General features: G+C 46.2%; 1 protein-coding gene and 1 long non-coding RNA gene across 2 annotated transcripts; one reads left to right on the top strand and one right to left on the bottom strand.

Moving 5' to 3' along the window:
- Nucleotides 1-37,511: 37,511 nt before the first annotated feature.
- Nucleotides 37,512-88,322, bottom strand: NCF1 (neutrophil cytosolic factor 1). Its single transcript, XM_073574876.1, has 11 exons — nt 88,181-88,322; nt 86,056-86,136; nt 84,189-84,264; nt 77,224-77,389; nt 71,360-71,418; nt 68,827-68,949; nt 66,809-66,916; nt 50,897-51,014; nt 45,170-45,271; nt 38,246-38,382; nt 37,512-37,923 (listed from the first exon to the last, which is right to left on the bottom strand). The coding sequence occupies exons 1-11, from the start codon at nt 88,250-88,252 to the stop codon at nt 37,805-37,807; spliced, it is 1,161 nt and encodes a 386-aa protein (XP_073430977.1). The 5' UTR covers nt 88,253-88,322; the 3' UTR covers nt 37,512-37,804.
- A 38,635-nt stretch (nt 88,323-126,957) lies between these two features.
- On the top strand, nt 126,958-137,069 carry LOC141085949 (uncharacterized). Its single transcript, XR_012231446.1, has 2 exons — nt 126,958-127,049; nt 136,513-137,069. It is a non-coding gene; the product is annotated as an uncharacterized lncRNA (long non-coding RNA).
- Nucleotides 137,070-144,179: the final 7,110 nt, after the last annotated feature.

The following is a 144,179-nucleotide window of genomic DNA, read 5'->3' as shown; positions in this document are numbered from 1 at the left end:
ATGGCAGCAGCGGCTCAGCATTGGGGTATCAGGTGCAGTAATAGGGACACATACGGCAGCAGCGGCTCAGCATTGGGGTATCAGGTGCAGTAATAGGGACACATATAGCAGCAGCGGCTCAGCATTGGGGTATCAGGTAATAATAATAAAAAAAATTTATTTCTATAGCGCCGACATATTCCGCAGCACTTTACATTTCAGAGGGGATTTGTACAGACAATAGACATTACAGCATAACAATAATCACATACAGTAGATTATAACAAATACCAAGAGGAATGAGGCCCTGCTCGCAAGCTTACAGTCTATGAGGAAAGAGGTAGACACGAAAGGTGGGTGGTAACAGTTGCCCTGATTGTATGGACCAGCCATAATGTTAAGTGTGTAACAGTACAAACACAGAGGGCTAATGGATGCATAAAGCATGTGGGAACATGATGCGGGAAATCTGGTTGTGGTAAAACTTTTGGCTGTGCCACACAGGGATAGATTAGGTTAATGTGTTGAGGCGATAGGCCAGTCTGAAAAAATGTGTTTTCAGGGCACGCTTAAAATTGTGGGGATTGGGGACTAATCGTATTGACCTGGGAAGTGCATTCCAAAGAATTGACGCGGCACGTGTAAAGTCTTGGAGACGGGAGTGGGAGGTTCTGACTATTGAGGATACTAACCTCAGGTCATCAGCAGAACGGAGGGCGCGGGTAGGGTGGTATACTGAAACAAGGGAGGAGATGTAAGGTGGTGCTGAGCTATGGAGGGCTTTGTGGGTGAGGGTAATAAGTTTATACTGAATTCTGGAGTGGATGGGTAGCCAGTGTAATGACTGGCACAAGGTAGAGGCATCGGTGTAACGATTGGTGAGGAATATGATCCTGGCTGCAGCATTCAAGACAGATTGGAGAGGGGAGAGTTTGGTAAGAGGGAGACCGATTAGAAGAGAGTTACAATAGTCGAGAAGAGAATGAATAAGATAAACAGTAAGAGTTTTTGCAGACTCAAAAGTAAGAAAAGGTCGAATTCTAGAAATGTTTTTGAGGTGCAGATGACAAGAGCGAGCCAGTGATCGAATGTGGGGGGCAAAGGAAAGCTCAGAATCAAGTATGACCCCAAGACAGCGGGCCTGTTGCTGGGGAGTAATAGTGGAGCCACCCACAGAAATAGCAATGTCGGGTATAGGTACATTAGTAGCGGGAGGAAACACAAGGAGTTCAGTTTTTGACAGGTTCAGTTTCAGATATAGTGAGGACATGATATTAGACACAGCGTTTAGACAATCGCTGGTATTTTCTAGAAAGGCTGGCGTGATGTCAGGGTGTCATCAGCATAGAGATGGTACTGGAACCCAAATCTACTGATTGTTTGACCAATAGGGGCAGTGTACAAGGAGAAGAGGAGGGGGCCTAGAACCGATCCTTGGGGGACCCCAACAGTAAGGGGAAGGTGAGAGGAGGAGGAACCGGCAAAAGATACAGTAATGGAGCGGTCAGAGAGATAGGAGGAGAACCAGGAGAGAACGGTGTCCTTGAGGCCAATGGAACGGAGCATAGTGAGGAGGAGCTGATGATCCACAGTGTCGAATGCTGCAGTAATAGGGTCACATACGACAGCAGCGGCTCAGCATTGGGGTATCAGGTGCAGTAATAGGGACACATAGCAGCAGCGGCTCAGCATTGGGGTATCAGGTGCAGTAATACGGTCACATACGACAGCAGCGGCTCAGCATTGGGGTATCAGGTGCAGTAATAGGGACACATATGGCGGCAGCAGCTCAGCATTGGGGTATCAGGTGCAGTAATAGGGGCACATATGGTAGCAGCGGCTCAGTATTGGGGTATCAGGTGCAGTAATAGGAACACATACGGCAGCAGCAGCTCAGCATTGGGGTATCAGCAGGATGAGGGGTTTGTGCTGGTTGGGGATACATGGTGATGGAGCTGGAATATGAGAAGTGAAACATGTCGTTGTTGTATTCTCTGTAGCAGAGTCGTGGCTGGAGGAGTTGTCATGTCCATCTGGGCCAGATGGAAAAGACGTGAAAAGTGAACGATTCCATTACAAAGATCGTCAGTGGTAAGACACCAACCATAACTGTGCAGTAATCACTTATATGTTTTGTAGGACTGGTCATATGGTGGTAATATCAATATTGGTCTTTATAAAGGGATTATTTTCAGTAACAGAGCAGTCATCTCCTACATCCACTATTGGGGTGCATCACAGAATTGTAATCAAAGTTACCTAGTTAGGGGCCAATCAGAAGTTTCGCCCCCCGTGAACCAAAACCCTAGCTACGCCTCTGATGAGCAGTCATCATCATGATTCTCCGGCCATTACACTTACGGCGTCCAAGAAGATGTCATCTACTAAACATCCACTAGGTGTCACTGATAGTCCCTCTAGTGTCTGCTAAGCACTAGGTGTCACTGATAGTCCCTCTAGTTACAGGAAGATGTCATCTGCTAAGCATCCACTAGGTGTCACTGATAGTCCCAAATAATATACAGTACATTTATTTGCAGACAGCTGCTCCTTCCTATGCAGTAAAACAAACAGTATGCAGATGCATATGTAAGAAGATGGACCAGACCGGAGGTACCTCTCTTGCGCCGATTCCGTAACTATCGGAGCTGTCACCATTGTTGCCCGGGGGAAAGCTTTACCACCCGGACCAACCTTTGCACTCAACAGTAGGGGGCGTGTCTTTGATAAAAGGCGCTGAGCGCGGGAAAGGGACAGGAGACTTGGTGGGAAGACTGAGTGTGCAGCAGGGGAAGGTTAGTGCTCCGTCCTTCGAGCATTGGCATAGTGCAGGGCCACGCTGTAGATTCCATGCGTCCAGGGATACTGACTGTGGACAGCAAACCTCCATGTGCCCGTTGTCTCCCGTGACCGAAAGTTGCAGACTCTGGGCTGGTGGATGCTGCACGCGTGCCGCCTAAGACAGACTGGGTGACTCATTTTGAACTGTGTAATTCCTCACCCACATACTACCGCCGAGCTGAGTCACGCTCTGGCGGTAACACAGACTGCCCTGGATCCAGAACAGGACTACCCACGGGCGGTGGTGTCCACCTGGGTCCAAGAACATCGTCATCATCTGCAGACTCTATGTCATCTGGTGCAGTCCAGGTTTCAGGAACTAGCATCCAGAAACAACTCATCTGACAGGGGCAGCTCTCCAAGCTGGGGATCGGGTGTTGGTTTGAGATAAATGTCCTCGAGATAAACTGGAGTACTGGTGGGAGAAGAACCCGTATCGGGTGAAGCAAATGGTCGCCACAGTGGCATTAACTTCCTCCTAGGGAGGGTGATGTCATGCTTGGAAGCAATGAAGGATCTCTCTGTCAGGTAAATCCAGCACACAGCACAGTTCCCACTCCAGGCCAGCAGAGGGAGCTCTGAACCCAAACCAGGTCACCGCCACCGTGACACATCCCTCTGAGACACCGACCCAGTACCGAGTAACCCCACAGCCCTGGGGGCGATCCATCTTTGGCGTCACAAACAGGATTTACGAAGCCCGGTGCCACCGGGTCCTGTGTGCCAGAGATTGTATTGTGTGCCATAGACTTATTGTGCAATTGCCGCCATTACCCCGCCACTTGGCGCGCGCAGGAAGCCAGAGGGCGTGTCATCATGGGCGGAGCCTGCAAGAGAGCGCGAAAAGTGAGGTGCTGCGCGCGAAGAGACCAGCGGGCGGGAAGTGAGGAGCTGAGGCCTGCAGTCCCGGCGACCCCCGATCATCCAGCCTGCGGAGCGGCAACTGGTAAGCCAGTGAAACACGGGGCCTGGCCAACGTTAACTAGGGGGGAAGAGAATGTCTTAGGCAAGAGAAGATGCAGCGGTTAACGCCACCGAACCCCCACAGCGCCTCAAGATGCAGGGGCCAGCGCAGCTGGGGCTCCAATGGCACCGCAGAATCCAGCGGCCAGCGCCGCCTCCAGAGCACCGCAAGAATAAGCGCCCACCACAGCAGTCCCCATAATGCCACTGTCCATGCCCTATATACTGGGAGCAGCCTGGTTACCGCAGTACTCAGGGGAGTCACATACCATGAGTGAATTCAAAGAGAGACTAAGCAGTTTGTTTGAGGTGTATCCTCTGTCTGAAAGCCAAAAAGTGAACATCCTTATTGGGCAGCTAACTGTTGCAGCGCAGAGAGAAGTAAAGTCCTGGCAGGACACGGATAAAGACACTGTTAAAAAGATTCTGGCTAAGCTAAGAAGCACCTTTGACACCCTCACTGCAGCTGAAATAAAAATGAGATTCTTTGGGTGTAAGCAAAGAGTGCAGGACAGTATACGGGACTATGCTCTTAGCCTGCAGGAGGCGCTGCGAGCCATAAAGCAGATTGACTCAGACAGTGTGAAAGATGGAGACAGACTGTTAAAGGAGCAATTTATTGAGGTACTCCTATCCAGTACCCACAGAGCACAACTGTGCATCATAGCCCTACAAAACCCTGATCTAGACTTTGAACACTTTAAAGACAGGGCTATCCGGGTGCTGCATCAACCAGATGTCAGCCGTCCAGCGCCCCCTAGGCGCCCAGCGATCTCATACCACCAAGAAGCAGCATCTTTCCCTCCGAGCCCTGTGGAGGCTGACACAGACTCTAGATGGTGATCCATCTAAAGAACTGCGCCTTCAGGTCCAGGAGCTGACCAAAAATATGGCTGCACTTGCCAAAACTGTGCAGTCCATGCATGTGTCCTCAAAGAAGAAGATCCATCTGGCCTCCAGTCCAGAGGATGTCCCGTGGCTACGGAAGAAGAGGATCCCGCCACTCCGAGGGAGAGACAACGATCGCTATGACCAGGACGGACATCCCATCTGTCGTCACTGCCGCAAGGCAGGCCACATCGCAAGATTCTGTTATTTAAACGAGCAGCCCCTGGGGCAGAGGGCCAACCCACAGGAGTAGGACCACAAGGCCCAAAGAACTTGCGAACCAAGTATGTTGGAGGGCAACCGGTCCTCCCAGTGGTGATTGACGACATCCCCATGAACGCTTTGCTGGACACTGGCTCTCAGGTGACAACTATGCCATATATCCTTTACAAACGGTATGGGCTGACTCTGAACTTACTCGCGGCCCAAGTGATGAGCTGACAGTAGTTGCCAGCAATGGTCAGTCTTTGCCGCAAGTAGGATGTAAAGAGATTACCATTAAGGTGGGGCGAGTGGCGTTAAAATCTCAAGGTCTGATAGTTGTAGACATTGATCGACGAGAATGTAACCCAATGATGACCTTAGGTACTAATGTGATTGAAAATTGTCTTGCCGAGGTTATTGTTTTGTTGCAACAGGTAGCCGAGACTGCTGGTTCCAGTGAACAACGAGTCCTGCAGAAGGAGATCAAGGCCCTGATGCAAAAACAGCAGGTAGAACTGTCTGGCGGAGAAATTGGCAGCGTCAGAGTGAGTGATTCTTTCCCCATTGCGATACCCCCCAGATGTGAAATGTTAATTTGGTGTCGGGCAGCCATAGGCCTCAGAGGAAAAGATTACCAAGCTTTGGTAGAGCCAGTGTACTCTGATAGCTGACCCACTGTCCTGACAGCCAGAGGGGTAGTTGATGTCCGCAAAGGGAGAGTACCTGTACGCCTCTTGAATTGTGGGGAGGAGGAGGCCACAATACCTCGGTATGCCACAGTTGCTAAGCTGTTTACTGTCAGTAACAACGCAATACAGGCAGCAGAGCCCATGGTCTCATCCGACCAGGCAGGGGACAATGGCTCTGTAAAGCAGCTGGAGGAGTGGTGTCAGCAGCTGCATGTGGGAACTGACTCCACCCCTTCATACCAAAAGAATGGGGTTTACCGAGTGGCTCAGTAGTATGAGCGGGTATTCAGCAAACACCCTCTAGACTTCGGGAAGGCAAAAGGGGTTCAACACCATATCCCCACTGGAGATCATCCACCCATTAAAGAAAGGTACCGGCCTATACCCCCAACACAACATCAATGTGCCAAAAGTATGTTGCGGGAAATGAAGGAAGCTGGGGTGATCAGAGATAGTTGTAGCCCCTGGGCAGCCCCAATAGTCTTTGTGAAAAAGAAAGATGGTACCATGAGAATGTGTGTTGATTACAGAAAAATTAACAGCATTACACATAAGGATGCCTACCCATTCCCCAGAATTGAAGAGTCATTAGCTGCACTTAAAACTGCTAACTATTTTTCCACCTTAGATCTCACTAGTAGGTATTGGCAGGTTCCCGTGGCAGAGGCAGACAAGGAGAAAACAGCGTTTACCACACCAATGGGTCTCTGCGAGTTCAACTACATGCTGTTCGGGCTCTACACCGCCCCAGGGACATTTCAACGGCTAATGGAGTGCTGTCTTGGACACAAGAACTTCGACACAGTTCTGTTGTACGTTGATGTCATTGTTTTCTCCAAGACTTATGAAGACCATCTGGAGCACCTGGCTGAGGTGTTTGAAGCCTTGTCCAACTTTAGCCTGAAAGTGAAGCCATCCAAATGCCACCTCCTGAAGCCCAAGGTGCAGTACCTTGGTCATGTAGTGAGTGCAGAAGGTGTGGCACCGGATCCTGACAAAGTCACTGTCATCCGGGACTCTCAGAAGCCCAGCAACCTCCATGAGGTACGTCAATTCCTCGGGTTGGTAGGCTACTACCGAAGGTTTATCAAAGGCTTCACTGAGATAGCCACACCTATGCAAAATCTTCTGGTGGGCCAGCCCAAGAAAGCCAGGAAGAAGAGTCCTACATTTGAATGGAATGAGGAACTGGAGAGGTCCTTCATTCGACTGAAAATGTCTCTCACAGGAGATGAAGTTCTAGCCTACCCAGATTATGACCATCCATTTGTTCTGTATACTGATGCCAGCAACTTGGGACTGGAAGCAGTACTGTCACAGGTACAGAATGGTAAAGAAAGAGTGATCTCCTACGCCAGCAGGAAGCTTCGTCCCACTGAAAGGAACCCTGACAACTACAGCTCCTTCAAACTGGAGTTCCTCATTATAGTCTGGGCTGTGACTGAACGATTCAAGCATTACCTAGCTTCAGCCAAGTTTACCACCTTCACGGACAACAACCCGCTGACTCACTTGGAAACTGCAAAACTAGGTGCACTGGATCAGCGATGGATGGCCCGGCTGTCTAACTATGAATTTACCATCAAGTACCGAGCGGGGCACAAGAATGCCAATGCTGATGCGCTGTCCAGGATGCCCAATCTGCCAGATGGGGGAGAAGACCCTGAGGCACTCAAAGAAATAGTTACCTGCCTTCCACCGGCCAATTGCGGCCCAACGTGCCCAAGGAGGGAGAAACAGATGATCTATCGTGAAAGAGGCCACCCTAAATCCGTTGCCTCATCATGACTGGGCAGAAACGCAGGATAGTGACCCTGCAGACCACCTGGTAAAGGAGCTACTGTCACAAGCTGACTCACGCCCAGGTCCAGATGCTCCTGAAGAAACCCAGCAGTTGTGGAAGGAAAGAGGCAGGCTGTTCATTTGTGAGGGAAAGCTGTGTCGGAGGAGTGTCAATGCCCGCACTCATGAGCTGGTCTGGCAGGTGGTAGTCCCAAAGAGGGAAGCATCGATGGTCTTGGAAGCGTACCACAATGGAGCAGGACACTTTGAATGGAAGAAGTTGGAGGCCTTGCTCTGAGAGAGATTCTACTGGGCTGGTATGAGGAAGGCCATTGAAAATTGGTGCCGGGAGTGTGGACAATGTAACCTGCGCAGGAAGGACCGTAACAGCCAGTGAGCTCCTTTGCTGCCAATAATAACTAAACAGCCACTCGAGTTGGTAGCCCTGGGCCATGTGAAGCTGGTTCCCAGCCGTTCAGGCTACGTTTATGCTCTTACCATCGTTGACCAGCAGCCAGAGCATTCCAACAGCACTTTTGTCGACCACACGGATATCCCGAGCGAGTGCTTACAGATCAAGGTCCAGCCTTTGAGGCAGAAGTGTTCCAGGAATTCTGTAACTTGTACGGTTGCAAGAAGATCACGACAACACCGTACCAACCACAGACCAATGGCGTGTGTGAAAAGATGAATCAAGTGGTGATCGATCTACTGAAGACTGTTGTGAGTTCATTTTTCCCTTCACCGTTGAGGTCTGATGAACTCCCTCCTCTGGTGAAGGCTGATTACCAAACACCTGGGCAGCTAAATGATGACTGGGTGGCTGGAATTAAGGACTGGATATAAGGCGGTCGACGCCCTTCTGCCTTGCTGGTGATCCTGCTGGATTCTTGGAGACCAGTCTGATTCCTGCGTCTCAAAGCTAAGTTTTTCTGCTCTGCTTTGTACACTTCAGTTTTGTTTTTGTTTTGCCTTGTTTTTTGGGAGTTCTGCCATCCCCGGCCGGGGGTGAGCTGAATTCCATTTTTGTCTCTGATCTGTTGATCTTTTGCTCTGTCTTCAGAATATACCTGAGTGCTGATAGAGTCTTTTGAAGCCTAGCGACTTCAGGGCCTGTTTTTCCTATCAGTCGGTTGGCACATTTTGGATAGGGTTTTTGCGGATGGCAGACAGCAGCTTTCCTGTCCTGTCCTATTTAGTTAGCTTGGGCCCCAACATTTGCTCAACCTATCTTTCTATTTGTGTTAGTGTTTTCATCTTGCTTCACCGTCATTATATGTTGGGGGCTGCCTATTGCTTTGGGGTCTGCTCTGGGGTAGTTTAGTTTTTCCCCTTTCTGTCTTTAGGCTATGTAGTTCTCCGGCTGTGATCGAGGGGTCTAGGGCACCATAGGAACCCCCCACGGCTACTGCTAGTTGTTGTGGATAGGTTCAGGGTCTGCAATCCGATAGCTGCCAACCTCTCTGGTTTTTCTGGACTTAGCTAGTATTTTGTTTTTTCCTCCTTCGGTGACTCATCATAACAGAAGACCTTGCCTTTGGAAGAGAGGAATCTGTCGCCAGAGAAGTTGCCAGATCTGGTAGACCTTTACAATCACATTCCTGTGAATTCCACCAACTGCACACCATCCTACCTAATGAGAGCAAGGCCTGGCAAGTTGTCTATTGATTTGGATATGGGAGTCCTGACACCTGAGGTGACATCACCGGATGCTGACTGGGACACAGAGAGGCAGCAGCAATACCGAAGAGTACAAGAGTGCGTAGAAAAGAGTCTAGCTCAGGCGAGACAAAAACAGGAAAAGAACTACAATCAACATGCACCTACAGTTCCCTTGTCACCAGGAGAACAGGTCCTAAAGAGGAAAAGGAGGATGCATAAATTGGATGACCAATGGGAAGCTGAACCCTACACCGTCCTACCATCAAATGTTGACAACACCAAAGTGTGCCTTATCAGTAAGGATGGAGGAGAAATCCTCATCAGCAGTATCGTGGGATCATCTGAAACTGTGCCTTGACCAACTAAAGGAAAAGATGGGAGAGCAAAGCAACCTTCAACCCATAGAGGAAGAAGAGAAAAAGGTCAGCACTGTACTTGGAGAATTTCCTGCAAACTGGACAAGAATGGATCAAGCCATCGTAGTTCCTGTCCTAATCTTTCCCCAGCCTACTGCAACTGAAGTAGCAGAGACTCAAGACAACTCTGAAAGTCAGGAAGTTAAGGCAGCGGATGCCACACCAGCAGTGGAGCAAGAGGATCCTCGCCCTGCTAGTGGTGAATCTGTCATGCCCACAGTGAGTCTAAGAGTTTGCAGACAGCTACTACCCAGTTTACCAACAGCAGTAAGGCCCACTAAACCTAAATAGGCCATTTGAAGTACCCATTTTATGCAGATCTACCCATAGTACAAAAGGTGAGATCCCAGTTAGATATAGAGATTAAAGTGCAAATAGAAAATGTAAACTCTACCTGTAAAAATGCAACTTTTCAAGCTTATGTGCCTACAGAGACTCTGTAAGAACTTTTTGAATATCTTATTTTGTTTTGATGGACAATTGGGCCACAGGTCTATGTGTGGCCATAACAATCCTTGTATATAGTTACCAACTTGCTCAGGAATTGGACCAAGGACATTGACGCATGGACTAATCGTCACAAGGACTATTTTTGAGCTTTGGTTTTTGTAATATTTCATTTTTGAAATCTTGTAACAGTTACAATTGTTCATTTGTTTATATGTTCGCATGTTTTCTCAGTCCGGGAGTACTGAATTGCAATAGGGGGGAATGTGGTGCCCCCAGGAGTATGGTCACCTCAGTGGCATTACCTTCCTCCTAGGGAGGGTGATGTCATGCTTGGAAGCAATGAAGGATCTCTCTGTCAGGTAAATCCAGCACACAGCACAGTTCCCACTCCAGGCCAGCAGAGGGAGCTCTGAACCAAAACTGCTGAGGAGCTGCTCTCTGTGGCCAGGAAAAGGAAGTTAAGGAGTTCGTTTGGAGAGGGAAAAGAGTGTAGACATGGAGAGGTGAGCTGGGAGGATTGAGCTGAAGTCGGGCTCACTCCTAGCTGAAGCGCCTTGTCCGGAGTCCAATATCCGATTTTGTATGGATGCTGATGGTCCTGCAGCAAAAACCGGAGGAACAAGAGGCTGTAAATGCTCTGTCCCCAACTAAGACTCGGAGGCACAGCAGCAATGTGTGTGAGCCAGAAAGAGGAGGCTACGGCTGCCTGCCATACGAGGGGAGTTCTAAAAGAGAGCAAGCAAGAGGAACTTCAGTGTAACTCAGAACTGCAAGTACCTCAGATAAGCGCTAGGAAGGAGACTACATAACCCATCTGCATAGAGAGATTCCTAAATTGCTTCCAGGCTGATTAACTCCTGTTCCACCTGTAATCTGGATCCTGGACTGCACTTATGAAGTAAAGTTAAAGGAAACTGCACCCTGTTGTGTCATTGCCTTCTTCCTGCAACCCCTTCAGCACTCTAACATCTAAGTGCCAAACACTGTATCCTCTTCATCAACACCTATTACTACCACCCTGGGACTACAGCTCTACCTAGCTCTACCTGTGGGAAGCAATCACATCTTTGCTGCCTTATACCATCTGTCCCAGAGGATCTGCACTGCAACATCGGCTTAACCCCGTCATTGCCGAGCACCACAGGTGGCGTCACGTATCATCTACCTATAAACTTTCTTCGGCTATGTTTCACCCCTTGTGAATGAGACCCCGGCCCGGTACCAAGTAACCCCACAGCCCTGGGGGCGATCTACAGAGAATCAACTCCAAAGGGCCCGTCTACGAAACTCAACCAGAAGGGGAAGAAAACGCTTCCACTCGAATAGTTCACCGGAATATGCTACGACCCTGCTTGTCAAGAGATCCTGACCAAATAGAGGAAGTGCAAAATGCTCCTGAAATACCCCCGCCAGTCATTGCTGATTGTGAACAAGAAGAAGGTACTGAACATCCACCTGTAGATCTAAGGGACAAGAGCTTGAAGTCCCTGAAGTGGCTGTCCCATTGGAAATGGGCGTGTCCCCGCCCTCACCTGCACAACCTGACTCGACGATCCAACTTGACTCAGCTACTCCTTCTGACTTACGGTGCTCCAAACGGACAACAGCTGGGATACCACCCCAACAAATTGTTCAAGGAATAGGAGAATGTCAATGCGTATTACCAGAGCTCTCGCCAGTGGAATGGCGAGTAAAAGGAGAGGGGGAATGTAAGAAGATGGACCAGACTGGGAGTATCTGTCTTGCGCTGGTTCCTATCGGGGCTGTCACAATTGTTGCCTGGGGGAAAACTTTTTTACCCGGACCGACCTTTACACTCAACAAGTTGCCTTTAATAAAAGGCGCTGAGCGCGGGAAAGGGAGAGACTTGGTGGGAAGACTGAGCTCACAGCAGGGGAAGGTTGGTGCTCCGCCCTTCGAGCATCGTGATAGCGCAGGGCCACGCTGTAGATTCCCTGCATTCAGAGATACTGACTGTGGACAGCAAACTGCCATGTGCCCGTTGTCCCCCTTGACCGAAAGTTGAAGACTCTTCGGACCGGTGGTTGCGCGCGTACCACCTAAGACAGACTGGGTGACTCATTTTGAACTGTGTAATTCCTCACCCGCATACTACTGCCGAGCTGAGTCACGCTCTGACGGTAACACAGACTGCTCTGCATCCCGTACGACGAACTGTGGATCTGTCACGGTATGTCTGGCTCTGCGTTACGCGACCCGCCGATCAGTCGGTCACAAAACAACAAGACAGACAAGGGGACACCAGGGAAACAATTACAATGGTGGGCCCTATAATAGGGAATGGGGAAGTGGATACCTCCTGCTCTCTCCTAAGGAAGAGCCCTGAACTCTCCTAACGTTCCCTATACAGGTTCTTTCAGATAGCTCCTCTCTTCTCATAGGTTGGTTAGCAATTGACCAGTATTACCAACAATGAGCTACAGCACCTGACAACTTTTTATAGGAAGGGGGGGTGGGAGGTCACCACCTGCTGGCTAATTGAACATGTAGGAACACCAGCGGACACCGGGGGTAAAACCAGCAGCAGAGCAACTACAGTTGTAGTAACACCAGCGACCACCGGGGGCAAAAACTCATATTAACCCCCCAGGGCCTGAAAGGAAAAAAATTTCTATAAGAGAATCCAGACTCTGCCACAGATCCAAAAATGGATCATGACAGGATCAAGGACCCCGCTTAGGACAACGAGGAGCCATTCCCATCACCAGGAACCGGACCCCAACTTCTTCAGGACCACACTGGAGACATCACGCGCCACTTGCATGGGCACCACCATTGGAACCTACAGCTCTGTAGCTAGGAATCCAGCGGACTGATAAGTTAGCCTTTTCATGAACAGTTGATTTACCTTATACCTCACCTTGCACCCATACCGTGCTGATACCACCTCCTTTACTCCCCTGCTTAACCCATTATCTCCTTGGGTGGAGTATACCTCTTTTAATAAATCTGTTAACCCTTGCTCTGCCTCCTGTCCGTCACTGCATCCCACAACCTGCTCACACATATCTGACAGACTAAGGCTGGTTTCACATTCGCGCTTTTTAAGGGCACGCACGGCCGGGGGTAGCTCCGCCCCCGAGCCGGCTCTCTGCCCGGCGTGCCCGCCCCTTCCTTGTAGCGCCGCCTCCTAGCGCACAGCGGCGCCTGCGATCGGCGCACCCTATCTTTAGCATAGGGTGCGCAGATCGTGCGCAGGCCGTGCGCTAGTTGCGCTTTGACCTGCGCTGCGCACTTTTGACGGTGCGCCGTGCGCGCCAAAATCAAACTTTTCGGATTTTGGCGCGCACGGCGCACCGTCAAAAGTGCGCAGCGCAGGTCAAAGCGCAACTTGCGCACGGCCTGCGCACGATCTGCGCACCCTATGCTAAAGATAGGGTGCGCCGATCGCAGGCGCCGCTGTGCGCTAGGAGGCGGCGCTACAAGGAAGGGGCGGGCACGCCGGGCAGAGAGCCGGCTCGGGGGCGGAGCTACCCCCGGCCGTGCGTGCGCTTAAAAAGCGCGAATGTGAAACCAGCCTGAGACTGACAGAATGCACTTTTAGCCTCTGGTGAATGGTCACCTATGGCAATGTTGCAGTATAATAATAATAACTTTATTTTATATTGTGCCAACATATTTCGCAGCACTTTACAATTAAGTGGTTACTTATACAGTAAATTCAATACAAGGTAATGTGAGCAGGTTGCGGGATGCAGTGAGGCAGCAGAGGCAGAGCAAGGGTTAAAGGATAGAAATAAAATTATTATTATTATTATTATTATTAACAGGTGAATACTCCACGCAGGGAGATAAAGCAATTTAAATGAGGGAAAAAGTGATTAAACGCAGGGTATATGATGGGGAAAATAGCAGTAACTATAACAACAGAAGTTCTTTTAGTTGACTTATTGTTTAGGTCAGTTCTTGGGTCTTGAATGTTGCTGAACCGAAGATGGTGCCCACAACGGCGGGCGCGATGCTGATCCGATGAAGTCCTATGGATAACGATCTGTCTTCTGGCGGCAGCGGTTGGCTTCCGGTACCTTCCGCTGAGTCTTTAGTCCATCTACTAATGTCTCAACACTCTCCGGGTGTAACGTAGACCGGTGGGCGTATATGGGGGAATCGGCACAGCTTACCGTCCCACACTGAGTCTCTCTGAGGTAATGCATGCGCGGTACTCACAAACCCGGAGCGTTTGGCACCTCACTTCAGGGTGGCCAACAGGCGTCCTGCACGTCTCTCCTGGCAGACGCTGTTAGTCTCCGTGGGGATCTGTGGGTGCAGGTCTGCTCTGTGACCGGGCTCAAGGGCCAGAGCACTCACTTCTCCCTGTCGCGCACTGTCTGTTCCCGCCGAAACTAAGTACTTTCGCGCGCGCTGTGGCTGCAGCTGCTTGGCCACACCCTCTGCTCCTGGATGTGTCAGTTTGTCTGGTCTTATAAGTTTTTCCCGGACAACAGAGGAGACAGCCCCAACAGTTCTGGACCCGGCACAGAACAGGTACCCGTGGTCCTGTCCTTCTTACACTAAGACAGTGTAAACAGTTACAGTAGGAGTGGGGGCCCCGCTCCAAGCTTACAATCTACATGTACAATCTACAGTATGTGTTAAGAAAAGCACCCCACATATACTGCAGGCTAGGGGCACAGGCGCGTATGCACTTAGCCTTATGAGAACCAAATCATATAACACATGCAAACTGCATCGTAGGATTATGGTGATATCAAATTTCTCTCATGCTGCGCCAGTCTTTCTGGAATACTACTATCCCAGATGATCTGATTAATACCTAACCCCAACATTTTTAATCCCAGCAGGATGATTCACTCGGCTGCTTCCCGAGGTAGACACAGGAACACTTTTAGGTTAAAGTCTCTGGGTGGTTCATTGCTTCATAAAGCCAAAAATCATTACAAAAACAACCTTTCTGGCACAAAATAAAAAGTCCATACAACGTCCCTCACAGTATGTCTCCCGCCTTCTGGGACAAACAAACGTGCATGTTGCGATTTATTTCCTTGGGCTGACTCAGTCCAAGGAGAAAAATCAGACATATACTGTAAGCGACCCCATAGAATAGCATGGAGAGGAGTGCTATCCGTCAAAACAACCAACAGCACTTGTCAGATTTTTACAGTCACGTACACAAGCTCTAAAGGTATGTGCACTTAATGTCTATTTCAGGCAGTTCCGCTCCAGAACCCACTGGAAAAAGGAGTAAATAAATACACAGAATGAACATATGCAATGTTAAAATGACTTAAAACACATATTTATAGTCTTTTGAGTTTCTTTTAACCACTTCAGGTTTACAAAGATGCAAAGCGGTTAAAAGAAGTAACCTAATTTATTGCAATTTAGATTTTAAAAAAACCGATGGCCAAAAGATGTCAGAAAAGATGACTGAAAAGAAGAAAAAAAGAAGAAAAGCAAAATGAACCCAAGCAGATGACTACATCACCAAAATGATCCTTCAGTACATACAGTGGGGAAAAAAAGTATTTAGTCAGTCAGCAATAGTGCAAGTTCCACCACTTAAAAAGATGAGAGGCGTCTGTAATTTACATCATAGGTAGACCTCAACTATGGGAGACAAACTGAGAAAAAAAAATCCAGAAAATCACATTGTCTGTTTTTTTTTTCATTTTATTTGCATATTATGGTGGAAAATAAGTATTTGGTCAGAAACAAAATTTCATCTCAATACTTTGTGATATATCCTTTGTTGGCAATGACAGAGGTCAAACGTTTTCTGTAAGTCTTCACAAGGTTGCCACACACTGTTGTTGGTATGTTGGCCCATTCCTCCATGCAGATCTCCTCTAGAGCAGTGATGTTTTTGGCTTTTCGCTTGGCAACACGGACTTTCAACTCCCTCCAAAGGTTTTCTATAGGGTTGAGATCTGGAGACTGGCTAGGCCACTCCAGGACCTTGAAATGCTTCTTACGAAGCCACTCCTTCGTTGCCCTGGCGGTGTGCTTTGGATCATTGTCATGTTGAAAGACCCAGCCACGTTTCATCTTCAATGCCCTTGCTGATGGAAGGAGGTTTGCACTCAAAATCTCACGATACGTGGCCCCATTCATTCTTTCATGTACCCGGATCAGTCGTCCTGGCCCCTTTGCAGAGAAACAGCCCCAAAGCATGATGTTTCCACCACCATGCTTTACAGTAGGTATGGTGTTTGATGGATGCAACTCAGTATTCTTTTTCCTCCAAACACGACAAGTTGTGTTTCTACCAAACAGTTCCAGTTTGGTTTCATCAGACCATAGGACATTCTCCCAAAACTCCTCTGGTTCATCCAAATGCTCTCTAGAAAACTTCAGACGGGCCCGGACATGTACAGGCTTAAGCAGTGGGACACGTCTGGCATTGCAGGATCTGAGTCCATGGTGGCGTAGTGTGTTACTTATGGTAGGCCTTGTTACATTGGTCCCAGCTCTCTGCAGTTCATTCACTAGGTCCCCCCGCGTGGTTCTGGGATTTTTGCTCACCGTTCTTGTGATCATTCTGACCCCACGGGGTGGGATTTTGCGTGGAGCACCAGATTGAGGGAGATTATCAGTGGTCTTGTATGTCTTCCATTTTCTAATTATTGCTCCCACAGTTGATTTCTTCACTCCAAGCTGGTTGGCTATTGCAGATTCAGTCTTCCCAGCCTGGTGCAGGGGTACAATTTTGTTTCTGGTGTCCTTTGACAGCTCTTTGGTCTTCACCATAGTGGAGTTTGGAGTCAGACTGTTTGAGGGTGTGCACAGGTGTCTTTTTATACTGATAACAAGTTTAAACAGGTGCCATTACTACAGGTAATGAGTGGAGGAAAGAGGAGACTCTTAAAGAAGAAGTTACAGGTCTGTGAGAGCCAGAAATCTTGATTGCTTGTTTCTGACCAAATACCTATTTTCCACCATAATATGCAAATAAAATGAAAAAAAAACAGACAATGTGATTTTCTGGATTTTTTTTTCTCAGTTTGTCTCCCATAGTTGAGGTCTACCTATGATGTAAATTACAGACGACTCTCATCTTTTTAAGTGGTGGAACTTGCACTATTGGTGACTGACTAAATACTTTTTTTCCCCACTGTAAATAAAGAACCAGAGCTACCATCAGTACAAGACTACATCATCAGAGCTACTATCAGTGCATAAATACAACGCTGCTCTCTTTCAATAATGAAACCTCCACTCTGCTCTTCTCTCTATACTGAGCTCTCCATGCTGCACCACTCTCAATACTGAGCTCCCCAGTCTTTAGTGATAGCCCTATTACCACTATTAGTCCCATAACCCACAGTCTATAGAAATAGCCCCCTAATCCCCATTCTATAAAAATAGCCCCCCCAATCCCCACTCTATAGAAATTGCCCCCTTACTAGCTAACCCCAGTCTATTGAAATAACCTGCCTAATAGCAAGTCCATAGAAATAGTCCATCTAATCCCCAGCCTATAGAAACTGCACCCCTAAGTCTTTGGCTCTGAATGCTTACCTGCTCATAGCGCTGGCGTTTCCCCTCCCGTGCTGCGCTCTGCTGTGATGTCTGTTTCTTGGTGAGGTCACTTCATCTCGCTGCAGCTACATCTGCAGTGTTTGAATGCGATTGCACGAAAGAGCAGGGAGCTGAATGGCTCTCCTCTGATCCCAGAAGTGTCCAGCTCAGGGTAAATCAGCTCCCTGTGTTGGTGGTTATTTATATTCACATATTAAAGATACAAATGCAAATGAATAGAGGAGCACCCCCCACCCTCTGCAAAGACGAAGGATTTATTAGACAGTCTGGTGGAGGGGAGGAAAGGTCTCAGAAAACAACAATTATTTTTGCACCTCATCTTGGTGCTGCACCCTCAGCCCGTTGCCCCAAGCACCAGACCTCTAGTGCCTGGTGGCAAATAGAGAACTGCTGTTGGACCCATCTAGACTTGCGCAAGATTGATCTTCCTACAACAGTGGTCATCGCTCAAGTTACCATGGCTAGAGACCAAGCCAAAGACCTGTAAATAATATAATAAAAATTGGTCTCCTCTCCATTCTTCACATGGATACCATGGCTAAGTAAACTGTACACATGCTCTTCCAATAGTCTAGAGTCTTTCTAATCAATTCCATAATGAAGGGACTGTCCAGAAAACGAAAGTCATCACCTAACAGGATAGGCGAAAAATTACTGATTGATTGGGTATCCCACACCGATCGGCAAACTGAGGGTTTTTTTATCACAGTAATGGCTCTTTTAACCCATTGATAAGATGGAGCCAGAGGTCGGACAATCAACCAGTGCGCCTTTTATTTTCTATTGTGCTGAAAGAACTGATGGTCAAACATTCCCAATGGTGATCAATTCTAAAAAAAATTGGATACTTGAATAAGTAGCTTATTTTTGTCTGACTACCCCTTGAAAGAAATTTGTACCAATTATAAAATGCACCACAATGAGAAAACTATTCTATAGGACATGCACACCATTTTGGTTGTAGTGTTCCTCTGCAACAGGTAAATGATGTAATAATATTAGGCTCAACCAGGTGATTCCAGAAATAGACGTGTCACTAAACTATATCTTATTGCTCTAATTGGCATTTAGTTATTCAACAGAGGCTATTAACTATATGTTCTACACGCAGGGTTTGTGAATTGTCCATTATTATAATAACAGTAAATAAAGTGCAGTGCAAGGAACTGGCAGTGAAGAACATGACTAATATCCCCAAATGTTAATAACGGTATGTAAAATAATTACAGGCTGCAGTAGCCCACTATGTTTTTGTTTTAAACAATTGAATTAACTTTTTCTTGCGGATGTATATTTGAAATAACAGTGACAGCTAGGATGACATCACAACGCACATGACATCATGGACATCACATTACATCACAATTGGAGTAGAATGTATAAAGTTCTACACTGGAGCCATCTTCTATCACTAGGACCTGACAGCTGGAAGGGGACATCCAGGAAGGTAGCTCTTTACTTTTAAGCTTTAGTTTACTTAGAGAATATTCACCGGATTTATCATGGATTGCCAGGAACACTCTATAATTGCACATTTTCAGGACAACCCAATCCCTAAATGAGGAGTCTTTGATGATCAGTTGATATTAACGGTATGGCAGCTAAAACCCCTAGCAATTTGCTACTGTATTGCTGGGGAAGTAGTTAGCCCCTACAATAAACAGAATTTTACATGCCCTCTATATTAGGAGGATGACAATGTAACAATACATGATTGTTGCTAGTCCTCCAGCTCTTTGCACTCGCTCACCCTTCATGCCATCCCTATGCTCTGGTAAGGCATGTAGATAGATCATGATTAAGTTGAAACATCTTTATGTGGGTCAATTTTTGGGTAGTTTTGTTGTTTACGTGGACAATTTATAGCATTTTGTAGCATAAATCTAGCTGCAAATGCTATCATTCTGTTGTCAGTGGATCACCCCCAGGGCTGTGGGATACTCGGTAGCGGGCCGGTGGCTTACAGGAACGTGTCACGGTGGCGGTGACCCGGTCCGTGGCCCTGGGCGTCCAATGTAAAATGGGTGGAATGGAATAAAGTATAGTTTATAGGTAGGTAGTTCGTGACGCCACCTGTGGTGCTCGGCAATGATGGTGTTAGGCAGATGCTGCGGTGCAGACCCTCTGGGACAGATGGTGGGGCGCAGCAAAGATGTAATAGCTCTCCACAGGCAGAGCTGTAGTCCCAGGGCAGTAGTAGAATAGATGTTGAGGTAGATGGTGTAGTGTTAGGCACAGAGATGTAGCAGTGCTGAGTGGGTTGCGCAGGAAGAAGGCTGTGACACAGCTGAATGCAGTTCCAATTGTTTTACTCACGGTTTTGGCACAGACAGGTGCCCGCTTCAATGCCACAGTCTCCAGGTCAGGGACTCAGCCAACTCCCAGGCAGATGGATTAACCCTTCCAGCACTCCCTTTGGTGTAACTGTTCTGAACTTCTCCTTTCTAGCGCTAATCTGAAGTACTTGCAGTTCTGAATTACACTCAAGTGCCTCCTTCTTGATGTTACTTAAACTCCACTCGTATGACAGGTGGCTGTAGCCTGCTTCGGGGACTCCATCAATCATGTCCCGGCTCACACATAGGTTGCCACTATGTCTTCGATTCTTTGGTGGGAATAGAGCGGTCTCAACTCCTATTCCTCCGGTTTCTGCTGCAGGATCGTTAGTATCACAAACAGCCTCGGATACCGGCGCCCGGCCTTGGCACAATCAACTTAGGAAAAGGCTCTACTCTAGCCCTCGTCCCCAGTCTCTTCTCACGTTCCGTTGTTATTATCTCCCTTCTGAACAACTGATCATCCTTTCCTTCTCCTTCTCTTTCCCTAGGTGAGACTCCACAGAGAGGTCTTCTCCCTGTTTCCCACATAGAGAAACCTGTTATGAATGGGTCACCGAGGAGGATAGCAGGCCCAGGGTAAGCCACAGAAAGCCAGAGAGGTTGGAAACTAAGCGGATTGCAGACCCCTGATCCTGTCCACACAACTAGCAGTAGCCGTGGAGCGTACCTACGATGATCCTAGATGCCTCGGCACAGCCGGAGATCTAACTAAGCCTAAAGCAAGAAAGGGGAAATATAAACTGCCCCGGAGCAGACCCCAAAGGAATAGATAGCCCCCAAACATATATTGTCGGTGAGACAAGATGAAAACACAAACGCAGGCAGAAAAATAGACTGAGCAAACGATGGGGCCCACACTGACTAGACAGACAGGAAAGGAAAGACACTGTCTGCAATCACACAAAAAACCCTGCAAAAAGTCCAACACGTCTGATGCACAAAAAACACTGAAGTCGCACGACTTTGAACCCACTATATCAGCACTCTGGTATATTCTGAAAGCAAAGCAAAAAAGACCAATATAACGGGATAAAACAAACTGGCACAAGCAGTAACATATGGGCGGTGATTCAGCACAGCCCCAGCCGGAGCTGGCTGACCCGCACAAAGCTGAGATAGACAAAACCAGATCAAATGCAAGCAGAATAGCAAATGAACCACTTAGCTGAACCATGCAGGGAAAGAGCAAGCGACATCAGACCTCAGAAGGAACAGGAAGAAAATCACCAGCAGGGATAGAGGGAGTCAGCTGTCTTAAATCCCAATCAGAAACCCCAGATCTCCAATCGTCTTCCTCATTATCAGGTGGCAAGCCTCTGTCAATCAGATCAGCTCCACTACCTCCAGTAACCACCAGAGGGAGCCCAGAAAGAGAACTCGCAACCCCTCTGTCAATCTGACCAGCTCCACTACCTTCAGTAAAGCCAGAGAGAGAATTCACAACAGAAACCTTCTGCCTTCCTCCTCTCCTTCCCCCCGTAGGGGAGACAGACCCAACTCCCTGTCAGATTTCCCCTCTTAGTGTTTCTAAACTCCACCCACTACCCAGCACCCTTCATGAACCAAAGCAACTGCCATAAAGGGTGCTCTGCTGTTCTAAGGTGTCTGTGTTGGATGTAGGTGATGGAGTCTGATCAGGTGTTACCATCTTACCTGGGAAGTGGGATACTACACCTCAGGAGGAGGTGCAGTACTTCTGTGGCGACTGAACCCTCAGGGGCGCCAAATCAGCTCTTTTGTTCCTGTTGAATTAGGGGGTGACATTGGAGTTGTAGTTTACAGTGGTCAGGAATCACAGTATGGAGTTCTTTTAGTACATAGAGCTGTAGGTAATATAGATACAATAAAAGGAACCCTTTAAATGTGTGTCTTATAACTAGAAAATGAGGTAGGGTTTTGTCTTTTTATTGAATTAAACTAGCTTCGCCCATGCGAAATTTTCGCTCATTGGCCGTCGGGGGCGCATGCAATTTCAGAAAAAGCAAGCTGGTCAAATGTAAATGTATTTCATGAGCTGATGAACACAGACAGGTATTTATACAGTGGGGAAAAAAAGTATTTAGTCAGTCAGCAATAGTGCAAGTTCCACCACTTAAAAAGATGAGAGGCGTCTGTAATTTACATCATAGGTAGACCTCAACTATGGGAGACAAACTGAGAAAAAAAAATCCAGAAAATCACATTGTCTGTTTTTTTTCCATTTTATTTGCATATTATGGTGGAAAATAAGTATTTGGTCAGAAACAAGCAATCAAGATTTCTGGCTATCACAGACCTGTAACTTCTTCTTTAAGAGTCTCCTCTTTCCTCCACTCATTACCTGTAGTAATGGCACCAGTTTAAACTTGTTATCAGTATAAAAAGACACCTGTGCACACCCTCAAACAGTCTGACTCCAAACTCCACTATGGTGAAGACCAAAGAGCTGTCAAAGGACACCAGAAACAAAATTGTAGCCCTGCACCAGGCTGGGAAGACTGAATCTGCAATAGCCAACCAGCTTGGAGTGAAGAAATCAACTGTGGGAGCAATAATTAGAAAATGGAAGACATACAAGACCACTGATAATCTCCCTCAATCTGGTGCTCCACGCAAAATCCCACCCTGTGGGGTCAGAATGATCACAAGAACGGTGAGCAAAAATCCCAGAACCACGCGGGGGGACCTAGTGAATGAACTGCAGAGAGCTGGGACCAATGTAACAAGGCCTACCATAAGTAACACACTACGCCACCATGGACTCAGATCCTGCAGTGCCAGACGTGTCCCACTGCTTAAGCCTGTACATGTCCGGGCCCGTCTGAAGTTTGCTAGAGAGCATTTGGATGATCCAGAGGAGTTTTGGGAGAATGTCCTATGGTCTGATGAAACCAAACTGGAACTGTTTGGTAGAAACAGAACTTGTCGTGTTTGGAGGAAAAAGAATACTGAGTTGCATCCATCAAACACCATACCTACTGTAAAGCATGGTGGTGGAAACATCATGCTTTGGGGCTGTTTCTCTGCAAAGGGGCCAGGACGACTGATCTGGGTACATGAAAGAATGAATGGGGCCATGTATCGTGAGATTTTGAGTGCAAACCTCCTTCCATCAGCAAGGGCATTGAAGATGAAACGTGGCTGGGTCTTTCAACATGACAATGATCCAAAGCACACCGCCAGGGCAACGAAGGAGTGGCTTCGTAAGAAGCATTTCAAGGTCCTGGAGTGGCCTAGCCAGTCTCCAGATCTCAACCCTATAGAAAACCTTTGGAGGGAGTTGAAAGTCCGTGTTGCCAAGCGAAAAGCCAAAAACATCACTGCTCTAGAGGAGATCTGCATGGAGGAATGGGCCAACATACCAACAACAGTGTGTGGCAACCTTGTGAAGACTTACAGAAAACGTTTGACCTCTGTCATTGCCAACAAAGGATATATCACAACGTATTGAGATGAAATTTTGTTTCTGACCAAATACTTTTTTTCCACCATAATATGCAAATAAAATGAAAAAAAAACAGACAATGTGATTTTCTGGATTTTTTTTTCTCAGTTTGTCTCCCATAGTTGAGGTCTACCTATGATGTAAATTACAGACGCCTCTCATCTTTTTAAGTGGTGGAACTTGCACTATTGCTGACTGACTAAATACTTTTTTTCCCCACTATATATGTAGATTGGTAATACAATAAATTGTTTTGATAAGTAGAGGCCAAAAAATGTTTTCCGGTTGAGGTGCCACCTGCAGGTCATTGTGTCTTTCTGCAGGTTTATGAAAATGAATGTTTAAACTGTATTTAGTGATAAAATTGTGAATGTGTGGTTTGTTTGGCTGTTTTCTTGCTGAAGGGAGCAAGTTTACCTTTCAAATGGTGTATTATGTCTGTGTATGGGGCAAAGTAATTCCTGAAAAAGCAGTGCATGTATACAAATGTGTTGGTAGTGTGCTTTGGGGTACTGTGGTGCTACCTGCAGATTATTTTTCCTTACTGCAGGTTTATGAAAATTAATGTTTAAACTGTATTTTGTGATCAGATCGTGGATGTGTGGTTTGTTTGGCTATTTTCTTGTAGCCGTGAATCACAGAACACCATAGTGTGTTCTATAACAACCTCTAGTAAGAATGGCAGTGAGTAAAGGGGCCCAGTTGAGTGATGAAATGGTAACATCAGTTTGGGAGAATTTAGATTTATAGATTTAATGCTTCAGTATCTTCTGCTTCATGCTTGTTGACGTCTGGCCTGGGATCTTGTGTTTTGATGGACCTTCAGCCTTGTGATTCTCACATGTGCTGTTGTCTGGTGTTTATCGTTTTGGGCCAGCTTCCTCATATCTGGGGCAGGCCTGCAGCCTTGTGTACATTGTTTGGCATAGTGTGTCACATTTGGCCTTGCGTGCCGTGTTTGGCTTTGCATGTCTTGTTTGGCCTTGCCGCCTTGCGTGCCTAGTTAGGCCTTACAGCCATACGTGCCTCGTTTGGGCTGCACTGTTGCTGTAGTTTGGTTGGTTGAGACGCCTGTCTTGTGATTGTGCTTCTGAGTTTTGGATGTCAGCAGTTTTTGGTGTTCACCTTCTCAGTATGAAGCTTAAATTGTGTGTCATGAATGGCCTTAAGTCTTATGTATTGGGCCGCCCGCCGCTGGTCTGGTCTTGTGTGTTCAGCTGCTTGCCCTGGATCTGGCCCCATGTCTAGTGTGTTGGGCTGCCTGCCTCGGGAATGGCCCCTTGTTTGATGTGTTCGGCCGCCCACCTCGGGTCTGGTGTGTAGGTGTCACGGGGTTACCGAGACAGTGTGGAGCCAGAAGACGACAGCGTCTGATATCTCCTACTCCAGCGCTGAGAAGATGCACATCTCCTTCATTTTAAAAGTGTTTAATCGGCCATATTGGAAATCCCTGTGCTCACAGTTGAGCTTGGTTAGCCACTCCTTTCCCCTTTACAATCTGGGCTCTGTTACATTTCCTTGTCAGAGCAAGCATTTGCTGCATGGCTTACGGGGGGAGAGGAGTTCATATGGAAAGAAGAGTTGGAGGAGTTATCTGTGACTGTTGTTTGTTTTGCATGTGTGGTAATTCCCTATCCTCTATTTTGGTTTGTTACACTACTTCCATGCTCCGGTGCATTCATCTGTATATAGGGTCTGTATATAGAGGTCAAGAAACTTTTCAAAGTGCTTTATGATCCATGTAGTGCTGGACATCTGTTTATCTGACCACAACACTTTATTGGGCCCTGTTGTCTCAATTTAGTTTGATTAATGAGAAGAGAGAGAAAAAAAACAAAAAAAAAAATCCTTAGCCTCCTATATATTCAGACATAGTTTGGGGAAATCATTTATGCAGGGGGCATTTATGTACACTTTATCGAAGTACAGTTTATCAAAGTACTGGCAGTTATAACATGGCAGTTAGACAGGGCAGGAGACAGGTAAGACATTTATATATATTTACTCCCTGTACATTTGGAGTACAACAAATGTATACCATATGCATTTGTGTAATTTATATCCTGGCCGCTGCATTCACACACAACCACCGCCCTGGTAGTAACTCTCTACATTGCACAGATCCAGTCATTCCCCCCCATTCAACATAAGAGACGCTCTCACAAATCACTTAACCATCTGCTCACTCTTTCTATCCTCCTTCTCCTAGTTGCTGGAGACATCTCTCCCAACCCTGGCCCCCCATGTCATAGTAAGTTGAACCCCTCAACTGCTACACTCAGAAAACCCTCTAATCTTATTAACCCCTTCACCCCCAAGGGTGGTTTGCACGTTCATGACTGGGCCAATTTTTACAATTCTGACCACTGTACCTTTATGAGGTCATAACTCTGGAACGCTTCCATGGATCCCGGTGATTCTGACATTGTTTTCTCGTGACATATTGTACTTCATGTTAGTGGTAAAATTTCATTCAAATAACTTGTGTTTATTTGTGAGAAAAACGGAAATTTGGCGAAAATTTTGAAAATTTCGTAATTTTCCAACTTTGAATTTTTATGCCCTTAAATCACAGAGATACGGCACACAAAAAACTTGATAACTAACATTTCCCACATGTTTACTTTACATCAGCACAATTTTGGAACCAAAATTTTTTTTTGTTAGGAAGTTATAAGGGTTAAAAGTTGACCAGCGATTTCTCATTTTTACAACACCATTTTATTTTTAGGACCACCTCACATTTGAAGTCACTTTGAGGGGTCTATATGATAGAAAATACCCAAAAGTGACACCATTCTAAAAACTGCACCCCTTAAAGTGCTCAAAACCACATTCAAGAAGTTTAACCCTTTAGGTGCGTCACAGGAATTTTTTGGAATATTTAAAAAAAAATGAACATCTAACTTTTTTTCATAAAAAAAATACTTCAGGTTCAATTTTTTTTATTTTACCAAGGGTAACAGGAGAAATTGGACTGCAAAAGTTATTGTGCAATTTGTCCTGAGTACGCAGATACCTGATATGTGGGGGGGAACCACTGTTTCGGTGCATGGCAGAGCTCAGAATGGAAGGAGCGCCGTTTGACTTTTTCAATGCAAAATTGGCTGGAATTCAGATTGGACGCCATGTCACGTTTGGAGAGTCCCTGATGTACCTAAACAGTGGAAACCCCCTACAAGTGACCCCATTTTGGAAACTAGACCCCCCAAGGAACTTATCTAGATATGTGGTGAGAACTTTGAACCCACAAGGGCTTTACAGAAGTTTATAACGTACAGCGGTACAATTAAAAAATATTTTTTCCACAAAAATGATCTTTTCACCCCAATTTTTATTTTCCCAAGGGTAACAGGACCCTAAAAGTTATTGTGCAATTTGTCCTGAGTACGCTGATACCCCACATGTGGGGGTAAACCACTATTTGGGCGCATGGCAGAGCTCGGAAGGGAAGCAGCGCCATTTGACGTTTTTGGCTGGAATTGAGATCGGACACCATGTCGCGTTTGGAAAACCCCTGATGTACCAAAACAGTGGAAACCCCCCACATATGACACCATTTTGGAAACTAGACCCCCTAAGGAACTTATCTAGATGTGTGGTGAGAACTTTGAACCCCCATGGGCTTCACAGAAGTTTATAACATAAAGCCATACAATTAAAAAATCATATTTTTTCCACAAAAATGATCTTTTCACCCTCAATTCTTATTTTTCCAAGGGTAACAGGACCATAAAAGTTATTGTGCAATTTGTCCTGAGTACGCTGATACCCCACATGTGGGGGTAAACCACTATTTGGGGGCATGGCAGAGCTCGGAAGGGAAGCAGCACCATTTGACGTTTTTGGCTGGAATTGAGATCGGACACCATGTCGCGTTTGGAAAACTCCTGATGTACCAAAACAGTGGAAACCCCCCACAAATGACACCATTTTGGAAACTAGACCCCCTAAGGAACTTATCTAGATGTGTGGTGAGCACTTTGACCCCCCCCAGTGCTTCACAGAAGTTTATAACGCCCGGGCGTGAAAATAAAAAATTTGTATTTTTTCCACAAACATGATCTTTTAGTCACCATTTTTTTATTTTCCCAAGGGTACCAGGGGAAATTGGACCCCAAAAGTTGTTGTCCAATTTGTCCTGAGTATGCTGATACCCCATATGTGGGAGAAAACTACTGTATGGGCACACGTCGGGGCTCGGAAGGGAAGTAGTGACGTTTTGGAATGCAGACTTTGAGGGAATGTTCTGCGGGTGTCATGTTGCCTTTGGAGAGCCCCTAATGTACCTAAACAGTGGAAACCCCCCACAAGTGACCCCAGTTTGAAAACTAGACCCACTAAGGAACTTATCTAGATGTGAGGTGAGCACTTTGAACCCCCAAGGGCTTCACAGAAGTTTATAATGCCAGGGCATGAAAATAAAAAAATCGTATTTTTTCCAGAAACATGATCAATTAGTCCCCAATTTTTTCATTTTCCCAAGGGTAACAGGAGAAATTGGACCCCCAAAAGTTGTTGTCCAATTTGGCCTGAGTACGCTGACACCCCATATGTGGGAGAAAACTACTGTATGGACACACGTCGGGGCTCGGAAGGGAAGCAGTGACTTTTTGGAATGCAGACTTTGATGGAATGGTCTGCGGGTGTCATGTGCGTTTGGAGAGCCCCTGATGTACCTAAACTATTGAAACTCCCCATAAGTGACCCCATTTTGGACACTAGACCCCCCCACGGAACTTATCTAGATGTGTGGTGAGCACTTTGAACCCCCAAGTGCTTCACAGAAGTTTATAACACTCGGACGTGAAAATAAAAAAATCATTTTTTTCCACAAAAATGATATTTTTGCCCCCAATTTTTTATTTTCCTAAGGGGAACAGGGGAAATTGGACCCCAAAAATTGTTTTGCAATTTGTCCTGAGTAGGCTGATACCCTACATGTGGGGGTAAAACACTGTTTGGGCGCATGGCAGAGCTTGGAAGGGAAGGAGCACCATTTGACTTTTTCAACTCAGAATTGGCTGGAATTGAGATCAGACGCCATGTTGCATTTGGAGAGCCCCTGATGTGCCCAAACAGTGGAAACCCCCCAATTATAACTCCAACCCTAACCCCAACACACCCCTATCCCTAATCTGAGCCCTAACCCTAGCCCTAACCCTAACCCTAGCCCTAACACTAATGGGAAAATGGAGATAAATACTTTTTTTTTAATTTTATTATTTTTCCCTAACTAAGGGGGTGATATCGGGGGGTTTGATTTACTATTTATGGCGGTTTTTATGTTTGGCGGCTGTCGCACGCTAAAAGACGCTTTTTATTGTAAAAATAGTTTTTGCATCACCACATATTGAGAGCTATAATTTTTCCGTATTTTGACCCACCGAGTCATGTGAGGTCTTATTTTTTGTGGGACGAGTTGATGTTTTTATTGGTACCATTTTCGGGCACGTGACATCTTTTGATCGCTTTTTATTCCTATTTTTGGGACGCAGAATGAACAAAAACCAGCGTTTCATGAATTTCTTTTGGGGGGGTGCGTTTACACCGTTCCGCGTGCGGTAAAATTGATAAAGCGGTTTTATTCTTCAGGTCAGTACGGTTACAGCGATACCTCATTTAGGTCTTTTTTTATGTTTTTGTCGGTTTTATGCAATGAAAACTATTTTATATAAAAAATAATTATTTTTGCATCGCTTTATTCTGCGAGCTATAACTTTTTTATTTTTTCGCTGATGATGCTGTGTGGCAGCTCGTTTTTTGCGGGACAAGATGACGTTTTCAGCGGTACCATGGATATTTATATGCGTCTTTTTGATCGCGCGTTATTACACTTTTTGTTTGGCGGTATGATAATAAATCATTATTTTTTGCTTCGTTTTTTATTTTTATTTTTTAAGGGGTTCGCTAAAGGGGTTAACTAATGGGACAGTTTTATAGGGCGGGTCATTACGGACGCGTCGATACCTAATATGTGTACTTTTATTGTTTTTTTTTTATTATTATTTACAAAAAATGGATTTATTGGGGGAATATTTTTTTTTTTTTTTCTAATTTATTTGGCGATTTTTTTTTTAATTATTTTAACACTTTTTTTTTTTTTTTTTTTTTTACTTTATTAAATAGTCCCAGGTGGGACATCACTGTCCTGTGACAGATCGCTGATCTGTCACATCACAGATCACTGTGACAGATCAGCGATCTGACACAGGCACTGCAGAAGGCTTCCTCATGCCTGCGCTTTGCAGGCACTGAGGAAGCCAGCTTCCTCAGGCCCCCGAAGGCCCCCGTCGCCATCTTGGATTCGGGGGCCTGGAGGAAAGGAGTCCCCCGCAGCAGCGCTGCACATTGCGGTGCCGTGGGGGGCTCAGGGAAGCACGGAGGGAGCCCCCTCCCTGCCGATGCTTCCCTTTAACCCCCGGTACACCGCGATCATGTTTGATCGCGGTGTGCAAGGGGTTAACGTGTCGGGGGCGGTCCGTGACCGCCCCTGACACATTGTGCCGGGTGTCAGCTGTGATAATCAGCTGACACCCGGCCGCGATCAGCGGCGCTCACCACGTGGGCGCCGCTGATCGCGCCGACGTACTATCCCGTCCATGGGCATAGGGGCCCAGGGCACATGGACGGGATAGTACGTCGGATGGCAGAAAGGGGTTAATATTCCTTGCATGCCATCTGTCTCTCTTAATTGTGCACTTTGGAATTCTCGCTCAGTGTGTAACAAACTCCTTCATTCATGACTTTTTCCTTTCTAATTCTCTTAACCTCCTGGCTCTTACTGAAACCTGGATACAGCAGTCAGACACTACCGCTGCTGCTCTTTCATATGGTGGACTACACTTCTCTCATACCCCAAGATCAGACAATAGAGCAGGTGGAGGCGTTGGTCTGCTTCTATCACCAAAATGTACCTTTCACGCTATCCCTGAACTACCCTCACTAGTCTTCCCTTCTTTTGAGGTCCATGCCGTCAGACTCTACACCCCCTTCTCCATGCGAGTGGCGGTGGTGTATCGTCCTCCCGGCCCCTCCCATCAGTTCCTGGATCATTTTGCCACTTGGCTTCCACATTTTCTCTCCTGTGACATCCCTACCCTCATCATGGGAGATTTCAACATCCCCATTGCTCTTCCCCTCTCCCCATCTGCTATTCACCTTTTATATCTAATCTCCTCGTTTGGCCTTTTGCAGCTTACTAATTCTCCAGCGCATGAAGACGGAAACTCCCTCGACTTAGTCTTCTCTCGGCTTTCTGCAGTGGATGATTTCACAAACTCCCCTCTCCTGCTTTCTGACCACAATCTTCTTTCTTTCTCTATCAAGAACTGTCAGGCTGCTCAGGTCACCCCCACTGTCCATACTTATAGAAACATACAGGCCATTAACACCCAGAAACGTACGAAGAACTTGCAGTCTTCATTAGCCCCTATCTCCTCCCTCTCATGTCCTGATTCTGCACTGAAGCATTACAATGAAACACGTCAAAGTGCCCTGGATGAATTTGCACCCGCTATAAATAGAACACCACAACACAGACGGCGACAACCCTGGCACACCCTGCAAACACGTTTCCTGCAGCGGTGTTCCAGGTGCGCCGAACGTCTGTGGAGAAAATCCAATCTACGCGAAGATTTCATCCTTTATAAGTTTATGCTTCGAACATACAACAGTGCCCTTCACCTCTCCAAACAAACCTATTTCAACACCCTCATCACCTCACTGTCCAATAACCCGAAACGTCTCTTTGACACTTTTCATTCTCTACTCAACCCAAGAGTAGAGGCCCCAACCACGGACCTCCGAGCTGACGATCTGGCCAATTACTTCAAAGAAAAAATTGACCAGATCCGACAGGAAATTATCTCCCAATCACCTCATACCATGCACTGTCCTCCCTCCCCCACTGCATCTAGCTCACTCTCTGATTTTGAACCAGTCACAGAAGAAGCAGTAAGCAGGCTCCTTGCATCTTCTCGCCCAACCACTTGCATCAGTGACCCATTTCCGTCACATCTCCTCCAGTCCCTTTCCCCTGCTGTCACCACTCACCTAACTAAAATATTTAACCTCTCTCTCTCTCTTCTGGTATCTTTCCCTCATTTAAGCATGCCATCATACATCCACTACTTAAAAAACCATCCCTCGACCAAAATTGTGCCGCTAACTATAGACCTGTCTTTAATCTTCCCTTTATCTCTAAACTCCTGGAACGCCTGGTCCACTCCCGTCTTATCCGCTATCTCTCTGATAACTCTATTCTCGACCCTCTCCAATCCGGCTTCCGCTCCTTACACTCTACTGAAACTGCCCTCACTAAAGTCTCTAATGATCTACTAACAGCTAAATCTAATGGTCATAACTCCATGCTAATTCTCTTGGATCTCTCTGCAACATTCGACACTGTGGATCATCAGTTCCTCCTCACTATGCTCCGTTCCATTGGCCTCAAGGACACCGTTCTCTCCTGGTTCTCCTCCTATCTCTCTGACCGCTCCTTTACTGTATCTTTTGCCGGTTCCTCCTCCTCTCACCTTCCCCTTACTGTTGGGGTTCCTCAAGGATCAGTCCTAGGCCCCCTCCTCTTCTCCTTGTACACTGCCCCTATTGGTCAAACAATCAGTAGGTTTGGTTTCCAGTACCATCTTTATGCTGATGACACCCAATTATACGCTTCTTCTCCTGACATCATGCCAGCCTTTCTAGAAATTGCCGGCGATTGTCTAAACGCTGTGTCTAACATCATGTCCTCACTATATCTGAAACTGAACCTGTCAAAGACTGAACTCCTTGTGTTTCCTCCCTCTACTAATGTACCTATACCCGACATTGTCATTTCTGTGTGTGGCTCCACTATTACTCCCCAGCAACATGCCCGCTGTCTTGGGATCTTACTTGATTCCAAGCTTTCCTTTGCTCCCCACATTCAATCAATGGCTCGCTCTTGTCATCTGCACCTCAAAAACATTTCTAGAATTCGACCTTTTCTTACTTTTGAGTCTGCAAAAACTCTTACTGTTTCTCTTATTCATTCTCGTCTCGACTATTGTAACTCTCTTCTAATCGGTCTCCCTCTTACCAAACTCTCCCCTCTCCAATCTGTCTTGAATGCTGCAGCCAGGATCATATTCCTCACCAATCGTTACACCGATGCCTCTACCTTGTGCCAGTCATTACACTGGCTACCCATTCACTCCAGAATTCAGTATAAACTTATTACCCTCACCCACAAAGCCCTCCATGGCTCAGCACCACCCTACATCTCCTCCCTTGTTTCAGTATACCACCCTACCCGCGCCCTCCGTTCTGCTGATGACCTGAAGTTAGCATCCTCAATAATCAGAACCTCCCACTCCCGTCTCCAAGACTTTACACGTGCTGCGCCAATTCTTTGGAATGCACTTCCCAGGTCAATATGATTAGTCCCCAATCCCCACAATTTTAAGCGTGCCCTGAAAATGCATTTATTCAGACTGGCCTATCGCCTCAACATATTAACCTAATCTATCCCTGTGTGACACAGCCAAAAGTTTTACCATAACCAGGTTCCCCGCATCATGTTCCCACATGCTTTATGCATCCATTAGCCCTCTGTGTCTGTACTGATACACACTTAACATTATGGCTGGTCCATACAATCAGGGCATCTGTTACCACCAACCTTTCGTGTCTCCCTTTTTTTTCCTCATAGATTGTAAGCTTGCGAGCATGGCCCTCATTCCTCTTGGTATTTGTTATAATCTACGTGATTATTGTTATGCTGTAATGTCTATTGTCTGTACAAATCCCCTTCGAAATGTAAAGTGCTGCGGAATATGTCGGCGCTATAGAAATGAAATGTATTATTATTATATATGAGTGAATAATTTGTATGCCTGGAGTTTCTGTTAACCCTTGTTTATGTTGCCTTGTTTGTCTAGTTGGTGTATTACGGTGCACAGTAGTGTCCCTCTTCCCTGGGTGGGGAAAGAGAACAGACGGAGGGCTAACTCAGGAGAAAAGGCAAGGGTGGAGGCTCCGGCATTCTCACCTTCAGAAATATCCCAGGGAGTAGGGCGAGCTAGGGTGCCCCCTAGTGTTAGGGACAGGCTAGGAGCCCCTGGTCCAGGGTCACCCAACAGCTGTGTCGTGACAGCAGGGCTGCTCGGTGTCTGGTGGCTACCTGCCTTGAATCTGGCCCCACATATGGTGTGTTGAGACGACCGGTATCTGATGTGTTTGGCTGTCCACCTTGAGTCTTGCTCCATCTCAGGTGTGTTGGTTTGCCCAACTTGGGTCTGGCCTTGTCTCAGGTGTGTTGGGCCTTCTGCCTTGGGTCTAGCCCTGTATCTGGTGTGCTGGGCCGGCCATCTTGCCTCAGGTCTAACCTTGTGTCTAGTATATTGGACTGGTGGCCTCAGCTCTGACCCCGTGTCTCGCGTGTTGGTTCGTCTGCCTTGGATCTGGCCCCATGTCTGGTGTGCTGGGCTGCCCCCCTCAAGTCTTGGCCCAGGTCTGGTGTGATGGGCGCCTGATATCTGATGTAATTTGCCGCCCGCCTTTTGTCTGACCAAGTGTCTGGTGTGTTGAGATGCCCATTGTCTGGTGTGTTGGGCCACCCATCTTGGGTCTGGCCCCGGATCTGGCATGTTGGGCTGGCTTCCTTGGGTTTGGCCCCGTGTATGGTGTGTAGGGGTGCCCACCTCTGGGCTAGCCCTGTGTCTGGTGTGTTGGGCCAGCCATCTTGCCTCATGTCTAACCTTGTGTCTGGTATGTTGGACTGACGGATTCAGCACTGACCCCGTGTCTCACGTGTTGGGCCGTCCGCCTCGGGTCTGGCCCCATGTCCGAAGTGCTGGCCTGCCTGCCTCTGGTCTTGTCCCAGGTCTGGTGTGATGGGAAACCGGTCTCTGATGTAATTTGCTGCCCACCTTTGGCCTGACCCCGTGTCTGCTGTATTGAGAAGCCTATTGTATGGTGTGTTGGGCCTCCTGCCTTGGGTCTGGCCCAGTATCTGCTGTGATGAGCCACCCACCTCGGGTCTGGCCCCATGTCTGGTATGATGGACTAGCTGGTGACAGGAGTGTTAGGCCATTAGGTGTCTGGTGTGTTGCACAGCCTGCCTCAGGTATGGCCCTGTGTCTGATGGGTTGGGCAGCCCACTTCGTGTCTAGCTCGGAGTCTGGTTTGTTGGGTCGGCCACCTTGGGTCTGGTCTGGCTCCGTGTCTAGTGTGTTGAGACACCCACATTGGATCTTGCCCCGTGTCTGGTCTGTCAGGCCTCCCACCTCGGGTCTGGCCCTGTGTCTGGTGGGTTAGACTGCGCACCTCAGGTGTGGCCGCTTATCTCACGTGTTGAGCCTCCTGCTTCGGGTCTAACCCCATGTCCAGTGTGTTGGACGCCTGCCTCAGGCCTCGCTTTGTGTGTGGTATGTTGGGCTGCCCACTTGAAGTCTAGGGTGTGATGCTGCCCTGTCTCTGGTGTGATGGGCCACCTGCCTCTGGTCTGGCCCCACGCCTGGTGCGCTGAGACGCCTGGTGTCTGGTGTGTTGGGCTGTCAGCCTCGGGTCTGGCGATGTGTCTGGCCTCGGGTCTGTTGTGTTGGGCCGCCTGCCTTGGGATTGGCCCCATGCCTGACGTGTTGGGCTGCCTGCCTCAGGTTTAGCCCCGTATCTGGTCTTTTGGGCTGCCCGCCTAGGGTCTTGCCCTCTGTTTGGTGTGTTGGCCCGCCCCCCTCAGGACTGGTCATATGTTTGGTGTATTGGGCTGTCTGCCTCAAGTCTAGTGTGTAAGGCCGCCCGGTCTCTGGTGTGATATGCTGTCCACCAGAGCAGACTCTGACCCTGTATCTGGTGTGTTGAGGTGCCCGGTGTCTGGTGTGTTGGGCCACCTGCCTTGGGTCTGGCCCTGTCTCTAGACCCAGATGTGGTGTGTTGGGCCGCCCATCTCTGGTTTGGTCCTGTGTCTGGTTGTGTTGGGCTGTCCGCTTCGGGTCTGGCCCTGTGTCTAGTGTGTTGGGGCACCCGGTGTCTGCTGTGATGGGCCACCTGCCTCGGGTCTGACCCCATGTCTGGTGTGTTGGGCCAGCTGGTGTCTGGTGTTTTGGACTGACCATTGCCACCTTTTTGGGTCTGGCCCCATGTCTGGTGTGTTGGGTCAGTTGGTGTCTGGTGTGTTGGACCATTAGGGGTCTGGTGTGTACAGCCCCCCACCTCTGGGTCTGGCCCCATGTCTGGTGTGTTGGGCAACCCGCCTTTGGCCTCGTCTCTGGAGTATTGGGCCACCCGCCTCAGGTCTGGCCCCGTTTCTGGTGGATGTGTTTTTGGCCTTCCGCCTCGGGTTTAGCCGTGTGTCTAGTGTGCCCTCATGTCTGATGGGTTGGACTGGATGTCAGCTTCAGATCTAGCCTTGTGTCTGGTATGTTGGGCCAGCAGCATCGGCTCTGTCTCACGTATTGCACCACTAGCGTTTGGTTTGGCAACTTGTCTCCCGTGTTGTGCCGCCTGCCCCTGGACTGGCTCTATGTGTCGTGTGTTGGGCCGCCAGCCTCGGGTCTATTGTGTAAAGTCACTCCATCTCTGGTGTGATTTTCTGCCTGCCTCTGTTTTGTCCCCGTGTTGGGCCACCCACCTCATGTTATGCCTCATATCTGATGTGATCGGCCACCAATATGGGTCTAGCCTTGTGTCTGGTATGTTGGGTCGGCTGGTGTCTGGTGTGTTGCGCAGCCTGCCTCGGGTATGACCCCGTGTCTGGTGGGTTCGCTGCCTGCCTTGGGTTTGGCCCAGTGTTTGGTGAGTTGGCCTACCCGCTTCGTGTCTATCCCAGTGTCTGGTGTGTTGTGTCGCCAGTCTCGGGTCTGGCCCTGTGTCTGGTTGATCCGCTGCCCTCCTCCTGTGTATAGTATGTTGGGTCGCCCGCCTCGGGTCTGGCCCCGTGTGTTGTGTGTTGAGACACCCACCTCGGATTTTGCCCTGTGTCTGGTATGTTGGGCTGCCCGCCTTGTGTCTGGCCCCGTGTCTTTTGTGTTGGGCTGCCTGCCTTTGGTCTGGCCCCATGTCTGGTGTGTTGGGCCAACTGTCTGCCTCAAATCTAGCCTTGTGTCTTGTGTGTTGGGCTGGCGGCTTCAGCTCTGGCACCGTCTCTGGTGTTTTGGTCCGCTCGCTTTGGGATTTGCCCCGTGTCTGGCATGTTGGACAGCCCGCCTCGGGTTTGGCTTTATGTCTGGTTTGTTAGGCTGCCCACATCGGGTCTAGCCCTGTGTCTGGGTTGTTAGACTACCCACCTCGAGTGTGGACGCTTATCTCCCACCTTGGATCTAGCCCTGTTACTGGTGTGTTGGACGCCCTCCTCTGGTCACGTCCTCGTGTCTGGTGGGTTGGATTGGTCGTCAGCTTCAGGTCTAGCCTTGTGTCTGGTATGTTGGACTGGCAGCATCAGCTCTGGCCCGTGCCTCATGTATTGCGCTGCTCGCTTTTGGTCATGTCTCCGGTGTTATGCCACCCCCGCCCCTGGTCTGGCCTTATGTGTGGTGGGTTGGGTCGCCAGCCTCGGGTCTAGTGTGTAAAGTCGTCCCATTTCTGATTTTCTGCCTGCCTCTAGTTTTGCCTGGAATGTTGGGCCACCCACCTCAGGCCATGCCTTGAGTCTGGTGTGATCAGCCGCCCGCCTCGGGTCTGTTGCTGTGTCTGGAATGTTGGACCAACTGGTGTCTGGTGTGTAGGGCCGTTAGGTGTCTGGTTTGTTGTGCAGCCTGCCTCAGGTATGGCCCTGTGTCTGGTGGGTTGAGCCATCCGCCTTGGGTTTGGCCCCGTGTTTGGTGGAATGGGCCACCCGCCTTGTGTCTAGCCCTGTGTATGGTGTGTTGGGCCGCCCGCCTTGAATCTGGCCCTGTTGCTGGTCTGTTGGCCCCCACCTCGTGTCTGGCCCTGTGTCTAGTATGTTGGGTCGCCCACCTCGGGTCTGGCCCCATGGCTAGTGTGTTGAGACACCCGACTCGGGTCTTGCCCCGTATTTGGTGTGTTGAGCTGCCCACCTTTGGTCTGGCCCATTGTCTAGTTCCTGGCCCATCTATCGATATGTTGTGCCCACTGGTTTGGGGTGTTGGGGGCTGTTAAAATGTGTGGTGTGTTGGGCCGCCTGACTCGGGTCTGGCCCGTTTCTGGTATGTTGGGCCGGTTGGCGTCTTGTGTATTGAGCCCCCATCTCGGGACTGGCCCTGAGTCTGGTGTCTTGGGCCACTAGCCTCAGATCTAGCCCCATCTCTAATGTGTTGGGCCGTCCTCATCGGGTATGGCTCCATTTCTGTTGTGTTGGGCCGCCCGCCTCGGTTTTCCCAAACCCGGTTACTTTTTAAAACCATAGCCACAATTCATCAGAGCATATTTTATTGGAATCAGGGAGCCTACGTTTAGTCTATAATTATTTTATACTTATGGCAGCATGCACCTGCTGACAAATTCCCTTTAAGATAAATAGAGTTTAGAGCAAGAAGTTCAATATTAAAAATCTTAAATAAGAAAAGATGAAAAGAAAAAAAAAGAGCTCACATCAGATTTCCCACTAGCCTAAATTTAAAGGTTGAGAAAATCTACGATCTGTAGCTCCTTATGTTCTTCCTTTATTTCTGAGTATCAATTCGAATAATTCATCTGATAGTTCTGTTACTGTACTGTTTGGATTTTGCTTTTTGTATTTTCTGAACATTTGTCGAGGATGAGCTCTTTACTGGGCCTTGGTGGGATTGCCGGTTGGGCTTTATTTTCCACTTCATGTTGTTCATCTATAAATAAAAAAAGATAATACATATAGTTATTGGCAACATTAAGAATGCAGAAAAACACTTGTATGGGGTGAAGCTTAAATTAAGTTAATTTAGTTTGGTTTCTCCTACTGTATCTGTTGGTTCTCCAGCCATGAGTGGTAGGGCTCACCGCTATTTTGTTCTTTGCTTGTACTTCCCCAGATTCACTGTGCTGAAGTTAGCTAACCAGATTGCCTAATCTACAGCTTGTGTTGTGTTAGGATGTGGTTACATTTTTTCTTAATATTAAATAATATATTTAATGCAAGACTTCAGCAGTCATAATTCTACATGTGCTTACCGATTGACATAGATTTCATAGCATCAGTAGATGGTTTAGGTTGTTTTAAATATTTCTTGCTATTCCTTCTGTAAGTATCTTGGCTGATTTCTTTACGCTTTTGTGCATGGATACTGTTAGCATTTGAAATTGTTCTCCTGAAAGAGAAATTAAACTTTTTCAATATATATTTGTTAATTATAAAATAGGCATACTTCTATAGAAAAAAACACATTATTTTTGTCCTCTGGACATTGAACACAGAAGCTATTAGACACTCGGCAGTGTAGACCCCTTCGCTGTTATGCTATTAACAGGGCACTGTGCCACTGCACAGCCCTACATAGGACTATAGCATAACTACAATTCATTTGTAATTCTCCCCCTCTTATTTGTGATTCCCCTGATGAGGCCTGGATATCGAGGCTGAAGCGTGTAGGGATTTGGGGGGGGAGGGTCATGTACAATAGGTCCATATTTGGGTACTGCCCTCGTCAGGACAGGAGCCTATGCTGGGGCACGACAGGTGATATTAAGGTTACTGTATTGCCTGCCCCTTCCTCCAATGCTTATCTCCTCGAGCTACAACAGCTATGAAGGATAGTGGGGAGTCCTCTACAGTTTTTCATCCGCATTGTTTTTGTCGTGAGCACTTTATTTTTGAATCGCAGTTTTTTGTTTTATAGCAACCTGCTTTTTAACAAATTTATATATAGTTGCCTGAGCATGGTTCTTTTTATCATCATTAAAGGATATGTATTATTGGTACTCTCATTGCTTGACATAGTGTGTTTTCTTCCAGCAAAGCTCTGTAACCGTAGACTCTTGCTGCAGATTTTCTGCGAGATTGGTGTGCCAGGGTTATCTAATGATTCTGCTGTGCATGATAGTGACAACCAAATTAATAGCTGATGTGAGTGTGGTGTTGTAGAAAATGATATGGTTGACAGCGGTAGAAGAGAGTCAGAGTATGTGAATGTCTAGGCTAGAGATGTTTCTGCTGGGGTGTGAAAACTGCTGGCTTTTGGGGGCAGTTCAAGAGAGCAGGAATGAGGATGTGAGTAGATTGTGGTCGAATTGGGGGAAAGGTGAGGTTAATTGGTTATATAGGGAACAGAGATGGGTGAAGATGAGATCTAGTGTATGTCCATCTCCATGGGTAACTGTGGAAGACATTTTGAGTAAGACCAAAGGATGAAGCGAGTGACAAGAGTTTTGAAGCTTTTGACTGGTGGATGTAAATCGGGATGTTGAAGCCCATGATGATGGTGGTAATGGCAGCAGAGAGAAAGCATAGAAACCAGGTGGTGAAGTGATTGATAAAGATAGTGGATGGCCCTGGGGGTCGGTATATAACAGTCAATTGGAGGTTGGAAGTTGAGTTGATATGGAAATGAGTGCAATTCAAAAGAAGGAAAGGTAAGGGAAGGTAGAGGTTGGATTGGGTTAAAGGTGCAGTTGTTAGAGAGGAGAGGGTCAAATCTTCCACCATGTTTGTTGCCAGGGCAAGGAGAAGGCCACCATAACACAAGACAGCGGGGTGGCTGTGACATAGGGTGTTAGTCATGTTTTTGTGATACCCAGGAAAGACAGACTTTGAGAAGTGAAGAGGTCATAAATAACATTGCGTGTATTACAGATGGAGCAGGCATTCCATAGTGCTCCACTAAGAGGGAATGATGGTGCAGGGGTCAAAACGATGGCTTTTAGATTAAAGAGGTTGCAGGGATTCCTAGTCCAAAGTCATGCAACAGATCAAGCATATAGAACTCAAGGCACAGGAAAGCACAAAGCACAAACCTGACAAGATGAATGTACGTCTGGCAGTGTTCTGGGAAACTCAGCTCAGTTAAGAAGCATGGCCATTAATTGGAATAATGAACACATGAGACAGCCGACGCTACGCAGTCACAGATTGGCTAGCTGAGCTGTCAATAAACACACCGACAGCTCAGCATGCCCCTGAATCAGACTGGATGACCATGCTGTCAATCACAGTACTGGCAGCTTCAGCATGCCCATGTACTGGATTGGATGGCCAAGCTGTCAGTAACTGCATCCCAGACACCCTGAGGGGTGGAACTGTGACACTAAGGTCTTACCTTTTATTCACTGCTGGTACATTTCTAATGTGCACTTAACAAGCTGCACTTAAAGAAGCTGTATACATATACCGCCATAGCATTTACAAAAAAGTGTGATTTGTTATGTACATTAATATATGTTGGTGGAGAAAACATTATTAGCTGTGATAAAACTGAATTATATGTAATTACATCAAACTAATTATGCCTTTTACATAGATATAAAATCAAACTTTTTTAAAATTTCACAATTTTGCCAGGAATCCTATCATAATAAACAGTAATAGTTAGATTCATAGAGGGAAGATGAGGCTCATATGACCAGCATGTGATGTTTGAAAGAAACGGGTCGAATTTTATATATATATATATATATACAGTGGGGCAAAAAAGTATTTAGTCAGTCAGCAATAGTGCAAGTTCCACCACTTAAAAAGATGAGAGGCGTCTGTAATTTACATCATAGGTAGACCTCAACTATGGGAGACAAACTGAGAAAAAAAAATCCAGAAAATCACATTGTCTGTTTTTTTTTCATTTTATTTGCATATTATGGTGGAAAATAAGTATTTGGTCAGAAACAAAATTTCATCTCAATACTTTGTGATATATCCTTTGTTGGCAATGACAGAGGTCAAACGTTTTCTGTAAGTCTTCACAAGGTTGCCACACACTGTTGTTGGTATGTTGGCCCATTCCTCCATGCAGATCTCCTCTAGAGCAGTGATGTTTTTGGCTTTTCGCTTGGCAACACGGACTTTCAACTCCCTCCAAAGGTTTTCTATAGGGTTGAGATCTGGAGACTGGCTAGGCCACTCCAGGACCTTGAAATGCTTCTTACGAAGCCACTCCTTCTTTGCCCTGGCGGTGTGCTTTGGATCATTGTCATGTTGAAAGACCCAGCCACGTTTCATCTTCAATGCCCTTGCTGATGGAAGGAGGTTTGCACTCAAAATCTCACGATACATGGCCCCATTCATTCTTTCATGTACCCGGATCAGTCGTCCTGGCCCCTTTGCAGAGAAACAGCCCCAAAGCATGATGTTTCCACCACCATGCTTTACAGTAGGTATGGTGTTTGATGGATGCAACTCAGTATTCTTTTTCCTCCAAACACGACAAGTTGTGTTTCTACCAAACAGTTCCAGTTTGGTTTCATCAGACCATAGGACATTCTCCCAAAACTCCTCTGGATCATCCAAATACTCTCTAGCAAACTTCAGACGGGCCCGGACATGTACAGGCTTAAGCAGTGGGACACGTCTGGCACTGCAGGATCTGAGTCCATGGTGGCGTAGTGTGTTACTTATGGTAGGCCTTGTTACATTGGTCCCAGCTCTCTGCAGTTCATTCACTAGGTCCCCCCGCGTGGTTCTGGGATTTTTGTTCTTGTGATCATTCTGACCTCACGGGGTGGGATTTTGCGTGGAGCACCAGATCGAGGGAGATTATCAGTGGTCTTGTATGTCTTCCATTTTCTAATTATTGCTCCCACAGTTGATTTCTTCACTCCAAGCTGGTTGGCTATTGCAGATTCAGTCTTCCCAGCCTGGTGCAGGGCTACAATTTTGTTTCTGGTGTCCTTTGACAGCTCTTTTGTCTTCACCATAGTGGAGTTTGGAGTCAGACTGTTTGAGGGTGTGCACAGGTGTCTTTTTATACTGATAACAAGTTTAAACAGGTGCCATTACTACAGGTAATGAGTGGAGGAAAGAGGAGACTCTTAAAGAAGAAGTTACAGGTCTGTGAGAGCCAGAAATCTTGATTGCTTGTTTCTGACCAAATACTTATTTTCCACCATAATATGCAAATAAAATGAAAAAAAAACAGACAATGTGATTTTCTGGATTTTTTTTTCTCACTTTGTCTCCCATAGTTGAGGTCTACCTATGATGTAAATTACAGACGCCTTTCATCTTTTTAAGTGGTGGAACTTACACTATTGCTGACTGACTAAATACTTTTTTGCCCCACTGTATATATATATATATATATATATATATATATATATATATACTGAAAATTGTGGTACAACAAAGGGTGTTTTGCTGGATGGGAGATACGTTTCTCCCAGCAGGTTAAAGTTTGGCTGGGATTTTCCCTAAAGACAAGGACCTGCGATGATGTCATGGTCACGTGATCAGCCCATGTGATGTCTACCTTACATGTGGGTGGGGTTATGGGCTTTGTATTGGAGGTTGGTATATGGCACATGGTGAGTGTGTGTGGAAGGTACAGGAACTTGGCTGGAGTTAGCCTGTATTTGTTTGCTGGACTACCCGTGTTGCAGAGCTATAGCAGCAAGACTCCAAGCAACCCGGGGAATGGCACCTGGCGGATGCCGCTGACCTGGCAGCCAGTTAGTTAAGCCCGTCCCTTGCAAGGGTGAGTCTGGGATCAGTGGTTCTCTCTGGAGTCTATTTGTATTTTTCCGTTACTTTCTGTTAACCTGCTGTTTTAAAGTGACAGTAAACCACTGAGGTTGGACTATAAGCCTGTGTGTTGCCTCATTACTGCGTCCCTGCATTGCCTACCAGAGCAAATCTCTACAATTGGTGGAGAATGAGGGCATACGCAGTGAGGCCGGGCTGTTTTTTGCTCATTTTTTGCTCTGTACTCCAGCTTATGTCCTGGGTGAAAAGAGTGTCGCAGACCCAGGTGGAGAACTTTCCAGAAATGGAGACCACAGTAAAAATGCTTATGGAGGCCATGCGACAGCAGCCGCAGGCTACACAGCAGCAGCAGGAGGCCATGAGACAGCAGCAGCATGCTATGCAGCAGCAGGAGGCCATGCGGCAGCAGCAGCAAGAGGCCATGCAACAGCAGCAAGAGGCTACGCAGCAGCTGATATTTAATCAACAGCAGCAGGAAACCAATCGGCTGTTTATACAGCATATCACGACAGCACAGACAACAGGAAATTCCCGGGGAATCCATGATGTCCTGAAAGCGGTTCGTACAGCGGTTCCCAAAATGGAGAAGTCCGCTGCCTGCATTTCAGATAGAGAAGGCTCCATTACCTCTGGACGAGTCAGGAGAAACCCACTCCAAACAACCCGGGGAATGGCACTTGGCGGATGCCGCTGACCTGGCAGCCGCTTAGTCAAACCCGTCCCTTGCAAGGGTGAGTCTGGGATCAGTGGTTCTCCAAGCTGGAGTCTATTTGTGTTTTTCCGTTACTTTCTGTTAACCTGCTGTTTTAAAGTGACATTAAACCACTGAAGTTGGACTATAAGCCTGTATGTTGCCTCATTACTGCGTCCCTGCCATTGCCTACCAGAGCAAATCCCTACTATATATGTGTGTGTGTGTGTGTGTGTGTGTGTGTGTGTGTGTATATATATATATATATGTGGCTCCCCTGAGGGTTCAGTCGCCACAGAGGTAATGCACCTCCTCCTGAGGTGTGGTACCCCACCATCCAGGTAAGGTGGAGACACCTGACCACACTCCAACACCTGCATCCCACACAACATAGTAGTGTAGCAAAGCACCCTTTGGTGGCTCCCTGCTTGGAACACGAAGCGTGCTGGGAGGCGGGTGGAGTTTAGTCTGCACCAAAAGAGCGGGAAGAGTTTAGGATTTAGTCAGTCTGACAGAGTCAGTGGAGGAGTGAAGATCCCCTGAGTGGGATGGATGAAGGAAGTGCTGCAGCCGACCTCAGTGACCTGGGTCCGCTGGCACAGGAAAGAGACATTGATGGGAAGCCTGACTCCATAAGAAGGAATGATTAGTACGGAACATGAGGAGAGGAGGACTAAGGATCAGGGTTAGGGCAGAACCCTTACCAAGTTCACAGCGCAAGGTCGGGGTCCGGTCCCCGAGGTTGTACGGATACTAATGGACCTGCAGCAGACACCGGAGGAATAGAAGTTGTCACCACTTTATTCCCACACAAGACTTGGGGGCACAACAGCAACGATAGTGAGCCAGGACTTGGTAGCAAGGAGTCCCCGAAGCAGGCTACAGCTGTCTGCCGTACAAGTAGAGTTCATAGGAACATCTGACAGGAGGAACTCCAGTGTAACTCAGTACTGAGAGTACTTCACTATAGGCGCAAAAGGGAGACGTTCAGAAACGGCACATATGTTGGCGGAGTGTTGGAACGGAGTACTTCATCTTGCCCGGAAGTTGGCTGAGCCCCTGACCTGGAGGACACTGCACCGAGGCGGGCACCTGTATGCATCACAGACTGTGAGTAAAGCTTTGGAACTACATGCCCTGGTGTCCTCCACTTATTCCTGCGCCAACACACTCGGCACTGCTACATCGCTGTGCCTGACACCGCACCATCTACGTCTCCTCCCTATCTCTTCACCTACACTGCCCTGGGACTACTGCCCTACCTGTGGAGGGCCACAACACCATTGCTGCACCACACCATCTGTCCCAGAGGATCTGCAGCGTCGGCTTAACATCTTCATTGCCAAACACCACAGGTGGCGTCACGAATCATTCACTAATAAACTTTAATCATCATCCACACACCACACACTCAACATTCCCTTTTTACAATGGACGCCCAGGGCCACGGACCGGGTCACAGCTACCATGACAACTCCCATTGAAATCCACCAGGCCCGGCTCAGAGTACCCTGCCGACCTGGCGAGACCCTGGGGGCGTTCCATATATATATATACATATATATATATATATATATATATATATATATATATATACTGTGTGTATGTATGTATTTTTTTGAGCAGTGTATATATTAGCTACTATTGGCCTCATTTGACTTTTCATAGGAGATGTTGTTGGCCAAAAGACCATAGTGGTAAGACAGTAAGACAGTGGCCACTTTTTGAAAAAAATATATTTTTACTGCTATTTCAATTTTATCTGTTTAGTTTTTACCTCCGAGGTGGTAAGCCCTTTGTCTGGTTTCCATTTGCGGCAGGAGCATCTCCAGACTTTTGAAGGTACATTGCAGGAAAGTAGCCAGTTATGCTGCCACTCCTGGAAAAAAAATGAATATTTATTGAATGAAGAGGAAATTTAATTACATGAGTCACGCAGTAGCTATTGATAGAAGGGTTTTCCGGGTATACAGATTGTTAAAACATTGTAAAGCCTGTGAGAAATGAAGAAACTTCATAATTTACTTGCTTTTAAAATTTTGTCCTTTCCCTGAGCTGTCCCATGTGGTCATGTGGCCTCCTGTTCTTGACTTCCTGCTACTGTCCATTCAAAGCACAGATTACAGAGATTTCCAGTCTGTGCTTTAAAAGGAACATAGCCTGCCAGCCATGCACAGACCTGCATGCGTGTTCTGTTTAGTAATGTCCTGGGTGGCATGATAATCACAAGTTTTGAGTGACTGGGGAAGTTATACAAGGTGGGAAGACAAAACTCATAAAGCTAGGACACAGCTGTACAAAGTATATGACTCATGGCTTCTTTACATCTGGGGTCAGAAACTAGAAAATCATTCTTCTTAGCACAATAAAAGGGCTCTTTCCAATCCACAAACTTTTTCTTATTACACTCAGGATGGTGATTTGTAGGTGGAGTGGGCAGACAGAGGGTGGGAGTGTGGAGGGTGTATACAAGTCTGGCACAGAAGCTAGAGCAATGCATTTTATAAAATGTAGCCTAGAGGCTACATTTGGAACAGTTTATGATATAAAGATTACATGCCACAAAGATGGCTGGGGGGATCTAAATAGAGGAAAAAATTGTAACAATGGGGATTAGAATCTCATTACAGGGACAGCCAGATCATTTTTTTGTGCTTGGAAAACCCCTTTAATTCCTAATTTAAGGAGGTTTTCTTTTAGAAAGTGATGAACTATTTCCAGAGCATGTCATTACTTCATGATCTGTGTTGTTCCAACCTCTAGGACTCACACCAATTTTGCGAATAAAGTTGTAAATAGTGCTAGATTGGAACTGCATCGCCTTCTAAGCTTTTCCTGTACAACATCCCTCAAGTTCACCATAAATGGGGCTTGCTGTGCGTGTAAACACTATGACACTAAGCAAGCATGGAATTCACTTAATTCATGAAAGTGTTGTCCACTACTAGGACAACTCCTTCTTGATCTGAATGTTTGGCGCCGATAAAATAAAAACACTTATGATCACTTCCCATGCCGTTCAAGTGGTGTCAGCACTCGCATTTCCGGGGCTCTAGTGCGTCACTGTCCATGCTTTTGGACAAATTGAACATCAAGCGGTAGTCATAGAGCAGGCACATCTCTGACTTCCTCACCATGTTCGATTTGTCAGAAGGCGGAGACAGTGATGCCAGCATTGATTGGGCGCAGGGTTCACGTTTCATAACAACCTAACGGGGGCCCTGGGAACGTAAGTGCAGACACCACTGGAATGGCACCGGCACAGGAGGTGAGTAAAGTGTTTTTATTTTATTGATGTGAAACATTCAGATCACGAAGGGGTTGTCGAAGTAGTGGACAACCCCTTTAAAATCTGTAGAGGTGACAGAGATCAGACCAATCCTAAAATTATTTTTAACAAAAGGTATCCATATATGCTAATTCAATGGCACTTCATAACAATATACAATTCAAAACAATCTGGAGTATAGTTACTCCAGAAACATGAAGAGATCTATTATGATAAAATATATATTTTTTATTTATTCCATTTAAAACCATAAATATAACAACAGAAAGGTAAAATTGCAGAGTGCCTCATAAGGAGAACGCCATAAATTCCCAACAATACATACAGTGGGTACAAAAAGTATTCAGACCCCTTTAAATTTTTCACTCTTTGTTTCATTGCAGCCATTTGGTAAATTCAAAATAGTTCATCTTTTTCTCATTACTGTACACTCTGCACCCCATCTTGACTGAAAAAAACAGAAATGTAGAAATTTTTACAAATTTATTAAAAAAAGAAAAAGTGAACTATCACATGGTCATAAGTATTCAGACCCTTTGCTCAGACACTCATATTTAAGTCTCATGCTGTCCATTTCCTTGTGATCCTCCTTGAGATGGTTCTACTCCTTCATTGGAGTCCAGCTGTGTTTAATTAAACTGATAGGACTTGATTTGTAAAGGCACACACCTCTCTATATAAGAGCTCACAGTGCATGTCAGACCCAATGAGAATCATGAGCTCAAAGGAACTGGCCAAGGAGCTCAGAGACAGAATTGTGGCCTGGCACACGTCTGGCCAAGGTTACGAAAGAATTTCTACAGTACTCAAGGTTCCTAAGAGCACAGTGGCCTCTATAATCCTTAAAAGGAAGAAGTTTGGAACCACCAGAAGTCTTCCTAGACCTGGCCGTCCAGCCAAACTGAGCAATCGTGGGAGAAGAGCCTTGGTGAGAGTGGTAAAGAAGAACCCCAAGATCACCGTGGCTGAGCTCCACAGATGCAGTAGGGCGATGGGGGAATGTTCCACAAAGTCAACTATCACTGCAGCCCTCCACCAATCGGGGCTTTATGGCAGAGTGGCCAACGGAAGCCTCTCCTCAGTGCAAGACATATGAAAGCCCACATAAAGTGTGCTGAAAAACACATGAAGGACTCCCAGACTATGAGAAATAAGATTCTCTGCTCTGATGATACGAAGATAGAACTTTTTAGTGATAATTCTAAGCGGTATGTGTGGAGAAAAACAGGCAATGCTCCTCACCTGCCCATTACTATCCCAACAGTGAAACGTGGTGGCAGCATCATGCTCTGGGGGTGTTTTTCAGCTGCAAGGACAGGACGACTGGTTGCAATTGAAGGAAACATGAATGCGGCCAAGTACAGAGATATCCTGGATGAAAACCTTTTCCAGGACCTCAGACTTGGTTGAAGGTTCACCTTCCAACAAGACAATGACCCTAAGCACACAGCTAAAATAACAAAGGAATGGCTTCAGAACAACTCTGTGACCATTCTTGACTGGCCCAGCCAGAGCCCTGACCTAAAGCCAATTGAGCATCTCTGGAGAGACCTGAAAATGCCTGTCCACCAACGTTCACCATCCAACCTGACGGAACTGGAGAGGATCTGCAAGGAAGAATGGCAGAGGATCCCCAAATCCAGGTATCAAAAATTTGTTGCATCATTCCCAAGAAGACTCATGCTCATGGCTGTACTAGCTTAAAAGGGTGCTTCTACTCAATACTGAGCATAGGGTCTGAATACTTATGACCATGTGATATTTCAGTTTTTCTTTTTTAATAAATTTGCCAAAATTTCTACATTTGTTTTTTTCAGTCAAGATGGGGTGCATAGTGAACATTAATGAGAAAAAAAAATGAACTTTTTTGAATTTACCAAATAACTACAACGAAACAAAGAGTGTAAAATTTAAAGGGGTCCGAATACTTCCCATACCCACTGTATATCTGAAACAAGGAGATTAACTTCTAGATAATAACATAAGGATAGGTAATTAAATAAACAGTATAAGCAGACATACAGAAGGAGGACTAAAAATGCATTGTATAATATCAATTAGTACTTGGATAGTAAGAGGTGCATAGTTATACCTCCATATAACAATAGTTCGCAAATAACAGTAGTCCAAAATGCCCTTGCCAAAAAATAGCCGGTACATGCACTCGTCACTGTAACTCAATTGCCCGTAGGCTATTACCCCACTCTGAGGAGAGGTTATAAAACCCGAAAACACATAGCAAATTCAAACAAGCCCAAGTCGTTAATTCATGCAGATATGAATGGCTTCTTCCCACCCCAACACGCGTTTCGGCCCCGGAAGAAGCCAGCGGCATCTGCTTTCTTGGAACCTGTAGAACGCTGTCACTATCTAGTACTTCTTTTGCACCCACTCACACTCTTGACTCTGAACTTGACTCTATATTAAATTCCACACTCACTAAAGCAGGAAGGGCTCCCCTTGGGCTAATCCCAAGGTGTTAACTGTATACTATCCTGGGTGATGCAAATTGTATGATATCCTTTCTAAGGGTTCCCCTAGTGGACAAACTTCATCAATCCTCGAGAACGGCCTTGAGGCAGAATCTCCAGGAGAACCGAGACACAAACATAAGGATAAAATGCAAAACATATAACATAACACATTATCATATAGCATTATTCACATTAACTCCTTCCTGCCACGACATCTTCGTCTCCCTCCCTACATTCCCATGAAACCTACAACTTGTGTAGCTCCGATCTCAAGTCAAGTGACCACTGGACATGTGACTCACCCCCAGAGGCCGTGGGGTACTCGGTGCCGGGCCCGTTGATTACAATGGGAGATGTCACAGTGGCAGTGACCCGGCCCGTGGCCTCAGGCGTCAATGTAAAAGGAGGTAGAGTGATGGGGATAAAGTTGTTGAGATGATTCATGATGCCACCTGTGGTTTCTGGTCAGTTTGACCAGCCCTGCAGGGTTGCTTCTCTGGGACAGATGGTGTGATGCAGCAATGATGTTGAAGCTCCCCACAAGTGGAGTTGTAGTCCCAGGGCAGAGTAGATGAGGTTGGCAAGTGGGGAGATGGTGTAAAAAAGTAGATGTAGCAGAGCCGGGTGTAAGGTGCAAGAATAAGTGGAGGACAAAAGGGCATGTAGTTCCAAGGCTTTATTCACAGTCTGGTGCACACAGATGCCCGCTTCGGTGCAGTGTCCTCCAGGTCAGGGGCTCAGCCAACTCCCAGGCAAGGTAAAGTACACCTTTCCAGCACTCCTCCAACATGTGCCTTCTCTGAACGTCTCCACACTAGCGCCTAATCTGAAGAACTTGTAGTTGCGTATTAAACTCAAGTTTCTTGATGTTACTTAGAACTCTACTTGTACGGCAGACAGCTGTAGCCTTCTTCGGGGACTTCTTGCTATCATGTCCCGGCTCACCCACATTGCTGTTGTTGCCCCAAGTCTTAGATGGGAATAAAGTGGTGACGACTTCTATTCCTCCGGTTTCTGCTGCAGGAACATCAGTATCCATACAACCTCGGGGACCGGACCCCGGCCATGTGCTTCATACTTGAGGAAGGGCTCTGCTCTGACCCTAGTCCTTAGTTCTCTTCTTCTCCTTACGTTCCGTACTAAACTATCTTCCCTCTGAAGAATCAGGCTTTCTATGGCTCTTTCCTGTGCCAGCAGCTCCAGGTCACAGGAGTCTGCTGCAGCACCTCCTTCACTCCATCCCTCTCAGGGGATCTTCTCTCACAGACTGACTACTTCCTAACATTCTCCCGCTCTCATGTGCAGTCTAAGCTCCACCCACCTCCCAGCACTCTTCGTGTTCCAAGCAGGGAGCCACAAAGGTTGCTCTGCTACACTACTGGTGTGCGTGTGGGATCTGAGTGTTGGAGTGTGGTCAGGTGTCTCCACCTTACCTGGATAGTGGGGTACCACACCTAAGGAGGAGGTGCAGTACCTCTGTGGTGACTGAACCCTCAGGGGCGCCACATATGTAATAGGATAGGGAAGATGCAGCTAATGAAAACAAATTATTAACCTTATTGCCCTGCTGCTGTTGGGACGATGTGAGGTAAAACCCTTTAAAAAATAATTTGCAAGAAAATAGTAAACACATAAAATACATGGTAAAACTCTTAAAAAGTTAAATGATTTAGAGTTACTAATTTCTAGATCATTTCTACTAACTTAACAATATTAATTGTTACCAGAAGTTTATACATACCTTACAACCCACCAACCATCAAGAAGCTTGTGAATGACTTCAACAGTTTCTCCTTCTTGCATAGATAATTCATCTTCTAAATCTCCTGAATAATCTCTTGTCGAGAAATGCAGTTCACCTGTATGCACACATGGTCCAATAAACATGAAAGTTCTATAAAGTCCTGGTATAGAGCATAGATTAGCATCTCCTACAGATGAGAATAACGATGACAAGCAACCACTAGCTTTATCGCCTGTTAGTGTTACAGTACTTGCCTTTAGTATTGAGCGAGCATGCTCAGATAACACCTTATAGGTGCAGGGCCACCATCAGGGCATTACTGCCCTAACTGACGTATGGTGCCTGGTCAGCAGAAGGGACCCGCATTGGGCCCCGTCTCTTCTGCTGATCAGGCCTCAGAGGCAGGATTCTGCCGATGCAGTAACGGAACCTGCATCCAAGACGCAGGTTCAGTTACTCTATTACCTTGCGGGCCCGCAAGGCAATAGTTAAAACCACCAGCCAATCGGAGGCTGGCAGTGACGTCAGAGCGCACATCGCTGGCAAGTGCGTGCTTGAAACGCTGGGAGAGATCATCACCGCACAAGCACGGCCAGATAAGAGGAAAGTTGGTTTTTTTTATTGAAAGCGGCAAGCCACACTATGTTTCACCGACAGGATGGAGACACATGAACCATGTGTCTCCATCCTGCCTGGGGCAGAATGGAGACATGGTGGCAGAATGGAGACATCGGGGCAGGATTGGAGACACAGTGCAGAATGGAGACATGGGGGCAGGATTGGAGACACAGGGGCAGAATGGAGACACGGGGGCAGAATGGAGACACGGGGCAGAATGGAGACACAGGGGCAGAATGGAGAGAGGGGGCAGGATTGGAGACACGAAAGCAGGATTGGAGACCCAGGGGCAGAATGGAGACAGGGGGCAGGATTGGAGACACGGGGGCAGGATTGGAGACACGGGGGCAGGATTGGCGACACAGGAGCAGGATTGGAGACACAGGAGCAGGATTGGAGACATGGGGGAAGAATGGAGACATGGGGGAAGAATGGAGACAAGGGGGAAGAATGGAGACAAGGGGCACAATGAAGACAAGGGGCAGAATGGAGACACAGTAGCAGGATTGAAGAAACAGGAGCAGGAATGGAGACAGGGGCAAAATGGAGACATGGGAGCAGGATTGGAGACAGGGAGACAGGATGGGAGACAGGGAGGGCAGAATGGAGATGGGGCAGAATGGAGACAGGGCAGGATGGGAGACATGGGGGCAGGATGGGAGACACGGGGAAGGATGGGAGACACGGGGGCAGGATGGGAGACACGGGGGCAGGATGGAGACACAGGGGCAGATTGAAGACACATGTGGGCCCGCAAGGCAATAGTTAAAGCCGCCAGCCAATAGGAGGCTATTAGTGACCTCAGTGCGCACATCACTGGCATATGACGTTATTGTCATTTGCTGGCAAGTGCGCACTTGAAACACCGGGAGAGATCATCGCCGCAGGAGCACGGCCAGGTGAGAGGAAAGGTTTTTTGTTGTTTTTTTTATTGAAAGCGATAAGCCGCACTATGTTTCACTGACTGGATGGAGACACATGAACCATGTGTCTCCATCCTGCCTGGGGCAGAAAGGAGACAAGGATCAGAATGGAGACACGGGGGCAGAATGGAGACACGAAAGCAGGATTGGAGAAACAGGAGCAGGATTGGAGAAACGGGAGCAAGAATGAAGACAGGGGGCAGAATGGAGACAGGGGGCAAAATGTAGACACGGGAGCAGGATTTGAGACACAGGGGCAGCATGGGAGACACAGAGGCAGGATGGTAGACAGGAGGGCAGAATGGAGACACAGGGCAGGATGGGAGACACAGGGGGCAGGATGGGAGACACAGGGGGCAGGATGGAGACACAGGGGGCAGGATGGAGACATGGTGCAGAATGGAGATATATGGAGCAAGAATATGGGGTTGGATGGAGACAGATGGGTCAGGATGGAGACAGATGGGGCAGGATCATGGGGCAGAATGGAGACAGATGGGGCAGAATGGAGACAGATGGGGCAGGATAATGGGGCAGGATGGAGACAGATGGTGTAGGATCATAGGGAAGGATGGAGACATGGTGCAGGATCATGGGGAAGGATGGAGACAGATGGTGCAGAATCATGGGGCAGGATGGATACGATGGAGACAGATGGGGCAAGATCATGTGACAGATGGGGCAGGATCATGGGGCTGGATCATGGGGCAGGATGGAGACAGATGGTGTAGTATCATGGGGCAAGATGGATATGAAGGAGACAGATGAGGCAAGATCATGGGACAGATGGGGCTGGATGCTGGGACAGATGGGGCAGGATCATAGGGCAGGATGGAGAGAGGTGGGGCAGGATCATAGGGCAGGATGGAGACAGATGGGGCAGGATCATGGGGCAGGATTGAGACAGATGGGGCAGGATCATGGGACAGATGGGGCAGGATTATGGGACAGATGGCGCAGGATGAGGAGATCATATGGGGCAGGATGGGACATCCCATGGGGGTAGGATAGGAGAATATATGGTTGGAGCCAGGAATGAGACACAAGGGGGCCAGGATGTGGGATATTATTACCATAGGGGCTAATTAAGGGATATTATTACTGCAGTGATGTATTTATTTTATTTTTTGAGGATCCGTCCTTTCCTCAACTCTCAATCTACTAAAATGTTTGTGCATGCCCTCATCATCTGCCTCGACTACTGCAGCATCCTTTTCTGTGGCCTCCATGCTAACACCCTCGCACCTCTCCAGTCCATCCTTAACTCTGCTGCCTAACTAATTCATCTCTCTCCTCACTACTCCTCTGCTTCTCCCCTCTGTAAATCTCTTCACTGGCTCCCGTTCCCGCAGCGGATCCATTTTAAATTACTAATACTGACCTACAAGGCCATCTATAACCTGTCTCCGCCATATATCTCTGAACTAATCTGATACCTTCCCTCACATAATCTCCGGTCATCCCAAGACCTCCTTCTCTCCTCGACACTTATTCGCTCCTCACCCTACCGCTTCCAAGATTTCTTCCGAATATCCCACATCCTCTGGAATTCTGTGCCCCAACATGTCCGACTATCAACCACATTCAGATCCTTCAGACGGAACCTTAAAACCCACTTCTTCAGGGAAGCTTACAGCCTGCAATGATCCCGCTGCCTCCTCACCACTACCGGAGCTACCGCCTCACCATCACCAGAGCTGCTGCAACCCCTTAACCTACTGTCTCCTTCACCATCCTGTAGGATCTATGCCCGCAAGGGCAGGGTCCACTCCCCTCTGTATCAGTCTGTGATTGTTAGTTTGTTTACTGTAAGTGATATCTGTAATTTGTATGTTACCCATGCTCATGTGCAGCACCATGGAATCAATGGTGCTATGTAAATAAATAATAATAATAAATACTGTTTTAAATAGGTGGGCAGTCCTGTTACTGTGCAGAGCAACACTGTTGTCTTTTTTCCTTCATCTGGTGTAGTTTAGAATTTGGGAAAAAATAAGTAATGTGTTCTGCAAGCGGTGTTCTAGATAACTGTGTTATTTCCTGCAGACACGAGCCCTGGCTGGAAGTGATGGCGGTCTGTGCTCAATGAAGATTAAAAGCGAAGATGAATTGCTTCACCTAGAAACGTCACTAGTGAGTCAGTGTGTTACCTGTACACTGACATTATACACTGTATACTATATACAGCGGTCCTGTGTACAATGTCACCAGTGATCACTGTATTACCTTTACATTATACACTATATACAGAGCTCCTGTGTATAATATCACCAGTGATCACTGTATTACCTGTACACAGACACTGCATACTAAGTACAGATCTCCTGTGTATAATGGCACTTATGGTGACATTAGTATTGTGTTTTTTTATTGCTGATCAGTATTGTAGTATTCAGTCACTATCTGGTGGTAATATGTTGTCGGGCCATGGTGTAGCGGTATTTGTTCCTTGTATGTCCTATTATTTGGTCACTATTTGGTGGTAATATGAGGTCTAGTCATGGTGTGGTGGTATTTGTTCCTTGTATGTGGTATTATTGGGTCACTTTGTGGTGGTATATGGTGTCTGGTCATGGTGCAATGGTATTTGTCCCCAGTGTGTGATATCATTGGTCATTTTAAAAATTGAAAAATAAATAAAAAATGTTTACCTAAATCTGCTACCTTGGATCTAATCCTTATAAACAAGGAGGAAATGGTTGAGGAGGTAAGAGTGGCTGGGACCCTAGGAAGTAGCAACCATGCTATTTTAGAATTTTGGATAACTAGATGAGGAAGACCTGTGAAGACTCAGACTTCAAGGTTAGATTTCAGAAAGGCAGATTTTAAGTGACTCAGAAAGAGAATCGGCTGGATATCCTTAAGGACAAAAATGTCCAGTAAGTATAGGAAATCTTGAAAAATGAGGTTCTCAAAGCATAATCGTTAACAATTCCAAAAAGAGGGAAGAATATAAAGCATTTAAGGAAACCAGGATGGATGAACACAGAACTAAGGCTAGGTTCACATTTGCATAGGGCAGAGCTGCGAAGGGCTGCGTAGTTCCTCCGTTATTCCACGCCCACTGCCGCACCTCTTCCATTCAGCTCCGCCTACATCAGCATGCATCTTGTGTACCTATCTTTAACATTGAAGTAAAAGAACAGAATAATCCAGCTCACCGCACTGCCTTGCTGGTAGGATCCAAATCCTGCGCACGGATTTGACTAGGCAGTCAATCAATAATAGAAAAAAGGGAAGAAAGTTCCAGCGCCAGGAATGGAAAATTAAAAATCCACTTTATTGTGCCAATGCATATTAAAATTCCAGCAGGTACAGCATATCAGTCGGATGACTGCAGAACAACGCGTTTCGACGCCAGGCCATGCGAATGTATGCGGATCATCTTTATTCTCATTTGCACAAGGAAAGCCAAACTTTTAAATTCCTATTTTGCATCTGTTTCCTCTCAGAAAGGAAATGTAACATTAACTGATCGTCACTGTCCTATTAAAGGAATAGAAGAATCCAGAATATCTATAAACAAAAAGATAGCGAGAAAACACATAGCTAACATAAATGAATTCAAGTCTCCAGGTCCAGATAAATTACACCCCAGAGTACTGAAGGAGATAGCAGAAAAAAAATTTTTAAACCACTCTCCATAATCTTTGAAAATTCTTGGAGAACAGGAGAAGTCCCAGAAGACTGGAGAAGAGCAAATGTTGGACCCAGGGAACTATGGGCCAGTGGGTTTGACTTTTATACCTGAAAAGGATCTTTGAACAAATTATTAAACAACAGGTATGTAAGTACCTGGAAAAGAATGCAGTGATTAACTAGGGTCAGCATGAGTTTGCAACTAATAAATCATGTCAGACTAACTTAATTCCCTTCTATGACAGAATCACTGAAATGCTGTAGATATAGCTTATCTTGACTTCAGCAAAGCATTTGACAAAGTATCTCACATCATCCTTATTAAAAAATGACTAAGTATGGAATGGACAAGGCAACTGTTAGGTGGATTCATAGCTGGCTTAGTGATCGGACCCAAAGAGTGGTTGTAAATGGCTGTACATCAAGTTGGAAGAATGTCTCAAGTGGGGTACCACAGGGTTCTGTCCTAGGCCCTGTATTGTTCAACATCTTTATCAATGATTTAGATGAAGGAATTGAGGGTACGCTGATTAAATTTGCTGATGACACAAAGCTAGGAGGGATAGCTAATACTAGAGAAGAGAGATAGAGAATTCAAAAAGATATAAATAAACTGGAGCAGTGGGCAGCAACTAACAATGGTTTTTAACAGGGAAAAATGCAAAGTACTACATCTAGGCAATAAAAATGAAAAAAGCTATATACAGAATGGGAGGAATAGGGCTGAGCAACAGCACATGTGAAAAAGACTTGGGTAAACTAATAGATCACAGACTGAACATGAGTCAACAGTGTGATGCAGCATCAAAAAAGGCAAAAACAATTCTAGGATGTATTAACAGAAGCATACAGTCTAGATCACGTGAAGTCGTTATTGACCTCTATTCCTCTTTGGTCACACCTCATCTGGAATACTGTGTCCAGTTTTGGGCACCACATTCTAAAAAAGACATCAACAAACTGGAGCAAGTTCAGAGAAGAGCGATCAGAATGGTGACCGGTCTGCAAACCATGTCCTATGAGGAACGGTTGCAGGATTTGGGAATGCAAAAGAGAAGACTGAGAGGAGACTTAATAGCTGTCTACAAATATCTCAAGGACTGTCACATTGTAGAAGGATCATCTTTATTCTCATTTGCACAAGGAAAGACTAGAAGTAATGGGATGAAACTGAATGGGAGGAGACACAGATTAGATATTAGAAAAAACTTTTTGACAGGATGATCAGTGAGTGGAACAGGCTGCCACGAGAGGTGGCGAGTTCTCCTTCAATAGAAGTCTTCAAGCAGAGGCTGGACACTGTCTGGGATGATTTAGTGAATCCTGCTTTCAGCAGGGGGTTGGACCAGATGACCTAGGAGGTCCCTTCCAACTCTGCCATTCTATGATTCTATCTATGTCAAGATCCAGATGAAAGAGCAAAATTTTGATTGTATACAGCCAAGTAATAGTGTCTGAAGGGATTGATCTCCACGGCATCACTGAGTTATACTATCTTGTCTCACAGGAATGACCCATGAACTATGACATCCTAATACACTACATTTTCAGATTTACACAAAAACAAGTTTAGAATTATTTTTTAAAGCTATAGTCACCTAAATGCTTAAACTTATAGAATGAGCGTCATTTTTGTTATGTAGTGCAGCATAGGCTATTATTAGTGAATATTGTATTTGTTTTGTGTATGTCTTGTGTATACCTGTTTTAGCTGAAGTTTAATTTATGGGTTGTTAGACATCTTGATTGTCACGTCGCTGTCAGACTCGGGGCCTGCTGTTCCGGCTTCAGCCACAAGGAGGTGCCGGACTGGAACGTCGCCGCCAGACTCAGGGCCTGCTGTTCTGGCCTCGGCCACTAGGAGGTGCCGGTCTGTCACGTCGCCGTCAGACTCGGGGCCTGCTCTTCCGGTCTTGGCCTCTAGGAGGCGCCGGACCGTCACTTCGCCGTCAGACTCGGGGATGGCTGTTCCGGCCTCGGCCACTCGGAGGCGCCGTGGTTCGCCCGTGGGTGATGGTGGTGACAGAGAAGGGGCTCCTGCGCAGGCATCTGGTGGGCGCAGGCTCTGCCCCTCTGTCAGTCATCAGGGGGTTACTGCATCACCATCTGGCCTAGTCCCGGGGGCGGTCCTAATGACATCATCAGTCCGGGAACCTGTGAGGGATGACCTGATCCCTCAAATACCTTGGGACTGGTCTTGCAAGCCGCCGAATATATTCTTGGTTCCCCTACATGCTACTGTGTGATTTGCTATAGTTAACTCTGACCTCAACCTGGATTCCTGACCATTCTATTGCCTGCCGTTTTTGTACCTCTGCCTCTCTCTCGATTTTTGATGCTGACCTTAGCTTAGATTCCTGACCCTTCTTCTGCCTGCTGATCTTGTACCTTTGCTGCCCTCCTGGTTTTTTACTGACCTTGGCCCGGACTTTAGACCCTTCTTTTGCCTGCTGATTTTGTACCTCTGCTGCCCGCCGGCCTCCCACTCCTGCCTTCGGACCACGATTACTGGTTTTAGTTTTAACCCCTTGGCGGCCGTCCTGCTCTGGTCCACTGCTCCTCTAGACAGCTACCCCCTGGGCCTTGCTACAATTCCAGATCCCTGTATAGGGGTTAAGGGTCTCGGGGTTACTCGGGGCGCTGTTCCTACTGCAGCCCAGACTTGCAGACAGTCATCACATTATAACAGGCCACAAAGACTGCCTTTTGTATGTATGCCCATCATATATAAAAGCAGTCTCCTGAACGTTATTTTTTTCCTTCTCCTGCCTGAGCTGATTTCTTGGCCTAACACCTGCTTCAGTGCACAGCCTGAAGGAACACTCCCATCTTCCTATACCAGCATGCTGCAGCCTGGAGACTTCAAGGGAAATGCTGGGCGTCAGAAATCCACATTCCTGGGACATCGGCCTCTGGGCAGCTCTGGTCATGCTGGCCCAGAGGCTCAGGTATTGCCCGCAAATGCGGCTAAAGTTTTGTTACCCGTCTCTCTCTCGTTTTATAAGAAATTTCTGTGTGTGAAGGCTTATATGGATTGTGGTTCTGTAGGCAACTTTATGTTTTTTTGCTTGCAAGGCATCTTGGTGTACCTCTGCTAAGGCTTAATGCCCCTGTTCAAACCACTGTGATTAATGGTACATCTATTATCCAGGGTGGAGACCAAATTAAAATTAAAACACCCTTTATACCATATGCATTCAGGGACAATGAGGATGTCTTTTCCATAGTGGAGTCTGAGAAATTACCTCCTCATAGAGAGTATGACTGCCCTATAGACTTGGTCCCAGGTTCCCGCCTCCCTAAGGGAAGAATATTTAATCTCTCTGGTCCAGAGCGTGTAGCCATGAATGACTACATAGCAGACATCCTACGAAAAGGCTTTATTAGACCATCCACTTCACCTGTAGGGGCTGGGTTTTTCTTTGTAGAAAAAAAAGATGGTGGACTCAGACCTTGCATTGATTATCGTGAGCTGAACGCTATTACTATAAAAAATCAGTATCCGCTTCCACTCATCTCTGATCTTTTTAATCAACTACTGGGAGCCCGTTGGTTTACTAAGTTTGATCTCCGGGGAGCTTACAATCTGGTCCACATAAGAGATGGAGATGAGTGGAAAACCGCGTTTAACAGACCCTTGGTCATTTTGAGTATCTTGTTATGCCGTTCGGGTTAAGTAACGCACCTGCCATGTTCCAAAACTTTGTGAATGATATCTTCAGGGATATCTGTGGGGTATATGTAGTGGTTTATTTAGATGACATCCTGATCTACTCTGCTGATGCTCTTACACACGAGCAACATGTCTGTTCTGTGCTCCAGAGACTCTGAGAACATTCTCTATTTGCCTAGCTGGAAAAGTGTGTTTTTATGGCTGAGGAGGTACAATTTTTGGGGTACATGATTTCTGCTAAGGGGTTCCGCATGGATCCTGCCAAGATCCGACCCATTAGAGAATGGGTGCAACCCAAAACTCTAAAAGCGCTGCAGCGATTCTTAGGGTTTAAAATTACTACCGTAAATTTATCAAAGGCTTCTCTGAGATTGCCAAACCGCTCACGGATTTGACCCGGAAGGGGGCAGACATGGTTAATTGGAAGCCTGAGGCACTAAAGGCATTTTCTGTTTTAAAGGATTGTTTTTCTGCCAACCCGATATTAATCCAGCCTGATCTAGACCGCCCCTTTGTGGTAGAGGTCGATGCCTCTGAGGTTGGAGTAGGAGCATTGCTTTCCCAAGGCACTGCCTCCCTCACTCAACTCCGTCCATGTGCCTTCTTTTCCCGAAAATTCTCTTCTACTGAGAAAAATTATGATATAGGGAATCGGGAATTGTTGGCCATAAAATGGGATTTCGAGGAATGGCGCCACTTCCTCGAAGGTGCTAAACACAAGATTACAGTGACCACAGATCACAAGAACCTGACCTACTTGGAGTCAGCTAAACGACTGAATCCTAGGAAGGCTAGGTGGGCTTTGTTCTTCTCAAGGTTTAACTTTGTGATCACGTTTCGTCCAGGGACTAAAAATGTAAGGGCTGATGCCCTCTCTCGAAGTTTCTGCCCCTCACAGGCCGAGGACTTGGAACCAGTTCCAATACTGGCCAATGGGATCGTTGTGTCGGCAGTGTCTCTGGACCTTCTGGAGGAGATCCGTAGGTCCTCAGAACCAGCCCCTGACACGACGCCCCCCCAGAAATTGTTCGTTCCAGCCCCGTTTCGTCTACAAGTTCTGAAGGAGTCGCATGACTCTGTCCTGGCAGGCCATCCTGGTGTCAATAATACCGCCAGACTAGTGACTAGGAATTTTTGGTGGCCGACGGTAGTTAAGGACTGTAAAGATTACGTAATAGCTTGCGAAATCTGTGCTCGCGCCAAGTCCCCCCATAATCGGCCTGCCAGCTGGCTCCAGTCCTTGCCCGCCCCAGAGAGTCCATAGACCCTCATCTCCATGGACTTCATTACGGACCTACCGCCCTCAGAAGGGAAGACATGTATCTGGGTGGTGGTGGACAGATTCAGTAAGCAGTGCCATTTTGTTCCCCTTTCTGGACTACCTAATTCAGAAACTTTGAGTAAGCTGTTCATTATTCACATAATACGACTGCATGGCGCTCTGGTGAATATCGTGTCCGACCGAGGTACCCAGTTCGTTTCTAAATTCTGGAGGGCATTCTGCAAACGCATTGGCGTTGAATTATCCTTCTCCTCTGCTTACCACCCTGAGACCAATGGTCAAACTAAGCGCACCAACCAGGCCCTAGAGCAGTATCTCCGCTGCTATGTCTCAGAACATCAGTCCGATTGGGTGGAACATCTCCCGTTAGCCGAATTCGCCCTAAATAACCAATACCAGGAATCCATCAAAACCACCCCGTTCTTCTGCAATCATGGTTTGCACCCACGTTTTGGTTCATTTTCGGCCAAGATGTTGGAGCTCCCGGGGGTAGAGAAATCCATACATCACTTAAGGACAATCTGGTTGGAGGTGAACACAAACTTGAAAGAGTCCCAGGTCAGGCAGGCTTCGGCCGCAAATAGACGGCGGTCCAAAGGGCCACACCTAGGAGTTGGGGACAAAGTTTGGCTGTCTACCAAGAACATTAAGCTTAAGGTGCCATCTGCCAAACTGGGTCCCAGGTTTATTGGTCCCTATGAGATATTAGAGGTAATTAACCCGGTAGCCTTTCGTTTCAAGCTCCCTCAGTCTTTTAAAATACCCAATGTTTTCCACAAATCCCTCCTCAAGATATACCGCTCCCCAATTCATCCCATCCAGTCCCCTCCTCCTCCAGTTTTGGTCAAGGGTGCCTTAGAGTACGAAGTCCAGGGTGTCCTTGATTCCCATTTGGTGAGAGGGTCCGTGCAATATTTGGTGCATTGGAAGGGCTACGGTCCAGAGGAGAGGTCGTGGGTCCCCGCTAGTGACATCCATGCCATGGGGTTAATTAGAAGGTTTCACCTCCTTCACCCTGACAAACCGGGTTTTGAGGGTCCGGAGGCCCCTCTTGGAGGGGGGGTACTGTCACATCACTGTCAGACTCAGGGCCTGCTGTTCTGGCTTCAGACACTAGGAGGCGCCGGACTGGCACATCGCCGCCAGACTCGGGGCCTGCTGTTCCGGCCTCGGCCACTGGGAGGCGCCGTGGTTCGCCCGTGGGTGATGGTGGTGACAGAGAAGGGGCTCCTGCGCAGGCATCTGGTGGGCGCAGGCTCCGCCCCTCTGTCAGTCATCAGGGGGTTACTGCATCACCATCTGGCCTAGTCCTGGGGGCGGTCCTAATTACATCATCAGTCCGGGAACCTGTGAGGGATGACCTGATCCCTCAAATACCTTGTGACTGGTCTTGCAAGCCGCCGGATATATTCTTGGTTCCCCTACGTGCTACTGTGTGATTTGCTATAGTTAACTCTGACCTCAACCTGGATTTCTGACCATTCTATTACCTGCTGTTTTTGTACCTCTGCCTCTCTCCCGATTTTTGACGCTGACCTTAGCTTGGATTCCTGACCCTTCTTCTGCCTGCTGATTTTGTACCTTTGCTGCCCTCCTGGTTTTTTACTGACCTTGGCCCGGACTTTAGACCCTTCTTTTGCCTGCTGATTTTGTACCTCTGCTGCCCGCCGGCCTCCCACTCCTGCCTTCGGACCACGATTACGGGTTTTAGTTTTAACCCCTTGGTGGCCGTCCTGCTCTGGTCCACTGCTTCTTTAGACAGCTACCCCCTGGGCCTTGCTACAATTCCAGATCATTGTATAGGGGTTAAGGGTCTCGGGGTTACTCGGGGCACTGTTCCTACTGCAGCCCAGATTCGCAGACGGTCGTCACATTGATTACGTCTTCTCCTATGATATGGTTCTCCTAATGCAGACTACATTTCCCATGCTGCCCCTGCATTTGCAGTGGAGTCTCATCACATTGCTTTTGCTTCTGTCTAGTGGCAGCCAGTGATAGATCGGTGACATAGAGCTTCTACCCCCTGATATCTAATGCATAGTCTCAGTGTATCCTATGTGATGTATACAGCAGAGTCTCAGAAAATATTGTATCCTATGTGATGTTTACTGCATAGTCTCAGTGTATTCTATGTGATGTATTCAGCAGAGTCTCATGTATCTTATATGAAGTTTACATCAGAATTTCAGTGTATCCTATGTGATGTATATAGCAAATCCCAGTGTATCCTATGTGATGTATACAGTAGAGTCTCAGTGTATCCTATGTGATGTATACAGCAGAGTCTCAGCATATATCCTATGTGATTTTACTGAATATTCTCAATGTATTCTATGTGATGTATTCAGCCGAGTCTCACTGTATCCTATATGAAATATACATCAGAATTTCAGTGTATTCTATGTGATGTATATAGAAAGTGAAGTCTCAAAGTATCCTATGTGATGTAAACAGTAGTGCCTCAGTGTATCCTATGAGATGTATATAACAAAGTCCCTGGGTATCCTATGTGATGTGTACAGTAGAGTATCCTTGTAGTCTATGTGATGTTTACATTAGAATTTCAGTGTATCCTATGTGATGTATACAATAAATTCTCAAGGTTTCCTATGTGATGTATACAGCAGATTCAGTGTATCTTATGTGATGCATATGGCAGGGTCTCAGTGTGTCCTGGGTGATGGAGTCTCATGCTGCAATCTCAGTGTATTCAGATATATTTTCATCCTACAAAGTCTCAGTGTATCCTGTGTGATGCTACTTCATTCTGAATCTCAGTGTATCCTATTTCATAGATCTTCATACTGCAGATTGTATCACTGTATCCTATGTGATGTAGCTTCATATTGTAGTCAGCGTATCCTATGTGATGCAACTGTTTAAGAGAGAGGCATGTGTCAGGGACAAACATGCTCTCTCTCCTCTCTATAAAACTGGTACTCTTTTGAGTATTGCAAATTTCAAGTGCATAGAATATCACGTGCGCTAACGTGAATGTTGTAATATAGGGTTGAGCGACTTTGGTCGGATCGGGTTTCATGAAACAAAATTTGTTTCAGATTAAACTGGTCCGACTAAGGCAAAAAAATTCGGAGTTTCGTCCGAAACCCGACCCTAATGCAAGTCAATGGGGAATAAAAGTCGGCATTGAGTGGAGGAATAATTTTTATACAATGTTTTAAATACTGCTGTTGTGGATGACTCAAATGTACTTTAATAAAATTGTAATCTGTTAATGTATTAAGTATAGGGAATGTATAAGGATAGGAAATTAGGACATAGGTATAGGAATAGGATAAAGAGGTAGATATTGATAGGAATGGGATAGTGCAGTTTTGGGCACAATAGATTCAGAATTAAGTTTAGACCATCAGGCATAGGATAGGTCTCAGTTTATATTAGATATAGGAAGTGTGTTTGTAGTTTAGCATACAGATTAGATGGTTGGGACCAGCCCAACAGGGGAAGGAGAAAGGTCAAACAAAAAGGATCAGATTAGTTAGTTAGTGTGAGAGTTCAGTGTTTGTAAGAAGAAAAGCAAAGTTCAAGTGCAGTGGGCTGTAGGCACGAGAAGTACCTATTGTTCAGGCATGGGATCCTGTGGAACTCCCTGCGGACATTCCTGAAATGTCCGGAGCCTCGGGCTTGAATCAGTGGCTATGGAGAGCGCTGACATTACTTCCATAATGTGAAAGTTGGAAGAGAAAATGCATGAAAGGGACATGACAGATCCTGTGAGTACTGCAGAGCCTATCAGAAAATCCCTGGGGCTGAATGGTCTAATAAGCATAGGGATAAAACAAGCTGAAAGAATGGAGAATATGAACATCTACTGTGTCAGGAACCTTGGTACTGGAAATAAAGGCTGTGCCAATACTGCATAATGCCATCTACTGTGCTATTTTTAAGTAAAGTTGGACTGTTTAAGCAGAACCGGGTGTCGTCTGCTTTATGTGCGAGTGTTCCTGAATCCGAAAACAAGGAGATAGCTGAGACCTGCTGCTTAACTATGAGTGTAATACAGCAGACACACAGCACATGGGAATCGTGACACCGTTTATTTATAGGATGGCTGTGGGAACACAGCAGCCACTCCCTCATGACTACCGCCCTGCGGCCCCTTACACAGCTTCATATTACAATTCTGAATCCTGTGTGATGCAGCTTCATACTGCATAGTCTCAGGGTATCCTATGTGATGCAATTGAAGTCAGAGTCTACTCAGGAAATCATGTAGCGAACAGTGACAGATAGGAGATAACATGGATGTACTGTCTATAATGAAGGGAAGAGGAAATGTTTAGCTGGAATGAAATAAATTGCACTACTGAAATATGATTCCCTGACTTTGATGCAAGCTCAAACGCTCAGTCCGCATCTTTCCCTTAACATAATGACTGGTTTAATCAGTCATCTTGTGCCTTTAGCAGCCACAAGTGGAACAGTGCTCCACCAGCAGCTGTTAAACAGGAAAAAAGGAGATTGACGGCACTGCAGGAATAAAGAAAAATGTATATATATATTTTATTGTGGCAAATTAAGCCATATTAAAATCAAGTTGCCTGATTTTTCCTGATACCACTATGCTAACTAGCTTGGACGTGCAATCCACATGTGAATTGGCTCGTCTAATTTGGATTCATCTCGTGGCAGCTCCAAGACCTCCCTCCATGCAGCTGTTAAACAGTTAAATCCTGCTGTCAATCACTGGCAGCGGGATTTAACATATGCCAGCCAGAAGTGCGTCATTCATCCCACACTGTCACGTGATCATGGGGCACCGATGGGTTGTAATGGCAGTCAGAGGTCTGCTGAAGACCCCAGTGCCTGTCATTACGATATTCCTTTACATGGTGGCCGTGGGCCGGCGTTCATAAGAAATTGTGATTTTCTGCTATACATAGCAGTGCTTCAGCAATGCTATGTAAAGCACAAACAATCAGATGACCGCAGCTTCAAGTCTCCTACTATTAAATAAAGTAAAAAGTTTTTACAAATATGAAAAAAAACACACAAGTTCAAATCATCCCAATATTGCGCCTTTGAAAATAAAGCAATTAAAAAGGTGCATGTTTGGTTTCCCTGTCTTCAGAATCACCCGATCGATCAAAATATAAAATAAATGAATCCAACCATTAAACAGCGTAACAAGAAAAAAATCGAAACCCCAGAATTAAGTTTTTTTGACCATTGTAACATTGCAATAAAATGCAATGAGAGGCGATTAAAACATCATATCTACCCCAAAAGGGTATCAATAAAAACATCAGCTCAGGTTCTAAAAAAATGAACTCTTCCCCATATCCCAAAAAATGAAAACCTTACTGTTCTCGGAAAATGCCGACAAAAGCAAAAAAAAGTTCATGCAAATTTCCACATTTTTTTCACCACTTAAAGAAAAAAAAAAAATATGCATGTTTGGTGTCTGCATGCTCATCCTTACCTATAGAATCATATTGCCAGGTCAGTTTTACCATAAAGTAAACATAAACAACCCAAAAAACAATTGTGGAATGCACTTTTCTTGCAATTTCACCGTACTTGGATTTGTTTCCCCATTTTCCAGTACACTATATGGTAAAATCAATGGTGTCATTCAAAAGTACAACTCGTCCCGCATAAAAACAGGCCTTTAGACGGCTATATTGACGGAAATATAAGAAAGTTATGGTTCTTGGAAGAAGGGGAAGAAAAAAGCCCCCGGGGATGAAAGGCTTAAAATGGACTTAGTTTTTTTTCTAGTTTATGCCATTGTTTATAAAATGCTGTTTCACCTTCATAGTTCGGCTCTTGTTCTTCAGACTCATCAGGGCTATCAAGTGGTTCAAGATAAGCAGCTGGAACCCATCCTCGCTTGTTATTCATTTGACAGAACCACCAACCTGTTATTGAGGAAATATTATCAAAAAATATCAATTTGGTAAAATCATGATGGTGCATACAATATTGTGTTCCATTCGGTTAGCTGTACATAAGCCTATGACACCATTTATAAACTATATTGGGTATATACTGTTCTTTACAACATACTGTAAGTGTCCTTATTCTGTCACAAAATTAAACGCCTAAAGAGTAATATATTTATATACTAGCTGAAGAGCCCGGCGATGCCCAGGCATAGTAACTAACTACGGTTAGTTATAACAAATTATAATGATTATATCTATATATATATAAAGCTGATTGTAGAGCCCGCCCACTCCGCATGGCCACATTCACTATAATATCCCACATCATTCCGTCAGCCAGAGCCACCGGACTACTAATATCCCACATCATCCAGTCAGCCAGAGCCACCGGACTGCTAACCCTAATATCCCATATCAGCCCGTCAGCCAATAGCCACCGGACTACAAATATCCCACATCATCCCATCAAAGCCACCGGACTACTACCCCTAATATCCCACTTCATCCCATCAGCCAGAGCCACCGGACTACTAATATCCCACATCATCCCATCAAAGCAACAGGACTACTACCCCTAATATCCTACATCATCCCGTCTGCCAGAGCCACCGGACTACTACCCCTAATATCCCACATCATCCCGTCAGCCAGAGCCACCGGACTACTACCTCCAATATCCCACATCATCCCGTGAGCCTGTGGTCAGAACCAGAGCGCTGAGTGGAACGGTCCTAACTTCCATACCGGGGATTCCTTTAAGAGAGGCCTGGCGTCAGAACCAAATTGCTGGATGGATTTGCTGATTGGATTTGACCTGACTTCCATACCAATGATCCCTTTAATAGAAGCCTGGGGTGAGAATCAGAGCACTGAGGGATTTACCTTAACTTCCATACCGAAGATCCCTTTAAAAGAGGCCTGGGTTCAGAACCAAAGCGCAGAGTGGATTTGCACTCACTTCCATACCGGGGATCCCTTTAAGAGAGGCTTGGGGTCAGAATCAGAGCGCTGAGGGATTTGCCCTAACTTCCATACCGGAGATCCCTTTAAGAGAGGCCTGGGGTCAGTACCAAAGCGCAGAGTGGAATTGCCCTCACTTCCGTACCGGGGATCCCTTTAAGAGGGGCCTGGGGTCAGAACCAGAGTGCTTAGTGGAATTGTCCTAACTTCCATACCAATGATCCCTTTAAGAGACCCACCCTGGGGTCAGAACCACAGCGCTGAGTGGAACGGTCCTAACTTCCATACCAATGATCCCTTTAAGAGAGGCCTGGGGTCAAACCAAAACACTGGATGGATTTGTCCTAACTTCCATACCCGAGGATCCCTTTAAGAAGGAAGATGTGCCTATGGGATGGAGGATGTGTGATGGGTATATGGGCACGGGAAGGGGTGATTCATTTCTGTTATGTGCTCTCTGCTCCTTTCTGGGGGGCAGACAATGGCTGGGAGCTTATGTTCCCAGGGATGCTAGATTTCTCCCACCCAGTCACTGTCTGCTGAGGTGTTGTTGTGGAGTGAGAAAACTGTTGCTCATAGCAACCAGTCACAGCTCAGCTTCTTTTAAACAGCTCTGGTGAAATGAAAGATGCTTTGTGATTGGTTGGTGACACACACATTCAATTTTATATATATAGATAATACATTTAGAGAAATATATTTTGCACTAGGTCAAAAACTCATGTGGATCTGTGTGTTATGAGCACAGAGATTATGTTCCTCCATTTCTCCCCAAGCTCATTGGCATCATCTAATTATGTGATTATGTATCTGTATTATGCGGGATATATCACTTTAAATCTTGTTCTTGTGCAAAATTGTATAAGCTATTGTAAGGGGAACCGTACCTCTTCAATTATTAATTTATTTCATTATAAAATTACCATTCTCCTTTTTCTCCACCACATCGACAACATCACCAGCATTTACAGACAGTTCACTCTTGGAATTCTTTTCATAGTCTGCAATGGCTCGATATGTTTGCAGAATAATAGGTCCAGTTATGTCTACGACAATAGTTCAAATTCTTTTATTAATTATAAAACCAAAATATACATTTTTTTATGTTTTCTGTGAAATAATGTCATGGGGAAAGTAATTTTGAAATACTTCTTTACCTGCATTTATGTAATTTTTTTTTTTACTATTGTAAATCGTATGTCCAGTGTTGCTGAACTTCTTGTCTTCTGACAAAAGTTAATATGTAAAAGCAGAAGACTCAGACAGGAAATTGGGCAGTACTGCTGACGAGGCAACTTCTAAATGTGGAAACCTCGCTTGCAAAGGAGGTGCTATACAGTTATTGCAGGCAACGCTTTCATCATTGTATGGTTCAACTGCAATGCGAGAAACTTGCGCGAGTCTCTCGCCTCAATACTCGGTATTGCCGCTGGTACTTGGGACCGTAGTGTTCAGCTGCATAGACATACATGCAGCCGCACACTCCGGTTCTGAGTGCCGGCGACAGTGCCAGGTATTGAGGTGCAAGATTCTCGCATTGCAGTTGCAAGTGTGACACCGGTCAAAGGCTACGTTCCCACAATGAGTTTTTGGTGTTCTTTTTTATCCTGCGAACTTTCGAATGAAAAGCAAGTAACCTATTTAACCCCTTAAGGACCAGGGGTATTTCCATTTTTGCATTTCCATTTTTTGCTCCCCTTCTTCCCAGAGCCATAATTTTGTTATTTTTCCGTCAATATGGCCATGTGAAAGCTTTTTTTTTTGTGGGATGAGTTCCATTTTTTAACAGCACCATTGATTTTACCATATCGTGTACTGGAAAACAGGAAAAGTGTGGTAAAATTGCAAAAAAATGAAGTGCAATTCCACAATTGTTTTTTTTTTTTTTTTTTACAATGTTCACAAAATGCTAAAACTGACCAGCGGCTATAATTCTCCAGGTCATTATGATTTTGTAGATACAAAACACGTATAGGTTCTTTTTTTATTTAAGTGGTGAAAAAAAAATCCAAAGTTTGTAAAAAAAAAAAAACTTTCGCCATTTTCCTAGACCCATAGCGTCTCTATTATTCGGGGCCTTTTGTTGGTTGAGGTCTTATTTTTCGAGCGCCAATCTTATGTTTTTATTGATTCCATTTTGGTTTAGATACAATCTGTTATTCCATTTTACTGCAATGTTGCAGCGACCAATAAAATGTAATTCTGGCGTTTTGATTTTTTTTCTCATTACGCCGTTTACTGATCAGATTAATTTTTTTTTACATATTGATAGATTGGGCAATTTTGAACTCCGCGATACCAATTATGTGTATTTTTTTTTTAATTGTTTTATTTTGAATGGGGCGAATGCGGGGGGGGGTGATTTGAACTTTTATATTTTTTAAATATTTTTAAAAACTTTTTTTTACTTGCTTCAATAGTCTCTATGGGAGACTAGAAGCTGCGATCATTTGATCGCTTGTGCAGTGTGTAACAGAAATGCTCACTTGCTATGAGCGCCGATCGCTGGGTGGTGCTCATAGTGATTCGGCAATGAGAACCACAGGGGTCTCCTGCAGACCCCAGGTTTTCATGCCAACCCATCGGTGACCCAGTCATGTAACACGGGTGCTGATGGTCGGGATTACTGACGAGCGTCCTGCTCGTCCATGTTAAATGCCGCTGTCAGAGACTGACAGCAGAATTTAACATGTTAACTGCCACAGGTGGATAGCGATTCCAGCTGCTGGAAAAGGTGTGGGCTCATCGTCGGAGCCCACACCAAACAAGGGGAGGCGTCCAATGTCGGATATATCCGGAACTGGACGTTAAGGCTATGTGCACACGCTGAGGATTGATCTGCGGATTTTTCCGCCCGGATTTGGTGAAATCCGCAGGACAAAAGTCCTACAGTTTATCTGCGGATTAGCCTGTGGTTTTGCCCTGCGGTTTCACACCTCATAAAGATAAGGTGTGAAACCGCTGCGGATTCCGCACAAACAATTGACATGCTGCGGATTGTAATCCGCGGAAAAATCCACAGCATTTGCACAGCGGTTTTTGTTTTGCATAGGCTAACATGGTACTGTACACCGCTGCGGAAACCGCTGCGGGTCCGCAGGGCCAAATCCACTGCGGATCCGCAGCAGAATCCGCTACGTGTGCACATAGCCTAAGGGGTTAACTTAATGGGTGCAGAAATGGTGCAGATAATCTGCAACATCAACAACTCACCAAAAGCTCAATGTGGGAACGTAGTAACCTTGAGAATGTGCCCGGAGATGAAAAGTCCAGGAACGCTGGAGGTGTACAGTTGTGCAGATAGAAAAACACCAAACAAATCTTTAGCACAACCCACAGGATTTATGCAACACTGGACAGTCTATGTATAAAATATAGTTTAAAACCATGGAGTGAAAAAAATATATGTTGTGTGTCTCATTTTATTTAATGTTTATGAAATATCTTATTTCCTACCGGACACATTTTTCTTCGTGTCATCTGTCTTCAACAAAAAGGTTTCAGGCTTACGACCACTGACAATAAAGAAAATATGAACATATATTGAAATTTTACATAAAAATTGATACATATATGAAATATATAGCTGTCTCTCTTCATACTAAATATTAGGCTACGTTCAAGCGCAGAGTTTTTTTCTGGTGCGGATTACATGTGTGATTTGTCTACAGTACATAAGTTAGTTTGAGGCTATGTGCACACAGTGCGGATTCTGCTGCATATACGCAGCGGATTTGGCCCTGCAGATTCGCAGCAGAACTGCATGTGATGTACAGTAGCATTAAGGCTATGGGCCCACGTAGCGTTTTAAAACACACAATGAAAACCGGACTGCTTCCCAGAAATCGTGCGTTTTTTTCACCGCGATTCTGTTCGCGATTTTGCCGTGATTTTCTCACGCACTTTCCAAGCGATTTGAAGCATCGCTTGGAAAGTGATTGACAGGTTGGTCACACTCGTCAAACATAGTGTTTGACGAGTGTGACCAGGTTTTTACTATTGAGGCAGCCTATGCAGCATCAATAGTAAAAGATAAAATGTTAAAAATGATAAAAAAAATAAAAAATCGGGGTATATTTACCTTCCGACGTCCCGCGCTGCCATCCCGGGCCTCAGCGTTCCCAGCGATGCCTTGCGAGACCTGTGATTACGTTGGTCTCGCGTTACTATAGCGATCTCGCGAGACCGCTAGAGTCACGCGAGACTACGTCATGACAGGACCTTGCCGCAAGGCATTACTGGGAACGCTGAGGCCCGGGATGGCAGCGCGGGACGTCGGAAGGTAATTATACCCCGATTTTTTATTTTTTATTTTTTTTTACAGGGGTATGGTACCCAGGGCCTGGAGGACAGTCTCCTCTCCTCCACACCGTGGGTACCAACCGCACATGAGACGCTTAACTTCGCGCATGGTGGGCATAGCCACATGCGGGAAGTAAGCGATTCTCATGCATTCCTATGGGTGCGGAATCGTGGCAATTCTTTGCGATTCCGCACAAAAGAATGATCATGCTGCGATTTTTTCCGCGATGCGATTCCACCGCGGAAAAAAGCGCAGCATTAGCACAGCATGTGCGGAATGCCATAGGAATGCATGGGGGGCGTTCTGTACACGATTTTTAAATGTTTTTGCAGAGTTTTCGCGCCAAAAATCGCAGCAAAAACGCTTAAAAATCGCATCGTGGGCACACAGCCTAAAGTCTATGTGAAACAAAATCCGCTGTGCACATGCTGTGTTTTTTTCCGTGCGGATTTGGTGCAGAATGAAAAAAGCAGCATGCTACTTCTTTTGAGCACTTTTGCTGCCGTTTTCCACCTGCTCCATTCTAGAAATCCGCAGGTGGAAAACCGCACAAAACATGCAGTGAAACCGCACAAAAAAAACTCTAAATCCGCAGGAAAAATGCAAGTCATTTGACCTGCAGATTTAGTAAATTCTGTGCAGAAAATTCCTACACAGAATACGCACCATGTGCACATAGCCCAGTCACCAAAAATGCAGCAAAAAACGCTGAAAGATTTGTCATGCTGCAGAATTAAAAATGCTACAGTTCCTCAGACAATCCCACCTGTTTACCGGGGCTATCTTCCAATTGATTTCTGGGGAGAAGTAAATATCACCCTCTTCACTTTGCTCATGTACTATGTAACGCACCTGTAATACCTCTCAACGAGATATTTCGAGACTGCTCTATCCCTCCAAGAGCCGACTATGACTATAGACCAGACATGGGCAAAGTGTGCCCCTCAGACCACATCTGGCCCTCTGGCTGTCTCAGTCCGGCCCGCAGACCGAGACAGCCATGGGGCTGCAAACCTGAACACCGTGCCTGCCTGCCGGCTCCCGCCCGCCAGCTGTCTCCCACAGTCAGCGTTGGTGGAGGAGGGGCTTCCAGCCACTTCCTCCGCCAATCAGCATGTGAAACAGCTGATGCAATGACATCATGTCATTGCGTCAACTGTGTACTGCTGGAGAGTCAGAAGCAGGGCGACTGGGAACGGGACCAAGGTGAGTATGTGGTATTTTTTTATTTTTTCATGGGTGTGAACATGGGGATTCTATGGGGGTGAGAGCATATGGGGATTCTATGGAGGTGACGTGCAGCACATGGGGATTCTATGGGGTGACGTGCAGCACATGGGGATTCTATGGGGGTGACGTGCAGCACATGGGGATTCTATGGGGGTGACGTGCAGCACATGGGGATTCTATGGGGGTGACGTGCAGCACATGGGGATTCTATGGGGGTGACATGCAGCACATGGGGAGGCTATGGGAAGGCTGTCTACTGTCATGCAGTATATGGGAAGGCAGTGTGGGGCTCATGCAGTATATAGGGAAGCCGTGTGGGGCTCATGCAATATATGAGGAGGCTGTGTGGGGCTCAATCAGTATATGGGGAGGCTGTGGGGGCCTCATTCAGTATCTGGGAGGCTGTGTGGGGCCTCATTCAGTATGTGGCGAGACTGTAGGGCTCATGCTGTATATAAGAAGGCTGTGTGGGGCTCATGCAGTATATGGGGAGGCTGTGTTGGACGTCATGCAGTATATGGGGAAATGGGCTCATGCAGTACATGGGAAGGCTGTGTGGGGCTCATGCAGTACATAAGAAGGCTGTGCGGAGATCATGCAGTATATGGGGAGGCTGTGTGGGGCCTCATGCAGTATATGGGGAAACTGGGGCTCATGCAGTACATGGGGAGGCTGTGTGGGGCTCATGCTGTACATGGGGAGGCTATGTGGGGCTCATGCTGTATATAGGGAGGCTGTGTTGGGCGTCATGCAGTATATGGGGAAATGGGCTCATGCAGTACATGGGAAGGCTGTGTGGGGCTCATGCAGTACATAAGAAGGCTGTGTGGAGATCATGCAGTATATGGGGAGGCTGTGTGGGGCCTCATGCAGTATATGGGGAAACTGGGGCTCATGCAGTACATGTGGAGGCTTTGTGGGGCTCATTGCGTACATGGGGAGGCTATGTGGGGCTCATGCCATATATAGGGAGGCAGTGTGGGACTCATGCCATATATAGGCAGACAGTGTGGGGCTCGTGCTGTATATGGGGAGGCTGTGTGGGGCTCATGCCGTAATTAGGGAGGCTGTGTGGGGCTCATGCCGTATATATGGAGGCTGTGTGGGGCTCATGCCCGTATATAGGTAGGCTGTGTGGAGCTCATGCCCGTATATAGGGAGGTTGTGTGGGGCTCATGCCGCATATGGCGGAGGCTGTGTGGGGCTCATGCCGCATAGAGGGGAGGCTGTGTGGGGCTCATGCCGCATATGTAGTAGGCTGTGTGATGCTCATGCTGTATATAAGGGGCTGTGGGGGGGGGTTAAAGATATATAGGGGGTGTCAGCATACTTAATTCTGCTCAATATTAAGTGATACAATTAATATTAATAAATTAATATTGAGTAGCATTAATTTCAAGCTCTTGGTTCGGCCCTCCACAACAGTCATGGTCTCTTATGTGACCCCTCGAGAAAATTAATTGCCCACCCCTGCTATAGACAATTGCAACATTTCTATTCCCATGTTGAAAAAGATAGATGGCTCAATAGGGATCTTACAAAGTTTGAAAATCTGTGCCTGTCGTTGTCTCCACCCTTGCACTCCATCTCCTCTATATATATAATTGCCTTAAATTGTCCGTCATCCACTTCCGTCTGGATGTCCCCGAATCCCACAATCCACCGCGCCGGAAGTACGCCGACCGCCATATTGGAATACCCAAGTGATGGGTATTCCAATATGGCACCTACTGGTGGTACCAGGCCCTTCCACAGTACCACCAGCGGATCACCGCCAGACCCCCCTCCGCCGCTGCTGGACCCGCCGCCGGACCCACCGCTGCCTGCCCACCCACCTCCGTCACAGCTGGCAAGAAAGATCGTGGCTTGCGGCCTGTGCTGGAGATGGTGTGCGGGCGCCCTCTGGTGGCGCCACACCCCATCTCCAGCACAGGCCGCAAGCCGCGGTCTTTCCTGACGGCTGGCCACCACCAGAACCCCCCCTCCACTGGACCCACTACCGGACCTCCCCTCCGAACCCGCCGCTGCTTTCCCACCATGTACATACATACACACAAACCCACGCTGCCGGACCAGCTGCTGCCTGCCCACCATGTATATACACACAAACATACACACACATACTCACATACACACACACGTACGCACATACACACGTAAGCACATATATACACACACATGTACTCACATCTCCAGCACAGGCCGCAAACCACCCTCTTTCTTGCTGGCTTTGACTGCACGGAGGTGGGTAGGCAGGCAGCTGTGGGACACACACACACACACACACATGTACTCACACACACACTCCACACACACACACACACACTTCCCTCCCGATGCGATAGCATCGGGCACACCTCTAGTTGCTCTATAAACACCTAATAGCCCATACTACAACTGTTAGACTACCCTATTGCGATGAATGGGAAAGAGGACTCGGCAAATCTTTTGAAGACTCACAATGGGCTAAATGTTTTCAATTTGCTCACAAAACGTCAATTGCAACCAAAGCTCAAGAGACCTCCTTTAAGATCATCTCCAGATGGTACTGGGTTCCCATATTACTTCATAAGTTGTTTCCCACTGTATCAGATAGATGCTGGAGATGTGTGTCATTGTCCCCTCTTCCACTCCACATTTGGTGGAGCTGTCCCATAATAAGAGGTTTCTGGACTCGGATAATTCAGACTATTAAAAAAATAACTAGTCTCTCTGTGCCTGACTCTCCTGAATCTCTTTTGCTCTTTATGATCCCAACTAGTTTCACCAGATACAAAAGGTCTTTAATAAGCTACCTTATACAGGCTGCTAAGAATATCATTCCTCGTCACTGGAAAAGTACTTCACCTACTCTGGAGGAGTGGACTGGTTCTGTGAAATAGCCCTTCCAAATAGGATAGAACATTTGATTGCCCAATCCCCCACTGACTGTGATAGATAGGCCGGGATCACACTACCGTGCGTGATGCGAGAAACGAGTCTCTCGCATCCACACCCGGCACTGCTGCCGGCACTCAGGACTGGAGCTGCGGCTGCATGTATTTCTATGCAGCCGCAGCTCAGGTCCTGAGTGCTGGCGGTAGCGCCGGGTGTTGATTCGAGAGACTCATGTGAGTTTCTCGCATCACACACAGTAGTGTGATCCCGGCCATACTGTGAGACTTGGAGAGAATGGATTGAATTCCAGGAATCCGATGCCTACCATCTTACATCAAACTGATGTGACCCACCCTTTTCTCCGATGCGTTTCTTATTATTAGCAACTTCATAATTGTAATACTGATTGCCTAAAATGTTCCCTTCCCTCCTTTTTCTTCCTATAACTTGATGTTTTATTGTACATTATACTTATATTCTATGATATATTGATGCTGATATTGTCCTAGTTAATTCTTTTTTTTTTGTTGTATTTTTGTGATTGGAAATTATTTAACCTTTCAATAAAAATTGAATTTTGAAAAAAAAAATGCTGCAGTTCTTAAATTCAGTCAGAAAAAAAAAAGCACATAAGATTTCTGAAATCTCACAGCTATTGCCGAAACTGTAAAATGCAGATTTATTTTTAGCAGTAAAAAAATGGTGTGTGAACATCGCTTTATTATGCTTTAATTCATATAGTAAATAAAAAAAACATTTTATAAAAAAGGCAAATTATTGCTGTAAACAGCAAATAAATATTGTTTTGGGAAGCTATCAAACAAGTAAGAGAGCATTTATTTTGGCAAATGCTATCACATAGCAATGAATAATGAGAATTCTTGTGGTTCCTTAGTGTATAAATACTTACTTGGGGCTTGCTGTGGGATTCACATCATCAGGTCTGACCTTGAAAAAGGTGAGAACATGAGGGCAACGAGATATTTTAGGTGGGAGATTGAGTAGAGATGAGCAATAATCCGCCAGCGTAACTTGTCGGTTCTCTGTGGACCTCAGGCCATCAAACCATTTTGGTGCTGACAATAAATATTTTGATCAAATGTTAGATGTCATGGTCCAGTTAATACTCCCCAACATGAGTTAGTCATACTAAGAACTAGGCCACATGCACACGTTGAATATTTGGTGAGTTTTTTACCTCTGTATTTATAACCCAAACCAGATGTGGTGACGTGTTTCTATTATGCTTTTCCTCTGACCGTTCCACTCCTGGTTTTGGCTTACAGATACTGAGGTAAAATACTGACCGTGTGAATGTGGCCTTAGAGATTTACTGGGCTCAAGAAAAGTAACAGCTTGTTATATTTTTGTCTGTTACTGGCTTACTTTAGCACTCTGGAAACTCCTTTCCATCTCTCTGTCAGAGTTTTAGAGATAGAAATATGACAGATGGTTTAGGTAAATGTTTCAGTTCTCGTTTTTGCACTTACTATGTAAATGTATCTAGAGTTGAAATACAGGGTTTAAGTAAATGGAGGAACTAGAATATGTGAAAGTACACAGATTAAAGGCATTTCCCATCCAAAGAAGTGATGGCATCACTATATGGTAAGTGGGAGCTCCGATAAAATACTGCATACCCTTTGAAAGAGAAGCTGTCATGTCAAAATTGGTATCTAAACTGCAGGAAGGATGTACTAGTATAGGAAAAGTTGATCAGATTGGTATGTATTTTTGTGGAAAGTTTTCGGTAAAACTTGCATTTTATTCATTGACATCCCTGGTGTTTGCATGCATATGAGTCCAGTGGGTGATCCTAGTCAGTGACTGACAGTCTTCCATTTCTGCTGTGCATGCAGAGATGGTTGTCAGTCACTCCGTAGGACCGTCCACTGGACTCATATGTATACAAACATTAGGGATTTTAATGAATAAAATAAAGATTATACTGAATCTTTTCCAGAAAATCTATATATCTTTCTGCTCAGCTTTTCCTTCCCCATACCATGCTGTCCACAGATCAGATTGTGTGTACAACATGGGAGGTTCCCTTCAGGTGTTCCTGGATGTCTGACTGAGCAGTGAATTGCAGTCGGCTTCATTCACTTGACACCAGATTTAACATTTGTCACCTGTAACCTGTGTACATTAATGATCAATAACATTTTCAGCAACAGACAGTATAACTGGGAAATCCCCCAAAAACTTGATCAGCCAACAAGGTTGCCAACTGTCAAGAAATTCCAGGACAGTTCGTAAAATATGGTACTTTTTGCCCTGTCTGTAAAAGAAATTTAAGGCATCAACTGTCAGGGATTTATTTGTTTATCCCACTTGTGACACCAATAGGTCAGGAATGGGGGGGAAGTTTTGCCCCCCAGTTGTCAGGAATTTATATATTAAATACGTGGTCGGATGATATATAAATCCCCACTACTTTTGTTTCCACTTTCAGTTCCAGTTCGGAATGTTCAGCTCTCTGGCGCCCCCCTTACCCTCAAGTCAGTCTGGGAACTGCACCTGGGTTAAGTAAGCACTGGGAAGACTGCCTGGTCGCGTCCTGGTTATTGGGCACTCTGCAGTGAGGGCGGTATGTATATCACCCGTCTCAGGCAGGAAATACACACATAAACCTCCGATTGTCACTGCCAGGGTTTTCTAATAACACCAGGGATGCTTGGCTGCCACCAGTTCCTTGTTTGATACTAGTTTATGTAGCTCCGCTGAGGGATCAGTCGCCACAGAGGTACTGCACCTCAGCCAGAGGTGTGGTACTCCACTCTCAGGTAAGGAGGGAACACCACCCAGAACTCACACACTCGTATCCAACACCAGACCTCTCAGGCGCAGGGAGGGACTGGGTAGAGGGTGTGGGTGGAGAAAGCAGCTGAAGGATGTGACAGTGAGAGCAGAGAGTTAGGTGGAGCTGGGGACTTGAGCAGTGAGGAGCTCGTCCCTAGACCAGAAGACAGTAGAAAGAGACAAAGAAAAGACAGAAGAAACAGAAAGATAAGCTTCAGTGGAAGAAAGGAAGAAGGAGTCCTAGGGGCACGGGCAGTGAGAAATCCACCTGTGGGGCCCGTATCCACACCGGCCGTAGTCGGGTGGGGGGACCAGGTCGCAGTAGGGGAGTGGTCCCAGACTAGTGGAGAAACTAAGGACTCAGCTAGCTAACCGGAGGTTGCAGTATCTGCATGTGCTGCATCCACATCCATGCACATTCGCTGAAAAGGCAGCCGGATAGGATCAAGGGGACCTAGAACATGTCGCCCAACAGGATCTGGGGCTGCTGGCTTGGAACACTGTGTGTGAAGGTGCAGGGCAGGAGAGGAGGGAGCCAGCGCAGTGAGACAGCCAGGAAAGGAACATCTGAAGGGAGTTCTGACACGGTGTACCCCAAATTACCTGAGAGCTGGCTGGACCACCGACCCGGAGGACACAGCGCCCCGCTGGGGATTGTAACTGGAAGAACTATGAGTAAAAGTGTGGAACTACCCCCCACTGTGTCCTCGGAGTTATTTACTGCACCATCCTCCCTGCACTACATCCATCATCACTATCTTTAACAATATAATTGCCCTGGGACTAAGCTCTACCTGTGGAGAGCTGTACCAACTCTGCTGCATCACCATCAGTCCCAGCGGTCTCTTTAAGCAGCGTCGTCCATTTTCCTTTAATCATCATTTTTTATTGGACACCCAGGGCCACGGACCGGGTCACTGCTGGCGTGACACATCCCCTTAAGAACCGGCCCGGTACTATCACCCACGGCCCTGGCGGGCGCTGCACTTATATCATGTCAAGAACCAACCCAATAGGTAGCGTGATTTAGCATGGAGGACATGTCAGTTTGATCATAGAGCCAAAAGAACAAACTAATAATTTTATAAGTTTATTCCGGAAAAGATAGGCAGTGTTTCCAGAAAAATACAAAAGATATTACAAAAGGAGACAAAATACAGTATATACAAACAGTTACAAATAAATGAGGATGAAAATAAGAACTTACACATCTCAGTCACTGTTATGACGTGTCAATGAGGGGGGATGAGAACCGTCCCAGAACAAAGGTGTCATGCTCGCGCCTTGGCTGATTGGCGCAAGCTGGGGGGTTGTGGCCCCACTGTGCCACACACCAGACTACCCTGGAAGGGGTGTGATTACGACAGCTACCTCGGTCTTTTCTGGAGCCTCTGATGGTGAGGTCAGGCTTGTGAGGTAGGTAGCTGACGAGTGCCACTCCAGGGTGGTGTCTGGCTGTGGCTACTGATCCCACTCGGGGACAAGGCACTTGGACAAGTACGACTGACAGGCAGGCACAGCAGGCACGGCTTGAGATGCAGGGCCGGCAGGCACAGCTTGAGACGCAGGGCCGGCAGGCACGGCTTGAGACACTGGCAGGCAGGAGTGGTATATGAAGGAACAGGTAGAGATCTGTTCACACAGCGGATGCCGATACTGATACAGGCAGGAAGGAGTGGAATATGAAGGAACTGGTTTTGGACCTGTTCACACAAGAGATGCAGGTATGGCTACAGGCAGGAAGGAGTGGAATATGAAGGAACTGGTTTTGGACCTGTTCACACAAGAGATGCAGGTATGGATACAGGCAGGAAGGAGTGGAATATGAAGGAACAGGTTTGGGCCTGTTCACACAAGAGATGCAAGTATGGATACAGGCAGGAGTGCGGAGTAGGCAGAGCCGCAGGAGTGCGGAGTAGGCAGAGCCGCATGAGTGCGGAGTAGGCAGAGCCGCATGAGTGCGGAGTAGGCAGAGCCGCATGAGTGCGGAGTAGGCAGAGCCGCAGGAGTGCGGAGTAGGCAGAGCCGCAGGAGTGCGGAGTAGGCAGAGCCGAAGGAGTGCAGCAAGAGGTTCTGCAGCAGCTGGTGCCACAGAGAAGGAGAGCAGAGCGAAACTACAGGTATGCGGAGAGGAGCTGCAGGAAGAGGTTCTGCAGCAGCAGGAGTGGAGCAAAGCTGAACCACAAGGTCTGCAGAGAGAAGTTGCAGCAAGAGGTTCTGCAGCAGCATTAGCGGAGCAAAGCTGAACCACAAGGTCTGTGGAGAGAAGCTGCAGCAAGAGGTTCTGCAGCAGCAGAAGCGGAGCACAGGCAGAACAGAGCGGAACCGATAAAGTACGGAGCACAAGCAGACAGGGAGGACACCAGGAAAGACACAGCAGGGAAGGGAACCACAGACAAGGAGACTGACAGACAGAGGAAGGACAGAGTTCAGACAAGGCATAGGTGACAGATACAAAGCAAGGCTGGACCAAGACAAGACACGGAGTATCGGCACCGGGACGAGGATATTCAGCCTCCTGGAGGATGGACAGAGAAGTACTAGGCTAAGTACAGAGACAGGGCTAGGACAAGAGGAGACCAGGATATTCAGCCTCCTGGACGGCAGACAGAGAGTACCAAGCAAGGCAAGGGGAAAACCTCCAGAGGAGGAGATACACAGGAGAGGACCTGGCAGGCTCAGTAGCAAGATACTAACTGAGTTTAGACATTGCTCAGGCAAGATTCAGTGGGTGGGGCAGCCCTAAATAGTAGAGGGCTCTAGGTAATTTGTCAGGGACACATTAGCCAGGTGCACCCTGACTCCATAAGAAGCAGAGAGTTCAGGCGCCGCCCCCCTATACACATAGTCAGGAAGCATAAACACAGCAGACAGGAGACAAAGCAAGGAGCTGGCAGCAAACAGTATCCACAGCATGGCCTGGAGCAGTGAGCAAGTTGGTGAGTGGAGAAAGGGAGGCCATGCAGCGATGCCAGCAAAGTTGTTACAAAAGGGTACATCTGCACAGCTTCATGTAGCTGATTCTCCAGGCAAGTGACACCTATCTCATTGAGCCTCAGAGATTTATGCTTTTCTCTTGCTGACCTTACATGGGGGCTGACTTACAGGATGTATGCCTCCTTTTGAACAGTTATCAAAAATTTCTACTTGCTATAACTCTGGCTGGGGAGTTCCCAGAGTGATGGTTGGGGTATTATATGTTCTCTTACAACATTATCTTTTATTTGAGCCCAAACATCATATGTCTGTGTGTTACTGGAGGGGAAAAACCCTTTTATTCGTTTTCTGGTGGGCGCACAGGCTGCAAAACGTTACTGTGTGTAGCCTAAATTCTACCGATTCTGGGAATATATTTGTCCCGTCCCCATGATTTTTGTGGTTTATTAAATTTGAGTTTGAATAGAAAAAGGAGCGTGTAAATCCAAGGAGGGAAGAACTGCTTTTAACTAGTCAGGGTCATAAAATGACCATGTGTTGAAGGAAAGGGGGGAGAGTGTCTCACAGAGCAGGGAGAGGGAGGTGGGAACCTGCGGATAGAATTACACAGGCTGACTGAGGGGGCTTGAGCTGCGTGCCTGCACATGGGGCTTCGTGTTTACACTGCACAAACCTAATAGGGGTGGGGCAGCATGAGCACTGGATGTGTACGTAGGATTTTAGGAATTACTCATATTTTCCTGACATTAATCATTTCACAGTTTACAATGAATATAGCCAATGTCCTCATATCACAATTATAGACTGTAGACTTGCATTACTTATATTTATACTGATTTATTATAATTTTCCAACGTGTCTGTAAAAAATATGTCTGTCCATGATTTTTTGATAAGTCGTCCAGAAAAAAAAAAGTCAAGTTTGCCACCTTGTTAGTCAATTCTGTAATTTCAGTCAACATATTATAGCAATACTGAAATATCTTATTGTTAAACTTTGTGCTTTTCCATTTCTCCGTTACCACCACTTATAATGTATGGATAAATTGACAGATGGGTGTTGTCACTTAGGCGAGTTTCCCTACACTCTCTGACATTGTCCAACTAAGTCCGCGGTCACGCTATCAGTATTTGGCCAGTACTTTACTTCAGTATTTGTAAGCCCAAACCAGGAGTGGAAAAGTCAGAGGAAAAACATAATAGAAACACGTCACCACTTCTGTATTTATCACCCACTCTTGGTCTTAGCTTACAAATACTGAGGTAAAAAACTCACCAAATACTCAAAATATGCACGTGGCCTTATAGTTTCAGACAATTTAGGAACGCACCCCTTTAAAAAGGCCGGAATCACACATGCGAGAAACTTGGACGAGTCAAACATGTTAATACCCAGCACTGCCACCGGCACTCGGATTGGAGCGTGTGGCCGCATAGCAATACATGCAGCCGCACGCTCTGCTCCCGAGTGCCAGCGGCAGTGCCGGGTGTTGTCATGCGAGACTCGTCCGAGTTTCTCGCATGTGTGATCCTGGCCTAATACCCAGTAGTCAATTTATTCACATATTTCTAAGCGGAATAATAGAGGAACAGCAGAAAACACAAGTGTAAAATAACCCAATGATCTTAAATTGTACGATGAGTACAAATAATTACCGAAAGATATTTTTGGAGAGCAGACAATCAAATAATGCCCTCTTTAAATTACACGCCAATCTTAATGTTATCAGTGGGCATCTACGTATTTTCTATCGGTCTGATAAATAGTAATAATGAACCGTGTCGCAACCTTTTTTTGGCTTCAACTGTATAAATATTTGTCTGCATTAGAGGAAGCGTTTGTCATCATGTGGTTGGTGTAAGATGTCATGAGATGAAAAAATAACAATCCCACTCTTTTTTAATTTGTTTTCTTGTTATGTTGTTATGATTTATAGATTTGGTAATAAGGAAAGCACGTTTGCCAAGCACATGCTTTGTTTTGTTTGTCATTGCTACGACGCCAATAAACTAGAGGCAATTGCTGTGATACATAACTGTCATTCTTTTTAATCACTGGTATTCACTATTTCAGGAAAATTGATCATATTTTGCACAAGTCACATTGCTGCTCGCTTTTTCTATGCGACATATATACCTGGTAAGTGAGGAATTGTTCTGTGTTCTTTGTTAATTTCTCCAGACTCAATAGGAAACATTTCCTTTAGTGCTTTCTAGAAATAAAAAAAAAAAAAACTGCTATATAAATTTTGAAAAATACGTTATGTACGATTTTTCAGATGAGCAATAGGATCCTGGGTTTAAATCCCACCAAGGACAAAAGTTGTTTGCGTGGGTTTGCGCAAATAACATACTGATAGGAAATTTTGATTGTGAGCCCCAATAGGGACAGTAATAATAATGTCTGTAAAGTGGAACGAAATATGATCATGCTACATAAGTATGAGTGGTTCAGAATGAATTCCCAATAGGACGCTCTCTATTTGTGGTACTTTAAGGCTGCGTTCACACGTTGTGGTTTTTAACGCGCGTTGTTGCTGCGAAAACGCAAAAGAAAACAGCATCCCCTGCATTCCTATGGGATTCCGCAATGTTGTGCTAATGCTGCAGATTTTCCCACGGCGGAATCGTATCACGGAAAAATACGCAGCATGCTCATTAATTTTGCGGAATCGCGGCGATTCCGCACACATAGGAATGCATTGTTCTGCTTACTTTCCGCAATGTGGCTGTGCCCACCATGCAAAAAGTAAGCAGTACATTTGCGGATGGTACCCACGGTCTGGAGGAGAGGAGACTCTCCTCTGGGCTCTGGGTACCATATCCCTGTAAAAAAGAATTAAAATAAAAAAAATCGTCATATTCTCACCTTCTGATGTCCCGCGCAGCCTTCCCGATCCTCCCGGTAGGTCCCGTTCCCAGTAATGCATTGCCAAAATGACCTTTGATAACGTCGCGGTCTCGCGAGACCGCGACGTCATCAAAGGTCATTGTCGCAAAGCATCACTGGGAACGGGAGCATCGCGAGGATCGGGAAGGTTGCGCGGGACGTCGGAAGGTGAGAAAAACACGATTTTTTATTTTTTTAAATTATTTTAAACATTAGATCTTTTTACTACTGATGTCGCATAGGCAGCCTCAATAGTAAAAAGTTGGTCACACTCGTCAAACACTATGTTTGACGAGTGTGGCCAACCTGTCAATCAGTTTTCCAAGCGATGCTACAGATCACTAGGAAAACGCTAGCATTCTGCAAGCTAATTACGCTTGCAAATCGCTAGTTTTTCCGCGGGAATTTAAAATGCGGTTTTCCCACGGAATGGAATTCCGGAATTCCCGCGGAAGTTACTGCGGGAATTCCGCAACGTGTGCACTAATACAGACAGGTTAAGGTTGCTTTGACCTATACTAGTGAGAAATAGGAACTGAAAGTTATCTCCTATTTATAGGGAATAATTTACTGATCGTTACGTGATTCGATTACTAGGAACCCCAGAGATTTCAAGAATGAGGCTCTAGATCCCGAGAAGCAACTTTGTACAGCCCTGTCTGAATGGAGCATGCATTGTCTACGAAACGTCTGGAAATAGCAAGCATAGTTCTCAGCTTTCTTCAGCAGTGCCATGAAGCAGGCTTTGGGCTATTTTGAAAAAATCCAGCAGTTTTTTCCAATACATTAAAAATGGATGACACAGATTTTTAAAATGGACATTTGATCAAAAACAGTTGAAAATCACAACCGACACACACATAAAAAAACCTGACAAGTCAATGAAGACTGACACATACAGTCCAAAAGCTGTTCACGAAAATCTTTTCTCAGTGAGTATTATAATATACTTATACTGTACAAACATTTAGGCCGGGAAAATAATATAAATCAAAATGTCTAGTTCTGCATTTAACCTTCAGCTTTTCAGTCATATAGCTAATAAATGCATTGTAAATGTGAAAGTGGGACGAGTCTATAAACAATCATTTAGAAGAAAAATGAAAAAACTTACATGAAATTCATATATTTCTGTATATTTTCTATACACAAGCTTCTCAGTAAGATCCTGCCATTTAACCATAAACATGTAAACCTAATAAAAGAAATGAAACAACAGTATCACATGAGAACATTTATTGTAATACTTTGCTTTACATTATAGCCAATGTATTTATTAGCTTGTTTAAAGGGAGCAGTTATGTGAAAAAACGCTATTAACCTGCAAATATTAGGTTAAACTGCAGGTTAATAGAGTTCTAAACCTGCCCTTCGGTCGCACTTTGAGCCCCGCTGCTGGAAAGAAATTAACTTTATTCCTCCCAGCTGGTCAGACATGGGGGTGGCGCCATGGCAGGTTCAGACATTGGTCTGTGCATTGAGAGTGGCGGCTGTAACTTTGCCCCCAGCACTGACTGACTGCAGTTCATTATTAGGGCCGATGGTCAGTCGGGGGCGCAGTTACAGACGGTGACTGCACCCAAGCTGCCCCCATGACTGAACGCTGCCGCGGTGGGAATAAAGTTAATTTCCTTCCGACAGCGGGCTCAAAGTGCTGACACCAGGCAAGTTCAGAACACTATTAACCTGCAGATTAAAACCATATCTGCAGATTAATAGCATTTTTTCATGTGATAGGTTCCCTTTAAGCAATGAGCAGACATTTACTGCTTAAAATAATTCAGAACATACATGTGTGCCAGGCATATACATGTATATTTTCTTGTACTATAATAATCCCTTACATATTGATCTTGTTACGTCTACATTTTTACATTAAAACCAAGGTGTTTTTTTCCGATAATGGTCTTTTTTCAGCAAAATCCCTATAGGTAGATTTAAAAACTGTTTAGAAGAAAAGTCGTTTTTGATACCAATAGCAACCAATCACAGTAGAGCTTTCATTCTGAATTCTCTATAAAAATAAAAGCTGTGCTATAATTGGTTAATATAAGCATATATTATAAGCAACAAGAGCTTTTTTTAAGGCTATTTCAAAAACCTGATTCACTGTGTCAAAAAGTTGCATTAGGGTGGTCATTATTGTAAACTACTAGGTGAGGCTTAGGTTGTCTATTTCAGGTAATATAGAAAATTTGAGGGTACACTTAGGCTCTTGGCAGTAAAGAAGCTGCTTACAAAACGCAGGTTTTGCCGATTTTTTTTTCTGCCTTTTTTGCTGTGTTTTTATTGTCTCTTGTGTATAATAATAAAGTTTAGGGCCCCAAAACAACCTGATGCAACTTCCTTAGGTTTCTGCACCAAAAACACAGCAAAACCTGATACTTGCGTTTTTTGCTGCGTTTTTGCACTTACCCATTGCTTTTTATGGTCCAAAAAAGGTTAAAAAATGCTGAAAGAAGTGACATGTTGCTTCTTTGAAAAACACAGCAGTTTTCCAATTCACTCAGGAAAAAAAACAAAATGTGTATGAGATTTCTGAAATCTCATAGCTTTTGCTGGTACTGTGAAACGCAGCTTAAAGTTTGCAAAAAAAGCAGCAAACATGCAATGTGTGAGCATAGCCATACTCTTCAAGGTGTATAATTCCTGTTTTGTTTTTGGGTTTTTTAATTTGCCCCTTAAAATGGGTTTACGTTATCTTCTTTTTCATGATATTGTGTATTGAAATAATAGCAAAAGTGACATGTACACTGCACATCTAGAGGGTTGTGTGTCTAAGAGTTAGACTTTTAACCACAAACTATGTAAAAATATAATTGTTTGCGTTTAAAGGCATTTTGGCAATGTGCCAGCTTGTTTGTTTTTTCTTTAAAAAAATATAGGCATTAAGATAAAACATGATATATTTTTATTGTTGCAGAGTCAACGTGGAAGGGTTAACTTCAAGTTAAACCCGCAATCACACTTCCGACATTCACGAACCGATTACGAACCAAAATGCCGACACCAGCCGCTGGTGTCCAGACCCGACCGCAACAGCCTCAGTCGCATAGATGCTATCACATTATTATTTTTCCTTCTGTTCTGTGAAGGAAATAAGTGATGGTCTTTTTTCAGACCAAAAAAACCCCACGACTTTTTATAGTAAATTAACAAAAAAATATTGAATTAATAATGTTGAACTATAACATTGGTATGTCACATTATCAATTTAGTAATGAAATATCTTTACTTACGTAATGCTGACTGGGAGAGAATCTTTTCTCAAAGCCAAGAAGCTGAACATGCCTAATGTAAGGCTCTGCCATTGTACAATCCGTTCAGTAGAGGGATGCTGAGTTCCTTCCCAGATGTGAGTCGCAAACTTCCCTATAAGAGTAAGACAGTGAAAACTGCAACAGTTCCTCTATATACAGGAGGGTGGAGACAACATGCTGCTGGGACAAGCACCAATTGGTTGGTATTACATTGCATTATTTCTTACAAGGTAAGTTCCTGGTATAAAAAAGGTCAACAGAGATGAAACCTGTACATGAAAGGGACCATTTTGGTGACTTTCAGGACTATTTCAAGAGACAAAGAGCAATAAAGTACTGGGCTTAGAAAAGGCATTTTTGTCAAGTTAAACTCTTGACACTTAACCCACCATATGTTCTGTTATGGAATATTAAATGGGATGTCCATTAGTTGGACAACCCCTGCTCAATTACTAAGTTTCCTCCGAGTAAAATAATAACGCCTATACTCACCTCCGGTCTGGGCAACGTTCCAGTGGTGTTGGCACTGGATCTCCTTGGCATTATGTTACGCAATCTCTGCAGCCAATCAGCAGCAGCTTCACTCTGGCCTCCTTTAGATGTAGCTGACATTTGGAGGAAGTCAGAGCTGCAGCCGCTTTCTCCAGATTTCAGATTTGGCTGAAGAGGGAGAGAGTAAAGTGGACATTGATTGGCCACAGGGATTACATCATATAATTACTGTGCATCATATAACAGTATCAAGAGTGTCCAAAGAGAGCCAGTGCTGACACTGCTGGAACAGCACCTGCACCAGAGGTGAGTATAGCTGTTTTATTTTACTTGGGGGAAATAGTGATTGAGAAGGTGTTGACCGAGCAGTGGACAATCTCTTTGTATCATTGGGGAGGAGTTTGGGATGAGGACTCTCCTCTCTTAATGGACCCAGCTGATTTGAGAAAATTTGTCTGCCATTTAAAAATATTTTTTTTCTTGAGTCTGCCCTATCACGTTTTGAGTGCGGCTGAATATACTTTCAGCCTGCTGGTATTTCCTGCTGGTGATAGTCCCTTTTTGATGTTCAGCCATTCTGCTGTGGGTAATTTGCACTCTGCTCTGCCCTCCAATTCTTTAGGAGGAACGTTAAGCACTCGACTGCCTTTCAGGCAGCAAAGGTCCCAGTTGCCATCGTATAGTTTCTGGTTAGGGCTATCTGAGCTAATGCACGAACCACTAGGGACTGCGGGGTCAGGATTTCTAGACTTGACAGGAACTGGCTGAGTCAGTGACAGTTTTTAGTGTGCTATCTATTTTTCTGAGTGACTTGCTACACTAGTATAACACTATATAAAAGACACCTGTCCACACACTCAATCAATCACACTCCAACCTCTACAACATGGCCAAGACCAATGAGCTGTCTAAGGACATCAAGGACAAAATTGTAGACCTGCACAAGGCTGGGATGGGCTACCGGACAATAGGTAAGCAGCTTGGTGAGAAGGTAACAACTGTTGACTCAATTATTAGAAAATGGAAGAAACACAAGATGACTGTCAATCTTCCTCAGTCTGGGGCTCTATGTAAGATCTCAGCTCGTGGGGTAAGGATAATTCTGAGAAAGGTCAGGAATCAGCCAAGAACTACACAGGAGCACCTGGCCAATCACCTGAAGTGAGCTGGGACCACATTCTCAAATATTACCGTTAGTAACACACTAAGCGGTCATGGATTAAAATCCTGCAATCACGCAACGTCCCCCTGCTCGCACCAGAACATGTCCAGGCCTGTTTGAAGTTCACCAATGACCATATTGAAGATCCAGAGGAAGCATGGGAGAAGGTCATGTGGTCAGAACTTTTTGGTATCAACTCCACTCGTCATGTTGGGAAAAGAAGCATGTTGGGAAAGTGGAGTGCCCCCGGGCCGGGGCTATCAGGGAACTCTGCACCGGGCCCGTTGATCTCAATGGGAGTTGTCACGGAAGCTGTGACCCGGTCCGTGGCCCTGGGACTCTATGGCAAAAGGGGTGAAAGAACAATGAAGTAGAATTGATGAATAGTTCATGACGCCACCTGTGGTGCTCGGCAAGGGGGGATGCTAAGCCGACGCTGCATGCAGATCCTCTGGGACTGGTGGTGTGTTGCAGCCAAGATGGTGAAGCTCCCCACAGGTGGAGCTGTAGTCCCAGGGCAGTGTGGACACTGGTACCCAGATTTAGCGGTACTAGGTGTGTTGGCGCAGGAATGAATGGAGGACACGGGAGCTTGTAGTTCAAAAATGCTTTACTCACAGTCTGTAGTACACACAGTGCCTGCCTCCGTGCTGTGTCCTCCAGGTCAGGGACTCAGTCAACCTCCAGATCAGATGGAATGCTCCCTTCCAACACTTCGCCAACATGTACCTTTCTGAACGTCTCCTCTTATAGTCCCTTTAGTGTGAAGATCTCCTAGTACTGAGTTACACTGGAGTTCCTCCTGACAGATGTTCCCAAGAACTCTACTTGTACGGCAGACAGCTGTAGCCTGCTTCGGGGACTCCTTACTCCTGTATCCCGGCTCACTATCAATGTTGTTGTTGTGCCCCCAAGTCTTAGATGGGAGTAGTGCATTTACAGCCCACTACTCCACCGGTGTCTGCTGCAGAACCATTAGTGTCCATACAACCTCGGGGACCGGGCCCCGGCCTTGCGCTTAGAACTTCTAGGCAGGGTTCTCCTCTAACCCACGTCCTCTGTTCCCTTTTACTCCTACGTTCCGTACTAGTATTTCCTTCTTATGGAAGATCAGGTTTCTGTTCAACGTCTTTCTCCTTCTTTCCTTTCCTGTGCCAGCTGGCTCAGATCACTGAGGCAGCTGCAGCACTCCTTCCTCCATCCCTCTCTCAGGGATATTCTCTCCACACTCCTCTCTGAGTGACTCTCCGACTGACTGACCTGAAATCCTACACCTTCCCACTCTTTTATGTATTCTAAACTCCCAGCACGTTTTGTGTTTCAAGCAAGGAGCCACCAAAGGTGCTCTGCTACACTCCAAGCAGGCAGCCGCAATGTAGCTTTGCTGAACTACTGTGTTGTGTGGGATGCAGGTGTTGGAGCGTGGTCAGGAGCCTCCAACCTACCTGGATGGTGGGGTACCACACCTCAGGAGGAGGTGCAGTACCTCTGTGGCAGCTGAATCCTCAGGGGCGCCACAGAAGCATTATATTTTCATGGGAGGTTTTCTGCAAAGGGGAGAGGATGACTGCACCACATTGAAGGGAGGATGAATGGGGCTATATATTGCAACATTTTGGCCAACAACCTCCTTCTCTCAGTAAGATCATTGAAGATGGGTCGTGGCTGGGTTTTCCAGCATGACAATGACCCAAAACACCAGCCAGGGTAACTAAGGAGTGGCTCCGTAAGAAGCATTTCAAGGTTCTGGAGTAGCCTAGCCAGTCTCCAGACCTGAACCCAATATAAATTCTTTGGAGGGAACTGAAACTCATTATTGCCCAGCAATAGACCCGAAGCATGAAAAATCTGGAAAAGATCTGTATGGAGGCAAAAATATAATTTTTTTTTTAAATCCCTAAATAAAGAAAAAAATAATAATATTTTTACAATAAATACATTTATTTATATAAATTTAAAAAAAAACAATAAGAATACACATATTTGGTATCGCCGCGTCCGTAACGACCCGCTCTGTAAAACTATTCCACTAGTTAACCTCTTCAGTGAACACTGTAAAAAAATAAAGAAAAAGCGAGGCAAAAAACAATGCTTTATCATCATACGGCCAAACAAAATGTGCAATAAACCCGATCAAAAAGACGGATGTAAATAAGTCTTGGACAAGCCATTAAGCAGTTTACGGGGTGTGTGTCTCCAGAAGCAAAAGTTGACACAATGTACTGGGCACTAAAATGGTATATTTACAATTTTCACTCTGCAAAATTCGTTGCATGCTAATTTCTCTGTGGAGTCAATATAGTCACTTTACCCGTAGATGTATTACCTGAAGGGTGTAATTCCAAAATAAAGTCACTCTTTGGAGATTTCTGTTGTGTTAGCGCCTTAGGAGCTCTGCAAATGGTACTCACAAACTATTCCAGGAAGGTCTGGTCTTCAAAAGTCAAAATACGCTTTTTCCTTCTTAGCCCTGCCATTTGCTGAAACATTAGTGTATGACCACATATGCTGTGCTTGGGAGAAGTAGCATAATACATTTCAGGGTACTTTTTTCTTAGAAGACATGGTAAAAATGAAAATTTTGAGTAAAATCTACTTATCATTGTAACAAATTTTTCATTTTCTCACAGCCAAATACACTAGTAAAGAAACTAGTAAAACACGTGAGGTAAAAATGCACATTGCCCTCCTAGATGAATGCACTGAGTGGTGCAATTCCCAAAACTGGGTCACTTTTGCCTGTTTCTGCTCTTTTAGCCAATCAGAAGTTCTGCAAATGTGACGCATTTTTCCAGCCAAAATTGCACTCCAGTGGCTACAGACCACAGTTGTAGCTGATCAACTAGGACATGCAAATCAATTGGCACCAAATCTACCGTACTCTTGATGAATGCATCCTTTAATTTATACATAGAATACAGTAAAATCAGTACAATACAGTAAGATCACCAATTCTGATCTTATTTTTGTATACTAATTGCAGTCTTGAGGTTTTCTCAGTAATATTTTGGGACTTTATAAAAATGCTATGAATAGTCACAATATTATTAAACCTAACAATAAAATCTTCTTTTGACACAATATCCTGTAGTTTTAGTGAAAGTTGTGTAGGGGTTGGTGAGTAGCTATGATTTTCAGTTCTTTGTTTTGAAATAATGTAATATGGGAAAGTTACACTATTGAAGAATTCCAAGTGGGTCACTAGGAAATCCCCTTTAACTTGCTGGTTTCATGAACCTACAACATTGTTGGTTGCCACGCATTCATTAGTGATCATGGTCGTCATGATATGTATGCTGCTTAGCATAACCATGTGCTTATATTTCAGATGTAATTGTGGATACATTAAAAAATATTTGGATCTGAACAATGTTGGTATCGCTCTATGTCTGGTATGTCTGTCTTCTTTTCACGATGTTTTGACCATACTTACCATATATCACCTGGTCGTTTGTGTCCTACAATAGCTTTTTCACTATGAGCATCATAAGTATTGACGTCTGATGACTTGTCCGATGGGACCTTTAGTTGGTTTTGGGCTTTACTGGCCTAAGGAAGCTTTAAAACTAGGGCTTTAAATGAATGATATGCGCTTAGCCTAGCACAATTAAAAAAAGGATATTAATACTTATTAGTCTGGATTATCAATCAACTCTAATTTCTATATTTATTGGGGGTAAGAGGGTGAATTAGCATCTAGTTCACATACAGTAGACTTTTTGCTTTTTTCTTCATTAACAGATGAGAAAATAATAGAGGAACCTTTTTCAGCTATCTGGTGTTTTCCTAGGATCATCTTAATAAAATGCACCATCAGTGCATTTGCCAATTAGGCAACATACACCCTGAATGTAAGGCTGTTTATGAGCCAATTTGTTTGCTAACACTTCCTCTTTACATGTTTTAGAAACGAGAAGTATAGGTATTATTCAGTCCATTATTGGCTCATGGCTCTTTCCTCATGTACTTTGCTCAACTGACATATCCTAATTCGAAGTACATAATCACTTGTAAGGCTTGGAGTGGAAGGCAGCACGTAGACACAAAAATGACTACACGTATACCTTCAAAATTACTTCTTGCTATACGTGACTTGTTGTTAAAATTTCTGTGATGGGAACTCATTACATACATCTGAATCTGATGTTCTGCAGCCTGTGCATCAGATGTCTGAAAGAGTTATATACAGTGCTGAAGATGTTGGCACTAGTGATGAGCAAGCGTCCTCGGATAATCAGGTGCTATCCAAGCACGCTCGTGTCCTAATCAAATATTTTCGGCGTGCTCGAAAAATATGCTTGGGTCGCTGCGGCTGTTCAACAGCCGCAACACATGCAGGAATTGCCTCTTTGTTAGGCAATCTCTGCATGTGTTGCGGCTGTTTAACAGCCATTCGACATGCAGCTGTGCCGACTCAAGCATAGAATTCGAGCAAGCTGAATTGCTCGATTAGTACTCGAGCAGGCTCTGATAATACCTTATCCGAGCACGCTTGCTTATCACTAGTTGGCACCCTTGAAATTGCTCCAAAAAATGAAGTATCATATTTCTCCCAGAAAATTATTGCAATTACTCATGTTTTGTTATACATGTTTAATTCCTTTGTGTATACTGGAAAAACACAAAAAACTTTCCAAAATATAAAGTTACTTAGCCATAAGGTAAATAATGTAAGAAAAAAAATTAAATGTCTAAATTGCGCTTTTTGTTCGCCCCATCTGCTCTCAAAAGTTAAATTAGTAAGTGAGCAAAAAGTCAAATATACTTGAAAATGGTCCCGATAAAAACAATCAACATGCCCTGCAACAATACCATTGAAGGAAAAAAAAGTTAGTCTTAGAAAATGGCAACACAAATCAAATTTTGTTTACAAAGTTCCAAATTTTTCAAAAAGATGTATAAATATGGTTTTGCTGTAATCTTACTGATCTGGAAAATCAAGTTATCACATTTACTGAACAAAATACGCCATAAAAACAAAGCTTAATTTATTTATTTTTTTAATTACTTAAAGAGGTTGTCCAGTCATAACCCCTTCAGGAGGTATTTTCGGTTTTGCATTTTCTTTTTTGCTCTCCTTCTTCCCAGAGCCATATTTTTTTTCCCGTTAATATTGCGATGTGAGGGCTTTTTTTTCGAGGGAAGAGTTGTACTTTTGAACAACACCATTGCTTTTAACATATCGTGTCCTGGAAAACAGGAAAAAAAATTCCAAGTGCAGTGAAATTGCAAAAAAAGTGCAATCCCATAGTTGTTTTTTCTTTTGCTTTTTTACTAGGTTCACTAAATGCTAAAACTGACCTGCCACTATGAATCTCCAGTTCATTACGAGTTCATAGACACCAAACACGTCTAGGTTATTTTTTATCTAAGTGGTGAAAAAAATTCCAAACTTTGTTAAAAAAAATTGCGCGATTTTCCGATCCGATACCCGTAGCGTCTCCATTTTTTGTGATCTTGGGTTGGATGAGGACTTATATTTTGCGCACCAAGCTGATCCTTTCAATGATACCATTTTGGTGCAGATGTGTTCTTTTAAGTGCCCGTTAGTGAATTTTAATGTAATGTCGCGGCGACCAAAAAAAGTAATTCTGGTGTTTTGATTTTTTTTCTCGCTATGCCATTTATCGATCAGGTTAATCCTTTTTTTTACTGATAGATCGGGCGATTCTGAATGGGGCGATACCAAATATGTTTGATTTTTTTAAGGTTTTACCTTGAATTGGGGGGTGATTTGAACTTTTATAATTTTTTTATTTTTTTCACATTTTTAAAAACATTTTTTTTTTTACTTTTGGCATGCTTCAATAGTCTGCTACATACAGGCGATGATCAGTTCACCTGTATGTAGCTGAATTACTCACTTGCTATGAGTGCCGACCACTGGCAGCTCTCACAGCAAGCCAGCAGTGACAACCATTTAGGTCTTCCGAAGACCTCTGGATGTCATGCCAAACCATCACTGACCTGCGATCATGTGACGGGGTCACCGATGGGAGGATTACCAGCACAACTGCCAAAAGCGCATGTTAAATGCCGCTGTCAGCATTTGACAGCGGCATTTAACGGGTTAATAGCTTCGGGTGGATCGCAATTCCACCCGTGGCTGTTCCGGGCACATGTCAGCTGTTCAAAACAGCTGACATGTGCTTGGGAAACATGTGGGCTAACCGCCAGAGCCCACATCAAAGGGAGGGTGTCCGACATCGGCATACTGTTACGCCCGATTTCGGAAAGGAGTTAAGCTACTAGACTACTGTGACTCTATGTGAATCCTGTGTTCCAGGAGCAGGCGGTCATGTGATCACAAATATACAATATGTGTATGATAAAAAGAATGGTGTCATTCAAAGCTACTACCTGCCCTGCAAAAACACAAGCTGCCATAAGGCTTTGATAGCAACATGAAAAAAGTAACAAATGCATCTGGATGAAAATTTGGCCCAGTTATGAAGCTGTTAACAGTCTGTGCAATGATCCTAAGTCCATATACGTTGAACTGTAGCATGACTTTAAAAGGAAACTCCACTACATAGTTGGTTGCAGTTTTTATTGGTGCTAACTGCTGATTTATTTGGGGTTTTTGAAACAATAACTGGGCTGGCTATCATTTTAATTGGGCTTGTTGAGATGAAGCAAACCCTTAGGCTATGTGCACATGTTGCGGAATTGCCGCAAAAATTTCCACGGGAATTCCGCAACTCCCTGCCGCGGGAAATACGCTAGAATTCCGCATGTGTAATTCCCACGTATTTCCCGCGTTTTATCTAATATTTTGCAAGCGTAATTAGCTTGCAGAATGCTAGCGTTTTCCAAGCGATCTGTAACATGGCTTGGAAAACTGATTGACAGGTTGGTCACACTCGTCAAACATAGTATTTGACAAGTGTGACCAACTTTTTACTACAGAGGCTGCCTATGCAGCATCAGTAGTAAAAAGATATAAAATAATTAAACCTAATAAAAAATGGTGTTTTTCTCACCTTCCGGCGTCCTGCGCAGCGTCCCCGATCCTCGCGATGCTCCCAGCAAGTCCCGTTCCCAGTGATGCCTTGCGACAATAACCTTTGATGACGTAGCGGTCTCGCGAGACCGCTACGGTGTCGCGAGACCGCGACTTCATCAAAGGTCATTGTCGCAAGGCATCACTGGGACCGGAAGATGCCGGGAGCATCGCTGAGGCCTGGGGACGCTGCGCGGGACGCCGGAAGGTGAGAATATCACCATTTTTTATTTGAATTCTATTTTTTACAGGGATATGGTACCCAGAGCCTGGAGGAGAATCTCCTCCAGACCCTGGGTACCATCTGCACATTTTCCACTTACTTTGCGCATTGTGGCCATAGCCACATGTGGAAAGTAAGTGGAACAATGCTTTCCTATGTTAAAAAATCGCGGGAATTCCGCACAAAGAATGAGCATGCTGCATATTTTTCCGTGATGCGATTTTGCCATGGAAAAATGCGCAGCATTAGCACAGCATGTGCGGAATGCCATTGAATACAATGGCTTGCTTATTTTATGCGTTTTTGCGGAGAAAAAACACGGCAAAAACGCATAAAATTTGCGGGAATTCCGGACATGTGCATACAGCCTTAAAGTTATAATATAGGAAACGCCCCAAAATAATAATGTACAGCAAAAAATAATGTGGTACCTTGTTAGCCAGTAAAATACTTTTGTGTATTCTAAGTGTTTACATTTATTAACTTTGGACCTCAATTTGAAAAGATATTTCTCTGGTTAAGTTATCACTTATACATTCTTTTAACCCCTTAATGACCAAGCCACTTTGTAGGTTCATGACCAGGTCTTAATTTTGAAATCGGACCACTGTCAATTTATGTGGTTATAACTCTGGAACGCTTCAACGGATCCCGCTGATTCTGAGAATGTTTTTTCATGACATATTGTACTTCATGTTAGTGGTAAAATTTCTTTGATATGACTTTTTATGTTTATTTATGAAACTAATGGAAATTTGTCAAAAATTTTGAAAATTTTGCAATTTCCAAACTTTTAATTTTTGTACCCTTAAATCAGAGAGTGATCTCACACAAAATAGTTAATAAATAATATTTCCCACATGTCAACTTTACATCAGCACAATTTTGTAAACATAATTTTTTTTTGTTAGGAAATTATAAGGATTAAAAGTTGACCAGTGATTTCTAATTTTTCCAACAAAATTAACAAAACCATTTGTTTAGGGGCCACCTCACATTTGAAGTGAGTTTGGGGGGTCAATATAACAGAAAATACCCAAACATGACACCATTCTAAAAGCTGCACCCCTCAAGGTGTTCAAAACCACATTCAAGAAGTTTAACCCTTTAGGTACTTCACAAGAATTGAAGCAATGTGGAAGGAAAAAATGAACATTTAACTTTTTTTCCCTAAAATTTTTCTGTGGACACAATTTTTGTAAATTTTGTCAAGGGTATCAGGAGAAAATGAACCACAATATTTGTTGTGCAATTTCTCCTGAGTACACTGATACTCCATGTGTGGAGGAAGACCAATCTTTAGGTGCACGGCAGTGCTCAGAAGGGAAGGAGCATTATTTGAGATTTTGAATGTCAAATTGGCTGGAATCGAGAGCGGACGATGTGTCGCGTTTGAAGACACCCTGATGCACCTAAACAGTGGAAACCCCCCATAAGTGACCCCATTTTGGAAACTAAATGTTAGGGCTGGCGGAACGCACCAAATAATAAAATATTAGTAAGGTACGTTCTCAGCCCGGGGTCCACCGTGCAGGGGTGGTAAACTGCTGCTTAGTAATGGCGGAAGTATAAAGCGGTATACAAAAGGTCACACATGGGTTAACGTCACCCAGTGTGAACAGGGCGAACTCTGTTACCTCACAGAGCTGCACTACTGCAGAACATAAATGCCGGAGCCTGTTTAGATCACAGAGCTCAGCAACGGAGCACACAGAATGCGGTCACAGAACTCTGCCCCAACGACACAGGGGCCACAGTCCCTCTAGACCTTCTGAGCGCGCGGCGTCGCACCTGCGGATGCCACTATAGACGCTGACTATGGTGGAGTGTCGAGCACATGCACCGTGGCGTGCAGAGCCACCGGTGGACACTGATGCCAGTCTCAGACTCTGCCTCTACCTACACCTATGCCTGGGTGCTTAACAGGTTAGGCTGCACAACACATGCGTACCAAGGGTAGGGGTTTCTTAATGAGTCTTTCACCAGAGACATTCATACATGCATACAACACTCACTCCTCATAGTCAGGTAATGCAGTCTATACTAGCGCATGGCCACTCAAACCTTTTATAGCAGCGTCCTTCCGGGACCTTCCTGACCTTCCTGATGGTCCAATCCAAGCTGGAGAAGGACCTGAGCATGTGACCTCCGATCTCCAATGAGAGATCGTCCAACGGGCATGCTCAGTGGACCGAAAGGAGGACTTAGTCCCTGGATTAGCTCGCTGCTGACCAGCATGCGTTGCTATAGCTGGACCAGAGGTGGTAGCAGCAACCAAACCCACAGAGCTAGTCGGAGGAGAGCGCCGGGATCGACGAGTCTGCTGAGCAGCCTCCTCTGCGGCCGGAGAGGAATGGGAGACTGCCGAATGCAAGGCTCGGGATTCCTGCTCTGCAGCGTCAGAACCCGATGCCTAACATTACCCCCCCTCCTAGGGCCCCCTCCTCTCTGAGCCTCGCTACGCTCAAATGCCGCAATGAGAAGTGGAGCGCGGATGTTCTCCACTGGCTGCCAGGTCTGAGCCTCTGGACCATGACCCTTCCAGTCCACCAAATAATACTTTTTACCACGCACCACCCTGCATCCCACGATGGCATTAACCACAAACTCGTCCGAGGACAGGTCTGATGTCCTGGCAGATGACTCGGAGAACGGGGACATGAGGACAGGTTTAAGGAGGGACACGTTGAAGGTGTCAGATATAGCCAAATGTGATGGAAGGGCCAGACGGTAGACCACAGGGTTGATCTGCTCAAGGACCTTGAAGGGGCCAATGTAGCGAGGTGTGAATTTTGTGGACTTGACCCGCAGCCTGATGTTACGGGCGAAGAGCCACACCAAGTCTGCCACCCTGGAATCAGTGGATGACATGGGCATAGGCACAGGGACGCGCGGATGCTGGCCGTAATTTCGGAGGAATGGGGTCTGGCCGGTGGAGCTGGCCATAGCGTTGTTCAAAGCGAACTCCACCCACGGCAGCAAGGATGCCCAGTCATCCTGCCTGGCCAAGACAAAATGTCATAGATATGTGACCAGGGTCTGGTTGGCTCTCTCTACCAACCCGTTCATCTCGGGATGATAGGCTGAGAGATTTAGCTTAATACTGAGCAGGCTACAGAGCTCTCTCCAGAACCGAGCCGCAAACTGGGGACCCCGGTCGCTGGTAATCTTGTCCGGCATGCCGTGCAGGCGGAAAACGTGCTTAATAAACAACGCTGCCAGGCCCCATGCAGAAGATAACTGGGAGAGAGGTACCAGGTGCACCATCTTGGAGAAATGGTCGGTGACAAACCAAATGACCGTGCTGCCACTGGACTTGGGCAGCCCCACCACAAAGTCCATACCGACCATCTCCCAGGGCCTGTCCGCTACCGGCAGGGGGTAAAGTAACCCAGCAGGCCCTTGCCGAGAGGACCTATTCTGGGTGCAAGAGACGCATGCCTGAATATAGTCCCTGACGTCACGGGCCATATGCGGCCACCAGTGCGTCCTTGCCAGAAGCTCAGAGGTCTGTTTTGTCCTGAAATGTCCACCCACCCTGGACGAATGAGCTCAAGAGAGGACCTTCGTTCGCAGACGGGCAGGGGCAAATGTCTTGCCCGGAGGTATTGACTCAAGGGTGACCGGAGCCACAGTCCTCAGGCTCTCGGATGGTACGATCAGCCGAGGCTCCTCCTCCTCTTCCTCTGATGACACCACGGAGCGAGAGAGAACATCGGCCCGGACGTTCTCCCTGGAGAAAAAATGGAGGGTGAAGAGGATCCGGGAGAAGAACAAGGACCATCTGGCATGGTGAGAGTTTAGCCGCTGGGCTGTTTGCAAATGCACAAAGTTCTTGTGGTCGGTGAACACCTGGAAAGGGTGGCGAGCCCCCTCCAGGAGGAGTCTCCACTCCGAGAAGGCCAACTTCATCGCTAGCAACTCCCTGTCCCCGATGGAATAATTCCTCTCCGCCGGTGTGAAGGTCTTGGAGAAAAGGAAGCATGGGTGCTTCCGACCTTGCGTGTCCTTCTGAAACAGGACCGCTCCAGCACTGACAGAAGAGGCATCCACTTCCAGAATGAAGGGTTTATCTACATCAGGGCAATGTAGAATGGGAGCGCTAGTGAAATATGGGACTTAATGGAGGAGAAGGCCTTGGAGACAGGTTCCGACCACAACTTGGGATTTGCACCCTCGGTGAGGGCCACCAAGGGGGCTACCAATGTCGAGAAGTGGGGAATGAATTGGCGGTAATAATTTATGAACCCCATAAAGCGCTGCACCGCTTTGTGAGAATGGGCTCCTGCCAATCCATTACCGCCTGTAGCTTGGCAGGATCCATGGCCAATCCCTGGGCGGAGATGATATAGCCCAGGAAAGGCAACGACTCGTGCTCAAACACACACTTCTCCAACTTGGCGTAGAGGGAGTTTGCCCGTAGGAGGTTGAAAACTTTGCAAACATCTCTCCGGTGAGAGTCAATATCTGGAGAGTAGATGAGGATATCATCCAGAAAGACTACAACTGAGGTGGTGAGCATACCCCAGAAGATGTCGTTTACAAAGTCTTGGAAGACAGATGGAGCATTACAGAGCCAGAAGGGCATCACCAGGTATTCATAGTGCCCATCCCTGGTGTTAAAAGCTGTCTTCCATTCGTCCCCCCCATGGATGCGAATCAGGTTGTAAGCCCCCCACAGATCAAGCTTAGTAAACACTCTCCCTCCCCGTAGCCTATCGAACAGTTCCTATATCAGGGGCAGAGGATACTTATTCTTAACGGTGATGGCATTAAGACCCCTGTAATCGATGCAGGGACGTAATTCTCCATTCTTCTTCTGGATGAAGAAAAATCCCGCCCCTGCTGGTGACACCGACTTCCTAATGAATCCTCTTGCCAGATTCTCCCTGATATACTGAGACATGGCCTCTGTCTCTGGGAGAGATAGGGGATAGACTTGACCCCGGGAAGGCTCAGCACCAGGCAAGAGGTCAGTAGGACAGTCGTAGGGGCGGTGAGGCGGAAGAGAGTCTCCGCTGCCTTCTTGGAGAATACGTCTGCATACTGTTGATAGCATTTGGGGAGAGAGGAAAGATCTGCGGGGACTTCAGTGGAGGCAACATGAACGCACTCCCTCTGACATCTACCCTCACAGGATTTACTCCACCCGAGAATTCTCCCTGAGGACCACTGTATATGGGGAGAGTGATGACGCAACCAAGGGACCCCTAAGAGGACCTGGTCGATACCCTCGTGCATGACAAGGAGAGATAGCGTCTCATGATGGGAAGAAGACAGAGAGAGTATCAGCAGGGTGGTCTGGTGGGTGATCTGAGAGGGTAGTGTCGCTCCATTCACCAGTCTGATGGTGACTGGCTGAGGTAGTAAAACCAGAGGAAATGCGTGCCGTTGGGGGAAGGCAGACGACATGAAATTGCCCTCCGCCCTGGAATCCATAGCAAATCTCCAGCGTCAGAGTGGAAGAGCCAAACTCAAGCGTCCCCTCAAAGGACAGCTTGGAGGAAAACTGTCAAGGTTTGGACATGGGTTAATGTCCTGTTCTAACAGGGTTAACTTTTGCTGGCCTCTCTTTGGATCTGGGAGGGGTATTTGTACTCACTCCAGACTAGCATTCTTTGTCAGCTATACTGTTATTCTGGCTGTGTGTCTGACCGACCCCCCTGGTGTGCGTGTACTGCATTGCTTGTTTGATTCCCGTGTATGACCCGGCCTGTCCCCTCACTCTGAACTCCGTCTCACGTTTTAGGTACTATTGTCTTCTCTGGTTCTGACCTCATGGCTTGGCTATTGTTACTCCACTACTGTTTGCCCCTATTGTACCATCTAATGCCCGTTCTTGTTTTCTGATCTATTGCTACATCCTGCCTATCCAATCTGTCTAACCCTTTGGTACTGTCCTGCTATCTCGTGCATTGACCTCGGCTTGATCTGGTTTCCACCCCTGTCTATGCCCCTTGGTAACTTGTCCCCTAGTTACCTTTCAAGGAGTTTCCCTGCAGCTCCTAGCTCTGTGGAGCTTAGGCCACGCCCCCAGCAGTCACATGCTTCAGGTCCTGATAGTTTGAAGCACACATTGTCACCTCTGCTGCCCTGCTCCACAGCTATCTTTGAGCACTGTTTTGTACTCAGGACATGCGCACTGGCTCAGTGAGCGAGTGTAGTGCGGTGTTCCTGACATTATAGCTGACCGTTTCAGTTCTTTTTTTTCTCTGAAGGGAAAAAAAAAAGTGTGTTATCCTCATGGATCCCATACAAGCTTTGGCTGATCAGGTCAAGCACCTGACCCAAATGTTCCATAAACTCAATGTGGAACAGCGCATGATGGACCATACCCAGCAACAGTTGGTGGTTACTTTCCAGGGGGCTGTCAATGCAGGGGCTTCTAGTTCTGGGGGTAGAGATGTGTCATTAGCGTCCCCCAAATCTCCGGTCAAATTGCCAGACCCTTTCTCAGGGGATAAAAAGGAGTTCAGGTCTTTCAGAGAAGGATGCAAGCTTTTTTTTTCTCTAAGGCCCCGCTCCTCCGGGGATGAGTTCCAGTGGGTGGGGGTCATTATTTCCCTACTTCGGGGGGCTCCACAGGTATGGGCTTTCTCTCTCTCTTCCTCTGCTCCTGGTCGTATGTCTGTGAATTTGTTCTTTGAGGCTCTGGGGCATATTTATGATGAGCCTGATAGAGTGCGTCTGGCAGAGGATATGGTGATGAGTGTGACACAGGGGAGGCATTCGGCTGAATGGTTCTGCTCAGAGTTTAGACGTTGGACGTCCAAAGTATCCAGGAATGGCGCCGCCCTGAGAGGGTTGTTGCGCAGGGGCCTGTCTGACTGTCTGCAGGACGCTCTGGCATTACATCCGCCTCCTGATACCCTGGAGGACGCCATAATGCAGGCGGTCCGTATGGACCGGAGACTCCGTGCTAGAGGAATGATGCAACAAGATTCTCCCTTGTACCCCAAATTGTGTGACACTGCACCTGTATCTGAGCACATGGAGGTTGGGTCAGTCTCGGTTAAGGAGAAAGAGAGAAGGCACCGTAGAGACAACCTACTATGCTTTTACTGTGGAGCCTCTGGACATTGGAAAAGGAATTGCCGCTCCTGCCCTTCTTCAAAGAAACCATCAGAGAAACGACTGAGTCTGGACAACAATCGAGGAGGTTGTCCAGACTCCCAGGTACATTTTTTCTCACGTATAAAATTGGTGCTCCAGGTTGAATTGGAACTTGCTGGCGGTCCTGTTATGACCACCGCCTTTGTCGACTGTGGTTCCTCCATTAATCTGATTGATGCCCAAGTTGTGACTCTTAATAAGATAGGGACAGTCAGGTTAAAAGACCCTGTTAAAATTGTGGCTGTGGATTCATCCCCTCTTACCCGGGATGGAATTTGTTTTATGTCTGAAGTTTTTTCTATGAAAGTGGGTTCCACTCATGTGGAAAATTTAAGTTGTTTCATTATGAATAATCTGCCTGCAGGACTGGTATTGAGAATGCCCTGGTTGCAACGCCACAATCCTCTCACTGATTGGGTGAAGGGGGAGATCACCCGATGGGGATGTAATGATATTGGTCTGTGTTGTAACCCGGTTCCTTTTGTCAATCCAATAAAATCTGTATCTGTGTCATCTGTCGGTCTGGAGGGTATTCCGGAGTACCTGAGAGACTTTAAAGATGTGTTTTCCGAAAGCGAGGCTGAGGCGCTCCCACCACATAGACCATATAATTGTGCTATCGATTTAGTACCTGGAGCCAAATTACCCAAGGCTCGTTTGTTTAATTTGTCTGGGCCTGAGCACCAAGCTATGAAAGAGTACATTAAAGAAAGCCTTCGCAAGGGGCATATTCGGCCCTCGGTCTCACCCGTGGCAGCGGGGTTTTTCTTTGTAAAGAAAAAAGATGGTGGGTTACGACCGTGCCTCGACTTTCGAGAACTGAACAAAATTACTGTTAAGAACATGTACCCTCTCCCGTTGATTCCTGATCTATGCAATGAACTCACGGGGGCCAAATTTTTCTAAGCTCGATCTACGAGGGGCTTATAACCTTATAAGGATCCGGGAGGGGGACGAATGGAAAACAGCGTTCCTGACAACTGAAGGGCTGTTTGAAAACCTGGTTATGCCCTTCGGCCTCACTAACGCTCCTGCGGTTTTTCAGAACTTTATTAATGTTGTTTTTTCTGACTTGATTGGACGTTACGAAGTCATTTACCTGGATGACATCTTGATTTACTCTGAGGACAGTCAGTCACACTTGCACCATCTGCGTACGGTTCTTATGAGACTCCGGGAGATCCATTTGTATGCTAAGCTGGAGAAGTGCTCATTTTTTATGCAAGAACTATCTTTTCTGGGTGTAATTGTATTCGGGGAGGGATTCCGCATGGATCCAGGGAAGGTTCAGGCCATTACAGATTGGGTGCAGCCTCATGACCTGAAGGGGTTGCAGCGATTTCTGGGCTTCGTTAATTATTATAGGAAGTTCATTAAAGGGTTCTCGCAGGTGGTGAAACCCTTGACGGACCTCACTCTTAAAGGGGCAGATGTAAAAAATTGGTCCGTGGCCACAAAAAATTCCTTCCTGGCATTAAAGAAGTGTTTTACTACAGCCCCTGTGTTGGTACAACCCGATTCGAGTCCATTTAAGGTGTCAAATGGCCTCTCTGGTGGTGGTTTAGGAGTCAGGTGGAAGTTGCAGACAAGTTGAGGTGGACTCATTTTAACTAATAGAGGATGTAAAACCTCATGGTGGTGAACAGGCTCGGCTTTGGTGGCCAGCCTCATGGACGTTGTAATGGTAACGTCAATCAGGGGCGGGCACAGTGGTTAAGCACAGGAGTGAGGATAATAGGGTCATTGGTGCCCTGAAAGTTTACTGGCTCTGCTTGAATGGCAAGCCAGTGCGTGCCGCCCCTTTATGGCTGTCTGTCTGTCCTGGTTCTGTATGTCAGAAAGCTGGGCATATCACAGTTCTTGTGAATCCCAATGCACTAGCACTTCACCTGACTCCTACTGTGATTGTTTTAATCCTGTGATTTAAATAAAGCTGCAGCCATTTTGACAACCAAAATAATGTGTTGTGTATTTATTCTAGTGCCTAGGTTTACTGTAGTTATGGTGGTTTTAAGATGGAGTAGGGGTCCGTCCCATATCCATAAGTCAAGAAACCACTGGAGCCATAGGCGAAGGTGGACCTGACTTGGGGATGGGTGGACCTTTACTCCTGCAGCTTTTTTGGTATAGTGGTATAGATTTTAAGCAAGAGTGATGTTGCTTTCAGAGTAAGAAGCACAGTATGTTTGTGCCTGGTGAGTTACTGTGAGGAGGGTGGGGCTTATATAGAACAGGAAATCTGTCTCTCTCCCTCTGTCATGCACAGGATGAACAGGAGGAAGCATTTCCCGCCCTTCCGCCCCTGTTTATAATCATTGTCCTAAAACGTTTTAATTATTGCTTGTATGACAAATGCTTTATTGTATTTTTGAAATTACCATTGTATATTTTGTTCGAGGTTCAATTTTATCATGGCTATAAAGAGTTAACAGCATTAACCTTCTAAGCTCAAGTGAAGGGCCATCCTTCAGCCATGGTTCCCTTGAGGTTTCCTCCACAGGGGGTTTTTCCTCTCCTGAGCACTGTAGGATGACTCTTTGTGAGTCAGAGGTTTGCCAAGTTAATCCTCTTAATGCTTTTGCAGGGAATTCTAGTTTATAAGTTTACTAAAGTGATTTATTAAAAAAAAAAAAAAAAGGTGTCAAATGTGAATTTATAACCCGTCACAGCTTTGCAGTTTAGGAGTGGATGTTGCAGACAAGTTAAGGTGGACTCATTTTAATTAATAGAGGATGTAAAACCTCATGGTGGTGAACAGGCTCGGCTTTGGTGGCCAGCCTCAAGGACGTTGTAATGGTAACATCAATCAGGGGCAGGCACAGTGGTTAAGCACAGAAGTGAGGATAATAGGGTTATTGGTGCCCTGAAAGTTTACTGGCTCTGCTTGAATGGCAAGCCAGAGCGTGCCGCCCCTTTATGGCTGTCTGTTCTGGTTCTGTATGTCAGACAGCTAGGGATATCACAGTACTTGTGAATCCCAATGTACTAGCACTTCACCTGACTCCTGCTGTGATTGTTTTAATCCTGTGATTTAAATAAAGCTGTGGCAATTTTGACAACCAAACTAATGTGTTGTGTATTTATTCTAGTGCCTAGGTTTACTGTAGTTATGGTGGTTTTAAGATGGAGCAGGGGTCCGTCCCATATCCATAAGTCACGGGCACTCCATGCAATCGAACAATGTGCTGTATAAACAAGCGGGCCAAGGTTTCAGCAGATGGTAACGCAGGTAATGGCACAAAGTGGGCTTGCTTAGAAAATCTATCAACCACTACCCATACCACTGAGTTGCCCTTGGAAGATGGAAGATTAGTGATAAAGTCCATGGACAGGTGTGTCCATGGTTTATCCGGAATTTGCAAAGGCACCAATTCCCCGGCCGGCCGGACCTGAGAGCTTTTAGAGCGCGCGTACACCCCACAAGTATTTACAAACCTTTTTATATCAGTACCCATAGGGGGCCACCAAAAACCCTTAGCTACTGCCCCCCCGGGTAGCTGCAATACCAGGGTGTGCACTTAACACAGAATCATGAAATTCTTGAAGGAGTGCGAGACGGAATTGTTCAGGTACAAACAATTTACCTGGGAGTTTATTCCTAGGAGCTTGTGCTTGTGTTTCCAGAATCTCTCTGTAACTCAGAGGAGATTTCGGCTACAACCACTCCCTGTTGAAGAATGGAGGAAGGAGGTTCTGGAGGGGACACAGAATCAAAACTTCGGGATGAGGCATCCGCCTTTACATTTTTAGACCCTGGTCGGAACGTGATGGTAAAATGAAATCGAGAAAAAAAAGTGCCCACCGAGCCTGTCTGGGGATCAATCTCTTAGCAGACTCGATATAGGCCAGGTTTTTATGATCAGTGATGACCGTAATGGGATGAGCGGCCCCCTCCAAAAAATGCCTCCATTCTTCGAAGGCCAATTTAACCTCTAACAATTCCCTGTTACCGACATCATAGTTTCTCTCGGCCGAAGAGAACTTCTTTGAGAAAAAGGCACAGGGTTTGAGGTTAGTCAGGGTAGAGGGGCCCTGTGACAATACTGCCCCCACCTCCGAAGCGTCGACCTCGACGATAAAAGGTCTTGATGAATCGGGTTGTACCAATACAGAGGCTGTGGTAAAACACTTCTTTAATGTAAGGAAGGAATTTTTTGCGGCCACGGACCAATTTTTTACATCTGCCCCTTTAAGAGTGAGGTCCGTCAAGGGTTTCACCACCTGCGAGAACCCTTTAATGAACTTCCTATAATAAATAGCGAAGCCCAGAAATCGCTGCCATCCCTTCAGGTCATGAGACTGTACCCAATCGGTAATGGCCTGAACCTTCCCTGGATCCATGCGGAATCCCTCCCCTGATACAATTACACCCAGAAAAGACAGTTCTTGCATAAAAAATGAACACTTCTCCAGCTTAGCATACAAATGGATCTCCCGGAGTCTCATAAGAACCGTACGTAAATGGTGTAAGTGTGACTGACTGTCCTCAGAGTATATCAAGATGTCATCCATGTAGATGGCTACATAATGCCCAATCAAGTCAGAAAAAACAAGATTAATGAAGTTCTGAAAAACAGCAGGAGCGTTAGTGAGGCCGAAGGGCATAACCAGGTTTTCAAACAGCCCCTCAGTTGTCAGGAACGCTGTTTTCCATTCGTCCCCCTCCCGGATCCTTATAAGGTTATAAGCCCCTCGTAGATCGAGCTTAGATAACCATTTGGCCCCGTGAGTTGGTTACATAGATCAGGAATCAACGGGAGAGGGTACGTGTTCTTAACAGTTATTTTGTTCAGTTTCCAAAAGTCAAGGCACGGTCGCAACCCACCATCTTTTTTCTTTACAAAGAAAAACCCTGCTGCCACGGGTGAGACCGAGGGCCGAATATGCCCCTTGCGAAGGCTCTCTTTGATGTACTCTTTCATAGCTTGGTGCTCAGGCCCAGACAAATTAAACAAACGAGCCTTGGGTAATTTGGTTCCAGGTTCTAAATCGATAGCACAATCAAATGGTCTATGTGGTGGGAGCGCCTCAGCCTCGCTTTCGGAAAACACGCCTTCAAAGTCTCTCAGGTACTCCGGAATACCCTCCAGACCGACAGACGACACAGATACAGATCTTATCGGATTGACAAAAGGAACAGGGTTACAACACAGACCATTATCATTACATCCCCATCGGATTGTCTCCCCCTTCACCCAATCAATGAGAGGATTGTGGCGTTGCAACCAGGGCATCCCCAATACCAGTCCTGCAGGCAGATTGTTCATAATGAAACAACTTAACTTTTCCACATGAGTGGAACCCATTTTCATAGAAAAAACTTCAGACATAAAGCAAATTCCATCCCGGGTAAGGGGATGAATCCACAGCCACAATTTTAACAGGGTCTTTTAACCTGACTGTCCCTATTTTATTAAGAGTCACAACTTGGGCATCAATCAGATTAATGGAGGAACCACAGTCAACAAAGGCGGTGGTCATAACAGGACCGCCAGCAAGTTCCAATTCAGCCTGGAGCACCATCTTTGTACATGAGAAAAAATGTACCTGGGAGTCTGGACAAACTCCTCGATTGTTGCCCAGAGTCAGTTGTTTCTCTGATGGTTTCTGTGAAGAAGGGCAGGAGGGGCAATTCCTTTTCCAATATCCAGAGGCTCCATAGTAAAAGCATAGTAGATTGTCTCTACGGTGCCTTCTCTCTTTCTCCTTAACCGAGACTGACCCAACCTCCATGAGCTCAGATACAGGTGCAGTGTCACACAATTTGGGGTACAAAGGAGACTCTTGTTGCATCATTCCTCTAGCACGGAGTCTCCGGTCCATACGTACCGCCTGTATCATGGCATCCTCCAGGGTATCAGGGGGAGGATGTAATGCCAGAGTGTCCTGCAAACGGTCAGACAGGCCCCTGCGGAACAACCCCCTCAGGGCGTCGTCGTTCCAGGATACTTCAAGGTCCAGCGTCTAAACTCTGAGCAGAACCATTCAGCAGAGTGTCTCCCCTGTGTCACGAAAAAAGTGGTTTGGTACCGTGTTAGCCAGGAGAAAAAAATATATAAAGTGCTCTCAGTGAGAGAAGCAAAATAGGAATCTTGTGGGTATGATACCTTTTAATGGCTAACAAATAATGGTGAATGTTGTTACAAAGCAAGCTTTCGGGACTGCTTACGTCCCTTCATCAGGCTGATATGACAAAATATTTGAAGAAACCTTATTTATATACAGTTTAAAGCACAACATTTCAATAAACAAACAATGAGCTTGGAGAGAGAATCCTTAATTTGGTAAGATTAGATAGGTAGTGTGAAACGTTCTGTGACATCAAAGGGCTACTTGGAGGAGATAGCTCAGATATGGTAATGGGTCATAAAACCTTCTGACAAATTGAGTCCTGTGTGAATAGAATCAAAGATGGTAATGAATTTGTGCTCCCACACTCTCCGATGTGTCTGTGATTTAAAATTGCCTTTTAAAATGACAACTTTCATATTGCCAATGTTGTGTCCTGGATGACAGAAATGTTTAGCCACAGGTAAATGTTTTTTTTTTGTATGTAATTGTATGACGATGAGACCTCATCCTTGCTCTCAGTCTCTGTCCTGTTTCTCCAACATAGAGGCCACCCACAGGACATATATTGCATAGAATTAAATACACCACATTGGAAGAGGAACATGTGAATGTCCCGGGGATCTTATAGTCCTGCTGTGTGTTGGGAATTTGGATTTTGTCTTTGGTTTCTATATGAATGCAGGTTTTGCATCTTTTCCCATTGCAAGGATATGTTCCTCTTGGTGAATCTGAGGGCATTGAACTTCGGATAATGATGTTTCTTAGATTGGGAGGTTGTCTGTAACATAGCAAGGGGGGTCTTTGAATAGTGTTTTTAACTGGTCATCCTTGTGTAGGATATGGTGAAGTTTCTTAGCCATTTTTCTGAGTATTTCAAGCTGTGGGTTGTAGGTCACTACCAGAGGTACACGATGATTTCCTCTTTTTTTCTGTATTGAAGTACTTGACTTCTAGGGATCCTTGTGGCCCTAACGATCTGATCATCAATGGAGGTGGGATGGTAACCTTGATTTTAAAAATTACATTTTAAGCTGGGTTAGGTGTTCATCCCTGTCCTTGGAACTGGAACAGATACGGTTATATCTGAGGGCCTGGCTGTAGACCATGGATTTCTTAATGTGTTTAGGATGGAAGCTATCCCATTTGAGGTATGTGGGACGGTCAATTGGTTTCCGATATACTGATGTTTGGAATGAACCATTTTGGATTTTTATGGTGGTGTCTAGGACAGCACCATCTTAGCCACCATGGACGTCGAATCCTTATATTCCAACATCCCACACGAAGATGGACTAGCCACCTGCCGAATGTTTCTTGAGGCCAATGGGATCCCCTCCAAGTCTGTAATAGCACTTACCAGATTCATCCTCACACACAACTTTTTTGCTTTCGGTGAGGAGCTATACCTACAATGCACCGGCACCGCTATGGGAAGTAAAATGGCACCCCAGTACGCTAACCTCTTCATGGCTAAACTGGAAAATGACTTTTTAACATCCTGCTCCATCAAACCCTTTGCCTATTTCCGTTACATTGATGACATATTAATAACCTGGACTGAGCCTGAACAAGAACTTCTAAATTTCCATGACAAATTCAACAAATTTCATCCAACCATAAACTTGACATTAGACCATTCAAAAACAAAATTCAACTTCCTAGACACCACCATAAAAATCCAAAATGGTTCATTCCAAACATCAGTATATCGGAAACCAATTGACCATCCCACATACCTCAAATGGGATAGCTTCCATCATAAACACATTAAGAAATCCATTGTCTACAGCCAGGCCCTCAGATATAACCGTATCTGTTCCAATTCCAAGGACAGGGATGAACACCTAACCCAGCTTAAAATGTAATTTTTAAATGAAGGTTACCATCCCACCTCCATTGATGATCAGATCGTTAGGGCCACAAGGATCCCTAGAAGTCAAGTACTTCAATACAGAAAAAAAGAGGAAAATCATCGTGTACCTCTGGTAGTGACCTACAACCCACAGCTTGAAATACTCAGAAAAATGGCTAAGAAACTTCACCATATCCTACACAAGGATGACCAGTTAAAAACACTATTCAAAGACCCCCCCTTGCTATGTTACAAGACAACCTCCCAATCTAAGAAACATCATTATCCGAAGTTCAATGCCCTCAGATTCACCAAGAGGAACATATCCTTGCAATGGGAAAAGATGCAAAACCTGCATTCATATAGAGACCAAAGACAAAATCAAAATTCCCAACACACAGCAGGACTATAAGATCCCCAGGACATTCACATGTTCCTCTTCCAATGTGGTGTATTTAATTCTATGCAATATATGTCCTGTGGGTGGCCTCTATGTTGGAGAAACAGGACAGAGACTGAGAGCAAGGATGAGGTCTCATCGTCATACAATTGCAGACAAAAAAAAACTTTTACCTGTGGCTGAACATTTCTGTCATCCAGGACACAACATAGGCAATATGAAAGTTGTCATTTTAAAAGGCAATTTTAAATCACAGACACATTGGAGAGTGTGGGAGCACAAATTCATTACCATCTTTGATTCTATTCACACAGGACTCAATTTGTCAGAAGGTTTTATGACCCATTACCATATCTGAGCTATCTCCTCCAAGTAGCCCTTTGATGTCACAGAATGTTTCACACTACCTATCTAATCTTACCAAATTAAGGATTCTCTCTCCAAGCTCATTGTTTGTTTATTGAAATGTTGTGCTTTAAACTGTATATAAATAAGGTTTCTTCAAATATTTTGTCATATCAGCCTGATGAAGGGACGTAAGCAGTCCCGAAAGCTTGCTTTGTAACAACATTCACTATTATTTGTTAGCCATTAAAAGGTATCATACCCACAAGATTCCTATTTTGTTTATCTCACTGAGAGCACTTTATATATATTTTCCCCTGTGTCACACTCATTACCATATCCTCTGCCAGACGCACTCTATCAGGCTCATCATAAATGTGCCCCAGAGCCTCAAAGAACAAATTCACAGACATACGTTCAGGAGCAGAGGAAGAGAGAGAGAAAGCCCATGCCTGTGGAGCCCCCCAAAGTAGGGAAATGATGACCCCCACCCTCTGGAACTCATCCCCAGGGGAGTGGGGCCTCAGTGAAAAAAAAAAGCTTGCATCCTTCTCTGAACGACCTGAACTCCCTTTTATCCCCTGAGAAAGGGTCTGGCAATTTGACTAGAGATTCAGGGGATGCCAATGACACATCTCTATCCCCAGCACTAGGAGCCCCTGCAGCGACAGCCCCCTGCACAGTATCCACCAACTGTTGCTGGGTATGGGCCATCGTGCGCTGTTCCACATTAAGTTTGTGGAACATTTGGGTCAGGTGCTTGACCTGATCAGCCAAAGCTTGTATGGGATCCATGAGGATAACACACTTTTTTTTTTCCCTTCAGAGGAAAAAAAACTGAAATGGTCAGCTATAATATCAGGAACACCGCACTGCACTTGCGCACTGAGCCAGTGCGCATGTCCTGAGTACAAAAACAGTGCTCAAAGATACCTGTGGAGCAGGGCAGCAGCGGTGACAATGCGTGCTTCAGACTATCAGGACCTGAAGCACGTGACTGCTGGGGGCGTGACCTAAGCTCCACAGAGCTAGGAGCTGCAGGGAAACTCCTAGAAAGGTAACTACAGGACAAGTTACCAAGGGGCATAGACAGGGACGTAAACCAGATCAAGCCGGGTCAAAGCACGAGATAGCAGGACAGTACCAAAGGGTTACACAGAGCGAATAGTCAGGACATAGCAATAGATCAGAAAACCAGAATGGGCAATGGACGGTACATGAGGGACAAACTGTAACGGAGTAACAATAGCCAAGCCAGGAGGTCAGAACTGGAGAAGACAATAGTACCAAAATGAGAGACGGAGTACAGAGTGAGGGGACAGACCGGGTCATACATGGGAATCAAACAAGCAATGCAGTATACACGCACACCAGGGGGGTCAGACACACAGCCAGAATAACAGTATAGGTGACAGAGAATCCTAGTCTGGAGTGAGTATAAATACCCCTCCCAGATCCAAAGAGAGGCCAGCAAAAGTTAACCCTGTGAGAACAGGACATTAACCATGTCCTAACCATGACACTGATCACACTGACTGGTACTGAGGGCACAGTGGCTGGTACTGTTGGCACAGTGACTGGTACTGAGGAAAAGAAAGAACAGAATGAGAGAAAAAAGAAAACAGAGAGAGAAAGAAAGGAGCGAGAGAGAAAGAAAGAGGGGAAAGAAAGAAAGACCAGAGAGAAAGAAAAAAGAAAAACAGAGAGAGAAAGAAAGAACAGATAGAAAGAAAGAAGAGACAGAAAAAAAGAGTAGAGAGAGAGAGAAAAAAAGAAAAAGGGTAAAGAACGAAAGAAAGAACCGAGAGGGAGAGGGAAAGAAAGAGGGGAAAGAAAGAACAGAGAGAAAAAGAAAGAAAGGGGAAAGAAAAGAAAGATAGAGAGAAAGAAAGAAACAGAGAGAGAAAGAAAGAGCAGAGAGAGAGAAAGAGAGGACAGAAAAAAATAACAGACAGAGAAAAAAAGAAAAAAAAAGAAAGGGGAAAGAAAGAACAAACAGAGAGGGAGAGAGAAAGAAAGAGGGGAAAGGAAGAACAGAGAGAGAAAGAAAGAATAGAGAGAAAGAAAGAAACAGAGAGAGAGAAAGAAAGAGGGGAAAGAAAGAAAGGAAGAACAGAGAAAGAAAGAGAGTGGAAAGAAAGGTGTAAGAAAGAACAGAGATAGAGAGAAAGAAAGAAAGAGAGAGAAAGAAAGAACAGAAAAAGAAAAAAGAAAAAAAGGGGAAAGAAAGGGAACAGAGAGAGAGAAAGAACAGAGAGAAAGAAAGGGAAAGCAGAGAGAGAGACAGAAAGAACAGAGAGAGAAAGAAAGAAAGATTAGAGAAAGAAAGAGGGGAAAAAAGAACAGAGTGAAAGAAAGAACAGATAGAGATAAAGAGAGGAAAGAAAGAACAGAGAGAAAGAAAGAAGAAAGAAAGAAAAAACACAGAGAGAGAAAGAAAGAGTGGGCAGAAAAAAAGAACAGGGAGAGAGGAAAAAAAGAAAGAGGGGAAAGAAAGAACAGAGAGGGAGAGAGAAAGAAGGGAAAGAAAGAACAGAGAGAGAGATGGGAAAGAAAAATGGTAAAGATAGAACAGAGAGAGACAGAAAGAGAAAGTGTTAGGGACGGCGGAACGCACTAAATATAAATAATAGGAAGTGTGTTTGCCGCCCGGGGTCCACCGTACAGTAGGTGTAACAACCGCTGCTGAGTAATGGCAGACTCGCTATATGGCGGTATACTGCGCTCGGGTTAAACGTCACCTGAGGTGCGCAGAGCGGACTCTGTTAAACTCACAGAGGCGCTTTAGTATAACTAAAGCATAAACGCTGAGCATGTTAGCTTCACAGGTCTCAGCTGGGGTGCACACGGTATATGGTCACAGGACACGGCCCAAGGCAGAGGTCGGTGTCCGTCTTGACCTACCGTGCGTGCGGCATCGCTACTGCGGACACCGGTAAGTGCTTCTAACTGTAGCGTGGTAGTAACTACTGCCGCTGTACGACGGTGACGTGAGGCATCACGCTATCGGACGCTAGTGTAGTGGTGCGGTATGCACTGTGGCGTATGGCTTGCCACTGAATGGAGCTGACTATAACTCTAATTCCCTATCCACATGCGTAATATCAGAGGGAAGGGGTTTCATAATGAGTCAGTCACCAGAATCATACATCCATCACCATTCACATATAGCAAGTATAGTCTATACTAGCGCATGGCCGAGCGGCCATGCGGGCCTTTTATAGCCATGCGCTTCCGGGACCTTCCAGACCTCTGAGATGGGCCAATCAGATCAGGATAAGGAACTGAGCACGTGACCCCCGATCTCCACTGGGAGATCGTCTCGTGGGCATGCCCAGTAGCGCGGCGAGAGGACTTAGCCTCTGGAGTGGTTTCCTGCAAAGCAGGTTGCGCTACCATTGCTGGTCCAGAGGTGGCAGCAACATCCAGACCCAGAGAGCTGGTCTGAGCAGGGCGCCTGGATCGCCAAGATTGCTGTGCAGGCCCCTGAGCGGTCGGAATGGAATGGGAGACCGCTGGATGTATGGCACTGGATTCCTGCTGTACAGCTGCAGGAATCCGACGCCTAACATTACCCCCCCTAGGGCCCCCCCCTCTGAGCCTCGCTACTCTCAAAGGCTGCGATCAGGAGCGGAGTATGGATGTTCTCCACTGGCTCCCAGGTCTGGGCCTCTGGACCATGACCCTTCCAGTCCACTTTGCCACGCACAATCCTGCGTCCCACAATGGCGTTAACCTCAAACTCGTCCGAAGACAAGTCTGATGACCCGGCAGATGACTCAGAGAACCGGGCCATGTGAACAGGTTTGAGAAGGGACACATGGAAAACGTCAGAAATGGCTAAATGTCGAGGAAGAGCCAGGCGGTAGACCACCGAGCTGATTCGCTCGAGAACCTTAAAAGGTCCGATGTATCGCGGCACGAACTTGGTGGACTCGGCCCGCAGCTTGATGCTTCGAGCAGAGAGCCACACCAAGTCGCCGGGGGAAAAGGTTGGAGCGGGTCGCCGATGTGTGTAGGCGGATGCCCTCATTCTTTCTTTAGAGGCACGAATAGCATCCTGAGTGTGATCCCAAATGTCTCGAGCCTCCACTGCCCAGTCTGCCACCCTGGAGTCAGCGGAGGACACTGGCATCGGGACAGGGACGCGCGGATGTTGGCCGTAATTTAGAAGGAACGGCGTCTGACCAGTGGAATCAGCCACTGCATTATTCAGGGCAAATTCAGCCCATGGTAGCAAGGATGCCCAGTCATCCTGCCTGGCAGAGACGAAATGCCGCAGGTAAGTGACCAAGATTTGGTTGGCTCTCTCAACCAAGCCGTTTGTCTCGGGATGGTAAGCGGAGGACAGATTTAGCTCAATGCTGAGTAGGCTACAGAGCTCCCTCCAAAACCGGGACGCGAACTGGGGACCTCGATCACTGACAATTTTGTCCGGCATGCCATGCAGACGGAATACATGTTTTATGAACAGTGTGGCAAGACCACGAGTGGAAGGCAACCGTGTGAGTGGCACCGGGATGCACCATTTTAGAAAAATGGTCGGTGACCACCCAGATGACCGTACTGCTACCAGACTTGGGCAGGCCAACCACAAAATCCATGCCAATCATCTCCCAAGGTCTATCCGCCACGGCAAAGGGTACAATAACCCAGCCGGCCTCTGTCTAGAGGACCTGTTCTGTGCACACGAGACTCATGCTTGTAACTACAGTATTCCTTAGTGTGTCGAGCCATGTGCGGCCACCAATACGACCTTGCCAGGTGTTCTGTGGTCCGCTTATTGCCAAAGTGAGCACCCACCCTGGACGCGTGTGCCCAGGCGAGAACCTCCGGCCGTAGTTGAGGAGGCACAAAGGTCTTGCCCGGTGGCACTGATTCGAGAGCAACTGAAGCCACAGTCGTATAGCTCTCCAGAGGGAGACTTAATTGTGGCTCAGCCTCCCCTTCCTCCGCTGAGACCACCGAGCGCGAAAGAGCATCCGCACGGACGTTCTCTCCAGAGAGATAGTGCAAGGTGAAGCGGGAGAAGAAGAGCGACCACCTAGCTTGACGAGAGTTCAAGCGCTGGGCCGTTTGTAAATAGACCAGATTTTTATGGTCCGTATACACCTGGAAGGGAAACCGGGCTCCCTCCAGGAGATGTCTCCACCCGGAAAAGGCCAACTTCATTGCTAGCAGCTCCCTGTCCCCGATGGAGTAATTCTTCTCCGCCGGTGAGAAGGTCTTAGAGAAGAAGAAGCAGGGATGCTTCTGACCTTGAGCATCCTTCTGGAAAAGGACTGCTCCTGCACCGACAGAAGAGGCATCCACCTCCAGGATAAACGGTTTATCCACATCGGGACGGTGTAAGATGGGAGCGCCAGCAAAATGGGATTTTAGAGACGAGAAGGCCTTGAACACCTGTTCAGACCAAGTGTTAGGATTAGCTCCTGTCTTTGTGAGAGCAACCAAAGGAGCTACCAGTGTGGGGAAGTGAGGTATGAACTGGCGGTAATAGTTGACGAACCCTAGGAAGCGCTGCACCGCTTTGAGTGAGTGTGGTTCCTGCCAGTCCATTACCGCTTGTAGTTTGGCCAGATCCATAGTAAACCCCTGGGCCGAGATGATGTAGCCCAGGAATGGCAAGGACTCCTGCTCAAACTGGCACTTCTCCAGCTAGGCGAAAAGAGAATTCGCCCGCAGACGGTCGAAGAACCTGCAGACGTCTCTCCAGTGGGAGGTCAAATCTGGCGAGAAGATGAGGATGTCATTCAGATAGACCACCACCGAGGTGGAGAGCATATAGCGGAAGACGTCGTTGACGAAATCCTGGAAAACAGCAGGCGCATTACAAAGGCCGAAGGGCATGACCAGATATTCGTAGTGGCCATCTCTGGTATTAAAGGCTGTCTTCCACTCGTCTCCTTCGCGAATGCGGATCAGGTTGTACGCCCCCCGTAGATCTAATTTCGTAAAGACCCGGGCCCCTCGCAACCTGTCAAATAGCTCAGAGATCAACGGGAGAGGGTATTTGTTTTTAACTGTTATGGCGTTGGGACCTCTGTAGTCAATGCAGGGACGTAACTTTCCGCTCTTCTTCTGCACAAAGAAGAACCCTGCACCAGCCGGCGACACCGACTTTCTGATAAAACCTCTAGACAGGTTCTCCCGGATATATTGAGACATAGCCTCTGTCTCAGGGAGTGACAGCGGATACACACAGCCTCTAGGAGGTTCCGTGCCTGGCAGAAGATCTATCGGGCAATCGTAAGGACGGTGCGGCGGGAGCATCTCCGCAGATTTTTTAGAGAAGACGTCTGCGTACTGGTGGTAAGGTTTAGGAAGTGCGGAGAGATCCGAGGGCACTTCAGTGGAAGCTACCTGAACACTGCCCCTCAGGCACCTTCCCTCACAGTCCTTGCTCCAACCCAGTATATTCCCTGAAGCCCAATCAACATGAGGGGAGTGACAACGGAGCCAGGGAACTCCGAGAAGCACCTGGTCGATGCCATCTGGCAAAATGAACAAGGAAAGAATCTCACGATGAGAGGGTGAGATTGAGAGCCCAAGTGGGGCTGTCTGGTGGGTCACCTGAGATGGTAAAGGTGCACCATTAACCACCCTGATGGTCAGAGGTTGGGGCAGTAACACCAGTGGAATAGCGTGTTTCAAGGCGAAGGTCGAGGACATAAAGTTCCCCTCAGCCCCGGAATCCACGGTAACCTCTACCTCCCAGGTGGAGGCCCCGCTATCTAATGTCTCTCGGAATACCAGTTTGGGAGAAAAGGGTTTCATATTTGCCTGACCACCACCTACGACCACTGGACGTGATCGTTTTTCCGACCGCAGAGGACACGTGCTAGCTGAGTGACCAAACTGCCGGCACTGGTAACAACGTGCGGAGCTTCGCATCGGACGTGGCTTGGGGTCGGCGCGAGACACCTCCATAGGTTCGGAGGATGTAAGCTCCTGAGTGGGAGATCTTAGCGGCTCGGTGAAGGTGGGAGCCAAGTTAACCCTTCGTCGGGAATGCGCACGTTCCAGCCCGCGCTCCGTATACCGGAGATCAGTGCGGGTGGAGATGGCAATCACTTCCCCCAGACTTGTGGGGACCTCTCTGGTTGCTAGAGCATCTTTGACATGCTCTGCTAACCCTCTCCAAAACACAGGGATGAGTGCTTTATCGGGCCACTCTAGTTCGGAAGCCAATGTCCGGAATCGGACGGCATAATGGCTGACCGAGAGAGACCCCTGTGTTAGGGCCAATAATTGGAGAGAGGTGTCGTGCGTGATCCGTGGTCCCAAAAATACCTGCTTCAGAGCCGCAAGGAACTGAGCAGCCCCCTGAACCACGGGATCATCACGCTCCCACAATGGCATAGCCCACTCTAATGCCCTGCCAGATAAAAGAGAAACAATAAACCCCACCTTAGCCTGCTCTGTAGGGAAACGTGCAGCCAGTAACTCAAGCTGGATAGAGCACTGACTCATGAATCCCCTACAGGTGGCGCTGTCACCCAAAAACTTGTTGGGGAGCGGGAGGCGAGATATTGTCAGCAACGGCGTGAGTGTGGGCACGCGTGAGACAGCCTCTGCGACTGCCTGAGCAGCAGCTACCATAGCATTCGCAGCTGAGGTGGAGCTCTCGATAGCCGCCAAACTGCTCTCCAGCTGCCGAATGTACCGCTGCAGCTGCTACAGGTCCGCCATTACTAGCCAGACCCTGGCGCTAGTATAATGTTAGGGACGGCGGAACGCACTAAATATAAATAATAGGAAGTGCGTTCGCCGCCCGGGGTCCACCGTGCAGTAGGTGTAACAACCACTGTTGAGTGATGGCAGACTCGCTATATGGCGGTATACTGCGCTCGGGTTAAACGTCACCCGAGGTGCGCAGAGCGGACTCTGTTAAACTCACAGAGGCGCTTTAGTATAACTAAAGCATAAACGCCGAGCCTGTTAGCTTCACAGGTCTCAGCTGGCATGCACACACGGTGTATGGTCACAGGACATGGCCCAGGGCAGAGGTCAGTGTCCGTCTTGACCTACCGTAGGTGCGGCATCGCTACCACGGATGCCGATAAGTGGCAGCGCGGCGGTAACTACTGCCGCTGTACGACAGTGCCGTGAGCCATCACACTATCGGACGCTAGTGTAGCGGTGCAGTATGCACAGTGGCATATGGCTTGCCACTGACTGGCACTGATTATAACTCTAATTCCCTATCCACATGCGTAATATCAGAGGGAAGTATAGCAAGTATAGTCTATACTAGCGCATGGCCGAGTGGCCATGCGGGCCTTTTATAGCCATGCACTTCCGTGACCTTCCAGACCTCTGAGATGGGCCAATCAGATCAGGAAAAGGACCTGAGCACGTGACCCCCGATCTCCACTGGGAGATCATCTCGTGGGCATGCCCAGTAGCGCGGCGAGAGGATTTAGCCTCGGGAGTGGTTTCCTGTAATCTGACGCCTAACAGAAAGAAAGAACTGAGAGAAAAAGAGAGGAAAGAACAGAGAAAGAAAGGAAAGAAAGAAAGAGGGGAAAGAAAGAGAACAGAGAGAGATAGAAAGAACAGAGAGAGAAAGAACAGAGAAAGAAAGATAAGAGGGGAAAGAAAGAACAGATAGAGTAATAAAGAGGGGAAAGAACAGAGTGAAAGAAAGAACAGAGAGAGAAAGGAAGAGTGGAACGAAAGAAAGAAGAGAGAGAGAGAAAGAGAGGAAAGAAAGATTAGAAAGAGAAAGAAATAGGAGAAAGGAAGAGGGGAAAGAAGAGAGAGAGGAAAGAAAGAACAGAGAGAGAAAGAAAGAGGGGAAAGAAAGAAAGAACAGAGCGAGAGAGAAAGGAAGCGGGGAAAGAAAGAACAGAGAGAAAGAAAGAGGAAAGAACGAAAGAACAGAGAGAGAAACAAAAAAGAAAGATTAGAGATAGAAAGAAACAGAGATAGAAAGAAAGATTCTATAAAGATACAATAGCAGCCCAGCTCCCATTGTAATGCCCACCTGAGCCTCCCGGAGCAGGACATATTATGATCTGCTCATATGGCCGACATCCCTGAGTCCAAGGCGATCCCGCTGTCTGCGCTATCAGAGGAGGACACGGTGATGGATCTGAAGTATTCCCTGATGTGCCTCCATGGTTCCGTCACAATCTCCTCCTGAAATTACCTCATTTCCGGTCAGCTTCTAGCGCGTCACTTCAGATGCAAATTTTAAAGTGCTCTTCGGGGCTCTGCCGTCTACTCCTGTGTCCACGGGAAAAGTAAGCTCCCGGCCGAGGCAGTTGGGCAGACTCTCAAAATCGGGACTGTCCCGCTGGATCCGGGACACCTCATACACACACGGTTCTGCTTTGTATGCCTCGTACACACACGGCTCCACTCCGTACACCTCGCACACACGGCTCCACTCAGTACACACATGGCTCCACTCCGTAAACCTCATACACATGCGGCTCTGCTCCGTACCCCTTTTACACATGCCGCCACGCTCTGTACACCTTATACACACATGGCTCCACTCCGTAAACCTTGTACACATGCGGCTTTGCTCCATACACCTCATACACACACGGTTCTGCTCAGTACACCCTGTTCACATGCGGCTCTGCTCCACACACCCCATACACACACGACTCTGCTCCGCTCCATAAACACACGGCTCAGCGCCGTACACTTTGTACACACAGGACTCCATTCCGTACACTTCGTACACACGCAGCTCCGCTCTGTACACCTAGTACACCCATGGCTCCGTTTCGTACACCTCGTCCACATCTCTGCTCCGTACACCTCGTACACACATGGCTTTGCTCCGTACACCTCGTACACATGCGGCTCCGCTCCGTACACCTTGTACACACGCGGCCATGCTCTGTACACCTCGTACACATGCGGCTCTGCTTCGTACACCTCGTACACATCTCCGCTCCGTACACCTCGTACACATGCAGCTTTGCTCCGTACACCTCGTACACATGCGGCTACGCTCTGTAAACCTCGTACCCATGCAGCTCCGCTCCGTACACCTAGTACACACGCAGCCACGATCTGTACACCTTGTACACACATGGCTCCACTCTGTAAACCTTGTACACATGCGGTTTTGCTCCATACACCTCGTACACACATGGTTCCGCTCCGTACACCCTGTTCACACGCGGCTTTGCTCCACACACCCCATACACACATGGCTTCGCTCCGTAAACACACGGCTCAGCTTCATACACTTTGTACACACAGGGCTCCGTTCCGTACATCTCGTACAAACACGGCTCCGCACACCTCGTACACATGCGGCTCCGCTCCGTACACCTCGTACACACGCAGCTCCGCTCCGTACACCTCGTACACATGCAGCTCTGCTCCATACACCTCGTACACATCTCCACTCCGTACACCTTGTACACACACATCTCCGCTCCGTACATCTCGTACACATGCAGCTCCGCTCCGTACACCTCGAACACATCTTCGCTCCGTACACCTCGTACACACACGGCTTTGCTCCGTACACCTCGTACACATACGGCTCCGCTACGTACACCTTGTATACACATGGCTCCTCTCCGTAAACCTTGTACACATGCAGCTTTCCTCCATACACCTCGTACACATGCGGTTCCGCTCCGTACACCCCATTCACACGCTGTTCCGCTCCGTACACCCTGTACACACACGGCTCTGCTCCGCTCTGTAAACACACGGCTCAGCTCCGTATACTTTGTACACACAGGGCTCCGTTCCGTACACCTCGTACAAACACGACTCCAGTCCGTACACCTCGTACACACGCGTCTCCACTCCGCACAACTCGTACACACGCAGCTCCTCTCCGTACTCCTCGTACACATGTGGCTCTGCCCTGTACACCTTGTACACATCTCCGCTCCGTACACCTTGTACACACACGGCTCCGCTCCGTACACCTCGTACACACGCAGCTCCGCTCCGTACACCTCGAACACATCTTCGCTCCGTACACCTCGTACACACATGGCTTTGCTCCGTACACCTCGTACACATGCGGCTCCGCTCCGTACACCTTGTACACATATGGCTCCTCTCCGTAAACCTTGTACACATGCAGCTTTCCTCCATACACCTTGTACACATGCGGCTCCGCTCCGTACACTTCATACACACGCGGCTCCGCTTCGTACACCTCATACACATGCAGCTCTGCTCTGTACACCTCGTACACACGCGGCTGGGCTCTGCACACCCCGTACACATGTGGCTCCGCTCCGTACACCTCATACACACACGGCTCGACTCTGTACGCCTCGTACACACGGCTGCGCTCCATACACCTCCTACACACACGGCTCCACTCCATACACCTCGTACACACGTGGCTCTGCTCCATACACACCTCTGCTCCATACACCTCATACACACGTAGCTCCGCTCCGTACACTTCATATACACACAGCTCTGCTACATACATCCTGTAAACCCCTCCTGACCCCACACAAACTTACCATCATCCAGCACCATGACAACCAGCACAGCAGAGTCCTGCAGACACCGAGTCTCCTGATCATGTGACCCCTGACTCCTCCCCTTCTGCCGCCATGTGTCCCTATTACTGCACCTGATACCCCAATGCTGAGCCGCTGCTGCCGTATGTGTCCCTATTACTACACCTGATACCCCAATGCTGAGCCACTGCTGCCATATGTGTCCCTATTACTGCACCTGATACCCCAATGCTGAGCCGCTGCTGCCATGTGTCCCTATTACTGCACCTGATACCCCAATGCTGAGCCGCTGCTGCCGTATGTGTCCCTATTACTGCACCTGATACCCCAATGCTGAGCCGCTGCTGCCATATGTGTCCCTATTACTGCACCTGATACCCCAATGTTGAGCCGCTGCTGCCGTATGTGTCCCTATTACTGCACCTGATACCCCAATGCTGAGTCGCTGCTGCCGTATGTGTCCCTAATATTGCTCCTGATACCCCCTATACACACACGGCTCCGCACCCCCTGTACACACACGGCTCCGCATACGCTGAACACTCGCAGCTCTGCTCCGTACACGCTTTACACACGCGGCTCTGTTCCGTACATGCTGTACACACGCGGCTCTGCTCTGTACATGCTGTACACATGCGGCTCTGCTCCATACACGCTGTACACACGCGGCTCTGCTCCGTACACACGCAGCTACGCTTCGTACACCTTGTACACACACGGCTCTGCACACCTTGTACAAACGGCTCCGTTGTGTACACCTTTACACAAACGGCTCCGCTCACCACATACACAGACGGCTCCGCTCCTCCATACACCTCATACATGCATATCTCTGCTCGGTACACTTTCCTACACACACCGCTCCGCTCTGTACACCTCATACACACACAGCTCTGCTACATCCACCCTGTAAACCCCTCCTGACCCCACACAAACTTACCATCATCCAGCACCATGACAACCAGCACAGCAGAGTCCTGCAGACACCCAGTCTCCTGATCATGTGACCCCTGACTCCTCCCCTTCTGTGACCTCATCAAAGGTCCTGTGCACACAGAACAGCCCAGCGATGTCATTGCTGGGATTCATCAGTGAGGGGCTGCGGTGGCCAGTTGGTCTCTCTGGGAGGGAGAGGATGGGGTTGGTGCATGAGGGGTGTGGCGGCTCAGTGCAATGCAGGAAAAATAAGCTCCTGCCCGGAACAGCAGGACAGGCAATCAAAAACGGGACTGTCCCGCCAGATCCGGGACGGTTGGGAGCTATGATCGTGCCCACAGCGGCATTGATAAAAACGCTCCAGGAAACTTTCAGATCAGAACTCTCCAATGTCATGCAGAATGCCACATCACAATTACAGGACATTATGTAGCGCACCTCTTCACTGGAGGAAAAAAAGGACTCGGCGGCCGTTGAGCTGGGGGATGACCAGGAAATTTTAAAGCAGCACATGGACCGTATTAATGATCTGGAGCTGAAGTGTGAGGACTATGAAAATAGATCACGCAGAGGCAATTTACGCATACGTGGCCTCCCTGAAAACATCCTAGCCCTTAAAGACACAGCAACCTCTCTTTTCACAGTACTGCTCCACAGACGGATCCTGCCTTGCTGCATATAACCAGGATTCATAGAGCTCTGGGAAAGCCGAGATCAAATGATACCCCTAGAGATGTGGTGCTTAAGCTGCACTATGAAGAAACCAGAGATTTAATTTTGACCGCGACACGAGAATCTCCAGCCCTATCTGGCCTACCAGAATAGGTCCACCTTTTTGCAGACATTGCACCAGCCACACTTGTCAGAAGGAGAGCCCTTAGGCCAATCACTATGGCCCTGCAAGCAGCACAAATAAAATACCGTTGGGGCTTTCCCTTCGCCCTCTCTTTCTCATATACAGTAATAATCAAACCTTCGTGTGCCGCTCTTTGGATGAAGGCAAACACATTTTGGATCAGGCTGGTATTTCGGTTCCGGATTCCATCCACTTTGGATCAGGCTGGCATTTCGGTTCTGGATTCCATCCTCCCCCTGCCACAACGAAAACCAAGACCAACCAGAGAGTGGAAGGAAGTCCCCAGAACAACAAGAAGCCAGCGTATGAATATTACCTGAGTGACTTTCCCAAATATGTACCCGGAACCTATGGTTCGTTACTTTAAGATTTTCAGGTTTGGGGTTGTTAACACCTGAACCTAATTCGGGACTCTGGCCCCTATTTAATGGGCCACAGATTAGCAATCTTATTTATTGTGCCTTCTATTTTGAAAGGGTTACGTTAACTGGGATGGGAGTTACTGGGTTTTATAATTTTTCAGATGATTATATTATTGCTCCACTAATGCGATTCGTGCATTATCTTCTATGATGTTCTATACTATTCAAGTTATAACAGTATTACCTGGCCCTGAGCATAGTAGATATTCAATATAGGCTGGGGTTTGGCTCTCAGGGTTTATACATGTTGCCTAGCCTTAGTGATTTCTGGATCACCCCTCTAATATGGGTCCCCTCTCCAGTCCACTATGTTATTTGGGCAGATTACCCATTTGATTGTAATTGAATGTTATATGTTGTGTGTCTTTCCCCACCCTTCTTTCCTCTTCCCCTTATTGTTTAACCACAGGGATGTGTATAACTACTATACTCTCTTTATCAAGAATTCTGGAGCTTGCGTCTGTTCGTGTCTCTGGATCGATTCCAATGGGGAGAGATTTGGTGGTGAGTTTTACTATAGCAGAATAAACCCTCTTCATTATGTGTAAGGCACTTTCTCATAACGTACGAGGATTCAATTTTCCTCTAAAACATAAAAAAGCCTTTCTCGATTATAAAAAGCAAAACCCTGATGTTATCTGCCTTCAGGAAACTCACTTCTCTAACTCTTCATGTCCAAAATATTTTGACTCTGCTAATTCCCGTTACCTTATATCATCATGGTCACATTAGACAAGAGGAGTGGCTATTTTTGTTAAAAACGGCTTCCAACTTCAAATTGTTAATTCTATATTAGGCAAGGAGGGAAGATTTATTATACTACAAGGCTCTCTGCAAGGCGAAAATGTATGCATAGTAAATAGCTATTTCCCTGCATCGTCACAATTTTCAGTTTTTAAATTGATACTGTCTAAACTTGATATGTTTCCTTTCGTCATCTAATTTGGTGTGGAGATTTCAATTTTACCATAAACCCAACTGTAGATAGTAGTGCTCTGAGATGTTTTGACATCTCCAAAACCGAAAGGAAAAAGATTCATTCAACACCTTATGAAAGAACACCATCTGGTGGACATATGGAGGGAATTGCACAGGAGCACTAGGGGATACACATACAGTTAGGTCCATATATATTTGGACAGAGACAACATTTTTCTAATTTTGGTTCTAGACATTACCACAATGAATTTTAAACAAAACAATTCAGATGCAGTTGAAGTTCAGACTTTCAGCTTTCATTTGAGGGTATCCACATTAAAATTGGATGAAGGGTTTAGGAGTTTCAGCTCCTTAACATGTGCCACCCTGTTTTTAAAGGGACCAAAAGTAATTGGACAATTGACTCCAAGGCTATTTCATGGACAGGTGTGGGCAATCCCTTCGTTATGTCATTCTCAATTTGGCAGATAAAAGGCCTGGAATTGATTTGAGGTGTGGTGCTTGCATTTTGAAGGTTTTGCTGTGAAGGAAAGAGCGGTCAAATGAGCTCTCCATGCAGGTGAAACAAGCCATCCTTAAGCTGCAAAAACAGAAAAAACCCATCCGAGAAATTGCTACAACATTAGGAGTGGCAAAATCTACAGTTTGGTACATCCTGAGAAAGAAAGCAAGCACTGGTGAACTCATCAATGCAAAAAGACTTGGGCGCCCACGGAAGACAACAGTGGTGGATGATCGCAGAATGATCTCCATGTTGAAGAGAAACTCCTTCACAACAGCCAACCAAGTGAACAACACTCTCCAGGAGATAGGCATATCAATATCCAAATCTACCATAAAGAGAAGACTGCATGAAAGTAAATACAGAGGGTTCACTGCACGGTGCAAGCCACTCATAAGCATCAAGAATCAAAAGACTAGACTGGACTTTGCTAAAAAAAATCTAAAAAAAGCCAGCACAGTTCTGGAAGGACATTCTTTGGACAGATGAAACCAAGATCAACCTCTACCAGAATGATGGAAAGAGAAAAGTATGGTGAAGGCGTGGTACAGCTCATGATCCAAAGCATACCACATCATCTGTAAAACACGGCAGAGGCAGTGTGATGGCTTGGGCATGCATGGCTGCCAGTGGCACTGGGTCACTAGTGTTTATTGATGATGTGACACAGGACAGAAGCAGTCGAATGAATTCTGAGGTATTCAGAGCCATACTGTGTGCTCAGATCCAGTCAAATGCAGCCAAACTGATTGATCGTCGTTTCAAACTACAGATGGACAATGCACATAAGGAAAAAATTCCCAAAAATTAAAAAAAAACACATTTGAAAGGTTGACTCACCAAAACCCTGACTAATGCACTAGCAGGATGCAGCAGACCTCCATTGATAAAGGCTGGGGCAGCACAGGTGCAAACCACTGATGAGAACAGCCAGTAACCCAAGAGGGTCTGGCTGCCTAGTGGAAAAAATGCACACAAATAGGGCTTGCATAGGACATCGGTTACACAGATAAGTGTGGTGCAGAGTGTCTGAGTAGCCTATTAATGACGCCCATAGTATTAGCAGGCGGGCCTATCATCAATGGTCTGCTGCATCCTGCTAGTGCATTAGTCAGGGTTTTGGTGAGTCAACCTTTCAAATGTGTTTTTTTTTAACTTTTGGGAATTTTTTCCTTATGTGTGCTGTTCAGATTTAGTGTTAGGGACTCACAAAATTTGGGGACCCTTGACGTTGGGTTGTGAGCTTATCTGCTTTGGCCAAAACAGTAACTAATACCCCATATCTTTTTATCTTTTTGCACTTTTTATCATTTTTGCAGGATGCAGCTAGACCTCTTCATGTTGGCTTGGTTTATCTCTGTGTGATGCATATATATAGTGCTGAGCGGCCCGCCTGCTAATACTATGAGCATCATTAATAGGCTGCTCAGACACTTTGTACCACACAGTTATCTGTGTGACCGATTTCCTATGCAAGCCTGTTATGATGAGTCACCGAAGGAGGAAAACACAAAATACCAGCTAAGTCCAGAAAAACCAGAGAGGTTGGCAGCTATCGGATTGCAGACCCCTGGACCTATCCACAACAACTAGCAGTAGCCGTGGGGGGTTCCTACGGTGCCCTAGACCCCTCGATCACAGCCGGAGAACTACATAGCCTAAAGACAGAAAGGGAAAAAGCTAAACTGCCCCAGAGCAGACCCCAAAGCAATAGGCAGCCCCCAACATATAATGACGGTGAAGCAAGATGAAAACACTAACACAGATAGAAAGATAGGTTGAGCAAATGATGGGGCCCAAGCTAACTACATAGGACAGGATAGGAAAGCTGCTGTCTGCCATCCGCAAAGACCCTATCAAAATGAGCCAACTGACTGATAGGAAAAACAGGCTCTGAAGTCGCTAGGCTTCAAAAGACTATATCAGCGCTCAGGTATATTCTGAAGACAGAGCAAAAGATCAACAGATCAGAAACAAAAATGGAATTCAGCTCACCCCCGGCCGGGGATGGCAGAACTCCCAAAAAACAAGGCAAAACAAAAACAAAACTGAAGAGTACAAAGCAGAGCAGAAAAACTTAGCTTTGAGATGCAGGAATCAGACTGGACTCCAAGAATCCAGCAGGAAAATCACCAGCCAGGAAGAAGGGCGTCGGCAGCCTTATATCCAGTCCTCAATTCCAGCCACCCAGTCATCATCTAGCTGCCCAGGTGTTTGGTAATCAGCCTCACTACCTTCCTTCACCAGAGGAGGGAGTTCATCAGACCTCAATGGTGAAGGAAAAATGAACTCACAACAGTACCTCCCCCTTGAGGAGGGGTCACCGAACCCTCATCCATGCCACCAGGGCGATCCGGGTGAGCCCGATGAAAGGCACGCACCAATCTTTCGGCATGAATATCAGAGGCAGAGACCCAGGAATTATCCTCCTGACCATAACCCTTCCACTTAACCAAATACTGGAGTCTCCGTCTAGCCAGACGGGAATCCAGTATCTTCTCTACCTCATATTCCATGTTACCTTCAACCAATACAGGGTCCGGAGGTGCCACCACAGGAACTACTGGTTCAACAAACCTCTTCAACAATGACTTATGAAACACATTATGAATTTTAAATGTGACAGGAAGAGCCAACCGAAAAGAGACCGGATTAATAATCTCCAAAATCTTGTAAGGTCCAATAAATCTAGGCTTAAACTTAGGAGAAGCCACCTTCATAGCGATATTTTTTGATGACAACCAAACCATATCACCCACCTTAAACTGGGGACCAACGGTCCTACGCCGGTTGGAAAACCGCTGGGCCTTTTCCTGGGAGAGAGACAACTTATCCACTACTTGGTCCCAGATCTGGTGCATTCTCTCCACCACAGTGTCAACACCTGGGCAGGCAGAAGGCTCCACCTGCCCTGAAGAAAATCGAGGGTGAAAACCAAAGTTACAAAAAAATGGTGACATCAAAGTGGCAGAACTAGCTCTATTATTTAAAGCAAATTCGGCCAAGGGCAAAAATGAAACCCAATCATCCTGATCGGCAGAAATAAAACATCTCAAATACGACTCCAAAGTCTGGTTTGTTCTCTCCATCTGCCCATTGGTCTGAGGGTGAAACGCAGAGGAGAAGGACAACTGAATTCCCAGCTTGGAACAGAAAGTCCTCCAAAATCTAGACACAAACTGAACTCCTCTGTCAGATACAATGTTCTAAGGAATCCCGTGCAAGCGAACCACCTGTTGCAAAAACAAGGGCACCAACTCAGAGGAAGATGGCAACTTAGGGAGTGGTACAAGATGGACCATCTTAGAGAATCTATCACAAATCACCCAAATAACAGTCATTCTCTGAGAGACAGGCATATCAGAGATAAAATCCATTGAAATATGGGTCCATGGCCTCCTGGGCACCGGCAAAGGCATCAACAATCCACTAGAGCGAGAACAAGGTTTAGACCGGAAGCAAGTCCCACAGGACTGCACAAAATTCCTGACATCATGAGACAAGGCGGGCCACCATAAAGACCGACTCACCAGATCTCTAGTACCAAAAATACCTGAATGACCAGCCAAGGCAGAGCAATGAACTTCAGACATCACTCTCTTCCTCCACTGGTCAGGAACATACAACTTTCCACTGGGACAATGCTCAGGTTTGTCCTCCTGAAACTCTTCCAGAGCACGTCTCAAATCGGGCGAGATGGCAGAAAGAACTACCCCCTCGCCTAAGATGGTAGCAGGCTTAGTCACAACAGGAGAATCAGCAAGGAAACTCCTAGAGAGGGCGTCTGCCTTGACATTCTTAGTTCCCGGAAGAAAAGAGACCACAAAATCAAAACGTGTGAAAAACAAGGCCCACCTAGCCTGTCTAGGATTCAAGCGCTTGGCCGACTCCAGGTAAATCAAATTCTTGTGGTCAGTAAGGACCACGACTTGGTGTTTGGCTCCCTCCAACCAATGTCTCCACTCCTCAAATGCCCATTTCATGGCCAACAGTTCCCGATTCCCCACATCATAGTTACGTTCGGATGGGGAGAACTTTCGGGAAAAGAAAGCACAAGGATTCATTTTAGATGTCACAGGAACTTTTTGGGACAACACCGCTCCTGCACCAATCTCAGAAGCGTCCACCTCCACCTGAAACGGGAGTGAGACATCAGGTTGCCGCAAAACCGGAGAAGAAGTGAATCTTCGCTTCAGCTCCTGAAAGGAAGAAACAGCCTCCGGAGACCAATTCAGCACATCAGCACCCTTCCTAGTCAAATGCGTCAATGGCTTGGCAATACCAGAAAAATTAGCTATAAATTTCCGATAAAAATTAGCAAAACCCAAAAACTTCTGGAGGGCCTTCAAAGAAGTGGGCTGAACCCAATCATAAATGGCCTGTACCTTGGCCGGGTCCATTTCAATAGTTGACGGAGACAAGATAAATCCCAAAAATGAAATCCTCTGTACCCCAAAAAGGCATTTTGATCCCTTGACATACAGGGAATTCTCCCTCAAAATCCGGAACACAGTCCGAACATGTTCCACATGAGAGTCCCAATTCTTGGAGAAGATCAAAATATCATCCAGATAGATAATCAAAAATTTATCCACCAAGTCTCGGAATATATCGTTCATCAAGCACTGGAAGACAGAAGGGGCATTAATGAGCCCAAAAGGCATCACCAGGTACTCAAAATGTCCCTCCGGAGTATTAAACGCCGTCTTCCATTCATCCTCATGCTTAATGCGAATAAGATTATACGCCCCCCTGAGGTCAAGCTTGGTAAACCAGCAAGCACCTTTAACTCTGGAGAATAGATCAGAAATCAGGGGTAACGGATACTGATATTTAACAGTAATTTTGTTGAGGGCACGATAGTCAATACAAGGCCTTACTGAACCATCCTTTTTAGCCACGAAAAAAAAACCCAGCACCTAAGGGTGAAGAGGATGGTCTAATATGACCCTTCTCCAATGCCTCCTTAATATAGGATCGCATAGCCTCGTGCTCGGCTACAGATAAATTGAAAAGCCGACCCTTGGGGAATTTACACCCCGGGTTCAGCTCAATTGCACAGTCATAACTCCTATGAGGAGGCAAAGACGCAGACTCATTCTCACTAAATACATCATAAAAGTCAGCCAAATAGTCAGGAACAACATGCGACTGGGGAGAGGTGGAGAAAACAGGAGCATCACAAAGGGCACACGGACAACCCCAACTCACCACAGACAAAGATTTCCAATCCAGAACTGGATTATGGATTTGCAACCAGGGAAACCCCAGAACAATGGTATCATGCAAATTATGCAACATCAAAAATCTGCAATTTTCTTGATGGTCTGGGGCGACCCGCATTACCACCTGGGTCCAAAACTGAGGTTTATTCTTCACCAAAGGAGTAGCATCAATACCCCTCAAAGAGATAGGCATCCGCAGAGGTGTCATAGGAAATCCACAACGTTTAGCAAAATCCAAGTCCATCAGGTTAAGAGCTGCTCCTGAATCCACAAAAGCCTTGACGGAAAATGTGGACAGGGAGCAGATCAGAGTAATTGCCAAAAGAAACTTAGGTTGAACACCACCCACAGAAAACGTGTGTGCACAACGTTTCTCTCGTTTAGGGCAGACAGAAATAATATGCGAGGCATCTCCACAAAAAAAACACAGCTTATTACGCCTTCTGAACTCCTGACGTTGCGCCCTAGACAAAACTCTATCACATTGCATAGGTTCAGACATTTGTTCAACAGGTGGCAACATCTCTCGTGTAGTTTTGCGTTCACGTAAACGCCGATCCACCTGAATGGCTAATGACATAGAATCGTCAAGACCAGAGGGAACAGGAAATCCCTCCATAGTATCTTTTACTGTTTCTGACAAACCCTTCCGAAAGAGGGCTGCCAAGGCACCATCATTCCAGGTAGTAAGGACCGCCCACTTTCGGAATTTTTGACAGTACAACTCTGCCGAATCCCGACCCTGGCTTAATGCCAACAGGGTCTTTTCAGCCTGATCAATAGCATTAGGTTCATCATACAACAACCCCAAGGCTTGAAAAAATGCGTTCACATTATTCAGAATAGGATCATCAGGTTTCAAAGAAAACGCCCAATCCTGGGGATCGCCGCGCAGCAAAGAGATGACAATTTTAACCTGCTGCGCGGAGTTCCCCGACGAGTGAGGCTTCAAGGCAAAAAATAATTTACAATTATTCTTGAAATTCAAGAATTTAGACCGATCCCCAAAAAACACCTCAGGAGTGGGAATCTTTGGTTCAGCAGCATGTGAATGAGCAAGATAGGTGGAAATTCCCCGCACTTCAGCAGCGAGCTGCTCCACACGATCAGACAATTGCTTCATCTCCATTGAGAGAAAAATTCCCCCTACGGCCTCAGAGATATAGAGGAAAAAATATGCACACAAAAAAATTTTTAAAAAAAATAAAAAATAAAAAAAATTCTGACACTTTTTTTTCTCCCTTACAATTCTCTCCTGCTATTGAGTACCCTAGGATCTGCGGTATGGCTGGTGATTCTGTTATGATGAGTCACCGAAGGAGGAAAAAACAAAATACCAGCTAAGTCCAGAAAAACCAGAGAGGTTGGCAGCTATCTGATTGCAGACCCCTGGACCTATCCACAACAACTAGCAGTAGCCGTGGGGGGTTCCTACGGTGCCCTAGACCCCTCGATCACAGCCGGAGAACTACATAGCCTAAAGACAGAAAGGGGAAAAACTAAACTGCCCCAGAGCAGACCCCAAAGCAATAGGCAGCCCCCAACATATAATAACGGTGAAGCAAGATGAAAACACTAACACAGATAGAAAGATAGGTTGAGCAAATGATGGGGCCCAAGCTAACTACATAGGACAGGATAGGAAAGCTGCTGTCTGCCATCTGCAAAAACCCTATCAAAATGAGGCAACCGACTGATAGGAAAAACAGGCCCTGAAGTCGCTAGGCTTCAAAAGACTTTATCAGCACTCAGGTATATTCTGAAGACAGAGCAAAAGATCAACAGATCAGAGACAAAAATGGAATTCAGCTCACCCCCGGCCGGGGATGGCAGAACTCCCAAAAAAACAAGGCAAAACAAAAACAAAACTGAAGAGTACAAAGCAGAGCAGAAAAACTTAGCTTTGAGATGCAGGAATCAGACTGGACTCCAAGAATCCAGCAGGAAAATCACTAGCCAGGAAGAAGGGCGTCGGCAGCCTTATATCCAGTCCTCAATTCCAGCCACCCAGTCATCATCTAGCTGCCCAGGTGTTTGGTAATCAGCCTCACTACCTTCCTTCACCAGAGGAGGGAGTTCATCAGACCTCAATGGTGAAGGGAAAAATGAACTCACAACACAAGCCCTATTTGTGTGCATTTTTTCCACTAGGCAGCCAGACCCTCTTGGGTTACTGGCGGTTTTCATCAGTGGTTTGCACCTGTGCTGCCCCAGCCTTTATCAATGGCGGTCTGCTGCATCCTGCTAGTGCATTAGTCGGGGTTTTGGTGAGTCAACCTTTCAAATGTGTTTTTTTTTTTAATTTTTGGGAATTTTTTCCTTATGTGCGCTGTTCAGATTTAGTGTTAGGGACTCACAAAATTTGGGGACCCTTGACGTTGGGTTGTGAGCTTATCTGCTTTGGCCAAAAGAGTAACTAATACCCCATATCTTTTTATCTTTTTTCACTTTTTATCATTTTTGCAGGATGCAGCTAGACCTCTTCATGTTGGCTTGGTTTATTTCTGTGTGATGCATATATATAGTGCTGAGCGACCCGCCTGCTAATACTATGGGCGCAATTAATAGGCTGCTCAGACACTTTGCACTACACTTATCTGTATGACCGATGTCCTATGCAAGCCCTATTTGTGTGCATTTTTTTCACTAGGCAGCCAGACTCTCTTGGGTTACTGGCTGTTCTCATCAGTGGTTTGCACCTGTGCTGCCGCAGCCTTTATCAATGAAGGTCTGCTGCATCCTGCTAGTGCATTAGTCAGGGTTTTGGTGAGTCAACCTTTCAAATGTGTTTCTTTTTTAATTTTTTGGGAATTTTTTCCTTATGTGCGCTGTTCAGATTTAGTGTTAGGGACTTACAAAATTTGGGGACCCTTGACGTTGGGTTGTGAGCTTATCTGCTTTGGCCAAAAGAGTAACTAATACCCCATATCTTTTTATCTTTTTTCACTTTTTATCATTTTTGCAGGATTCAGCTAGACCTCTTCATGTTGGCTTGGTTTATTTCTGTGTGATGCATATATATAGTGCTGAGCAGCCCGCCTGCTAATACTATGGGCGTCATTAATAGGCTGCTCAGACACTTTGCACCACACTTATCTGTGTGACTGATGTCCTATGCAAGCCCTATTTGTGTGAATTTTTTCCACTAGGCAGCCAGACCCTCTTGGGTTACTGGCTGTTCTCATCAGTGGTTTCCACCTGTGCTGCCCCAGCCTTTATCAATGGAGGTCTGCTGCATCCTGCTAGTGCATTAGTCAGGGTTTTGGTGAGTCAACCTTTCAAATGTGTTTTTTTTGTACAGATGGACAATGACCCAGAACATAAAGCCAAAGCAACCCAGGAGTTTATTAAAGCAAAGAAGTGGAATATTCTTGAATGGCCAAGTCAGTCACCTGATCTCAACCCAATTGAGCATGCATTTCACTTGTTATAGACTAAACTTCAGACAGAAAGGCCGACAAACAAACAGCAACTGAAAACCACCGCAGTGAAGGTCTGGCAGAGCATCAAAAAGGAGGAAACACAGCGTCTGGTGATGTCCATGAGTTCAAGACTTCAGGCAGTCATTGCCAACAAACGGTTTTCAACCAAGTACTAGAAATGAACATTTTATTTACAACTAGCTGAAGAGCCCGGCGCTGCCCGGGCATAGTAACTAACTGTGGTTAGTTATAACAAATTATAATTATCCTCCATCCCATAGTCCCGTGCCCATATACCCATCATACATATCCTCCATCCCATAGTCGAGTTCCCATATACCCATCACACATCCTCCATCCCATAGTCCCATGCCCATATACCCATCATACATATTTGCCATCCCATAGTCGAGTGCCCATATACCCATCACACATATCCTCCATCCCATAGTCCAGTGCCCATATACCCATCACACATCCTCCATCCCATAGTCCCGTGCCCATATACCCATCATACATATCCTCCATCCCATAGTCCAGTGCCCATATACCCATCACACATCCTCCATCCCATAGTCAACCATTATGACATCATAATGAGCGGCGGGGCTTGCAACCTATGATGACATCAGCGTCGCCATGGCAACCATTATGACATCATAATGAGGGGCGGGGCTTGATACACACACACTTTTTCCCCATTATGTAGATAGGGGTAAAATTGTTTGGTGAATTGGAACGCGCGGGGTTAAAATTTCGCCTCACAACATAGCCTAGGACACTCTCGGGGTCCAGACGTGTGACTGTGCCAAATTTTGTGGCTGTAGCTGTGACGGTGCGGATGCCAATCCCGGACATACACACACACACACACACATACATACACACCCACATTGAGCTTTATATATTAGATTATTTAATCTGTCCTTTAAAAACAGGGAGGCACATGTTAAGGAGCTGAAACTCCTAAACCCTTCATCCAATTTTAATGTGGGTACCCTCAAATGAAAGCTGAAAGTCTGAACTTCAACTGCATCTGAATTGTTTTGTTTAAAATTCATTGTGGTAATGTCTAGAACCGAAATTAGAAAAATGTTGTCTCTGTCCAAATATATATGGACCTAACTGTATTTCTCTCCTGCACACAAAACATACTCCAGGATTGATTTCCAGATGACAATAGTTAATTCACTCCCAACGGTTTTGTATACACTTCATATGCATTCGGCTTGGTCTGATCATGATGTCACCATCTCGGTTTTTAAATTTGACATCTGTTCTGCCCTCTGAATATAGGGCGAATATGTTTGCATTATGTGCTGGTTTAGTTAGCACTATCTAGTGGTGGCTGAATTTATAGCTGTGTCTGTAATAGGTTTACAGCCTGTGTCTTTAACAGAGTGATGCATTGTGGGATTGAAGCAATGTATACTGGGATGAGGGAGATGTCATTTTCTTCTGTCTACTGTATATCATAGGACGCACGTTGTTTACTTGTCCTCCTGTAACTCCTCAACTTGAGTTCGTTATCCGGGTAAAGCATATCTGATAAGATTAATGTCTTTTCTTGCAATGCAGTGTTGTACATAGATGTTATTAGCTGTATAGCAGTCAGTGCTCAGTAGATGTAATTAGACACCTGTGTGTTTCTATGTAGAGTTTGCATTACACTGTATACTTCCTGTAATTGTGTTAGCTGTGTGATCATCTGCCCAATACTTACCCATGTAATTTGTATTCTTTATAGTTTTACCGCATGTTCTATACTCTTCACCAATAAACAAGTTAGATTACAGAGAACAGTCTGCTTATTTTGGAAGATAGAAGGTGGTTTATGCTGTATGCTAGAGTGCACACCATGTCAACGTGTATGAAGGCAGAACAGTAAAACAGATGCTAGACGCCTACGATAGTGAATACGACTTAAGGAGCCACTTGTACCCACACCGCACTGCCTGCAGATACTGCAGCAGCCACCAGACTGTCACAAGTACTGAGAGTGCAGCCCGCCATCAAGCGCTTCATCATTCCCACCACGCGGAAGCCACCACGCATAAACTGTTTCCCGCCAGTATACTCAGCAATACGCAGCTAAGCACACAATGTCTCAAAACAGCACATCCTGACTCAAAACAAGGTCACGAGCAAGTTCTGGCAGGTCGTCAATAGCAGAGCTCGCTGCTGTTGCTCGTGCCGAGGCCGAAGCAGCCAAACCAAGATCCTCCTTTGCCGAACGAGAGATGCATTTAAAGCTGAGACAGGCAGAGAGAAACCACACTTTTGCAGTCAGTGAGAGAGACGGAAGCCGCACGTCTGCAGGCAGAGAGAGGGGCCGAAACCGCACGTCTGCAGGCAGAGAGAGGCCGAAACCACAAGTTTGCAGGCAGAGAGAGAAGCAGAAACTGCACGTTTTCAAGCAGAGCTAGAAAAACTTGAGGCAGACAAAGAAACAGCAGCTGCACTAGCTAAGGCAGAGTATCTGGAAGCTATGAAGAATCCTGATTCTGAGAGACGCAGCAGCATTCTCGGACCAGATTTAGAGCAGCAAGACCCAGCGCAGTGCATCCCAGAGTACGTCCGCCAACATTCCAGTGTGGATGACAGCCCTGACGCATCATATCGACCAGCCTATGCCGATTACCAGCGATCCAATCCCAAACTTCACTACCATAGACGAGGAGATGTCCAGCATAGAGATGTCGACCACAGCTACCGTTCCACTGAGAAGAAGGTACAGCTCCCATCCAGCCTTAAAGAGCCACCTTCTTCACCGAGAAGGTACTGCACAGACTATCCAGAGTCAGAAGCATCTTACAGGTATGGTGATACACCACACACTAGACATGACTATAACACACCAGCTCCTACCAGCACTGACGGAGCCACCATGGCCTTTACAAAGTTCTTTGCCCGCAGAGAACTGGTTACAAAAGGACTTGTAAAGTTCACTGCCAAACCCGAGAACTATAGATCATGGCATGCCTCGTTCCGGAACGCCATTCATAGTCTAGACCTTTCTTGTAGTGAGGAGTTAGATCTCCTAGTAAAGTGGCTCGGAAGCGAGTCGGTCAAACGTGCCAAAAGACTGAGAGACATTAATGTAATGTAAAGCATCCCCGCACAGGTCTACATAAAATGTGAGAAAGACTTGATGAATGCTATGGGGCTAACGTACCCGAGCTTCTGACTGGGAGCAGCAGCTTCCTTTTCCCTCTCTGCTGCTGGCCAAGCCCACATTTTAACCCATTTCTATCCCTGTCTCTAACATAAATACAGACATAGCAGGTAAATGTTACCAACAATACATCACATACAGTACATGTTAATTCACATGAAGATATTACAATAACGAATGCATAGAATATTTACATAGCATGGACGGGGGTCACGCGGAAGGAGGAGAGGGCGCAACTCCTTACACTTGGATGCATGGTGTGACAAGGGTTCATGCTATAGCCCAGTCAGTGATAATCTCCAGCTGATAAAACATTCATTGTAAGTAAACAACAGCACACAGCCTAAAGGCCCCTTTACATTTAGCGATGCACCAGCGATCCCGACCACGATACGACCCGGTCAGGATTGCTGGTGCATCGCTAAATGGTCGCTAGTGAGCTGCCAAACAGGCAGACCTCACCAGCAATGCAGCAGCGGTCGGTGGTCGCACTTACCTTTCAGACGCGGAGAGGATGTCCATCTGCGGCCTGCGTCCATGGCTCGCTCGTCGGCGCCAGCAGGAAGCCGACGACGAGAAATGGACCAGGCCGATCTCGCGCGATCAGCGATAACCAGCAGGGGAGCCGGTTAGAGGTAAGTATCACATGTAGCGATATCGCTAGCAATATCGCTGCTGCGTCACAAAATCGATGACGCTTTAGCGATATTGCTAGCGATATCGCTATGTGTAAAGCCCCCTTAAGTGACACAGTTCATATCTCCTGCTGTTTTCAGATTACATAGCAAAAACATGCTGACAGATTCCCTTTAAGTTTCCCATACATATTAGATAGCTGTCAGACAAACTCTCTCTCCCCTATCCCCCATACACTGGAATGGTTGGGTCAATGAAGTGCTCCTGTGTTTTCTGTAAGGCCTTGGTCACACTGGCGAGGAATACAGACGAGTGAGAAGCGTTAAAAGCACGCATTACACACGGACAAATTATTCTCTATGGGTTTGCTCCCAACAGCCGTATATTTCCCGGGCGTATTCTACGGCCCATGCCAATCGCAGCATGCTGCGATTGTCAGCGTACTACGCCCGTAATACGCCAATGCAAGTCTATGGGTGCGAAAAAAATGCGGATTACACACAGACCACACGTGTGACTTGCGAGAAATACGCAGGTCTTTTGGCTGGTGACAGGAAATGGCCCAATCCATCATCAGGAAGCCTAGACATGCAAATCACCACAAATAGCGCTCCAGACATCCAGGAAGTCAGCCTCTACGGAGTACAGCAGCGTCATGGCGCCATATTTCTTAAATGTGGAGATGCTCATTGTACTGGTACAGGAGCGGCCAGAACTCTGGGACCAACGGGATGCCAATTATGCAAACCGGGCAAGAAAGGAGGTGTCATGGAGGCGCATATGTCGCCAGATGTTCCATGACTTTGGTGATCGGCCACGTTAGGAGCAGCAGAAACTGAGTAAGTACAAGGCTCAAAAATGATTAAAATTACCTCACAACCAAAAATGCATACAGATTCTGCCCCCCTCCCCTTCCTGTGCTTCTACTTTTTTCCTCATGAGGCGGTTAGATTTTGATGTGACACATAGTTTCACACTGCCATAATTTTGCCCAGGCCACCATCTCCTCAACCTCTTAGCCAACCAAGTTATTAAGTGTAGTTACTTGATACATGAACTATTCAGACCCTGTGTATCTGGCCTGGATGAGCCAATTAGATATGCCACCCTGGCTAGAAAGCACACCCCAGAAGGCCACATGCCTAGACTACGGGTAGCAAATGTGACCGATCAAATATGTGAAATTGATAATATTTCCTGTCACATTGCAGTGGAAGATGTTATGAAACGCTGGCGCAGCATCCGGGATCAGTACCGGCGGGAACGTCAGCAGCGGTCCAGGAGTGGGGATGCGGGCTACATAAAAAGAAAATACGTATATTATGACCGCCTCTCCTTCCTCGCCCCAATTCTGGATCTGAGACCGTAAGATACCTCACACCACATTGCACCCATACTTTACAGGGCCAAAAATATTGATGTATTTTTGGCTCTGTTCTATTTCATAACAGAACTCAATCCAACCTTACGGATCGAGGAACGGGCTCAGAGACAGAGGCCATAATTGATCCTGTAGGGGATGAGGTGGCTGGCCCATCTTCTCCCCCAACAAGAAGCATGGGTGAAGAGTCATCACAAGAGAACCCATTGCCTGCCCAACAAACACCACCACCAGGACCGTCTGCTGCTGGGCCATCACCCATACTGGAGGAGCAGGACCCCAGATCCGGGGCTCCCCACAGGCTGCTGTAACATCCCGGCGAGGACGAAGAAGGCGGCAGATGGCTGTTCAAGATACCAGGACCAATGTGGACACTGGGGTCCTAAATTACCTATCTAGAGTCAATGCAGATGATGGGGAGGAGGCCTACTCACGTAGCCTTGCCCTTTATCTCTGTGCCCTCTCCCGTGAGGTGAGGCTCCATATTCGAGGATGTTTTCAGATCCTGCTTGATGTAAGCACACCCCCCAATACCCCATATGAGCTTTTTGAATATCTGGAGAGGTGGCAGCTTTCCCCCAGAAATCTTATGTGCATGAGACCACCCACACAGATGCTTGCTCAAGCAGGGTCTGAACATCCTCAAATACGTGGCCCTACACCTCACCCCCTTCCTCCCCCTACCCAACCTTCCCTACAGCAGCAACATATGTCTGCCTCTAGCCAACCCCACCAATATGGCCACTTTTTCCCACCCAGTGTTGGAGGCTGGTCCCAACCTGGTTGGGGACGACATGACTATATTGGTGGGTATGAGACACGGGCCTACCCGCCCCAACAAGAAGCCCCTCAGCAGTATTACTCTGGCCACTGCCCCCAACAATCACAGGAGGAAGGTCAGTACCAACATCATGGGCAACAGTATGCCTCCACACAGGGCGATTTTGCTCAAAATAGTCAGCAGCAACCACAGGCTGCTCCTCTGCCTTCTCCTTCCCCAACATTCCACAATTTATAAGTGGCTACAAACATGCATATTGTTGATGCATACAGTACATCAGTGTCCATAAGCGGACTGATGGCAGGAGATGTCCAGTGTGTTACAACTGGTGCTAAAAATCACAATCCTAAGTAAAAAAGAGGTGTTCTACATCATCAAAATGATGTAAAAACTATAAAACGAACATTTATTATGTAGGTTTTCAAAGCATATTAATAAACCACCATGACAGGCAAGGCTACCTTACGCGTTTCTGAGACATATTACATGTCTGTAAGAAATACAATATTTCACCGCGCTATACTGGTAAAGTCAAAGGATCAAAATAGACTACTCACTTGATAATACATAGGAAAGCCATGCTGTCCATATAAAATTCATAAATTTGTGGGCAGCTAACTTTCTTTCAAATCAAGGCAAACAGCCTCAAGAACATCACGCTCTCTCTATGTATTATCAAGTGAGTATTGTAATGTGATCCTTTGAGTTTCCCTGTATAGTGCGCTGAAATATTGTCTTTTTTGCAGACATGTAATATGTCTCAGAAACGCGTAAGGTAGCCTTGCCTGTCATGGTGGCTTATTAATATGATTTGAAAACATTAATAATAAATGTTTGTATTATATTTTTTATATCATTTTGATGATGGAGACCTCCTCTTTTTGACTTTGGAATCCAATTGTCTAATGTTGCAATGTTGTTATTGCATTATATCTTTTGTTGGATATGTTTTTAAAGTTTATTTTGCAACAATGTTCAAATCTGCAAAATGGCCAATTTGGCCCATTGCCCAAGTTTTACATAGGGCAAGAATATGTTTGCCTTTAAGAAAAAAAACCCTAAAAAAAGGCAAAAGTAAAAATTTGTCTACTACACTTTACGTCTCTGTCTCAATTCTCAAAAACCGTATCAACATACGCTTACCAATGCAATTAAACAGTCATAGATTCAGAAGGGGTAGAAATATATATATTTGGACACACATCAAACAAAAATTTACAACATAGAGACAGCATGCTCTTGCCAAGAAGTTTCCCCCTCAGGTGCCAGAAAGTAATTAGTGAAAATATCACGCACTTTGAGGCCAGAGAGCGGTCTACGTTGAGGGTTGATAGGTGGTCTCACCCTACGAACATTGTCCGGCCTACGCACAACACCAGCAGAGGAGGAACAATCATGTATCCTGGTGAAGTTATAAAGAACCACACAGGCTTTCACTACTTCATTAATATTTTGTTCACTCAGCTGAATGGCAGACTGAAGTACACGCCATTTGGCGCAAAGAATGCCAAAGGATCACTCCACGAGTCGCCGAGCACGTGATAGGCGCAAGTTAAAAATTCTGCGCCTGTGG

The sequence above is a fragment of the Dendrobates tinctorius genome, unplaced genomic scaffold (genome assembly GCF_039654945.1).
Source record: "Dendrobates tinctorius isolate UK_male_01 unplaced genomic scaffold, ASM3965494v1 ptg000007l, whole genome shotgun sequence".
Taxonomy (NCBI): domain Eukaryota; kingdom Metazoa; phylum Chordata; class Amphibia; order Anura; family Dendrobatidae; genus Dendrobates; species Dendrobates tinctorius.
Note: the sequence above shows the minus strand (reverse complement) of the source record. Positions and strands in the feature narration are given on the sequence as shown.

What these genes read in the sequence shown, in the direction of transcription:
- NCF1 (XM_073574876.1), bottom strand. Translation starts at nt 88,252, where the DNA reads ATGGCAGAGCCTTACATTAGGCATGTTCAGCTTCTTGGCTTTGAGAAA. An exon ending in AATCCCACAGCAAGCCCCAA is followed by an intron (nt 71,419 to 77,223) that starts GTAAGTATTTAT and finishes CTTTATTGTCAG; the next exon opens with TGGTCGTAAGCCTGAAACCT. An exon ending in ACAAGAGCCGAACTATGAAG is followed by an intron (nt 51,015 to 66,808) that starts GTGAAACAGCAT and finishes GTGTGCATACAG; the next exon opens with GTGAACTGCATTTCTCGACA.